This window comes from Ammospiza caudacuta, chromosome 3 (assembly GCF_027887145.1).
Source record: "Ammospiza caudacuta isolate bAmmCau1 chromosome 3, bAmmCau1.pri, whole genome shotgun sequence".
In the NCBI taxonomy this organism is placed as follows: Eukaryota; Metazoa; Chordata; class Aves; order Passeriformes; family Passerellidae; genus Ammospiza; species Ammospiza caudacuta.
The window spans coordinates 87696975-87841153 of record NC_080595.1 but is presented as its reverse complement, the minus strand read 5'-3'; the positions used below and the strand labels follow the sequence as shown (position 1 = coordinate 87841153).

At 40.3% G+C, this 144179-nt stretch overlaps 1 protein-coding gene across 1 annotated transcript; it reads left to right on the top strand.

The window, feature by feature from the left end:
- Positions 1-28505: 28505 nt before the first annotated feature.
- ERICH1 (glutamate rich 1) lies at positions 28506-95550 on the top strand. The gene is made up of 6 exons (XM_058802515.1): positions 28506-28541; positions 44497-44691; positions 58454-58588; positions 86782-87159; positions 90236-90430; positions 94982-95550. The coding sequence occupies exons 1-6, from the start codon at positions 28520-28522 to the stop codon at positions 95053-95055; spliced, it is 999 nt and encodes a 332-aa protein (XP_058658498.1). The 5' UTR covers positions 28506-28519; the 3' UTR covers positions 95056-95550.
- The last annotated feature ends 48629 nt before the right edge of the window (positions 95551-144179 follow it).

Here is a 144179-nt window from a genome sequence, read left to right as displayed (position 1 = left end):
CATACCATATGAGAAGTTTATATTTCAAATCCAGAGCAAAGGGAGGTCCCTGCCATATGTATCTAAATCTTGCAAAGGTCTGAAATGTAGGTCACATCTATTTAGGACACTGAGCATCCCCTTTGGCTAGTTCTACATGGCTTCACGCTGAGGTACTTGAAGAGCTGCTTGGTTCACCATGCTACTTAGCATCCAGCTCTGAAATGCTGTTCTCTCACCCCAGGTATTTGTGTAAAGTTTCTGTGGGCTTCTTCTCAGGAGTGGAGACTCTGCTTTTGGGAGACAGGACCAAAAAAGAGGCACGGAGGTGCTGGGGATGGGAGTGCACACCTCTTTCGCAGATGTTTCCCTGAAGTCTCTCAGTACTTCATTGGTAAAGATGCCTTAAAGTGACTGTGCTAATTTATGTTATCTCAGTAGCACACAATTCCTTCCTGTAACAGAGAATCCAGCCAGTTTTACCTTGACTTTAACTTATTCATATTTGGGTCAAAAACTAGGAAAATTCAGCAAGGTTATAAAGAATGATTTCTCATAGACATTTGCATGGCCAGTTCTTCATCGAGAACTTTCTTATTCTTACAACCTGACAAGATTTCAGTGAATACCTCCACAGAGTTTTTATATCAAAGCTTTTGAACAAACCTATGAATCAAAGAGAGCATTCAGCCCTGTGTACATTCTTTGCTTGATATTGAACCCCCTGCTGGTTCAGAAAAATATAGATGTAATTTTAGGGGGTCATTTGTTTAAAGTTTTCTTTGAAGACAAAGGATATGTAGTAACTCAAATACAACCAATGCATCTAAGAACTAAACCCTAAAACATGCACCAATTTGATGGCTTTATGTTACTTTAAGCTAATACATTACTTAATTGCTTACTTTTCTTTGAAACATGAAGCATGAGAAATTTTGTAGTTGAAAATACAGGAGATAAAAGAGAATGCAAAGCATCTCATCCTTAAATGGGGTTTTACCACCATCAGATTTAATGTAAAGATTACTCATATTTTTAAGCTCATTTTTTTTACATGGCTCTCTGGGGCCTTGTTTTCAAACCAGAGAGTAATTTGGGCATTATTTTGGCTCAAGCAGAAGTGTAACTACAAATCAAAGGGTCTTTCTGGTTGTTTTTGGTAATGTGTGTCAAAAAGGACAAGTGTAAATAGGGAATAGTGATGTTTGCCTTTGTGAACTAAAGTTTTCTGTCCATTTGATAACTTGGGGTAACAAAGGTGATGAAAGGGGCCCTCACTGATAATAAGGAAGGCAGAAGATATTTTACAATTCTGTTCACAGAATAGAAAATATCTATATGTCTTCCAAGGGCTAAAGAAGTATCAGGTAGCAAAAGCTATCCAAACTGGAAAGAAACAGTATACTGGTGAGAAACACATTGGCTATAAACTGCTAATTATTGAAAAAAAAATCTTTTTCTTAGGAATACCGTGAAACTGAGTCATTACCTTCTCATTTGCTCAAGTAACCATCTTACACCTCAATTGATTTATTGATGAAAAGCTTAGGAAAAGAGCTAGTAAGCATCTTGGAAACTTTAAGGCACATTTTTATTGCTCACAATTGAGATCCCATGAGCTTGCAACACTGCTGCAGACGGGAATGCTGGACAGCCACCATTTTTTGACTGAAAATGTTTCTTTACAACAAATTTACTGCAGAGGATACTTCCATAACAATGTAAAAATTATTAATAATAAAGGAAGTACAATGCATTTTTACAATATCAGGTCCTTGCAACCTTGCCTTTCCATTAATAGAATTAGTCTTTTCATATACAGTCTTTTCTGTAGATGAGATACTTAGAGAATATAAGAATTTACAAGCTTAGGCTTTCCTTGCTTATTTGAATTTCACGAACGTTCAACATATTTTTGGCAACTATTTTCTTTCATTGTGAAATATCCCTTTGCGTAGGGAAGATGCTCATCCTTGTAGCTATAAACTTGTATTTGTTGTTTCAGCGCCTCTCAGGTCTGGTACAAAACTTTAAAATGTCTCTTTAGTTTAGGGTTCAGTATTAAGGTATTTGATAGTACTTTGTAAGGCTTTGTTAGTATTGTTTTATTCATATGTAAAACATTCAGTGGAAAACTTTATTTATATATTATTGATACAGTACAACTGCTAAGTCATATCTGGGACCATTTATTCAGGAAAGCAAATGAATGCAAGTCTTCTAAGAAAAATAAGAGAAAGGGAGAAAGAGCAACCTTCTCTTGTGTAGATTTCCACCTGCAATGGGTATGGTCTCCACCAAAAAACCACCACAATTCTAACACACTCTGTAAAAAACTACAAAGATGTTTCCCATTTGCAATGAAAGAAAAGTGAAGATGAGGAAGAGGGTTTTGAATTATAAACTTCTTCACACTATCTTATTTTTCTTTTCTGAGAAAAAAATGAGACCAACTTTTAACTCTTAAAGCAGCTGGGAGTTTAATAACCACCATAAAAATTTTGTCTTCTGGACCCTAAGGCGGCCATGCCCCTAGCATGGTTTGGAAATGCTTCATTTAAGACAATTTTTTAGTCTTAAATGTTTTAGTAACACTGAAGTGCAAGTAGATGACTAGTAGCATAACCTTGTATTTACATCTCAGTCTGGGTTAGATATAATGACAAGTTTTTTTTTACAGTAATTTTTTGACACTGTAATTATGAAAGTAGTAAAATATTTCATGTCTCCATGCAGCAAGCTCATCTGTAGAATGAATTTGGTATCTCGCAGTAGCAATGCCTCATCTTGGCTGCTGAAGACTGATGAAATGTGAGGGGTAACTCTGACAAAAGCCTGAATCAGTGCAGGAAGCATAAGGATGCTCTGAAAGGTTCTTGATAAACAAAAAACACTTTCAACTCCACGGCATATGTATCAGCAGATTGCAAATTTGTGTGTTGGAGGGGCTCCCAAAACAATCTTGCAAAGGCTGCTGAACACCAATGAAAGGCCAACAGTGGCTGGTATTTGAATCTAGCCAGCCCACTAAAGTGTGGGTTTTTTCTGCCTTTCTTATTTCTTCAAAGAGAATTGGGAAAGAAAGGACACATCTCTCTGTATCAACAGAATAAGGAGCAGTACTCTCAATTCCAGCCTAATAATTTCCACAAGCCGCAAGGAACAAAGAGAGAAAAAACCACTGAGGAACTTTATCCTTCTACCAGCATTTTTGCAATGCAATGGCACCCTTGAGACTTTCATATTGTTGCTGAAAGGGATTTTAAGCACTGCACTGCAGTGCCAGTTTGCTGGGAAATTGCCTTATAACATCTAGATCAGTTGAAGCTTGTCCTCCTGTACCTCAGCTTGTGACTTGAGTGGTAACTGAAAGATAACACTTGCACCACTTTCTTGCTGAATTTAAGAAAGAGCCTAAAACAACTTACAAAAAATAGCACCAATCCTTCCTGGAGTGGAGTAAAGGGACAGTAGTCCATAGTGAAATTGTAAAATTGATGTGTTTATGAGTCCAAAAAATTGAAAATGGGCTCTTTCAAAAGTACAGCAATGAGTTATCACTTTTCTTTGAATCAGATGGTCGCAATAATGAAATAATACTGCATTTTCCCAACCAAACAGTCAAATCTGTGCTGTGATAGCAGACTCATTGTTGGTAAATGCAAGCATAGTCCAAAGGGGATGTTGACTCTTGCCCAAACTACAGCTTTGATAAGTTGGACTATCAGAGCCCAATGAACACTTCCAGTTAATTGCCCCATAGACACCAAGCAGTAGCCAAAAGGTTTTGATATCAAATGGGTGTAGTAGGCAGATTGCTTAGCCATCACCTTCTTGGTGCACTCTTGTGCCAGCTGGTTGGGAACAGAGACATTTGGTACAAAATAAAAGCTTTTGAATGGACAACCACTCTCTGAACTAAGTTCAGTCCCAGCTGTGCCAGGAATAAAAGTGGGAAGTGGAGTTTCCCAGGCTGGGTCTCAGAAGGGACAGGCACTGCAGAGGAAGTGGGAGAGGTCTTGAGAGGAGGAAGGAGTCAGGAAGGAGCAGAGCTGGGCTAACCCAAGCCCAGAGGTAAGAAGCAGTGAGGATACTGAGAGGAGAAGAAAGCAAAATCACTGAGAAATGCCATAAAATGTTTGGAACTGTTCACTAAAAAGAATTAATTTCTTAAAATTACTTGCCTTGATCCCTCAGTAAGAGAAGTCACTGACTTATCTGCACAGGGCAGCATAAAACAATGGACAGCCAGATAAACATGTAAATTGGCTGAGGCTTTAAAATGCTTTCCTCTAATTATCTGTCTCACTGGATAAATGCTGCCTACATAGCTAAAGAATAGCAAAATGGAGAAGCTGGAACCTTCACACACACAACTTGTTTAAAAGCTGAATAACTTCAGTAAGAGCTGGAATGGCACCTAGATTCTGGTCACAATGTAGGTTAAAGGCTGAGCTTACATCCAGACACAGGACTAGGCATCAGACTTAACACCTGGAGGACTCATTCCAGGGGGACCAGAAGTGGGACAGAGATACTATTAATTCCATAACTGTGTCACCAGTCTTAAGCAAGGACTCATGGCCAGAAACTTCATAAAAGCCTGTTTCTTGATGCTACTCTTCTGTCTATATAATATATGTATGTATGACTGCCTTCACCTATTAAAAAAAAAACACCAACAACTTTTTTGTGGTATGGTAATACAGTCCTTGAAAACCTCTCAATAGGAACATTAAAAATACTAACAATAATAATGATTGTAATATGGCTGTTATTCATGGATTACACTGCCTTGTCAGTGAAGGTTCAAATGAAATAATTCAAAATTAACTATTACTATTGTTGCTATTATTATTGTAATAATGCCATGAAAGAAAGATGCTCTTAAACTTTAAATTGTTCACAGAAGAGACAAAGGTTAGTATTTTAATCTTTCTCCCCCCACACCGGTTTCTAACAAAAATTGTGTAATAAAAACAAAGGAATCCCAATTGTTTCTTAATACCTTCTGAGCAAAAATAAATCTCTTGAAGTCCAGAGATATTTTTGACAGTGAGCTAAAGGTGTATTATGAGTGAGTAGGAGGCTTGGTGAGTGAATATAACTGCCACCTATGAGGGGTATATCAGAATCTGCAAGGAGAAATGTGGTTACTGTTTAATGGATATACCCAGAAGAGCAGTCACACAATTCATCTTCACTAGCAACTCTGGTGAGTGTTGTAGGGGTTTTTACAGCAGAGCCATACATCAGCATAAACCACAATTCTTCAGTTGATTGGCAAAATCTAGTGCAGCACCTCTGCTTCTGTTAAATTGTTAAATGCTCTGCTTCCCATTTTTGTAGGTGCAGAAGAACCAAAAGAGAGTAAACATTTTCAGTTTTGGCATTCCACTTCACATTTCCTATCTAGATCTTCATGTAGCTAGTCATTACTGCCTTCTTTGGTATTTCTAGTAATTTAAAAACATCTCAATGTAAACCTGCAATCAAACAGTGACAGTTTGAAAATTATGCTTTGCTCTATTGAGAGAATTTCTTTGAAATGCATATAGTGATTTATTTTAAAATATTTTGCTAAATAACCATTTAATGTTATTATATATACTGCATTATATGCTCTCCACTGACTGTTGACAATGAGCTTTAGAAGGGATAGGAACTTAGATAATGTGATCTTGTTATGTAAGATGCTGCTCAATGCTGTTTCTCCTCCTCTACAGGTATGTCTTAGGTTATGGTGTCAGGATTTGGCTTTGCCCAAACTGGGCGATACAAAGCCAAATGAATCACAGTTACAGCTCCCCCTTTAACATGGGGGATTTTATTCAGATTAGAGTCATTCATACACGAACAAATTAACAATTTTAAATAATTCCAGCTGAACCTTCATTCACAGGGCAATGCAACCCATGACTAACACCCATATTATGATTTTCTTCTGCTAAAGCATTCCTTACCTTTAAGAGTCATCTTTAGTGAATCTTAGCATCTGATTTGCAAAGCCAGGGATGCTGTCCAAAAACATGTTCCAGTTTCTGTACAGTATGTACTCCCAACAAAGTGTTTCACTTTACAGTTTTAATCAGGGCTCAATATTCCACATTAAGCCTAGCTGTCAATTCCAGCACTCATAATTACATTGCTTAACCATACAAACAAAGCTGAAGTCTGTTTGGTTTTCCCTAATTTGACCAACATAATTAGCATTTCATAAGCCCTCCTATTAGCAAAATATTGGGTCAAATCATTTATTGATATAACTCAACTGAAAAACAACAGAATTACCCCAGGGAATAATTTGGCCTATTAGGTTTTCATATAATTGTGAATACTTAACCTCTAATTATTTGCTTATGAAAACATAGCTACATAATAGAATCACAGAACAGTTTGGGTTGGAAGGGACCTTGAAAGTTCCTCTATGCCAGCCCCCTACAATGAGCAGGGACATCTTCAGATAGATCAGGCTGATGAGTCTGGGCCAGATCCAAAGGTCATCCTGATCAGTGGAAGACTGTCCGATGGCCTCAGACAGCCTAGGACAGTAGAATGAGCCTTTCTGAAAGTAGCCATGTCCATCACTTTGCTGGCTTCTCACTTCCTTCTCAAGTCAACTTCTCATTCTTTTAAAGCTGAGATGACAACAGCTGGTCACAAACAAATGAAGTACTCGGCCGGTAGTGAGCTGTGTTTCCAGCAGTCAGGGTTCTGGAAGTACTCAGGGGCTCTTTGAGAAGCACTGCTCACAGAGAAGTTTCCAGAAACAGAGGCACAATTCAGCCCTGAGGACTGAGAAGCAAGGGAGTGGACATGACAGCAGGGAAATACAAATGGATGATTAAGAGCATGACTAGAGTATGATAAAGTAAAACAAGCAAAAATGGAAAAGAGCAAAAAGAGGAACAGAACCACAAGCCACAATGAAAGGTTTTGTAGTAAACAGAAGATCTCATTTGATGAAGCTTAATGCTGCATTAAGCTCTTTTACTAATCTGATCATTTTTTTGAACAGCTTCTCTATCTTTCATGTAATGTAAGGTTCTTTTGTCAACTCTTAATTTTTACAATAGCTATTCACACTTCTAATTATTTTTTTACCACAGTCTTATTCATTCTGGATTTAAAAATCTGCATTTTATATTCTTATTATACTAATGTAAATTTAGAGAGAAAATCTGAGTAGCAAGTGAAAGGATTTCACTGCTAGGCTACTTTTCATTCTCCATTTAGGACAGGAATGCCTTGATTCAAAGCAATTACATAAAAGCAACTAAAATATTTAATAAGACTGATCTAAAAATATTTATTGAAGAGAGGCAGCACTGTTTGGCAGATTTTAAGAGATGAAAGAACAAACCACATTCATATATGGACTACAATAAGACTTCCACTGAAATAAATATCAGGATTGTGGCTTTGAACTCAACTCCTCTTTGTATTTTTGAGTACTACAATCACAGCATTATGTTACCACACTAATGGCATGAGAAACTACTGAACTGCAACAGATTGCACACAACAGACAGCTCAGCTTACCCTCTGTTTAGTTATTTACTTACATCTTTTCTAATATATCATATACCATCATTCCAATGTGTTTATCCCTTTACCAAGTAAAAGCTTCTACACAAAAATAAGGAAAAAAAAATCTTCCCCTACAAAAATCAAAGTGCCTGAATTGAGAAGATAGTTTAATCAAAAAAGGCATTTGTATATGAAGTTTTAATAAGACTAAATGATGTTATAGACACTGAAGTTTTACAAAATATTTCAGAGAGGTGCTAAATGTAACATAAAGGTTCCTTTCTGCATGCTCAATTTGAACCATGAGCTAATTTCCTATAGTTATCTCTGAAATGCCAGTCATGCCAGTTCTGAATATGCATGATGAGTTACCTTTCTAAGATACACCCTGGCCAAGCCCTTATGCTCATCAGCAAATGGAGCAAGAAAAATAATTAAAAACTGCACATTTGTTCACAGACACAGCAAGGACTTATTAGGTTGTGCAGAGCATCACCCTCATGCAGCTTCACAGCTTTTGGATGAGAGGAAATATTCCTTTGCAGTTTGCTTTCCCACCCCTTTATTTAGTTATGCTATTTACACTTGCTCCTGTTGGGATGGTGAATATGAGGCTGGTGTGCTGTAGGTACAGGTAGAGCAAATACACTCTTGTCCATTGCTCCTCTTAGATACACACAGTTTCTTAGCATGACTCACATTATTTCTGTAGCTCCCACCATTTATAATGTCACTTTCCTGCAGAGTTCCTGACTGGCAGATTGCTAACACTCCTGGCCTTTTTTCTTGCATGGCATTTTCACTAGCAAGTGTAAGGGCAGTCAAGTCAGTACTAAATCCAGATTGAAACTAATTAACTTCCTCTTCTCAAACAACATACCTTAAAATTGAACTTTCCTAAATTTGGGCATTAAAATTTTATGATTAATTTTAAAATTAAGATATTAGAAACATGCCTTGTAGCACTTGAGCAGGTTTTTGGATATTTGAGATCTGTGGCCTGACTGGCCACACTGACTTAGGATATTTATTCCTTAGGAAAAACTCCACATGAATCCCTTAATATTCTTTTCCAACTGTTATGGCTAGCCCACAGTGCCTAACCTTCAGAGTAAACATAGGGCTTAAATATTCATTGATTTTAATTTGAATTAGCAACATGTTGTTTCTTCTTCATATTTAAATAATCTAGCATTGAGTACAGAATGGAATTTCAAAGAATTTCCTAGTAAGTTATATGATCAATGATCAGCATGTGAATAGGATTGTTTTTAAAAAATCTGTACGAAAGAAAGCATCAAAGTACCTATTCACTTCAGTAACAATGATGCAGGTCCCATACATATTTATTAAAATATAATAGATTCTCTTAAGTGTTTTAAGTTGCCTTTTTTATTTTATTTTTATTTTTTTAAGGGGGCTTGGAGTGTATTTTCCTTTATCTGTTTGTTTGGAAGTGGGTGATTTTTTCTCTGTTGCTGATTACTGAGACTTTTTTTACCAGTAAAAGCTGGCTGAGAATTACCGTTGCTTATAAGATCTCATATAGATCTGCTTTCTTCCAATATGATGCTGTTTCCACGTCTTTTGAAAATTGTCAAAATCAACTAAGATAATTCTTGGATTAATTTGTGATTGTCAATATTCAGTTATTGCTGCAGAATAAATATTCTATTATAGAAGATTAATATATTTTCACAGTAGGGAAATCAGCCATGACTGTGAAAGAAACAGAGCAGAAAAAAATGACATATAATTAGAATGAGAACTCAGGTCAGTAACTGTGTGCAGTTCCAGTGTGGATGATCTATGCCTGGCTTGAAACTCTCAATGCAGCAAATTTCTGTCTGTAACATGATTTTCTTTTAGATGAGGGTAACTGTAAGAGATGCAAGTAAAGAGGTGACAAATAAATGAAGCTTGACACAAGATATCCATATATGATGTCCAGTGCCATTCTGAGACACTCAGGTGTGCAGGTAACTGGGTCACCTGCACAGGGGCAGCAAAGACACAGAAGCTAAGAAGCACCAGCTGGAGATAGGGATGGTTACATATGGTTACCAAGCAGTGCATTAGATCTGTAGAAATTTGAACAAGGTTCCAAGAGATCACATTAAAGAATAATGTAGAAGTTCTAAAAATTAGGAAGCCCTAGAAATAGAAGTCCTAGAAAATTTCCTCACTGTGAAACCTTATTCATTGCCTTGCTTGCTGCTCCAGATGACCCACACAAACATAATGGGTGTTGTCTTTGTGTTTGTGTAAGGTGATAAATAATTATTTGGTATTTATAATTAAAATTCTGGTACGACGATCTGTGCTAAATGCTTTAAACAGACTTATTCTGAAACACTTATACATCTGGTATGCTAACTGTGGCTCAGTAAAGTTGAATGTGTATTTTTAAAGGCAAAATCCTAGCAGTTTTGCCCACGGAACAGGTAGGATGAGATTCAGTTCTCCTACATCTGAACTAGTCACCTCCATGCACCCTTTGCAGTCAGTCTGATCTATTCAGACACCTACTTCAGAATGAGATTAGTTACACTTTACACTGACTAGACCTCCACTGACTGTAAAGAAATGCAAGGGCAACAAGCTCAGATGGAGACATCTGCAACTCTATGAATTCCACATTTTGATAAACGCCAATATGAATTGTACACTGAATCCCACTGAATTCACATTATTTTTGGCTGTAAAAACACCCCTACGCTTGTCAATTCAGATAGCAATACCCACAGCTAGCATCGCCCCCCAGCTCCCCACTGAATACAGCACTACTATCCACAGGAGATGCCAATCTGAATTATTTACCCAAGGCTTCAGGAAGAGTTCATTGCTTCTTTTTATTTCCATACTTATCCTCACAGACACAGGCACAAACTAACAATATGAACTTCATTCTTTTGTGATGTTAATATTTGAAAAACATATTTAAAGCTTCTGATGATCCAGAATTGTGAGGTCTTATTGTGATTATTACATAGTTTGACTTCATGCCCAACTTCTGTTCAGGCTGCATGGATGTGGTCTGGTGGGAAGTTTGCTGCACACTTCAGATTCCCATACGTCAAGCATTTGAACTTCATAATACTGAAGCAATGTTTTGATAATAGAAGATCAATAAAAGACTTAATAAAAACCATGTAGACATGATCTGCCAATCTTAGTCCTAGGTACACAGATGCTGGTTCATGAAAATCAGTGATAACTTCAAAGGTTTAAGTAGGCACAGAAGGTGTAGCAAACAGGATAGTGCTTGGATTTCAAGTCAGAGCCTTGAATAAGACATATAGGCCAAAGAGCAGAGAATGTTAGTTTATGGGAACAGGTCTCTTTAGTTGATGGACTAGTAATTTCTTGTACATACGTGACAATGAAATGTTGATGTACCACAGGCAAAGAGCCAAGCAAAAAAATTATGCTGAATTAATATCCAGGTCCTCCACTAGGCAGAATTCAGCTCACAGATCCATGAGGCACAAATACTGGTGTTTACAGGTCCCAAAGTGCCTGTGACTCTAGTACAGGCAGTGCTGCCTCTGATAATAAATACCCTGAGGCTCAATTCAGCTGCTTGCATATCAGTGCCTAGTGTCACTGCTGGTGCTGTCAGGTACAATGCCTGACCTCCAGGCATTCTTCTAAAGAACATACACCCTCTGTGCATCCTACAGCACACATCTACCCCATGCAGGTGTGTCAGATAACCTCAAGCATCTGAAATACACACACAGAGGCTGTTCAGCTGAATTTCTCAGTTGCTGTCGCTGTACTGATTAATCCTCATGCATTATAGTGGGATCTTGGGCATGGAGGAGTTGAGTCAGTACATAAATACAGGTGACTGTGGTTTATTATTATTGTTGTTGTTGTTTTAATGCCTTCCCCCGACTTCTGTGGCTGCCTATTTACTCAGAGCTCTGCTGATGTTGGGAGATGTCACACAGAATCTAAGAAGAATTGGAGTTTTTTAGTGCAGTAGCTGAGAGCGACATGGAATAACTTAAAGTTTTTGAAAAGGCATTCGATATCTGATTGAGGCAGAAATCTACATTCAGATATCTTAATCCCAAATTGAGTATCATCTGTAGATTCTGACATAAATGCTACCCCTAAGAATTGGCAGCTAGATTGTAGAGCTGATTAGAGCAGTAGGTCATAAAGAATGCAGTTTTTAAAAGTAACCCTTTAAGCTTGCAGAGACGTGAAAAGAAGTGTGATGGAAGCAAAGAGTGGTGCTCACAACCCCAGCTGGCAGTGGTGTTTTATAGCTGGTTGAAAACAGGAACATGCATTGCATACAAACGTCATAAAAATGCAGTGAAACATTTTAATGAAAGAATACGCTGCCTGAATGGTGACAGTGCACACAGGCTACCATTGTACAGAAGAAAAAGGTTTATGGTCATTTTTCCTACAAAGCATTATTTACCTATGCTTCAATATGATTTAGATATTATTATAGATGTGTACCATATCTATATTTAGGTAATTTATAAACTAATTATTTCTCTTATTTTGTTGATAGAATATTGTGAATGTATAACATGTCTATACAGCCTTAAAACAACTAATAACAAGAGTGTTGATGAGAATTGGAGAGAAAATAGCCATATCTGTATTGAACAGTTATCTTCTTTTTCCTTAGTGTCCTGCAGAGCTAGAGTAAGCTAACTATTCAATAATCAAAAGCAACAGAAAACAGTGTAGAAGTCAGTTGGACACAAAAGGTGTAACCTACCTATGTGAGCCAAACAGAAAGCATACAGGCTCTTTGGAGGAACAAAAAATGCTAAATTTCTAATAATAAAAGTATTTAGGGATCCATTGTAAAGTCTTTGGAATAAAGAACCACAAAAACCTATTTGATTTCATGCTTACAGGGCAACAGAGAGGCTGTTTCTTTAATGCATGAATATATGCCTATTTAGGATGCTGAACTCACTAGGACTAGGATGGCTCCATATGAAACAGAAGTTTCATATGGAGCAATGTCAATATCTATTAAGAACTTTTTAGGTATTAAAAGTATTAAATTTTAGAATTTAATACTTTTAAATATTTTTATGCATATTTTTTACTCTTACATATAAATAAATTGAAGTCTTACCCTGAATCATTACCAGCTTTCTCAGTTGAAATCTTCTAACATTGATTCAGTTAGAAAGAAATTTTGTGACTGCTTCTAAAAACAGGTGTGTGTGCAGCAAACAGAGCTGTTTGTAAAACAGAGCTTTACAAGCTTTTAAATCCCAACAATAACAGTTTCATTTAATTCAAATTATTTTTTAAACACTGAAATTTGTCAAATTTATCTGCTACTGAAAAAAAAGAGAATGGATATGTGTGTAATGATGTGCATTATGTATAGTGACAATTTATCTCTTTTATGCTAACAGAGTTAGGGGAGCATAACTTTTGACTAAACATTCCGTTTCAATGGCAATTTTCTGTTTAACATTCTAATGGTCAGCAGCAGATTCAATAAAAAAAAAGCCAAAATAAGTTCACCTGCAATGAAATGCCCAAGAATTGTTCTTCGAAAAGATTATTTTATTACTCTTAATTTGTTATGTTATTTTACCTCTAAGATAAGTTAAAGGCAGCACAGTACAGAGCTGCCACTTCAAAAACTGACAGTAGATCAACCCAGAAAATGCAGAACACACCCATTCCAAGAACACCATGGATGGAGTCAGCATTTCCATGCCACTGTAGAACTTTCCACTTTTAGCATTTTAAAACAAGCACCACGACTATCTAGACATGAAGAATCTTGTTACAAGGACCAACTTAGAGATCCAAGTCCCCAGTTCAAACATAGCTGGTGAGGGAACACAAACACATTTCTTATGTGACTGCTAAACTTCTCCTAGCAATAGTTGAAGGAAAGGCAATATCAAGTATTCCAAGCAGACATTTCTGCCTCTCCCTTACATGCCCTATTTCTCAACCCATTTGCTTTTTTTTATGCCAAAATATTTTATGCCTCTGATATTTTTATGTATTTAACTACAGGCAGCAATCAAAATGTTGGCACTTCCTGGCTACTAACATTTAAAGCTTCTATCACAAGAGAGGAGGAGCATGTCATGTACTTATAAGGAATAGATTCATTACCAACAATTACTATTATTGGCATGTTTCAAATAGACTCCAAAACAGCCTTTTTCTATGTCTTAACCTCCTGTTGCTGAGCAAGGAATAGAATCATCAAGCATCTCAGGAGATCTGACAAAAATTTACTTACTGATAGGATGAGAGAAAGTGAGAGAGAGAGTGAGGGAAGGCAGGTACCTCAGCCCTGCTCCTGTATGGAACTGCACTAAACCAGACTTTTTATGCTATGAAAATTTAAAAAAAAAAGTGTCCATGAGACAGGGCATGCAACTCAAAGTTCATGCAGTGTTAGGACAAAATTTTTAACTTTCTGCAGAATTCAGGGCATGAGAACAGCTGATTCAATTGCAACCTCATATTAATGAGAAATCAGTTCTTTCTGATGTATTTATGCTTTTTTTAAAACCATTTTTAGCACCAGAGCGAGCAACTACAATCATGAGATTCATTCTTTCAAGACCTGTTTAATAGCAAAATTCTCCCTAAATGTATGAAAAAAAAAGACTATCTGTAGATTTTCCTGACAAAACTCACCATACTTTCATGTACATCCTTTATGATAGGAATCCACCTCTGAGCCAGTCATCCCAAGCTCTGGTGTTGACACCAGCAGCACTTCCCAGGTGTGATGCAGCTAACCTGCCTTAGGAAAGGGTTCATCTCCACTTAGGGCTGCCCATCCTACTCCACTCTCCACACCAAGGGAACCAAGAAGTTCCAGTAACCACTAGTGACTGTCCCAATGAGCAGCTACAAGATGCATTTAATCAGATTAACCTCATACCCAGCAACAAAGTCTCAAGGAAAGAACTGAATCTGTAAGTCTGCTTGACCATCATTTCACTTTCCTTTAAAGTCAACATCACAAAAGCACATAAAATACATCAAATACTGTGAGAAATAATGGATGTAAATTATGAGAAGAAACTAATATATTTCATCAAGACACACAAAATTTGCTAGGCAACATTTCCCAGTACTATACATAAGGGACCAGCATTATCCACAAATCAAGCAATGTTCTTATTTATTTCAGAAAATATTCAACATAACAAATGAAAGTACCAACATTACAATTATAGTGGTAGGCAAGGAGACAGTAAAAAGAGAGCATTAGTGGGGAAAAGCTAGCATGGGAGAGCTACATTAATTTTTATAAAGAACTTCAAAATGCTTCCCTGTTTGGGAAAGCAAATCCACTCTGAGAGCTTTGACTGTGAGAGCAGGGGCAGAGGAATGGTGATCTCCACAAGCAAGGCAGGAGCATTGCTTTACACAGCCCAGCATGTGCAGAGCTCAACCATGTAGTGCTAGGACAGGGAGTTTGTAGCAGTGCAGGTAAGGAAGATGCAAACTGAGATTTTACCAATGCCTGACTTAGGGATGGGCTACACAGACCAGGACTTGGAAGACTTCCTGATGCACACAAGGAAGACAAGGAGAACAAGGTCCAGGATTTAGAGGAAAAGGTATCCCAGGAGAAAGGGAAGCCTGAAATAAAGGAGACAACACCACACCTGCACCTATTACTACTCATGCCTTTGAAAGACTTCAGAGTGAGGTTTTGAAAGACTTAAGAGTGAGGTTTTTCTGGTTTCAGCAAACTGCTTTACAGAATGGAGCTATTAATTAGCTAATAAAGGTTGTCACAGCAGGCCTAAGACATGCAATAAATACTGAGGGTCACTGGATATTTTTTTGCTTATTAAAACAATATCTTATATTTAAAAGTCTTATTGATTTCACTTAGACCAAAAATAATTTCATCTTCTGAAGCACTATTTAAAATAGATCACGCATTGTCAGCTCTTTCAAAGGAAATTTCTAAAAATGATGGAAAAGCACATGCAGCCCTGTACAGGATAAACACTAAATCTGTCCCCCTTCTCAGTCTGTATTGGAGATCAGCAGAGAGGATTGCTGACTGTGCTCTTCCCAAACACTGCACCCAGAAGAAAGGTCAGTGTTCCAGTGGCAGGGTGAGCTTTAGAGCTGGTACTTGTGGTTTGGCAGCAAAATGCAATATGCTGCCCTGCTTCAGTATGGCCTGAAGGCATCATCTTGGATGGAGAAAGCAGAGATCTTCAGGTGCCACTTCTCTCCCAGGCCCCTCCTTCATGGTTCTCTGATGCCAGCAGAGGAATGGCCCAAAGTACTCCAGTAATTCTCATCATGCCAGTGACTGGGGCAGCTTGCAGAAAGTTCAGAGATGGAAAACGCACTGACACCATAGAAGCATGGAGTTCCCCACTTACAGTTAGTTGGCCACCAGCCCCAAAGATGGCACATTCATCAAAAGAGCCACTGTGGCATTCCATGCAGTGCTGTTCTGGTCTCAGGCACCAGGCACCATCAGTGATCATCGATGGAAGGGGAGGCTATCAAACAAAGGGCACTGCACAGTTTGGGCAGAATAACTTTGTCATGATCTCTCTTCATCCATCAGCACGTATCCCAGCTCAGTGTTTTGGGGTATCTGGCTACCTTTCTGACAGAAGCAACAACAGTAAGAAAATGTTTTTTCCCAGTTTCACGTTAGAAGAAAAAATAGGGACATGGATTATTTTTTCGTAAACAACATAGAGAAGCCAAAAATACAGCTTTTCTCGTAGGCAGTTTTTGATCTTTATGACTTGAAAATGCCCATGCTCATCAAAATTTTGCTCAGAGAGTTAATATATAGAAGTCACCTTTTCTGTGGAAGATTACAGTGAAAACAACTGAAGTATGACACAGCCCAAATACAGTGCTAAACTCCAAAACCCTGCTCACAGCAAGGTGTGTACTTAGGGATGCCTTTGCCAGCTGGCACCTAAAAACTGGGTCTGAGTTCAGAGGCAAAACCTTCCTTATTCAGCTCTAACTCAAATGGCTGAATTAAAACATTTCAGATACTTCAGATGGCTGGTTTTCACTGGGAAGTAGGCTAATTTGTGAAAGCTAAATACAAATAAGCTGAAGTCTGAGCAACCGACAGCTCAAATTTGCACATAGCCAGCACAGTGCTCTCCAAGCATATCTGAAGAGCACTTTATATGTGCTCATTTATTATATAAAATAAAAACCACAAATGCATCTAAATCTCTAGGATCCATTCGTTTTAAATTTGCCTTACCACTGATGTTTTTTCATCAAAGTCAATGATTACAGCCAGGTACTGCCACTTAAAAGAGCTCTCCTGGGTGCAATGGCAACCCAGGTCTTGGGCAGGATTTAGTCATTTACAAACAGGGACCTGGTATTATTATGGAAAGTTTGAGCTACCTGAGGTGGGCAGATTTGTATCTGTTGGCAGATACAGCACAAGGATTACAAGGGACTCTTCTGGAGCCATGGCTGAAGGGCAGAAGTGTGACTATCTACAGTCCCTGACATGGCCCTGAGCTCCTCACCAGTGGCAGGGAAGGGCCACCTTGGGGAGCTGGTGTTCCCTGGGCAGAGCCAGGTGCTCCTGACCTGGATTCAGCCAGGGCTGCACAGGAATCTTGGAGATGCTACAGCACCTAAAGTGAAGCTGGGCACTAAAGGGAGCCCACCTGCATTTAGCCCCAGGTGTAAGCCAGAGCTATCCAAATGCTGCCTCCTGTCAAAAATGAGGACACTGTGTTCTCCTCATCCCCCAACACACTCAAACACCATGGAATCAAGCACAAGTAAAGCAAATTGCCATTGTGCAAGAGAAAGCCTGCAATATCCATAGTGACCAAACCACAACTGGGAACAGGAGGCTTCAGCCAGCCTTTTTTACTGCATCAAGAAACTTAATGAAGACCCAGGTTCAGCCACAAACAGACATGGAAGATACTTTTACATGAATTCCCAAATATACATCACTTCAACACCAGCTGAAATTTCCAAGTTGCCCGTTGTGAAAAACCAAAAAAGCCCAAAAAACAACAACAACAAAAGAAGCTAATATCAAGGAAATTCTGAAAGATGTTGTTTCCTGGTGACAACAGGCAACGTTCCAGGAAATTATTTTTGTTCATTTCTAAATAAAACTTTAAAGTCACAAGTGAGGAAAAAAAAAATTATACATAACCACTAAATGACCTTATATCATATTTCATTTTTTACAAGAATCAGTTCAACTCCATTTTCATCTATCAGTTTTTTCATATATTTACGAACAATTAACTGTTTCCATGTGGAAAAAAAGTGAAATTATTTCTATTTCATTTTCATAATGACTATATGAATACTACTTTGCTATTGCACAATATCATTAATTCTATATTATCTTCTGGCTTTCCACTTTTATTTGTTATACTTTTAATCACTTTTTTTTCAGTGGGAATATTTCAGTTAATCTTAAAATTCCAATCTAAGGACACTAAAGATGTTGAAAACTTACTGTTTGGTCTGCACTCTTCCCTCTTTCTCCACTCTCCTTTGTGGAAAATATATAAATGCTTGGGTATAATCCCAATTTGTTGCTTATATATACAGTGAATTTTTCTAAAAGGTTTATGGCATATAGATTGAAACAGATTTGTGTTAAAACAATACATGAAAAAATCTATCAAAAAGAATATCAGAAAATCCCCTAGGTGAAACTACATGATTAATAGCTACAGCCAAAGAAACAGAAATACTGGACAGTAAGTGTAAATTTTCATGGATACAGTTTGTAAGAAAATGCATCAGTAAGGTTTTTTGGAACAGTATTTCAGTGTATATCATTCCTTCATAAAGGGGACACCTTGCATGCACGCACATTGCTCTTTATTTCAGTACTTCTTGCAAATCTCTCAGGTGAGATTTCAGCAGTGGTAGTGATTACAAGAGCTGGACATATTTATGAAGAGAAGACAAGGCTGGAGGATTTTATGTTTTTTTCTGAAAAAATAAAGACAACTAATGATCACATCGATGTCTTTCAGAAGAGAATTCACAGGGGAACAGCCTGGCTGCCAAGAATACTTTGCTCCTTGTGCTTTAAACTCAGAAAACACAGGAAGAGTTTGTTCCATTGGTCAAGAGAAGCACAACTTTCATGGCAAATTTTAGTGATAATAATAAGTAAGATATTTCTTTAGGGTAACTTGAATCAGCCCCATGAAAGATGTTTAAAAAGAGAGACAAATTTTATTCATCATTATGTAACATTATGCAACTAAAGTTAATAGCAGAATAATGTTTTCTTTCAGTACATGTCTTCTTGGGTTTTATTGTTTTGGTTTTTTTTTAATATAAGTAACCCTCTTTTATGGGCAATCTGTTTTCCAAGTAAAGGACAATCCAAATGTATCCTGGCAGCTGCCTCATATCAGCTGAGCCTTTTCTGTAAATTTTTATATATCAAGATACATTATGCAATACTGATGTCTGTTTACCTATAGTCCATGCAATTTTTTCTTCTACTCATGAAAACATTAAAGTCTATCAACCTTGCATGATGCAGTTCCTAAATGTGTGTGATACCTCAGGAAAGGGATGTTATGAAGTTTGTTCCTGCCCCTTACATATCAGCGGAACAAGGCAAACAAAATAGTCATAACTTGTATTGCACTATTAGGATCTCTCCAGTGTTACATTCTGAGTCTTTAATCTATATTCTTGATCATTTGTCTTCTTTTCTCCTGCTGCCAAGCAGTACCATGTGCATCCCTAAACCCCTCCGTGATACTCTCCCTTCTTTCAACACTAACCTGGGCTTGCTCCTGTGTCTGCTCACCCTCCAGCCCACAGACTGCACATGAAGTGCAGGAAAACACAAATGTTAACAAGCCTCACCTAGAGCACTGATTGTTCTAGCACTGAAGCAAAGTGTTAGGTTTCATTTCCAGGCTGAAATCAGAATGGAAGGCTTTACACATTCTTGTGATTCTCAGGTATCACACTACTTTGCTGAGCTTCAGTGTCCATGTTGAAGTAACAAACAGACATTTGTCAGCACATTTTAAACAAAATTCCATCTAATTAGGAAGTATACCACAAAGTTTTTAAAACAATGGAGTGCAATTTAAAGAAATTAATAAATGCAGAGAAAATATTCTATTAAATGAAGTTCAGAAAACTCATTTGTATCTTTCTTTAAAAAATGAAAATAAAAATGTATTACATTACCCAGGAGTGCAACTAAAAAGAAGATTACTCACAAACATGCCAGGAAAGCTCCTGAAAGAGAATGCCATCTGAATGTGATATGCTTATATAGGAGAACCTTTTCCATTTTATTGATCAAAGCATTATTCTACAGCCTAGCATACACTGAGCTTCTCAGCTTTGTATTTTGCTTTTCTGCATCGTTTTTAGAACAGCAATTCATGACTATTTTGGAAAGTAAAAAGAAACGGAAAAATCCCAGGGAATTGATCAGAAACCTGACACTGGTTAGCAAAGTGTGCTGCATAACTAATCCACAACTAAAAGTAGTGGAGAGATTTCCACACTGCTCTAAATCGGAAGCACAGTACAGGATAAAAATAATAATTTATTAGATGAGACATTTACTTGGGTATGCGCAATACCAAAAAGCACCATAAAATGTAAAAAGTATTTTGAAGTACAATAATTAATGGGAAAAAATACATACATGTAAAAAAATATAATTCTAAATGAAACAACATAAAAAACCATTAACTGCATTATAAATTACCTCAAGACTGAACACACATTACTATATGAGGCATTTTACTGGTGAACATAAGAATATTTCCACTGATTTCTCTCATCTTTGACAAATTATTTTAGCTTTAGAGAAACATTAATGGGGGGAAAAGAGAAAAACTCTGGGAAGCATACAAAATTAATCTATCAGTTCTTAATTTCAAAAGAAAAATAACAACTTCAAAATATTTAATTTACTATTTAGATCCGTTTTAATACTTTGGTCCTATATTTCCTTACTTTCAAATGTCACTATGTGCCTTTGAATTCATAAAGTAATGTATAACTTTCTAAATCTTGTCGCAGCTGAAACTTTGCAGTATAGGTAACTCAAATTTTTGTGAGAAAGATCAATGCAATATAAGAATGCACCATATTACTAAAGGAGATGAGACTGAAAAGTATCATAGAAACAATTTCTCCCTTAGAAGTGTCATGTTAAGATTTTTGAGGAGTACATTATAAATTATCACTTAGGAAAACTGTTATCAAATTAGTTACCATCTATATTATTATAAAAGTACATGATATCATAACTAATTGCATCCCTTTTCAACATCATAAAAAGTAATTTCTTTGAAACACCTCATTTTTTATACTCACCCCTTCCATAATGAGTAAGAGCTGACACATATTGAGATGGAGACACTAAGAATCCAATGCATTTCAGTACTGGCCACAAAAGTAATGCAGCATTTTTATATGTACTGCAGCCTTTTCTGCATATAATGCTGTAAACCACAGGACCTTGTGACAAAATTACTCTGACCTACAAATTGTAGTAAACTGGATTTTCAATAAACTGTTATGAAGGAGCCATGCCTAAGCTACATGTAACATTTTGATTTCTCAGTCTACTAAAACTTGAGGGGAAGGAAAGAGCATTCCAGTTTTATTTGAATTCCAGAAAGGAAAAGAGTGCATTTAAATTTCTGTTAAGTTACTAAGAAAAAATAATTTACACCAGTTTTTTTTTTAATGAATCTATTATAATTTGAAGCTATTCTCTTAAATCCAGTAGTTTATCTAGCTCAGAAAACTAATTTTGGACTTTTGTGGTATGAATATAAGCTATAGTAGCTACTCCTAAGTGACAGTATTTGTAAACAGACCCTCAAATGAATGAGATCAAAATCTCAGACTCAAATAAAAATAAATTTATCATGTACACAATGCATAACAGGAACACTTAAATTTTTTCAATTCCTTACCTTTAAGTAAAACATTATGGCAAAGATAATCCCAAAATAGCCCAAAACCAGGCCAGGTGCTAGATAACAAAGCCACAAGTTGCCATCAAAGACAAGATCAGTTTCACGTCCTGCTGCCAGAAAGGGCTGCAAACATCAGAGTGGCCTGAGCTGCCCTCCAGAGGGAAGGTGAAGCTTTGTCATTCTTACCAATGGGAGCCCATCATCTTCCCAGCTGGAGGACATTAATACTCCTCACTGACACTCAGCATCTTCTGGCTGTGATGGTCTTCATAGCCCAAAAAAAAAACAAACCCACATACTTAAGTCTACATGTTATTTCCTCTGCATTGTGCTATCATGAGGAAGCCTGCTTAAGAATTGAGACAGACACATAGTTTTTTCAAGACATTTGGACATACTTTTCCATTCCTTTTTGTAGCATTAAAAAAAGATTTTTCTTGTAGCTTCAACTATGCAGGATTTGAAATGCTGCAATATCAATGAAAGTGAATCAAAGGAATAAAACCAAGTGTTGTCCTCCTTTCTGCTCAACAGGGAAGATAATTGTTATCAAATTCTAAAACTAAAGAATATATTTGTTAATTAAAGTAAAATCTGCTGTTGCACAGAGGATAAAGGTGGCCTTACACTGATGCTCTTTGGAAAGAATTTCACTCTGCATGAATGAGGCAAAACTGTTGTCTTTTATCTTTCTTGGACTCTGCTTAGACAAATTCGAGAGAATAAGAGTGTTTATGGTCTGTAGTTTTATATCCCAATGACTTATTAATCCATAAATCAACAAGAATGTGGAAGATCCTCTGGCTTTTTTTCCTTGCTCCCCTATTTTTAGAGTATAAGAAAGAAAAGGTGTAGTAACTACTTGAGATTCTTTCACTACTGTCTGCTATTCAGGGGAAAAAAGAGGTTAAAAAGTAACCTCCCACTTGTGGCGAGTGCAGCTATTTGTTCAGTGTTATTTTTACAGGCTACTTGTGAAACTAGAAGGCAGGCGTGAAAGCTGAGAAGTTCATTCTACTCCTCATTGCCAGAAAAGCACAGAATAATACAATAGCATACTGCTGCATTCCTGCAGCTGCACGAGCTCTAAAAGCCACCACATGGGAGTGAAATGGTTTGGGAAAAGTTTCTTTAAGGGCAACTTGGTTATCTGCCTCATTAATAATATTGTGTCTGTTTTCTATGAAAAGTGACCAGCTTCTCCAGTTGCAAAACTAGGAGAATTGCTGGAGACTTTGGTGATATTTTATGATATGTAATTTGCATAACATTATTAAGGCATTTAAAAGTTTCACAATACAATCCATACCATCAAGAAGTAAAGAATTACAGGAAACTTATTCAGTTGACCTCTAATGCACAAAATAAATTTCATGAAGAATCAGAATTTTTAAAAAAAAAATCATGCTAAGGGGAAGTAGATTCCAGACAAGCCTAAACAATTAATTTGCCTCCTCACCACACCTTAGGGATTCCTGAAAATACAGTATCACCTCAATTAAAGGGGAAAGATAGTAAAAATGGTTTTGAATTGTTTTTCTTAATACTGACCTGCTGCCTCTCCAGGACAATGCAGAGAAGTTGTTTCCTCTGAAAGGCAGCATGCCAGAGGCTGAGCACTGCCCAAGCAGCCTTTCAGCTTCCAAGATGAAATACATATCAGAGACACTTTAATTGGCCACTACACTAGAGTGCTGTTCAATTTCTCCTTAAATCTGTGTCTTAGTTTTATGCTTTCCTAACTGCTTTCAATGTCATTATCAAGATTTAACCTTTACATTTTCTAGAATAAACTTTTAAATGCAAGAACTTTTGTGTTCAAATTGAGATCAGGTCAATCTGACAACATTAAGATGCTCTTCTCCCTTCTGAAATAACAAATTTACTTTTTAAAGAGAGTATTTAAGATGGAAGATGCAAAATTGAGACTGGTGGAAGAATTTTGCATGGAGAAGGAGAATCTATGAAGGACCCAAGATGGGGAACTATAGATAGACAGAAAGCTCTAGAGTATACTTAAGCTCTTTCTATTATTTGTGTAAAAAGTCTAAATCTCTAAATTAATGATTTTTATTTTGTTGGATTTATGCATTTGATCATATTTTTGAGATGTTCCACTACTGTCAATTTATCCACTACTGTCAATTTATCTGCTGCAACAGTGGTTGCAGCATCTCCTGAAGATAACAGACACTGATTCCCCTTGTGAGATAAAAGCCTTCATCTACGGTATACCTCATGTATTTCTGCAAACTGCTGATGTATGATACCTTTCCTATAAAAAATAGAAAAAAAGTCATTTTATATCATAGGAATATATGCTTATGAAGCCACAAAAAATTTAGAGGGCTTAAGGCCAACGCCTTTATGGAAGTTATTTGCTGTTCATTTTCAAAACTGGCAAGGACAGAGAAATGTGACAAATATGGAGTGCAAATGCATGGAAAATAAGTAAATTTTATGCACAAAAGAAGTATTTAAGAGAGTACAGTGAGAAACAGATAAAAACAAAGTGAGACCAAATATATATGCATGCATGGAAACACTGATTGAGAAATCTAACTGCAGTGATTTCCATCCTCTCATCACAACTGAGCTTGTACTAAATGAATAAACTGCTACTTGACATTTTCTAAATAAATATCATGGGAAGAGTACTTATTTTACTTTAATGAATCATTTCAGCCTCTCCAACAGAAAGTAGTTGTGATGAAGTATAATCTGTTCTGGGAAATATAGTTCTATAATGGAGATATATATGGACTGAAATATGGGAAGTTGTGTTCTCCAACAAGTCTACTTTAAAAGAGATTCTGATTCATCCATGCCCACTTCTACTTATATTTGATCATAGCTGTTGACATACTGTATCTGCCATGCTGAGAGCTATTTCTCTACTAGAGGTAAGAAAGCCATATGGTTTGTGGATGACTATGAATTTTTGCAAGGCAAACTGAACTAATATGTGTATTTTTTTTCCTGTAGCTATTCAAACAAAACTATCCATTTAGCAAACAGAGCATTTTCAATTCAATGGGATATTTTGGCCCATGTGATGCATTTCTAAGAACTGAAAGTCTTCCTTAAATGCAATCACAATTGATGGTCTAACACTGACTTTCTGCATTAGTGGTCCTCTCATTCACCATGCATGGTTAGGTATAAACAAATTCACTGTACTGATTAAGTGAAGCAGGAAATAAGACTTGTCTTGTTCATGGAGTAGAACCAAAACAGCTGTTTTTGTTTGACTGATGCAGATTCAAAGGGCCCCCAATGGTACACCTCATAAAAAATCAGCAGGTTATTTGAGGGGTTATGTTCTTTTTATTACTAAAACTTCTCAAAGGATTATCATAGTTATGCAAGGAAATTGCTTTGACAATGCGTGATTACAAACAGGAAAAAAAAGTTGTTGCCAAAGGCAGGTGGAAAATAACATTTTACCATCCTTATTAAGGCTCAAAAAAATATGTCAGTAATTACTCCAAAGTCCATAATTTAGCCAGGCAAAGCTCACAATCAAGCTGAAATTCAGTCATCCAGACTGCATCTACAAATATTTCCTATTAGAACATCTGTTGTCAAAAAACCCTGCCATAACTGTGACATGATAAGTGGACCAGGACAGGCAATGTCCAGGGGAGCTTGCAGAGGGCACCCTCTGGGCAGAATACTGCTTCATTTTCAGACACAGTGGATACTGGACATGCCTTCCTCGGGGTCAGGTATGAATCCCTCTATTCAGGGATATGTTTCTTATATCACATGTACCAATTATTATTGAATTAAGTTGTTTCATGTATTGGAATTCATTTAGAATATAAATTTTAGTTTGGCACGATGGACCTTGAAATTTTTGTCTTGCTTTGGTAACTTTTTGTTTCAACAGCTTGGCATTGCCAACAGTACCACTATTAGTATTTGTGGGATCCTGCCATACACCAATGTGAAATCCCAATCCCATTAAGTCATTGTGGTTATTACCATTGATTCAGCAAGTCTTGGATTTGACTGTGATTTTATGTGTTATATAGACAAAACACATTCTCCTCAACACCTCTGTCAAGAGCAATCTATGTTTGCTGATTGTTAAATGTCTGCTTAAAGCACTTATGACTTTATTCTAAGTGTAATTTCAATTTGTACCAGGAATTTAAACTCATTTCAGAGGGACTGGAAATTCTAAAAGTTATTAGAGGTATGTCCTATACCATTCTAGTGCAAACTAGATATATGACTAACTAAATCCAAATAGTGCTTTATAGTACTAAAATGAAAAGCTCAAAGAAAATCAACAAATTTATTTGACAATCCTAGATTTTAGTTCATGTGTTACTGAACAATGGCATAATAAATGCATTCTTTAACTTGGGAATACTATGTCAGATCACACAGGGTCTGCCTCGAGCACTCAGAATTAAATCTCCAATGTATAACTTTGGAATTCATAAAACTATTAAACATTGTCTGAGTCCATTTTAACCACATAACACACATTTTGAAAAGCATGCAAAATGATGGGGGGAAAGAACCTTTGAAATAAATTATATGATCAGCTTAGCACTGTAAAAATAGCTTCACACAGTAAAATTAAAACTTGCAGTTCTGAAATAAAGGGTTTTATGCAAACTATCTGGAAATTACTTGAAAGTACTGCTATATTGATGAAAGCACAGAAATATAAAACTTCAACTCTTCCTATTTTAGGTTTTCTAGATAAAATACGAAAGCAGAAATGCAACAAATCAGAGATGTGAACGGCTGACACCTCAAACACACGTGCATTATAAAATATTACCATCCATCCTCTGGTCTACCCCCAAGCTGCTTTTTAAAACGTCCAGTACCATCAGTATGCCCCCTTGATACATCCCACAGTAGAAAACATTCAGTTACTGAGACTCCACATGAGACTTCTCCATCATCTGCACTGGGATCTGCACTCGGTCACACTGAGGTGACCACTGCTCCTCGCTGGATGCCCGCTTGCAGTCATCTACTACCTACACGGCTGGAGGCATCCTGTGGTTCAAATTTTGTTAGTGCTCCGCTTGTGTTGCTACTGCGAAGCAGAGAGAAATAGTTACAAAACACTCCAGCGCTAAGAAGGGCACTTGCTTTCACAGCCGCGATCTTGGGCTCACACCACCTAACGTGCCGGGAGCACTTGGTTCCATTCTCAGGGCTTCAATCTGGAAGAGATTCAAGCATCGCCTGCTCCCAAGGCACATTAAGCCTGTGTAACAATGTGCCGTAACGAGGCAGAGTTGGAAACAAACAGTAGCTTGTCGCCGTAAATTAGACCCTTTAAGTTTGAGGGAAGTTGAGGCCGGAGCCCTTATAAATGGATTTATGGCTAAACGCCAAGCTGTACGGCACCGGCACCGCTGTTAGAACTGGGACACCAGCAGCGGCAGGAATTAGGTTACGAAGGCGAAAGAAAGCGGGGCGGTAAAACAAAGTCCCTTTTCTGCAGCTCCCGCCGGCTGAAGGCTCTCCCACTCCCGTGCCCCGGGCCGATCCGTACCGGCCCCGCAGCCGCAGGTCGGTTCGGTTCGGGCCGGTTCGGGCCGGGGGGACCGCCCGCCCCGACGGTGGCGGACGCCGGGCGGTTTGCCGGCTCCGCTCCGGGAGGCGAGGCGGGCCGGGGCGCGCTGCGCTCTCATTATGACACCGGGTAATTATTTTATTTCTCCGGCAGACGGTGTTTCTAAGGACCGCGGAGGCGCTCAGCCAACCCGCCCGCGAACGCCGCTCCCTGCGCGGCGAGAGCCGCCCGTGATCGCCCCTCGGTGACCGAGGACAGCGCAGCAGATGCGCCGGGCAGCCGCCCCCGCGCTCCGGTGCGCGCCCGCGGACTCTCCGGCCGCGCCGAGCCCTGCGCCCCCGTGCGCGGCAGCCGCGCAGAGCCGGCGCGGGGAACGTGCGGGACTCACCTGCCGCCCGCCCCGCTCGGCTGCCGCCCCGCCGCCCCTGGGGGCCGGACCGGAGGGACGGGGCAGCGCGAACCCTCCGACGTACCCGCACCCTCCCCGGGGCGGCAGGGCACGGCAGGGCACGGCGGCCGGGCAGGGAAAGGGGAGCGGAGCAGGCGGCGGTGCGCCGCCAGCCCCGGCTGCCCGGCCCCTCCTCGCGGAGCAGCCCCAGCATCACGCGCTGCCAAAATTTAAATCGCCCCAGCACTGCGGCTCCGCGCGCAGCATCCCCTCCCCGCCGCTCCCTCCGGCCAGACCGGCCACACGGGAGGGTGCCAGACCGCGCTCGCCCCGCTCAGGCATCGGGCACTCGGGGCGCAGCCGTCCTGCCCGGGCTGTACCGAGGCGAGACCCCCGCCACGGCGACACCGCGCCGGGGCCAGCGCGACGCCGGGACGCGCCAGTGACGGGGATGACACCACAACCGACGGCGCGGCTGGCGCGCCCTCGCCTCGTTGCCCAGGCGCCCTCCCCGACGGTGCGGTCCCCGCGCGGATCCGCGGCACCGGCACCCGCCCGTTCCCTCCGCTGCTTGTGCGGAGGCGCCCCGCGAGCAGCCCGGCGCGCCTGCCGCCCCGACGGCGGCCCCTTCCCTCGCCTCCCTCCCTCCCTCCGTCCCTCCGTACCTTTTTCAGCGCTGACATTCTAGTGCATTATTAACGCGGCGGGTGCGGGCTGCGGCGGGTCGCGATTAAGGAGACGCCGGGAGCGGGAGCAGCGGCGCGCGCCCAGCGTCCCCCGGCGCCGCTCACCCGCCGGGGCCGCCGCGCGCCGCTCGCCCGCCCGCCCGCCGCGCGCCGCTCCCCCCGCCCCTCGCGCCCCGCGCGCGCCCTCGCCCTCGCTCCCGCGCGCGCGGCAGGGGCGCCCCCGCCGGCTCTGTGCAGCCGCGCGCCCCCTGCCGGAGCCCGCGGGCATCGCGCCCGCTGAGGCGGGGCGGAACGGGGCGGGGCCAAGGCGGGGCGCGGGGACGCCCTGCGGCAGCCCCGCCAATGGCGGCGCCCGGCGCCGGGACCGACAGGCGCGGCGGCCAACGGGAAGGGGAGCGCCGCGGGGCTGTCTCGGAGGGGCCGTGGGGCCATGGCCGGGAGCAGGAGGAGCGGTGAGTCTGTGCCGTGAGGGGTGGTTGGTCCCGCTGTGCTGCCGCCGGGGCTGGTGACGGAGGGAGCCCGGGGACGGCGGTGACGGTCCCGGGCGCGGCTGCCCTCAGCCGCCCTCAGCCGCGGCGTGTTCCGGCCCGGGCGCACCGCGCTGCCGCCGCGGGACCCGCTGGTTCCGCTGCTCGGCGCCCTTCCCGCGGGGGCAGGCCGTGAGAAGCCGAGCCTGCCCGGCAGCCGGGGAGGCGGGCGGACAGAAGTGGCCTCAGCGGAGCCTCCGGCCGCACAGGCGGGGCTCTGGGCGTGCGGGGCCGCGGGCACTCTGGCGCTGAGCCCTCCCGGCCTCCTGTCCAGCCGCTCCGGGGCGGGTTCTATTGCCGAGTATTCCTGCCCGGGGGTGGATAGAGAGTAAATAAAATTTACTTCTCTAATCACAGAGTATTTTAAGATGACACCTTTTATTCTCAGTACGCACATATATACGTGCTTACTTGTTAGTGATCCTCTATTTCGGCTTAAAGTGACTTAGCTCACTTCTGAAATAACTGTGGTACTGTGCTTGCAAAGAATAAGATAAAACCTTCTGCTAGCCATGCACAACTTCCGTCTGTTCTGTTTATCTGAATGTTTTATTCTTCCACGGCACAGGAAGAACACAATAATCAAAATACAGGAGTTCCATAAGTAATATCTTGTTCTTAAGGCGTGTCGAGTAGAGCTGAGCCGTGCGAGAGCCGAATGCTTGCATCCTGTGCTGGGCTGTTGCGTTTTCACCCAGTTCCAGCAGCCTGAAACTGGAATACTTCATGGGAGGATAACAATTTGAGAGTGAAACTGATCACTGGAGTTAATGTGGAAGCTGTTTGCTGACGGACTGCATGTAGCGATCGTTTGAAGGAGGTTTAAATACACAGTAGTGTTCTCTGTGGTTTAGATGCAGATTCGTTGTGAGGAACGGAGAAGGAGTCACTGTTTTGCTTCTGCGCTTTGGGGATGTGAATTACAAATTGATGTTTTCTGGAAGAAAGTGAATTAGGAAGAGTGAGTTCATGCACTTGTGAATGAATGCATGGATCTAGAGCTGAGAATGGGAGAACTGAATTCTAAAGCTCTCAAATTGTTTAAAACTGAAGGTCAGATAAAGAGCTGCTTGTTTTGGTAGTGTGTCAGAGAAACCTGAAATGATCATGCTGAGTGTCTGGCTTTACTATGTAAAGTTGGAAATCATTCATGTTTTATTCAGCCGCTCTAAGGAGCCTTGACTTTAGATTGGAAGGAAAATACAGTGAGAAATACAAGGATGTCACATGCTCCCGTGGGAAGGAAATAAAAAAAAACTGGAAGAGTTTAAAACCTCATCTGATCAGCCTCTGCAGCCCATAGCATTTATGAAAACTGTTGACTTTCTGTTGTGAAACTATGTGTATTTTTGAAAGGACAAGTGTCCAATAGAAGAGCTGAGAAAGAAGGTTTAGCTGCTTCCCTTTAAGGTTAATTTTGCTGGCTTTTTGTAAGAGCATGTTGAAATGCTGAAGACAAATTTTTGTCTGCATTACAATAGAGCAACAAAGCTTTTTATTTTGTTGGGAACTGGGCCATAATACAGAATAAATGGGATGGTCAACAGCTTGTGGGTCATGGGTCTAATTGTCAGTGAACAGAATCTAAACAGTGAAAAGCCAGTAGAGCAGGTAAGTGAAATGCGCTTCACTCTGCCAGGAAAGGGTTAGACAGGAGTAGTTGAGAAAGTGCATTTTTTTTTCTTTTAGTTTTTGTGGAGCTTTTTATTTTTTACTTGGTCATGTACCAGTGATTTGTGACAGGGCTAGAGGTACTACTGCTGTCATTCTGTGTGTTATCAACAAGATATTGATCCTGTCTGGGACAGCTGAACTCCTAACTTGTTGCTGTTAAACATTGACAATTGCATCCTGAAAGCTTTAGTCATCATTCTTGGAAGTTTGTGCCACCCCAAAATAACACTTTCATAAAGGGCTGGATAGAGAGTGATGTTCCAGCTGCTGAAGGGTAGAGTTAAGGAATTGATGCAGGTGTAGTGTAGATTATTGATATAATTGCTAGTAAAAAGCGATGGAAAAGTGGTGCTGTACAAGGGATGATCTAGTGGGACAGTAGGAGGCTTCCTGTTGGAGAGATTAAACTGGAAAGCCAATGTGGACACTTGACAGACATCAGTGGCAAATGTTTTTAAATAGAGAATATTGCTTCAAGGAGTGCTATTTTCATCTCCCAGGTGACTTTGGGCAGTTATAATGGTCCTTGAAATGACACTGTAATTCCTTGGTTTGGGGATTTTTTTTTGTTTTTCTGGGTTTTTTTTTTAATGGCTATAGCACATATTAAACATCTTCATTTTGCAGAAAAGCACACCATTTCTTCCTTTTTTCTAGTTTCAGAGAAGCACTGATTTTCAGAGATCTTGAGGTTATTCAAATCCTTTTCTTATTTTTGGTTTTCAAACTCAACATAATTTTTGGCAAATACTTTGATATTTTACTGGAAAAAAAGATAAATGCCCTTTTTTATAGTGGGTATGTTTTCTTTCATCATATCTTTTCCATATATATCATATAAGGGCAGTATCAATGGCAAATGGAGTTTGATGCCTGACATTATTTTTTTCCTTCTTTGAGAAGTATCTTGCTCCCCCCCCAAATGTGACCAAAGATTTATTACAGCATATCAAGATGTAAATTCTATTTGCATTGTAGTTGGCTAAATTACAAATAGCTGGGTTTTTTGTGATTAAATGTAGAAGCTACACCAGACTAAGCATACTTGACTCTGCCATTGAAACCTTTTATGAAAGAGAGGAAGAAAATTTTTTTCTGCTGACCTTGGTGTTATGCCTGGATGAGAAATGCAGTCAAGGAGAAAGGCCAAAAAGGTGAAAGAGGCAGAAATGATACACCCAGTTGATGAAAGTGAAGGGAGAACGAGCGCACATCCGATTGATGAGCATCGATCTCCGATTTATTGATCCAGCTTACACACTTTTATAGTAGTGTTAATCAAGCTCATACATGTTGCAGAACCCGAGCTCATCATTGGTTACAGATTACATGCCAACCCCTCCTTTGTTGTTAATACCTGTGGTTTCTTGTTGAGGCTAGTACTTGTTTTCCTCATCCTGCTGTTGACTTGTTATTGAGCACCCTCAAGGACTCCATGTTTTCCACCATGTTTTTCTCATCACTTAGCCAAGGACACGGTGGTTATTGTTTTTAAGGAAAAAGCCTGAGAACTTGCTGCTTACAGCTGCCTTTTACTTTTTAACCAGCTGTATATGATCATGGCCTTTTTCTATAAGCCATGTCTGAACAAAGCTCTCCACACCCAATGACCTTCTATTTAGAAAGCCTGCAAGGGGAGCACGTGCTCACAGGGAGCAGAGCCTGACATGATGTGGCCTTTAGGGTTCTGTGTTTTATGTGGGTGCCTGTTTGGGGTTTTGGGGTTTTTTGGGGGGATGGATTGTGTTGATGCAGGGTTGGTTTGTTCTTAGGAAGTTCAAGCAATTGTTACATACTTTGCATTGAGATGGGATGGTCCACACGGGAAGGTGGGACTGTTTAAATATGCTGGGGAGTAATAATGTTCAGGAGCAGGTGTATGAACCTGTGTTAGTTAGTAAAGTGGTGGAGGTGGTGGTGTGTGCCATTAAGGTGTGTCTGTAGTTATTTTGCCTTTTAAAACGTTCAGTGTGTGATGCCTTTCACTCAGCACTGGCTTTGCCCTTGTTGTAACAGATTTCTGGAATCACCTGGGAGCAAAGCTGCTCACATACTCACCTGCCACTGGGACGAGGGAAAGAATCAGAAAACTGAGCAAACTCACTTGGTTGAGACAAAGACAGTTTAATACGTGTTGCAATTTCCATTTTTAAACTTCCCAGTCCCTTCCCAGGCGTGGCAATACCTCTCTTCCCCTTCCCCCTCGCCCCCTGCTGGGCTGTCACTCAGTTTTAACATTCCAGCAGGGCCTGTGTGGTTGGTCACGTTCAAAGGATGCAATCCAGGCCTGGGGTCATTGGCTTCCTGGGTGTCCCTCGTTCCCTGAGACCCTGCCCCTCCCACCTGGTTGGTGCTCACCTGTCCCTTCCCCTCCCCCTGTCCCTGGGCTTAAATTGACCAAGGACCATGTGGTCATTATTCTGCTGGAGCTGTTACTCTGATTCAGACCTCTGTGACCATGGAATAAACTCTGGATATAAACCCTCCGGCAGAATCTGCTCTCTTTTCCTCTCCACCATCACCTGAAGCCTTCCCACCTGAGGTAAACTGAGTTTCTACAAGTCTTGTTTCAGCTCCCAGCTGCAACCTCCAGCAAGCTAAAGGTGTCTCTGGGGTGAAACACCACAGCTGCTGCCTTTGGCCTGGCAGCAGGGGTCAGACGGGCCCAGGCACAATCTATCTGGTAATATTGGGATTCATATTCCAGTAAATAGGCAAACCAAAATCCACACAAGCAAAACAAAAAGAGGAATTCATTCCCCGCTTCCCATGGGCTGGCAGGTGTTTAGCCTTCCCCAGAAAAGCAGCGCTCCTTTACCTGTAATGGTGACTTGGGAGGACAGGCATCATCACTCTGAGCATTCCCCCTTCCCTCTTTCCCCCAGCTTTATATCTGAGCATGTCAGCATAGGGTTTGGCATATCCCTTGATTCAGCTGCTCCAGGTGTGTTTCCTCTCAATTCCTGGTGTGCTTCCAGTCTTCTTCACTGGTGGGGCAGGTAACAGAAAGGGCCTTAAGACTGCTCAGCAATAACGAAATCATCCTTGTATTGTCAGCCCTGTTTTCAGCACAAATCCAAAACACAGCCCCTACCAGCTACTGTGGAGAAAATTAACTCCATCCCAGCCAAAGCCAGCACAGATTGTTATGGCAATATGTGGTTTCTTATGCTTTCAGTTGTTTTTAGTTCAAAAGGTTGAAAACTGTTCTCAAGAAGTTTGGATTTTTGTGGGTTGGCTAATCACTTAAAGTAAAACTCCATATATGTCTAGAAAGAAAAGTTCAGCTGCATTGGAACTTCCAGAACTTTTTTGTGATGGGATGTTTGGTGCAATATTGATTTCTGTTATATGTATATTAGATATGCTTGCAGAAGTTGCTTGATTTTTTTATAATCAAATGTTGAAATCACTGCAAAGGGTGATATATTTACTCTTTGAAGAAAGCTATGTAGAAATTCAATTAATTTGTTTGTTTTATATAATATGACCTTATGAAGGTTTCTTTTGAATAGTACTTAATGCACAAATCTGTTGGACTTTTCTTTGTGTTCAGTGATACTACACCTCCCAATTTCATGGTTAGATTTTTAAATACGGGTATATTGACCTTCATTTTAGCTTGCTTCTTCTTATGTGAAACTGCCTGTTTAAAATTTGCAAATTTTTTTCTCTTCAGTAATCTGAAGTCAGAATGAGTTGTGGGTTTTTTGTGTTTTGCTTTCTGATTTTTACTGTTTTCAGCTATTTTGGTGTCTGTTTTCCATATTAGTACTATCATTTACCTGAACATTTATCTTAAGCCAATGTGTGGCATAGTTCGATCTTCACTTTTAGCTATATGCTCTTTGCTTACAGATTTAGGGTGAAGGAAGATTTAAACTTTCTGAAACTTTACACCTGTGTTGGCCTCAGATTGGCCTCTGAGCAGTGATGTTATAAGTGCAGAGCCTTCCCCCTTCCCTCTCCCAAATCTGTCCAGAAAAGAGAGGAAAAAAGTCTCATAGAGTCTCACAGGAGTCCAGTTCCTGTCCCTGCACAGCGCCAGCTCCAAGAATCACACCAGTGCCCAAGAACACTGTCCAAATGCTTCTTGAGCTCTGTCAGGCTTGGTGCTGTCACCACTGCCCCGGGGAGCTGTTCCAGTGCCCAAACACCCTCTGGGTGAAGAACCTTTTCCTGATATCCAACCTAAACCTCCCCTGAGGTTTGGGGCCATTCCCTTGGGTCCTGTCACTGCAGACCACAGAGAAGAGATCAGGGTCTGTCCCTCCTCTTCCCCTCACAGGCAGCCGTAACTGCAGTGAGGTTTCCCTCAGTCTCCTCCAGGCTGAACAGACCAACTCCCCTCAGCTGCTCCTCACGCAGCTTCCCCTCAAGGCCCTTCCCCATCTTTGTAGGTCTCTTTTGGGTGCTCTCTGACTGCTGTGGATATTTCCTACATTGTAGCACTCAAAACAGCGCACAGGATTTGAGATGGGGCTGCAGCAGCGCCATGGGACAATCTCTTCCCTTGCCCAGCTATGCCTGATGCTCTCTGGAACACAGTGGGCCCTCCTGGCTGCCAGGGCACTGCTGACAGTCTTGTGCAGCTGTACTTTACAGTTGGCTCAACTCAGTGGCCAGAATTATGATTATTAATAGTAATAATAGTCACCAAAATTGAGCTTTGGTAAGGGGGTATGAGATATCTTTAGATGTTTTCAGTGAGGTGTGTTTGATTGTGCCAAGTAAGAAAAAGACAATGGTACAGTATGAGAAACATATTTTTAAGTTTTGTAGAAGATGGATAGTATGCACAAATTGTAACCATAGTCAAGATGCTCTGTTTTCCCAGGACTGCAGTAGCAATACACATTTTGCAGGGTCTCACTACAAGGCAGATGAGGTTCTTAGGAACAGCAGAACTGTTCCTAAAATCCTGGTGTTCTCATTGTGAACTTATCATCTTGGTCATGTCAAGTTTATTAGATGTCTAGGATCTTGTGGCTGCAATTAAGGTAGCTTCTTATCATCTTTGTCATGTCAGGTTTATTTGATGTCTAGGAGCTTGTGGCTGCAATTAAGGTGGCCTACTGACAGATCTCTAAAAGCTTTGTTGAGACAGGATAGCACAATCTATTAGTCAGATTGCTGTTGAACTACACACTCATGTAGAATTTGCTGACAGATTTAACAGCAGTCTTACTGATTTGAAACTGCAATGTGACAGGGCCTGTGCTTGGTCTAGCTGAATAAGTTTCTTTTAAGCTAAGAAGAGAAAATAAATGTTGGCTTTTTCTAGCAATAAGTTACTGGTTTGTATCTGCAATTGCTATGAACTGTGTCGGTCTGGAAGCTAACAGGTCAATCTCTCTTTGTAATAACTGCTTAATTTAGGTGAATACCTAGATACAGGGTGTTTTATCACTATATTCTTTTCCTCGCCTACCTTTCAATCTTCCTGATATATGCCATATACTTAACTTTTGAACAGCTGCAGCTTATTTATCTCACAGGCAGGAGAATTCTATATTACTGAGTTTGAGATGACGAAGTGGGTTTCCATGTGCTATAAAAAGTAATGCTAAATAAAAAGATAAATGGAGACATATTTTATCAACTACTACTTTAGAGCACAAAAATGGATTTATTTTCCCCACTGTGGTTCTCGAACCTGTAATAAAGAGTATGACAGGTGTAAAATTAGGGCAATTAGCATCTGATTTTTTGAGCTAATGGGATGTTGAAGACTAATAGATGCTGTTTCAGTGAGAATAACATCAGTGGTCTTGAGACAAACCTTGATATTGTGAAGTAACTATTACACACTAGATATAAAATGATAGTATCTGTTTCTTATGCAGCTCCCTGTGACCTTTTGGTTAACAACCGTACTGAGATGCAGCTGATACTAATAGTTCAAGCACAGAATTCTTGGCCCTTGGATATAACTAAATCCTTTCATTGTTTCACTCCCAAATAGTACATGTGAGTTATTTCACCAAATATGTAAAAATACCTTTAGGTGTTGAACCCATCTGTTATGGTTTTAATTTGTTATGTGGTCTTGATGTTATGTGTAATGTCAATGAGACCAATTGTATGCTTGTAAAGAGGACCATTCCCACCTTGTGTAGACATCCTGTGAAGAACTGTACAAATTTTTCCCTTTAATATGTCACTGAAGTTTTGTGAGTCTTGTAAAACTAAAAGATTGTCTAAGGAGCTAGTCAAGTTTAAAATAATCAGCTTGTGATATCAGCATTTCACCATGGTGTTTCTACTCAGTCTCCATTCTGGACTTCAAAAGACAAAGCCAGGAAAACCTCACAACAACCAAGCAACATCATAGCTTGTGGGAGAAATGGGATGAACAACCTTTGTTCAAAAAAAGAGCTCTCTTGACAAAGGCAGGTAGTTAAAGGTTATGTGTGTGAGGCTGAGAGATGCTTTCCAGGCCAAAAGAGACTTCAGAATCAAGGTTTCTAACCTGCAGGGAAATCCCCAGTGGGAAACATGTTCCTATATAATGCAGGATTCCTTAACCTAGTAAGGAGAGGAAGAAAAAGTGCTGAAAACAGTCAAGTTTTTCAAATCTAAATAGCAAATGTGGTCTGTGTGTATGTGTCTTATGCCAAGGCACTAGAAAAAACCCCGTTATGAATTATGGAGTTCCTCTAGAGTCTTTTGAAGTATATTAAAAGTATTGAGGTGCAAGTTTTTGGGTCTCAGTATAATTAGGTGTGTAAAAGTACTTCTCCCAGTCATTCAGCCAAGATGGAGTAGTACATTTTCTGGAGTTAAGATGCAAGTGAATTCTGTCCTGAAATATGAAGCTGAAAAATTACTTGGTGTCTTCCTCAAGAAAGCATGCCATAAAATAGCAGTGCTGTTTGAAAGGAAGGACTGTAAATTTGTAGATAGATGCATTTTATCTGAAGTGTGGAGACTGAAGATGTAGTCGATGATCTGCAGGATGGCCTCCTCTTTGACTAAACACAAGATCTTGTAATCTGTTAGCTTCTATGTCTGTCTAGAAGTGCCTCTTGAAAGAGACAGTCAGCTTCAGCCTGAATTTTCTGCTGCAGATCTTGCAGTCCTTGCTTTTTTATCCTTTTTTTATCCTTTAGCTGCTGTTGTAAGAGCCTGTTACCATAGCTTCGCCTGCAGGATGAGGACTGCTTGCAGACTGGGAACACAAAGCAAAACACTGTACCCATTCCTGTGTACATAAAACTGTACTTTGATCACAGCTGGGGTTCCACATATTTCACTATTTTTTTCCCCAGTTGGAAAGATCAATTGTGTTATTCCCATGATACAGCTACAGTGCTTTGCTTTGGTTTGCATGCACTATCCATGGTGAAATGGAAATACGTCACTCTTGGCAAAACTGACCTGGCTGATAACAAGAAAATCACATTTTCTGTTTCTTTCTCCTGAGTTGAACAAGAGCATCCCATCTTAGATGTTAGATACAGCTTTTAGATGATCTGAACTGTCAAGTACACAGAACGTAATTGCATGTCACTGCATTGTTCTTTTTCCCATATCCCTGCATGGCTCTAATGCTTTTGGTAAAAATGAGGGGAAGTGGGGAAATGATACTCTCTTCAGCTGCCATGGAATGTTTTGTAGAGGTTAATTACTCTCTTTCTTCCTTAGCTATTCATTTCAATCAGGACTAGAATATGGTGTGCACACATACAAGCTCTCTTGACTTATTTCAAACCTTTGGTCTCTGCCATTTCTAGCAATGGTTTGGGGTGTTTGAGCTTTCAGCTGATTCCTTTTTGTTTTGTGTGGGCTGTTTTGGCTGTGGGGCTTGATGATTGGAGGTTTTGTTTTTTCCAAGGTCAGTGTGTGTGTGTATGTGTGTGTCTTTTGTATTGGGAAGTTAAGGTCAAGGTTAATAAATTTAGTTATCCTTGGAGGTTCTGTGTATTGCTTTCTGTTTAACAGGGGACTGTACTCAATGCACCTTCATCTCTGCTAAGTACATCTTGGGCACTCAGAGCTCACTGGCTGAACTGGTGTCTTGTGGACATTGAGGTCTCTGGAGCAGTGTTAAATCTGCAGGCAAAACAGAATACCTTGCATGCCATCAGGCATCATAACCTCAGACTACGTTTTGCCCTGGTGGCTGAAATGCAAACTGAATGCCTTTGTCCTTGTGAGGCTTGCAGAGCCATGACCCAAGAAACACTGTGTTAGGTGAAATAAGCACAGAGAAAAGACCTTTGTTCATCAGTTTGGCCAGCTGAGCAACTCTTTCAGAAAGGATCCAGAAGACTCAAACTATGAAACCATCCTGTATGGTTAAAGGAAAAGTAAACTTTGTGGGACATCATTTAAAGGAATTATTGATTCCTGGCCTGAAGGTATAATCAGCCTTCCACCTGCTAGCTGGCAGGAATAGCAGTCTAGCTCACATTTTCTGTCTGTAGCAGTCTTCTAAAATGCTTTGTCCTAATAAACACAGTCATCTCTTTTTCAAGAGTCACTCTTATCCAGGTAGTTTCCTTGAAGATCTCTGGTCAAGAGTGTCCAGGTATCGTTAGGGAAGAGGTGATGATCCATGCAATGGGATTGTTATATCCTACTAGGCAAGGCCCTGCACAATTTGCTCTAGTTGATCCTGTTCTGAGCTTTTGGATTAGACTGGGTGATGTCTGGAGGTCCCTTCCAGCCTTAACAGTTTTGTCATTTTTATGATCATGTTATAAAGTAACTGTCCTGTTATGCCCTCCATAGGAGATGTGGTACTTGCATGATAAAAGAGACTTCAAGGATTTAAATCCATTGGAATATTGGAGAGCAATTCTTCATTAACCGAGATGAACTGAACATTTTAATGAAGCCTTGTCCATATGTTCTGCATGAGGATTATCGTTCTGTCTGCTCTTTCCGTCCTTTTCCATTCTGCTGTACTATCTTTCCTTCTGCTGTAGCAGAAATAGCATATTAGCACATCTTGCACATGGGATGGTTTTAGAAGAAATTCCTGATTCTTCCATTTTTGGAAAGCTTCTGTTTGTAGGAGAGACAAAGAGACCAAGTAGGGCAACTTGCAAGCTTCACAGAGTTCAATGCTCCCAATGCCATTTTACTTTGTTCTTGCTGCCCAACTTCCTCTTAAGTAGGCAGGAGGCAACCAAATGAGAAATGTGGTGGGGGTACTTACAGTATGGATGAGAGGTAGCCAAAAGTATGTGGCAAGCATTCTCCACAGCAATGTTTTGAGGAAGCTCTTGCTGCACAGGAACGTTTCTGATGTTCTGAACTTAATGTGTTCAGTTCTTTAGCGTGCTTTTGTTACGGTCCAGTCCTAACTGAATTTTGAGTCATGGTAAGTCCTGCTGCCAACCCCAAAATACTCATAAATCTGCAGTGCTCTTTCAGTGTGTTTGTGGATAGTCTGGTTATGTAGGTAATATTAATTCAGTCAAGGTGTCAATTTAATACCTAGCTGTCAAAAATGCATTTATTTGAAGGATGCTCCTTATTCTTCTCGTGAAATTAGTAATAGAAGGGTCATGGGTGTTGACAGTTTGTATCAGTAGCTGGCATGTGTTCTGCATTGTATTTCTTGGAGGTACACTTTGCTTTCTTTATGTGATGTCAAACTGTAGACACCTGGTGCTTTTTCAGTTTTCTGATGTATTTGTAATTCACTCTTTCCAGACATGAGTTGTCAAGAATTAGCCATGGAACTTGTTTGGTACCTACTGCAGCTTGTTCTCATGTCTGAAAATACTGGCTCCTTTTTGTCACTGAGGAATTCCTGGAAAGTCAAGTGTTAAAGTGTTTCTTCAGCTCATTGCACAGTAGCAATGTTTTAATACTGCTGCATGTTTTCAGCTGGAAAATGATTTTTTTTAATTAAATGAAAAGCCTAATCAGAATCAAAAGACTACATGAACCTGTACTGTCCCTCCATCAGTTATGTTGACAGAAAAATATTGTTAAGAAATGACCATATGGTTATTGACTATGCCATGGCTATGGTGAGAGCAAGCTTACTCCATTTTGAAACTCTAATAGGTAAGGTACATTTCTAGTAGTAGTTATTTTTTGCTTGAATTTCCTTTATTGCTAATATTCTGTTAAGGGGTAGTTATTTTGGAGGGTCTGAGCAGTTCTTACCAAATGGACTGATCTCTGATGCTGAACAGTACCAGAGACACCAGGTTAAGGAGAGGTTTTCAATAGGCAAGAACTGCTCCATAGCATCAGGCAAGACCCTTCTCCTGTGATTGAGCCAATGCTTGTGGATATCACACGATACCTTTTTTTTTTTTTCCAAGTAATTGCAGTGATAAAACCCTCTGGAAAGAGCTTCCTTTGTCATCTGAAAAATGTTTTGGTAGCTCAGTTCTGAGACTGTTAATTGCAAAGCAGAGTGCTGCTTTGGAACATGTAAAGCTGCTGAGGATAGCAGAATGGGTATTCCTCAGAGCCTAATTTCTTTGTTCACTTATACTGAGGACCACTTTGTTCAGGTTTTGGGCTGCAGGCAGATTTTTATTTTATTTTTTTATTCAGACTAGAATATACTTAGGATTACAAACAGTTCAAAATAAGTCAGTTTTTTCAGCACTTTCTGGGGATTCTAGGCATACTAACCAAATCCGTAGACAATAAAAACTGGGAGGAGCTGTTGACTCCCTCTAGGGCAGGGGGGCCCAGCAGAGAGACCTCAACAGATCCGAGGGCCGGGCAATCACCAACCATAGGAAATTCAACAAGTGCTGGGCTCTGTGCCTGGCATGGGGCAGCCCTGGCTGTACAGACAGAGTGGGGAGTGAGATTCTATAAAGCAGTGCCAGGGAAAGGCACCTGAGGGCCCTGGTCAGTGACAAACTGAACATGAGCCAGCAGTGCCCTGGCAGCCAGGAGGGCCAGCCCTGTCCTGAGGGACATCAGGGAGAGCATGGCCAGCAGGGCAAGGGAGGGGATTGTCCCACTCTGCCCTGCTCTGGGGTGGCCTCACCTCCAGTGCTGGGGCAGTTTTGGACACCACAATGTAAGAAAGATATTAAGCTATAGACAGCATTCAAAAGTGACCTACAAAGATGGTGAAGGACCTTGAGGGGAGGCCATACAAGGAGCAGCTGAGGGTTCTTGGTCTGTTCAGCCTGGAGGACACTGAGGGGGAACTTCGTTGCAGTTACAGCTTCCTTGTGAGGGGAAGAGGAGGGGCAGACCCTGATCTCTGTGGTGCCCATGACAGGACCCAAGGGAATGGCCTAAAGCTGTGTCAGGGGAGGTTTAGGTTGGATATCAGGAAAAGGTTCTTCAGCCAGAGGATGTTTGGGCACTGGAGCAGGCTTCCCAGGGAAGTGGTCACAGCACCAAGTCTGACAGAGCTCAAGAATTGTTTAGACAAAGCTCTTGGGCACATGATGTGACTCTAGAGGATGGTGCTGTTCAGGGACAGGAGTTGGACTCAGTGATCCTTGTGGGTCCCTTTCCACTCACCTCATTCTGTGATTCTTCATTGACCTGAGGTAGGTGAACTGCTGGGATTCATTGCTTCCTGCTGCCTTCAGAAGGCTTGAAGTACATCAGGTTTCAAGTAAGGACCGTGTAATGTCTGTGTGTCAACACTTGTCATTTCTATTTTGTTATGGTTATTGGAAATTGCTAGTTATCTTAAGAGATGACCTGTGTCAGTGCTGAGATGCTCTGACACAGATGTGAAAACTTTGCAGACAGTGAAGAGCTCCCTCACTCCACACCTTACTGCTTCTTCCAGTGTCTGCTGAAAACTCCAGCCAAGTGGATGTTGCTTTGGTGAATCTGTCACTGTTCCTGATCTAGATACTTCTTTCTGAGCTAAAGAGATTTTTATCAAAGAATCAAAGAATAACCTCCTCAGTATTTGTACCCTCCAAGCAGGCTTTCTATCAGCCTGCTTTCTCAAGTAAAGGTATTAAAGATGGGGAGAGCTCCCCATGGGAGTTAGAAGGAATGAATGCATCACAGCACGTCTCGTCTTGCTTTCTGAAGCAATGCTATTGTGTGCATGAATATAGGCCCTCAATTTTAAAAATGGAAAGGAAAAGGTGATGTAATTTGGGGAGAGAGATGACTAGGGAAATCACATTTCAAGGTGGAGAGCATAAAATACAGTGTAGTTATAAGGAGGCTGCTCTTCTCAGCAGATTTGGAGATGTATTTGCATATTTAGATTTATCAGTATGTCAATGATCATTTGCTTTGGAAGAACAGTTCCCTCAGTACAAGTGCTTGAATGTTAATGTGTGTACTGGTTGTGGATGTGCTAGAGTTAATTTTCTTCATAACAGCTCCTGTGGTGATGTGTTTTCTGTATTTGTGGTGAAAATAGTGTTGATGACTCAGGGATCTTTTTTTTGTTGTTAAGCAGTGCTTACATGAAGGCAAGGTCTTTTCTGCTCCTCACCCCACCCCCCCAGCGAGGAGGCAGGGAGTGCACAAGGAATTGGGAGGGGACACAGCTGGGACAGCTCACCCCAGCTGACCCAAGGGGTGTCCCCCACCATAGGGTGCCATACTCAGCATGCAGAGCTGGGAGGAAGTGGGGCACATTTGTCTTCCCAAGTCAGCATTGTATGTGATGGAGCCCTGCTTTCCTGGGGATCCCTGAACACTGCCTGCCCATGGGAAGTGATGAATGAATTCCATGCTTTGCTTGTGTGCGTGACTTTTGCTTTACCGGTTAAACTGTCTTTATGTCAACCCATGAATGGTCTCAATCCTATCTTTCTGCTTCTTTCCCCCATTCCATGTGGGGGAAAGTGAGCAAGCAGCTGGGCTGCCTATTGGCATTAAACCATGACATTTGGTAATGGCTGTACTGTAGTTTATTAAAATGCTGTAGTGTTAGCAACAGCACTTGGGGAGAGGATTCAGGATCAACCTCTTGGATAACTTGCTTAAGAGTCAGAGATCTGCAAAAGGCAGTTAATTTTGTCTCATTGCACTGGTTATTTCCATCCACTTTCTTTAACAGAGGAGACAAATTGTGGATTTTTGTCTTTCTGGCTGTAGACTAACCCAGTAAGGGAACCTTAGGAAAATGCACAGTCACCTGTTCATGTCTGTCTGTCTGGAAACTGTAATCATAGCCCATAGCAAAGCATGCAGTTCAGCATTTACATGAGAAAGCATAGTTGCCAAGGTACACTGGAGGTCCAGTTTGTCTATCAAGGACTGGTGGTTCAAGGATGAAGGGTTTTTTTCAGTTGTGAAGTAATTTATTGAAAAGTTATGGGACTATAAAATGTTTTTCTGCTAAGCATCCGTGGGCTGCGTCTTCTTATGACAATTTAAGTTCTTTTCTCTTGGCAGAATTATTTTATTATGAATTTGCAGCAGGTTGCTTGTGTAGTGTCCACAGAATGTATATTAAATCTGAGGTTGCAGTTTAGATAACATTTTTCTCCAGATGTCTTTTTTCCCACCCCCACATACTGCCATATGCCCTTGACCACATCGAATTCATGAAACCAGAGATGTTGCTTTGCAACAGATAAAAACTTTTACTAATACTTTATACTTTAGTGTGTCTTTTTAAGTTATTGAAGTGTACATGTATATATACAAAGGTAATGCTTTTGTTAATGAGTAGATTATTTGCATATATTTCTTTAATCGAATGATACTTGCATTTGACTAACTTGTAGCAGATTGTCAGTGTCGTCAGAAATGGGCCCATAAGAAGAAGAGGCGTGTAAGAATACTGATTATTCTGTAGAAATAACTGGTTACCATGTGCTTCTGCTGCTGTCTACTCCTGGTTTTTCTGTGTGATTAAATCCTTGTAGCTTACTGATTTTAATGAGTAATTCAATTGCGCTGCCTCTGTGCCAGAAGAGACCTGCATTTTGAGCAGCCTTATGACACTTGCATGGAAAGATTCTTGTTTTAAAAATTAATGTGTGTTTAGTCTGTGAATGTACTGTAATTTACTGACAAAATGTAGTCAAATGGAAGACTTTAAATGTAACCTTGCTAATGAACTCTGGTGTTTTAAAACTGTTTTTCTAATTCAAGTTTTGAACTTAAATATATTTATTTTTAGTTTCACCTGTGAGAGGTAGAGACTACTGAAAACAGACTTCCATGGAACATGAGGGAAACTGTCTTATATCAATTAGTTGCTGGGGTTTCTGAAGTCTTAAAATATTTTTTAAACACTGCATTTCTTCATATTAAAAAAAGTTTTCTTACCCTGCAGTGTTCTTGGCAAAATTACTGAAACGACTCTATGGTGAAACTTCATCATCTTCTCTTGTTCAGACTTCAAGTAGAGAAAAGGAGGTGGTTCTTGAAAATCCTCGCTCAAAGTCTAAAGAAAAGAATTTGGATAATGTCCAGGTTTCATCAGCAGATGCTAGCACATCAACTAATACACCCTGCAAATCATTTCAAGGTGAGACTGTGTTGTCATTTTTCTGATAATATGCTTTTAAATATAGCTGCTTTATTTCAGAACTGTATAGTATGTTGTTTTTTTTTCATCTGCTGATACAAACAGATGGATTTGAGTACTAGGGCCAGTGGTACTTAATACCTGGAACACTTGAGGTCCTATGAAAGTCAAGAAATATTCTTGGTGTATGTGCTTGGATGCAGCATTTAGCAAAAGCAACTATGAAAGTTCAGTGTAAGCTGTAACTGTCTTTGATATAATGTCTCTTAAATAGTGATAAAATGACTTCTGCTAGTATAGCTCTGCTCAGCTGTTAGAGATGCAGATGGAGATAGGTGGGAATAAATGACCCTGCCCTCATGCTACAACAGAAGCCCCATGGGGAATGCAGATCCATTGGAAGGCAAATATTAATTCAGAGACCATATTAGTCCCTTGGAAAAGAGCATTATGTTGTTTGTGTTTATACAATGAACATGGCACATGAATATTTGAACAGATAAATAAAAGTCCTTGTTTTTTCAAAAAAGTTGTAGAATGTGAATGGCATGCCAAAAGTTGGAGCTGGAAAATCAGGTAGCTGTGGTATTACTTGTGGGTAAAAGGCTCTGCACAAGTATAGAATGAAAGTGAACTGCTTTGTATTCACCTAAAACCTGATTTTGCCATAACTAAGGCTGTTAAACTGTCTTGAAATAGAAGGGTATGTTTCACAAGAACATAAAAACTTCCTCTGGGGGAGATGGTCAGCTGTCCTTACTTGTTCACAGGCAAGAACTGGTTGTAGATGTGGTCTGAGGCAGGAGAGTAATGTCCAGAAAGAAGTGAGCAGAATGATGAGTAGGGTTAGAACTGTGTGCTACATAATAACAGATGTTTGTCTTGTTCAGGGATCTGCTTGGTAGGATTGAGGAGAGGATTAGTCTGAATTGCAAAGGAGCTCTGAAGAGCTGTTTCAAGAATAACTTCTCAAAGCACAAGAATGGCTTATTGTGACATGCAGAAAATGAAGCAAATGTGGCAGAAGGCCTGACAGAGCTCAGATGTGTCTGGGAGAGCAGCAGAGGGAAGGTGAAGGAAGGCTAGCTGGGACAAGGTAGGCACAGGAGCTGTGTCATCACTGGGAAGCAGTGCCACGGTGCCTGGCAGAGGAGCAGAAGGTCTGCTCACAGTAACCAGATTCAACCAACAGTCCCTTGACACCAAGCAAGTTAAGAGTGACAAGGCAGGTCTGAGGTCAAGCCAGTATGTCAACTCTGTGTGTCAGTGTGTGCATCACTTGGTCTGAAATATCCTTCTGGTCAGTTTGGGTCACCTGTCCCAGCTGTGTCTCCTTCCACTCACCCCCAAGTTCCTCACCAGAGTGGCAGTACAAACAGGAGGAAAGGCCTTGGCTCTGTGCAAGCCCTGCTCAGCAATAACAAAATCATCTCTGTATTATCAACCCTGTGTTCAGCACAAATCCAGAACACAGCCCTGTACCAGCCACTGGGAAGAAAATTAACTCTACCCCAGCCAAAACCAGTACACCATTACTGTAATAAAAGGTTGCATGGACATTTCAGCTTCTGTAGTTCTATATGTTTTATACTCAATTTGGTTTTCAAGATTAGTACTTCTGGTACTTCTTTTGTGTAGTCAATAATGAAAAGCATATTTTCAAAAGGTTGATAAAGCATTAAAGTTATTCTGTACAATGATATGTGATAGCATTGGTAACTAATGGTCCTTTCAAAACAAGTAACAGGCTATATTTTTGCTCTATGATAAAGCTGTGCTAATTATACCCAACTATGGAATAATTTCTTAAGCTAAAACTCTTATTGTTTGTAGTGAATCTCTACTATTCCTTATAAATTAGGGCAAAACTCCCACTGAAATGGGAGGTGAGGGGGAGAATTTATTTTACCTTGTGATTTATAACTCCTCTGGTTTGTTTATACCTGATTCCTATTGCAATATTCTTCAAGGTGTAATGAAAGAAAGGCTTTTTATTCAGTATCCTAATACAGGGAAAATATAGCTTATGGGATAGGAAACGTGGAGTAAAAAGAACAGGTTTATATTTAGGATTTTCACAGCAGAGCAACAAGGCTGTTTTTGAAATTAACCGCAAACTATAACTAAGTTTGTTATCTGTTGAAGGCATGAAAATGCCACAGTAGTACAGAAAGGGTTCTGTCTTGTTTCAAGTTCAACATATAAGTACTTTTAAAAAAAAGCTTTGAAGTGGTAAAATGATAAGAAAAAAGGTAAATCATTTACCCATCTGGGAAACCAGCACACAACCATTCTTTTCTGGTTGTGATTTTATTTAAATTTAACAAACTCTTCCATTTACATGTGGTGATTTTATAGCATTGGACTGTGAAAGTACATGTTTAGAGATAGACAGAAGGTTTAAGCTATAAAGTCTGTGGCCTTGGTGAAAGAAAAACATAAAAGCATTGATTGAATTTTTTTATCATAAACTGCTTTAAGTGACTTCTTACTTACAGACCAAAGATTATGGGCATAACTACAAGACAGCTGATGATTTAAGTAGCAGTAGTCAAAGATGACTAATTGGAAGAAACAGTGGAAAATAAGGAATTTGGTTTTTTGTAGATACTCTTTCCTAGTTCGAAAATTTATTATTTCAGTCCTACAAAATGACACTAGATCATTTTTAGTAGCAATAAAAGGTTGAGGATTTCTTTTAAAATAAACTGACTTAGTCTTCAGTATTTTCTAGCATTAAATAACAGATTTTACTGTAAAACTCATCACAATGTCCTTATTTGCCTTTAACAGCTACTCTCAGGTTGTGAAAATACCATAACCAATTTGTCTGAGCTAAACTGCCCCACCACCTTCCACCTGTGAGATTCTGATCTTTATTGGAATGCAGTTTGCAGCATTGCCTTGAAATTTTATGGGCATATCTCTATTGTCCTTCTAGATGCAGGCTTTTAAGGTCATACTTTTATAGCCTGTAAATATTTGCCTTTTTTGAGATCAGATTGAAGTTCAGATCGTTAAGAAGATGGAACATCAGGACCTATGTTAATGATTGGTTCTCATTTAATTTTGGATGATTAACAGTTTGGTATCAGAAGGGGTTATCCCATAAAGCTCCTCACATAGTTCTGGAACCAAAGCTTACAATAAGACCAGGAGTAACTGGAGGTGGAAGGCAAATTCTGAGGGACACTCTACAGTCCTTTGTAACTGTAGAGAGTTTGAATGGTATTTGTGTTTTCTTCAGGAAGGTGGTCGTTCTGTTAGGCATGGAGAAAACATGCAGAGATGTCATGCTTCTTCTGGACCCCAAAGAAGAAGAGTAGTCATATCTTTTTGCTTGAAAAGAGAAATTTTATATTTTTTAAAAACAAACCAACCACATCAAAAAAAAAAAACCACAGACAAATACAAACCCCGCCCCCCCCCAAAAAAAACCCAAAACAGCCAACCAAAAATCTTACCACCCAAACCAAAACAAAGCACTTGCCTGTGTGCCAAATTTTAGTTCTAGGGCATAGATAGTAAGATACACCTTCCCTTTGGATTATAGTTGTCCTAAATAGTTTTTTTCCCTTTTGTACCAAAATACTTAGTAAGAAAATGTGTGTAACCAAAGTAGGAATTCCTATCCCCCAGAACAATTAGAAAATACTTTCTAAACATTTCCCCCCTTGAGGAACTTGATTCATCTGTTGCAAGAGCAATCATTTTTAATTTCAAAAGATGTAGTAAAAGATTTTTTTCCTACTTCAGCATAAAATTAGAGGGTCTAGATTACGTTTTTATTACCTTAAGCCATTTTAAAGTTCCACACAAGTAATGAACCTGATTGTTGTGAAAGGCAAAGCATTAAAAGAGCAAATGGAGAGTTGAAAGCTCCTATAATAAGAGAAATTTTCCCTTAACTAAGGATATTTTGTGAATATGCTGCTTTAAAAATACTTTAAAACTTGCTGTACCACAGAAATAAAAGTATCTGGGAAAAGACTGAGCATTTCAAAATAGAAATTGCTCACGTGGTTATGGGCTTTGGCTAAATTGTATCCCAAGGTTTTGTTAGTTTTTGACCTTTGTTAGGGCCAGATCTTCTTGCAACCAGGATTAATATAGTGAAGTCATGAGGTTTGCAATTCTGTGATTTCTTTTTTTTTTTTGTTGGTATTTTAAAACCTCAGTAATTATTTCTAATAGCTTTGTAGTATATATTCAAAAGTGGCGTGCATGCTTCTAACGAGATATTTGCTAATTGTGGAATTGGCACAGAACGGGTCAGGTTGGAAGGGACCACAGTGGGTCATCTGGTCCAGCCTCCCTGCAAGCAGGGTCATCCTGGAGCACATGGCCCAGGATTTCATGGCCTCTCTGGGCAATCTGTTCCAGTCCCTGGTCACCCACACAGTAAAGTTCTTCTTCCTCATCTTCAACTGGAACTTCCTGTGCATCAGTTTCTGCCCATTGCCTCTTGTCCTATTGCTTGACACCACCAAGAAGAGCCTGGAAATGTTCTCTTGACACCCCATGCTTTAGATACTGACACACATTGATGAGGTCCCCTCTCAGACATCTTTTCTGGAGGTTCCCTCAGCCTTCCCTGGTATAAGGAAATGGCCTCCTTAGTCTCTGACCTTTTTCTTGGTCAGAATTATAACTACTTTTTATAAGACTTGGAATTTACTGATCAGTATTTAGCATCTTCCTTATAAAAATGAACATTTCAGAGTTGCTGAAGAAGGATAATTGCATTCAAGCTAAATATATGTCAGTATAAATTGTGTTGTGCCACTTTTGATTTTTGCTTTTTCCCTAATTCTGAAAAGGGAATCTGAAATGCAGAGAGCCTAGCCAGAGTTTGGATCTTATGGAGATAACTTAAACTTTCCTTCTCCTTCATTTATTTAAGTAAGAAATAGTGAGGAATGTTACAAAGCTGTTGCTAGTAATAGGTTTTAGTTTTCTAAAAAAGCTGGAATCCATGTTATGTTATATAAATGGACAAAACACAATTTACTACTTATTAATTAAATAAAAATGTGAATGTCTTATCAAATGTGACCTATTCCAGCACTGTTATCCTATGTGAGGAATTCATGTCAAAATTCAGTACAGCTGTGTGATTATTTTGTGTTCTCCTTATTTGTTCCACTGAAGTTATTGATGCTGACAGTGTACTGCATTTGAATCATTGCTAGGACACCAGGACCTGTGTCCTTCCTCATACAAATCCTGTCTTCCTGCAGCCGTTTTACTGTAGAAAACTTAAGCTGGTGACAGAAATGCCTAGGAGACAAAACTTGTCTAAAAAATATGCATGAACTGCCCTGCCTTTTAGTTGATCAAATTGATGAAGTGCTCATGGTTGAGAAATTAAATTCTAGCAGTACTTAATGCAATAAACAACTTTAGAGACTTGTTAAACAATTCAGCTTTGCTTTAGTTAATTACTTTGAAAAGCTGTCTATTGTGAATAAGTTAAAGAGCAATGGAGATTATAATTATTGTACAATAAAATGTTGTCACACACTCTTATAGTCTTTTCTCAAGGGTTTAAAAATTCTCTCATTGCATGGTATATTACAGTGCTATTGTGCTGTGCAAATGGAACAGATGTATGCAGGAGTTGAGTATTTGGCTGAAGATACCAGCCCCTGGTGGCTCTGGTAAAAATGGTGCCCAGCCAGTTTTACAAGCCAGTATAGCTATGTGCTTTAGGGGAATGTAGAAATCTGGGGTTTAGGGAGAAGGGAAGAAAAATTCCAAAACCCAGCCTAAAAAAACCCAACCAATCCAAATCCCACAAAAAAAAAAAAAAAAAAAAAAACAAAAAAAACCAACACCAAACAAACAAACAAAATCCACCACTCTTCTCTCTGTTCAGACTGAGTGGGCTGTGTGTATAATATCTGTAACTTTGGTTTGTGACAGAAACAGTTCTCTTGTTGTCTTCAGTTCCTATAGCAGTGCTTTTCTGGGTTTTGGAGGGGTTGTTCGCTGCTGATTGACAGATTCCTTCCTTTTCCAGTGTTCTTATGTATATGTGCTAACTCCTCCTCTTCTACATGTTCATTGCAAGCAGCTTAGCTGTCATAGGGAGAGCTGCTGGTCTCTGTGAGGCTTCTGTGAGCTACTGGCTGAGCTCTGTCAGAAGCTCATCTAACAGTGAGTAACAGTCACCTACATAGAGGATAAAATGCCAGCTTTTGTTCTAACTGTTAACAAACTGCAGGAAAACTAATTATCATGGTAAAGGAAACAGAAAAATGGCTTGTTGAAGAGCTTGCTAAAATAGCCTTGTTTCACCTAGAGATGGCTGATAGTACTAAATGGAATCAAACTGCAGTGTAATAATTGTGTGTTAGCATTCCTGCTGTCCACCTTGTCTCCTTGTTTGAAATCATGTTCAGTGCATTGGTGACAGGACAGGTTGTCTCACACAGCCTGCTCCAGTTTACACTGGGGATTTTATCACTTACACTTCTATTGTCAAAATCATAGTTATTCAGAGTCAAATCCCATATTTTCTGCTGTTGCACAAGTTTGCTTTCTACTGGTGTTTCCTATCAACTCTACCTTCTAACAATTTGAAAAGTGGAAATGTTTATAACGTGAGCTTGGTACTGAACTATGTTCTGAGCAAATACTTTTCTATAATATTTTGTGCTTTGCATTGTTTTTTACACAGATGAGAAGGGACTGTTACCAATAACTTCTAGTTATGGAATAGAAAATGTGAGTTTAGAGGTGCAAAAGCTTTTAAACTTTAAATTTTGTATGCTTTTACTTTTATGAGCACATCTATTTATTTCCCAGTCTTGTTTTAGGTACGTTCCAGTAATGACATAATGACTTCATCAGTGAGGATAATTAAATAATTGCAACTTAGGCATGGCCTTTTAGATTCAATGTTGTTGCATCTATTTTTTTTTTAAGGATTGATTAACAGGGATATATTTGGCTTTTGAGAAGTGTGTTGAACAAAGAAGATTTGCAGCAGGAGAAGTAATTGAGCTGGATACTAGCATAGCATTAAGATAACTTTATGTTCCTGCTTATAGAGCTAGAAATCTTCAACATCTAATCAAAATATTGCATATAGTCATATACCAGGGCATATTTGGGACACTTACACCATTTAGCTGTATAATTTGTTTCATCATTACCTGCTATATTCAACTTTCAGAAAACAGATAACAGCAAAAATTTAATTCCCCCATCTGCTTGTAGTCAGATTGACGTCTGAAAAGTGTTCTGTTTCTTGTTTTCCTCGATCCCTGGTTTTTCCATGCTTCAGTCTCACTTTGTTTTATGCTTAGTTTTCGTTACTTTTTCCAAGGAAATGTAGATATTTTAATGGTTCATAGGTAAAAAGCAAAAGAATCTTCCCCAAATCATGAGTGAGAACAAGAGTAAGAAGGATTTGCACTTAATCAGTTTTTTCTCTGTGACAAAAAATGTCTGCCTCAGTTTATTGACCTCAGTTTCCTTTTGAAGTTTTTGGTTTTTGACTAGTGGAAGGAAAACACCATGATGAGGAAGTACTTCTGAGGATTTTCTCATTTCATTTTCTTCTTTCAGTGCTCTTGTCCAGTATCCTCTGTAATCTACACTTTCTCTTTTCAATGAACTGAAGAATTTCTGGGAATGTGGAGAGTCAGAAGGGAAGTAGTTATGCACTAGATTGAGTTTCAACTGCTGCAGGGCACAAGTGGTATACACCTTAAGAACTGGGAGCAGTTGTCTGTAATATGGCTAGGACTCTAAAAAATAACACCCTGGGAATTCAGTGAAAACATGCTTTGCTTGAATATCAAAGGATAGTGGACTTGATTTTGTGTAAACATAACTGAATAAAGTATCAGAAATTAAGGTCAATCAAAAAATTCAGTACTGCTGTCTGCATAATGTTGTGACCATCACTATTTGAAAGAGGATTGGAATAAGTGTATTGTACTCCTTCCCCACTATGTTCTCCAGCAGTTGCTGCTTAAGGATTCTCTGAGCCAGAGGACATGTATCTCTTAAATTAAAAGACTTGTCTTTTATCACTTTATTGTTTAAATGTATATAATTGTGTAATTTCGAATAGAACTTTAAATTTTGACATTTTATTTGACAAAGAGGGGAATTTGTCCTTCCATAAAGAATAGCAGACATCTTCAGAATTAAAAAATTTCACAGCTCTGAACTTTGCAGAAGAACAAGCTTCTTCAGCATTCTGTTACATGTATTGATGCTAATAAAATATATGACAATAAAAACACAGTATTTGAGATAACTGGCTATCTGAAAGTCATTCAGAAAACTTTTTTTTTTTTTGTATTTAGAAAAATAGGGAGAATCTTTGGAAGGAATATATATTTTATCTTCTGTCAAGAAGTGGTGTGAGTGACTGCTCTTGTTTGTTCCAATTTAGTAAGGATAATGAAGTAGAGTCTGTAGTGACTGGTAGCATTTGTTCTTTTTTTTTTTTTTTTTTTATTTTGTTTTCCACCCAGTGTGACTTCTCTAGTACTGAGGGAGAGAATACTGTTGAAAACCTACTGTGGTCAAGCAGTAGGAGTTCCACCCTCCAAGGAAAAGGAGCATACTTTCCAATTGCACAGAAGACAAAAAGCTTCTGTCTGGAAGCACTCTAGTGTGTGTGAGACGAGCACAAGGCTGTGCTAAGTCAGCCTGGGAACTGAGGTTGTTTGTACATAATGTAGCACCTCATGTCCCTGAGGTTACTTTATTGTATCTTCTAGACTGGAATAGCTTGATGTCCAGGAACTTGGGTATTGTCTGAACAAAAATGAGTACACATTGAGGAGTGGGTAGGTATTTAGGTTCACTGGAATTGTACATGCAATTGAAGGATATTTTGATGTGTTCACATCGATCAACAGGAAAAGTATTTATTTTTCTGTACTGTAGTTCAGGAGGACACTGAAGGTATGTACAGCTAGTCACTGATACCTCCTTTGGTACACTTCACTTTATGAGGTTTTTTGAAGGAGACAACTCTTGCCCAGGATTTGAATCCTGTCTTCATAGATGCTTGTCTTGCTAGTCAATGAAGGGAAAGTTATTGTGTACAGATAACAAGGTCTTTATGTTCCTTGGGAATTGTAAGAATTTTGGGGTCATAGTCTCACTTGTATGCAATAAAAATGAGGAATAGCTATAATAGGGTCATATTCTATCTTACATACTAAGTAAAATCATACTTTAATACAAAATTTTAAAGGGAAATAACAGACCTCATTCAAGCCTTATTTTTGTCTGGTCATATCTACTGTAACACTGCACAGAAAATGCCTACTACCAATAATGACTTTTGTAGAGGATATGACACTGAACTACTCAGACCTTGATTCAGCATCAATTCCTCATTTCCTGTGTAGGATGGTTTAGGAGTGGTACTCCCACTAAAAAGAAAACCATCAGCTGCTCCCCTCTACTTTTCCACTGGGAGACAAAAGGCAGAGGTCATCGCTGGAAAGAACAGTTTACTGGAAACAGCAATGAGATAAGAAAACAAACAGTAACAGCAACAATGCTAATAACAATAATGTACAAAGAGAGGGTGGTTGCCGTGCAAAATGTTCACCCAGCCCAGGACACTGAAAAACGATGGCATAAAGCTCTTCTGCCTGACAGGCATTCCCTGTGACTGGAAAGGAGCGTCTTTCTTGGAAGAAAGAGCCCCTGGAAGTGACCTAAGGTGGCACTGAGTAACATTGGTGTGTTGGCCATGTCCTCTGGGCACAGCTCAGGGCAGCCCAGAGCTCCTGGATCAAGTAGTCAGGTGGGCTCAGGCTACCCAGCAGCTTGTGACTACAGGCATGTGCCACTGCACCTGGCTGCTGTAAAACATAATTAACTGTCCTGGCCAGAACTAGGACAGTGTGCTGTTCTTTAAAGACCTATTTTTGGAGATGAACTTTTTCCATCTGTTTGGAAAAATGATAACTGGGCGTTTCCAAGGGGTAATTTTGTGGAAAAGATCACAATCTTGGTAAGATTGGGCTAACTTACAGTTGTTTGGGGGAGGAGGGGGAGCTGCAGGATTTTCTGTCTTGACTTGGATTCTCTGTTTGCTCTTATGAGTTCTGCCTTGTGGGAACTTAAACTTGGGTGAGTTATCAAAGCTTTTTGAGTTGCAGAGAAGCACTTCACAAGTAAGACAAAGTTTTTGTCTTGATTGAAAAACTTTACAGGGTCCTGGTGTCCAGTCACTGGCAGTGGGACTTCTTTGAGGGGAGGCCAGGGATGCCCTGTGCTGGACACAGCCAGTTCCAGCCCACCCACTGCAGGGCACAGCTGAGCCCACAGCTGAGGCAGGGGCACCCAGGGGACACTTCTTTAAGAAATGAGAAAACAATCCCAAGACAGGAAGGAACTAAACGGAGTGGCAACAGTGGAAACCCTAGGGTCAGAGGAGGAGAAGGTACTCTGTTGTTGAGTAAATATTCCTGAAGGATGGCAGCCCATGGGAAACCCCTGTGGGGGGAAAGTAAGGAACAGCAGAAACTTCGAAACATTACCCCCACCTCCTTGTACTGCTCTTTCTCTCTGAAGGAACTGGGTATGACCTGCAGTGAGAAGAAATAGGGGTGAAGTTGGGAGTGAAAAGAGCCATTGAGGAAAGATTTTTGTAGTTGTGGTCTCCTTGTTGTTGACCCGTGAGCTCTCTTAGTCCTGTTCACCCCATTGTAAGCCAGCCCACCCTCAGCCGGCTGAGGGGAGAGTGAGTGAGTACCTGGTGTTGGGCTGCTAGTCAGGGCCAACCCAGCACAGAACCTCAAAGTGATTCAGTCTCTGTCCAAGGTTTAGTCTTACAGCAGGCTGAGGACCCAGACTATGAGCCTGTGCTCTGGCTGTGTCTATGTCTGAGGTGTGCCTAACCATGCTTGGTGTTCAGGCAGCCTGGAAACTGTGCTAGTGCTAAGTGCCACCATTCTGAGCTGTGAGTAGGGGATAGTTTAAAGATGCTGAAAAATAAACTTAACAAAATGCAGAGGCTACCTGAGATGACTGACTGACTGGGTAGTTGACAATTCTGTATGGCTGGAAGCTTTACCTTCAGCTCCTTCTAAAAAGATCTGATACTGGGTTGTAGTAAGATAGTAAGAGATAACATAGCTGTTAGTTAGCTCCAAGCAACTAACATGCTTGGAGATGTAATGTTGGTAATGGCGTGGTGTAGGATGCCTTTCCCTACTCTGTGCACAAACCACCACATGGAGTTTCATGCTGTGGATCTCTGTGTGGGGAGCATGAATAGAAGCTAGAGAGTTTGAAAACATTTATTCTGTATTCTTGGTTTGCCTTAAAGAAAAATGTTTACTCTTTTGGGGGCATTGTAAATGACCTTTAGCTATTGGAGCTTTTTTTTCCCATAAAATAAAACTTCAGAAATGGGATTAATTACTTCTAACTAGTAAAAGGGGAGGATTCTTAAGTATCTCTAATATCTGTTAATTTTGTTAATCAAAAAACCCTCTTTATGTCGCAGTTTTATAAGCTCGGCCATTTTCTTTGCAGCAATGTTTGACTTTGTTTGACCAACACATCTCTTCTTGGCTCAAGGAGACTCTGGCCTCAGGCTACAAAAATCCAGATGTAGATATGGTAGCAGTTTGGTTTAGCACACTTGCACAAGATTAGCGAAGATTAATTCTTGATTTATGAGCTTGCAAGCTTCTTAAAGATGCAGCTGGTGTGAATAAATATGTAATTTGGAGATTCCCGTTTAAAGAGGTAAAATAAAAAATATAGTCTTGAGTCATCATTCATTTCCATAGAAGGATTTGTAACTGTTCTTCCTTGTAGGATTGTTGTTACAGATGGTTCCTCAAATTCTGTTGTGTGTAACTATTTTGTCTAGAAGGTTATTATCTCAATATAGTTACTGCTTATATGATTAAAAGATTTGAGTTTTTTAAGGCTATTGTAAATTAAGTTTAGGGTTTTCCTGATTGTCTTTGTTTTACAAAACCTAAATAAAAATGTAAAAAAAGGGAAACTTGAAATCCTTCAGAAGGGAATAACTTAAACATTTATACATCCTTATAATTTTAAACTGTCACTAATTAGCAGTTCATCATTAATCAACCTGAATGGGAGAGAAAAAGTCAATGCAGGTACTTCTAGTTCAATGATTTGGCATCATCTACGTGGAAAGGATCTGCTGAAGAATTATCCCATGTTAATTTTTAATGGATTTTTTCCAAAGTGCATAGTTGCTCTTCATCGTTCTCTATTATTTCTTTCCCTTTATTATCCCTCTAAGTAAGTATTATCAATACTGGAAACTTTCTGGCTCATTCAAGAAAAAGATGATATTATTCTAATGTGTTTTCAAACCAAATTTATTCCCTCATGATGAAAACAGTAGTGTTGTTTTCAGAAGTACTTTGAATGCTCAGAAATGAATATTTGTTTTTGAAGTAAACTGTCTGAGAAATGTGAGTGCATAGTTAAATTCTGCATTAGAAATATAGAAGTAATTCTCATTGGGGATCTATCAGATGCAACCCCATTTTAAATATTTAGGAGTTAGTCCAACCACAGTTGCACATAGCTACACCTCGGTGATCGACTTGGATCATCTGGGACCTTCAAACGAGTTTGTGGTGTAAGGAGGTTGATTCTGTCCACCTGCCAGAAATGTTTTTATTGTATATCATTTTAACAGCTAGCTCTGTGTTTTAGGGAGACAAATTGCCCCCAAAAAGGGAAGGCTAGTGCTGTGTCTGTGCTGACTTACAGAGCTGGCTGAGTGTTAAAAAACCCAACAAAACAATAACAAACACAACCAAAGAAGCCCAACAATCCAAAATTAAAAAAAAACTTCACACTGAGCCATCTAAAACTACGTTGCAACATCTGGAGACACCTGAAATCCTGGCCTTCTGGAAAGGTTTTTTCTCACTGTGGTTGATCTCTGTTGTTGTCACTACTCTGCGCAGAAATAGTCTGACTTGGTGTGAATGGAGCAGAGGTGTGTCTGTCACTTCTTTTCTGGTGAACAAATGAGGTTTCTACTGCTGCTCTTACAGGTACTTTTAAATACCTTTCAAAGGGGAAACAAATCATGCAAAAACAGACTGCTGCCATCAACACAAATAGTTTCCTATGCCGTGAAATAGTTGGAAAGCTGGCCCTTGGCACTTCCCCTCCTGCCCCAGAAAGAAGTAGAGCAGGATGAGGAGGTGAATCCTCTGGGGCAGGCACTGCTGAGGCTTAGTCAAGTGTGACTTTGAAACTTCTTTATCTTTGCCCTTCAGAGAAGTATAGGCTGTGATTAACAGTGTGCAAATGGACAAACCACAGTTTGTGATTCTTTTTCTGTTGCTTCTGTCACTTCCTAATAAGCTTCCATCCCTCCATCCCTCCATCCCTTCATCCCTCCATCTTTTGTGAAGCAGTTCTTAAAGAAATAGTGTGCTCATGCTGAATAGGGAAAAAATGTTTAGTCTCTCTTAAAATATCACTGTAAGCGGAAGCTTCTTTTGAAGATACAGGAGAAGATTTATTTGTCTGATACAATAGAAAAAAAATGTTTTTGGTATAAAGAACTAACCCACGGAGTGTTTGATTATTTGTAGATGCAATGAAATTTGATGCAGTTCTTTTGGTCATAGGGTAATTTCTGTGTTCCTCAGCTGACCTTCTGTAAGGATTTTCAAGATCACTTATTGCTGTAGTTGGAAAAACTTCAGAAAATCTGTAGTGAGACCAATATTGAGCCAGATACTTTGGATTTTCCTTTTTGTAGATAAGGATGCTACAGTCACGTCTCCAAGAAGAGTTTACGCAGTGGATCTTCCTCCAGAGGGTTATGTTGCAGTTACTCCAGATGCTCTTAGTAATGCAGTTTCTGAAAACTCTGGCAGTAGTGCTGACTCAACAGGTAAGGTTGCATGGTTGTTACTGTAATTAATTTTTCAGAAGGGAAACTTCTTAGCAGCTCTTATCAAGTAGATTCAGACTGCAACAATAAGGCATTTAAACTGTTGCTGCCAGTGGGTGTCACTGTTTTGCAATGTAAGCACAATGAGGATGTGCTTCCCTATGGCTTCATTTCCATTGTTTGGGGTTTCTGGACTAGATTCAGCATTTGGTGGTAGCCATGCAGTGCCACAGATCTTATGAAGTTATGTAGAACCTAACTTAGGACAAAGTCTTTAGCTCCTCCCACTCAAGTGGCATGTGTACTCATATTATGCCTGCTCGCAGTCAAATTATTTTTAAGGATAAGTGTTAGATAAAACTGTCTTACTATGTCTACCCTTGATGTTTTGAGGAATTCAGTAAAGGCTTAACAATCTTTTAAATTTGCTTCTCTCAGAACAGGTATTCATCATTGGAGTTGGTAGGGGGGTGTATCAATCCTTTAATGTTGAAAAGATTTCTGATGAGAAACTGTGACCATATAACTTCAAAAACAATATTTGATGTTGTCAAAGGATACAAGAGAAGAAGCACAGAATCTGTAAAGTGGATTCTAAGTTGACCTCAGTTAAATACATGGTTTTCTGAATGACGTTGCCAGAATTCAGTTGATTCTGTCTGTCTTTAGAAAGAAGTGCCAAGCTTAGACAAGACAAATGAATTTAGTTTTTTCAATTGCTGTGTTCCTGTGGATGTGTTTGTCCAGAATTGTGTATCACTGTCGTTGGCCACTAGGGACATTCTATAGCAAAGAAGATACCCAGGTAAGGCAGCTGAAGTGAAACACCTGATAAGCAGCAGTTATTAAACTACAGTGTCAGTTTCAGCCTGGAGATTGCCTTAAATGCAAGGAAAACCTGAGATATAACTTGCAGATATAGAAAGGCAAATTCTGCTTGTCTTTGCAAACAGTACCCACAGGGGTGAATTTTGAGCTTGGAAATTTGGTCTATAGTCTGTTCTGAGCTCCAGTCAGAGTCTGAGTACAAGTAAGGCTACCAAAGTAGCTCAAGGGACTGAAACAAAATACAGGATGACAAAGGGCATGTCAAGAATGTTCTTCCTTGGTATGCAGTGGTTTAAAGACCATTTTTGAGTGACAAAGAAGTAATTTCATCAGAGTAACATAAGAGTAGATCTTAATAGTTTTTGGATTATGAATGGAAAGATGTTCTAATTTAGAGCTTCTAGGTTGTGCTCTTCTCAGTTACATAGCATTCATGTTTGTAATTCAGAAGCTGTTTCTAGTTTACCCTTAACTTTGTTTAGTTGCAGAACTGTCTTTGGACAGTTCACTGGGTTTCTCTTTCCCAGCATGTCAGATTCAAGCTGCTTATTGTGATCTTGAAGCATCTTTTCTCTCTTTCCATGCCATATAATTTCTGTTTATTATTTCATGTACTTTCCTTTCAGATATTAGAGGAATGCTTCCTCTTCTGTGTTTTGCTGATAAGACTAAATGAAGTCTCATAGTACTTTGTAGGTAAATTCACTTTTATGCAGGGACTTAAGTTGCTTTTAAGTAAAACACTGGCATAAATACTGAACACTGCAGATATATCCTTACAGCATTAGCATGGAATTTTTGTGGCAAATTTACTCAGCTGCTGTTTAAAATCTATGAATAAATCAGATTATGTGTGGTGCATATTAGATGTTGCAGTGATACAGTATTATACATAATTAGATGTTAGATACATTGCAAAGCAGTTAAGCAGAACAGAATTTAGGGTTGGGTTATATTGTCTCTTTTTAGAGTCATATAAATACCTGCCTGGTTTTACAGTGGATAAAGTATTGAACAATGGCTTCATATGCTCATTTTTTAGATTTAATATCTTCATGTAGTATTTCAAAACCAGTGTACTGAACCATGATAGTAAGTAGACTTCTGGTGTTGCTTAGTGATAGTATTAAGTGTTGGATGGAGAATGCTCTTAGCTGATCCCAGCTTCACTGTTCAGGAAGAGTAAGTTTTGGGTTTTAGCTACTTTTTAAACAGTTAACAAAGGATCTGGAATTCTGGGAGACTTACTTTTGGATTGGTTTGTTATTTGGCTATGCACTTTGTCATTGAATCAAGAAAAAACAAATTTGAAGTGAAGATATTTAATCTGTGGCTCTTACTTGCTCTAGTGTTTCACAACCCTTTAATGATAGATCCTTCTTGCTGCAGTTTAGACCCTTATTTGTTTTGTCTAAATAAGGATTGCACAATTGGAGATGTGTGCTAATCTTGCAAGGGTGAGGGGACATGGTTCACTTTACTTGTGTATGTCATTTAAGCATACATATAAAACCTATTGCAGGATAAAGTCTGTAATTTCAGGTAGTGCTCATAAAATATTAAAGGAACATCTTAAACACACTATGGATTACTTAGTTTGCTCACCTAGGTTTAGTTGTATTAGATCTTTTTTGAAGGGATAAAGGAAAGCTCTAATGAGAACCTTTGACACTGAAGGAAAAAGAGGATGCATGGATGACTGTATGTATGAATATTTTTTATATATATATAAAATAAATCTGTTATGTTTAGAATTGTGCCAGGTATTCCCAAAGGATCAGCTCCATAAAGTGAAGCTGAGATTTTGTGTATGCATTGTTTTAATCCTGATACTATTTATATGATATATTTTATATGGCAACAGGTAACCTTCCACTGTTTCCTAAAAATGTAAGCATATTGTTTATGTACTGGATAAGAAAAGGTTCCTGTGTCATCCTTTTCTAGCCCAGAACTAAGGGGAATTAATGATATGGAAATTCAATTTTAAAAAAATCTGACTCAAAAATTAATTTCATTGTTTACCAAATTTTCATTGTTGTCTCATGAAAATAATATGACTCTATTTTAGGATTATAATCTTTCAGTTATGCATCACTGTGATTTGCTGTGTCCTCTCAATAAATTAAAGAAAGCAAACATGACATGATTGTCAAGAGAAATGGATGTGCCATGGCTGATGTTTCGTTGTGGTAAATTGCTGTGTGGAAGACCAAAATATTCAGTCACTAAAGTATGTATTTCAACATCAGCTGCTTTTGAGAAATAGTTTAGAAGTTGAAGTTAATTAAAATTATAAAATAATTTCTTATCAGCTCTAAAATGTGTTTGGGTTTTTCTATTATTATTGTTGTTTAAACTGCTAGTTCCATTACGGTTGATGTTGTCAGGATGAAATTAATGATGTCCAGAATAGCTTCTGAACAAAAGGGGAGAGGAAAATTCAGGTAATCTCTTATGTGTCTGTAGCATCTTGATTCACTTAAAGGCAGCCATTTCAGGAAGATTTAAGCCTGTATTTGTTTTTAAGAGATGCTGTGATGAATCATGTGTTGACTGCTTACGTTCTTGGCAAGTGGTTGGGAATGTGATACTTCACAGAAGCACACCAAGGGAGCAATATGTTTAAAGCAGCTAAGGTCAGCAGCAAACTTTTTTCACTGGTAGGTAGCACCAGTTGTGAAACTCCAACATTATGAATCTTTTTGTAGCCTTCAAACCAGAGGACTCATTAGACCCTTTAACTTAATCTTCTGTGGCTGTTAGAGAGGTCTTACCCCATGTTGTGTTCAGCACTTTGTGTTTAGAAGAAACCAAACCAAACAAAAATCAATTCACGTTTCAAAGATGTCACAGAGGCTCCACTGCTTTCTGGTGCTAACAGTTAATTGGTCTCACTCTATTGAATAAAAAAAAATTGAAAATTCCTTTTTCTGCCTTCTTCCATTGAAATGAAGGGCCTCTATTAACTAGGATTTTCTTGCCTCAAAGAAGCACAGTAATCAAGTCACCATTAATCTTTTTGATTAAACAGGTTCATTTGTGCATTGGTCTAAGATATCTACTTCAATCCTCAAGTCATATTTGTAGATCCTTTAGGTATCACCATTTTCACAGCATCTTTTTAAGAATATAAACTACTGCATATAGTATTTGTGTTTCTTTACCCTTTACCCTTGAAAAAACTAATACTATATTAATGTTTTAGATATGTTTTCGAATTAATCAGAGGGTATGATAGTAGACAAAAGCTACAATAAGCAGTTAATTAAAAAAGTCTTCTGCTTTAATTCCAAATCAGCTCATTCATATATACAGTTATCTCAGTGATATTATAGTAAATATTGTTTGTGTCAGGCTTCTTAACTGTAAATCAAAATGTTTAACAGTACTCATTGGTACTTATTTCAAATAAAAGAGTTCAGGAAAGAATTCAACATGAAATAAACTCAACTTCTCTTGAAAACAAAGTAGTTTAAGAACACTTGCTTTTCTGACTCCTATATTTGAGAGAAGAAGCTATAAAAAAACCTCCTGCAAATCAGGTTGTCTCATAGTGCCTTCTGTCAGCTGCTCCTGCACTGGCTGTCCAGGGTCTTGTGGCAACTTCTGTGAGAATATCCAATACTTATAACAAGACTAATTGGAGGAATTGTGGCAGCTTCAGAGTAAGGATTCTGCATTTGCAAACTAAACATAATAAAATTCTTTCCGGTTTTGTTCTTTTTTTAATAGAATTACAAGTCTTCTAAAGGATTCTTATGAACAAAAATCCTATCTAATTCATTACTTCTTTAAGTGTACCTGAATAATGAAAAATGCTACAGTACAGCTCTTAGCAGAATAGCCAGTGTTTTGCTGCACAGGTGAACCAAATCATATTTCAAATCATAGCATAAATAAGTGAATGGGATTGATACACAGATGTGTAGCTTGTTTTTTACAACTTGCTGGAAAAGAAAGGTTTTACTGTTCTGCTTTCAGCTACTTTTATAACTCTTTGAGGTTAGCTTCTCTTTCCTTCTCTCATTAGATTTGTTACCATGGGTCTTTCCTTTTCTAGTAAGGGTGGCATGGACTTGCAGGTTGAAAACATACTGTGAAAGAATTATTACTTTAAAAAGTTTGTTTCAATAATTATTCAGCAGGAAGGGATTATATGATAGTTTGGGCTCTTTTGTATTTCTAATAGTTAGGCTAAGTCTTTATAATTTTTATTGATGACTTCCCCTAGTTCATTTTGGGTGTTCTGGTTTTAAATTTCTGCCTGTTTGGATGCCACTGTTTAGTATTAAAACAATATATCTTTGCATGATAAAATTATATGTGATAACATTTTGTAGTTTAGCTTTGTCCTTGCAGAAATCAGTGTATTGCTCCCAGTTTGTGAATGGCAGATTTTTCTGAGCCGTCAACAACTTCAGAAATTCTCATGTGGCTGTCATCATCAGAAAGCAAACTGTAGTAACAATGACACCTCTGTTGAGGTTGTTACTATGAGCTTTTTCAAAATGTTGTGGTGTTTAGAGATTAATCAATAGCTTGGAAGGAGAGATGTCTGTGAGGTTAAGAAACTTTCTTCTCTACAGCCTGTTTCTTCTTCAGCTTAAATGCACTTGACATTTTGGAATCAGTTACAGTGAAAGATGCCACAAACAAGTAGAGATCTAGGACAGCTGTAGCTGAAGAATTCTGTACTTAGATGTTTTTTTCCTTCAATATCCTCTTGGCAGACCTTGTATTTGTTGATAGATGCAATGACATTCCTTAATAAGTAAAATCACCACGGTTTTCTTTCTGAAATTGAATAAGATTAAATAACCATTTTTATTTCCAGAGTTCAGATAAAGTTTTAATAATTTGTTACGTCTGGCTTAATTTTTTAGAAAAAACAGAAGTTTAGATCCAGTGATGTTTATATGTAGACTGACATTGTTGTGAGTTGATTGCATCACTGGAATTATATTAAAAGTTAAGAAAGACCTAAATCAACTTCTCTAATACTGCTTTGGAAAATTTTTTATTTCTTTTCTATCTGAACAGGAGAAGATTTCCTTTTTAAAGTGACACCTGATTTAAGAGTTGTCAAGGATTCTAGTTAGGAGTTTAACTTTTATCATACTTAATTTCAAGGAATTAAGTGTATGCTTGAAAGAAGATGCTTGCTGATGTACTTGGATTGCAAAAGCTGACTTAGTGTAGTGCTGTATTCTTGGAAATATTTCTAGTGTACTGAGTGTGATACAAATTATAAACATTTAAGGTGTAACTTGGGCAGGCACTCAGGAAAACCTCTCCTGACTACCAGTGTCCTGGAGTGGTGTTACCGGCAAATTCTGTGCTCTGTCAAGCAGCCAGCTAGAGCAGAGTAATCACTTCTCCTGATTTCATAGCAAACAAGTTTGAACCTCCTGAAGGTGAGTGTAGAATTCACCTAGAGATTCACTGCTATCCTCTGAGGGTTTTAAACACAGGACTGGGCTATCAGTTGAAGTTGTAAGTATGACTCACTAATTTAGGTTTATATACAATGTAGAAACCAGTCATTTCTAACTACCACTATCTGTAACTATTTACATCTTCCAAAGGCCAGTATGTTCACAAGCATATGGGACTATTGCAGAACGCATGGTACAAATCATGAGTTGTTAATGTCACTGTTCAGTATTTCTTGTGATAGTGTCTGACATTAACATGTTGGCAGACCTCATCAAAACAAACAAATGAAGCAACAAAACAAACACACACACACAACCCCCCCTGCCCTACCCCAAACTCCCAAAAAACCCTCTGGAAGATGACTTTGAAAGCTAGATGGCAAAGAATTCTGCCTCAGATATTTAGCTCAAGTTAGTGTGTGGTGCTAGGAAAGGGTGTAAATGCTGAAAATGTATTAAGGAAAAAAGAATACATGGCAATGTGATACACTGGCAATGCTTTACTTTTGCCATGGCTGCATGCTAATGGTTTATTAAAGATCCCTGATTTATATTTTTGTAACTGTAAATAAAGTACATATTTAGCTGCTATATTACTTTCTGTATGCTTCTAAAAAAGCCTCAAGTATTTCAATAACAAAAATTTACCTTTGAAATAAGCTTTCATTACTATATGTTGCTGTAGTACAGAAAATAACATACCCCTAATCCTAGTGTAGATGGTTGATGCTGGCTGGATGCCAGACACCCACCAAAGCCAATCACTCACTCACTCCCCTCTGCAACTGGACTCAGGAGAGAAAGTTTGCAGCAAAGGATTCATGGGTTGAGATAAGGACCAGGAAAGATCACTTATCAAATACTGTCACAGGCTTGAATTAGAGATAAAAAGTTCACAAACTTCTCCAGTGTGAGTCCATCTCATGATCAAGGGTTCTCTGAACTGCTGCAAAGTGAATCCATCCCTGGGGCAACAGCTTCCCTCAGACTGCTGTGGCGTGGGTCACTCTTGCACAGAGTGCAGTCCTCCAAGGACAGGCTGCTCCATCCTGGGAGCAGGGCTCCTCTCTCCACAGGCCTCCCACGGGCTCACAACCTCTTCTCAGGCATCCAGCTGCTTTGGTGTGCGCTCCTCCACAGGCTGCAGGTGGATCCCCATGGGCTGCAGGGGCACAGCTGCTTTGCCATGGCCTGCAAGGCAATCCCACCTTTGGAGCCTGGAGCACCTCCTGCCCCTCCTTCTGCACTGACCCTGCTGTCTGCAGGGCTGTTCTTCTCACATGTTCTTAACCCACTCTTTTCTGGCCCCAAATACACCTGTGCAACAACTTTTTGGTTTGATTTCTTCTTAACTAGGTTATCACAGAGGCATTACCACCATTTCTGATTGACCATCAGGTTAGCTCCACATCCATCTTTGAGCCACCAGGTATTGGCTCTGCTGGACACTGAGGAAGCTTCTGGCAGCTTCTCATGGAAGCCACTCCTGTAGCCCACCCCCACTACCAAAATCGTGGCCACACAGATCCAATACACCTAGTTTATGCCTTTGCATTTTAACAAACTAAAGAGGATGCTGGGCTGGATCCCAGAGGAGAGATGTGTGTTTAAGCAGAGCAAGAATTCACCAACAAGTGCATGTTTAATGAGGCATGCCGACTCAGGTAATTTCCTTCACTTTCTGTGGTAGTTCTTTGACCTTCATCTTTTCCTATTCCTTTGTGCTACAATTGGTGTCTCAAATGGAATCTCTTCTCATTACATGTCCTTAAGTCTGAAGGTAATTTGATTAAAGTAAATTCTGAAGTCAGGTGACAGCATTCATAGTAAGAGGAGAGGGAATTAGGGCCATTATCTTTGACTTTTGTTTTCTTGCTTTTTGTTTTATTTCAAATTACAGTGATGACAAATATTTTTCTTGAGCAACCTGTCTGTGATAGAGGAGTCTCAGGGAAAGAAGAGGCACTCTGGCTTTTTATTTTCTTCTCTTTCCCTCGTGAACATCATTTTTCCCTTCTTGCTCCCCACTGCCTGAGTTACTTCACCCCTTTCAGCTGGAGCATGCTCGCCCTTTCTCTTCCCTTGCAGCTGTGTTACAGGCTTCTGTTGTCATAGTGACAGTAAGGAATTGATGGGCAAGGAAAATAAATAGACAACAACCCCAAAAAGCTCTTTAGATTGCAGAAAAAGGCCAACACTGTTATAATTGCTGCCACCCAACAGTTTGGAAATCTTGGCACTGCCTGATTACTTTCACCTCCTTGTTTCATAATAAAAACATAATCAAGACCTAAGCTTTTGTAGTTAAATCTTTCTGGAGCAGCAGGATAAAGTCATTATGGGGCTGGATGAAGGAGAAAGGCAGAAGACAGCTGAGTCTCTGTCTGCAAGTGCCTCATTGTTCTGAATCTTAGTTCCTCACTTGTTAGAGCAGGAAATTTAATCTTAGGTTTGTAGATCTTGGGATATTTCTGATCACATGATATTTTAATTTTGGTTATCAGTTGTATAGTTGTTTGTGTGTAAAATTCTAACCTCCACTGCTCTGTTATTGCTGCTATTGCCTCTGAACCTGTTGGTATTGAACCACAGAAAAACATTGCTGTCCTTCATGTTAAGAGCCAAATATCCACTGACTGACAACACACTTACTGATTATTATGTGTGAGAAGGTGACCCTGGCTCATCCTCTTGCTGCGAGGACCCATGTTACTCTTTCTAACAAGACTTGTTTCAATGCAGGATTTTCAATTTTCAAATTGAAAATAAAATCGGGAGCAGAGGAAGAGGAAAGCCTTTTGTTAGAATAGGAACTCTGCACTCATATTACCCTGGTGTTTAAATACTCTGGACACTGTAAAAACAGAGAAAGTTTGTTTCTAGCATGAAGGGACTTAGTGTGGCTGGGTGGACAAGGAAAATTAAGACAGTAAAAAAATTTTGTGTAGTATTAACCATGGCTTTTCTTTTTCTTACACAGCTTTCTGCAATTATTTTGTATGATATTAGAAAATGCTGCTGTCTCATGTTCAAAGTCAAAATCAAGCCTACCTCATGATTTCATTTTATTGTTATTCCTTTTTTATAGCAGTAGTTGTAGTTTGTGGTAACTTGTATGCATAACAGCCACACATTGATATAGCTTCCAGTAGGCTGTCTCCATTCAGCCTCCACTGGGGAAATTTCTTGATCTCATTTCCTTTGCCTTTGAATACTGCCCTCTGCAAAGTTTACAGCCAGCAGTTTGAAAGCACTGAACAACCCTCAATACAGCTGTAACCTGTGCCAAGGAAGCTTTGAAAATCATCTTTCATCAATCTCCCATTCACAGTAGCTTTGCTAAATAATTTTGTTAGGTTCGTTCTGTTTTCATTACGTTTTATCCTTGCAAACAGAAATTGGCTCATAAGTAGAATTCAAATCACTAACAGGGCAAACTCCGCCAGAGTTTCTGTATTGTAAACTGTTGGAGAGAAAGGAAGCCCCTGCCTTCACTGCAGGCTCAGGATTGTTCAGTATTACAGGCTGTGTGTTGCCCATGCCATGCATCAGCCTCACTCACCCTCTTTCCAGCCATCTGTGTAGGGCTGAAGAAAATGGATATTGCTGTAGCAAAAGACAGAAATACCAGTGTACGCAAATCTATTGCCATAATGTAGCCAAAATGCAGTACAGGCAATCTGAAGTGCATTCCAAGGATCCCCAGTTGTTTTTAGCAGCTTATGATTGAACAAAGCTGCTGCATCTCTGTACCAATAGTTCCATTTCCCAGCTGCATGGGCCGTGCCAGGTGTGGAGGAGGCATTAGGGTCAACAGGCAGTCTCTCCTGACGGAAAGCAAACCCTTCCAGCAGCTGCCCCTCTGGCTCTATCCCGCTGATGGTGCTGTATCTCACAGACTCCTCTCCTGGAATCTGAGTGTGCTCATCCTCTGGGCTGGTATAACCAGCACAGCTGTACTGACATGACTGGGTCTGCTGCTTTGCAGTGTGCTGAGCACTCAGCTCTGTAGGGGTGTAGGGGGGAGCAGGCCTTCCCTGACCTGTGGGACACTGCCAGCATCTGACACTTCTTGCAGATACTTTAAACAATGGCCTTGAACCTCTGGTCTTGGTGCAGCTGGTCTTAAAACAGATGAAGTTTTGTATTCTGCCTGTTTCTGTACTATTCCATAAGAGCTGGGTGACCTTACTTTCTCAAAGCTCTTTGTTTCTGGGTGCATGGATGATACTTGGAAACTACTTACTTATATCTCACCTGACTAACCCTCTCCATAGCTTGCTGTGGTGAGAGTAGGAGAGAATGCAGAAGCAGTTTCATGCAACTGTTTTTGCTTTGCTGGGATGTTGATACCAGTTTTTTACCAATCTAATTGAATGAACACAAGTAAAAGATTTCTTAAGTTGCTTTTTTTAAAAAAGAATATTTAAAAGTTGAATTCATAAATGTTAGGAACTTTGAGAAAATACAACATAAGCTAATTTTCTGATAAGTCCAACTTTAAGGTGTGTAGAACAGGATGAAAAATAACACATGACCTAAAGTTCTGATGGCTAGAAAGGAATTCTGCCATTCAGATCTTTTTTAGTACATTACTCTCAGCAGATGTTGGTGGTGGTTTTGGAGCAGGTCCAATATGTAACACTGAACTGGATATCAGCATCCTTGCACAGAAAATTGAATTTATTTTGTTAATTTTCTTTTCACCAGCAAATAGCCATTGCACTATCACGATGCCAGATATAATATTAGATAACACATTTGTTTTGGTAGCTTGAATAGTAGGTTAGCTAGATGCAAAAATCTGAAGTATAATGGACCTGTATTGGTTGCCACACCTTAAGGAGAGCCTAACAAATAATAAAGATGCATCTTAATAAACAAGATGCATCTTTAATGCACAATGAGCTTAATTCCTTTCATGCTTCTGTCTTAAATTCAACTTAAGTACTTATCTGGATGGCTTAAGTTTGCAATGTGTTCATCAACCATTCCAATCTTTTTACATTTAGGTATGCACTCTATTTGAGTAGTATATCAGCATTTCTTGAGTACTTAGAAATTGGCACATCTTTTGTCAGTCTGGACAAATAAAGATGTCTATTCTATTTTTTGATCAAGTCTGAAGATGAGAAGTTAATACTGCCTACTGCATGTCTTCTCACATATAGAATACTTTGTTATTCCCATTATGAAATAGCATGTAAGATAAATTTCCAAAAATTACAAAGGCTTGCAACACTGAATTGATAAAAAATACAGTTCGCTGTAAAACTTTACAGAAAGTGGCTATTAACAAATACAGGAACTGTATATCATAGTTACTCAGCTAGCTTTCCAGAGGAAGCAGTGTTAAGGGGAACTCAGTGCTCAAGTATGGCACATATTCTTTTCCAGCCTTCATTCAGTATACTAAAAATCTGAGTTTGTAACTGACAAATTAGATCAGTTCTCCATTTAGACAAGGTAGCAGAATTAAATGTGCGCCTTTATTAAGAGTCATTCCTCAGAGAACTGGACTTTATTGAATGTTCAGATCTAGGCACTTGTCATATCACAAGGTGTATATAAAATAGTAATGATTCTGCTGTGGAAGCCCAAGCATATAAAGACATGAACTAAAACCTGCATACAGTAATGTAGTTGATATTGAGCCAGTGCTGATTGATCAGCATAGAGAGGCGGCAACTGCTGCAGGCTCCAGGGCTGCTCTGCAGGTCTGTAACACTTCATACCCTGAACTGCTGCAGTACAGCACATTTGTGCATGGATCTGGTTTTTTTTTCCCACCTCTTCACTGAAGCATATGAGAATACTCTACTAAACTGCTTGAATAATTAGAAGAGTGAGGCACCTAGTGATGTTACAGTAAGTGATAATAATAAAGTCTGTCTAGGATCAAACTTTCTGTTTGGAGAGCCTGTCTCTTTTTATGTGAACCCAGAAAGGGGAGTGAATATTATGGCAGCTTTTACACAGCAGTTAAATACCTTAGCTGAACTATGGCATTTTTACTGAAAAGAACATAATGTCTATCCTTCTTGTTCATCTGCCAGAGAAAAGAGGTGATTGATTCTTTGTTCAGTACTTTGTATAGTATATAGATGAACACTGTAGAGGAGAGAAACACTAATATGTTACAGCTCCTTCAGAAATAAAAATACATAGCCTTAGGATAAGTGGGAAGACTTTAAGTAATAAACCAGGGATAGAGTTCTTCCATCTCAGGGTATATATTTAATTTTGTCTTTTTTTGCCAGCTTTTCTTCTCCTGAGAAAAAATGCCAGGCTTTCTGGGTATCCTTTTCCTTTGTAGCACTTGCTAATGAAAATGATGCATTTACCTCCATGTAGTGGGTTGACCCTGGCTGGATTCCAGGCACCCACCAAAGTCTCTCACTCCCTGGACAGGGGAGAGATAATACAACAAAGAGTTCATTGTTTGAGATAAGTTCCAGAAGAGATCGCTCACCAAATACTGTCACAGGCAAAACATCCTCAAAATCTGAGGATATTATTTGAGTTTATTATTTTAAAAAATCAGATCAGGATAATGGGAAGTAAAAACAGACCTTAAAACACCTTTCCCCCACCTCTCCCTCCTTCTCAACTCTTCCTCCTCTCCAGAGGGGAACAGGGACATGGGTAATGGGGGTTATGGTCACTTCATCACATGTATCCCCTGCTGCTCAGGAAGAGGAGTCCCCCTGCTCCAGCATGGGGTTCCCCCCACAGAAGATAGTTGTCCATTAACTTCTCCAATGTGAGTCCGTCCCATGGGTACCAGTTCTCTAGTACAGGGTGCAATGCTTCAAGGACAGGCTGCTCCAGGGTGGGCTCCTCTCTCCACAGCCCTGCAGGCCCCTGCCAGGACCCTGCTCCAGCACGGGCCTCCCACGGGGTCACAGCCTCCTCTCAGGCACCCCCTGCTCCAGTGTGGGTCTCCTGCATGGGCTGCAGGTGGATCTCTGCATCCCTGTGCATCCCCATGGGCTGCAGGGGCACAGCTGCCTCACCATGGGCTGCACCAGGGGCTGCAGGGGAATCTCAGCTCTGGAGCCTGGAGCACCTCCTGCCCCTCCTTCTGCACTGACCCTGCTTGCTGTCTGCAGGGCTGCTCCTCTCATGTTCTCACCCCACTACCTCTAGCTGCAATTACAACTGTGACTGACTTTTTTTAAATTTTCCTTAGCTATGTTATCACAGAGGTGTTACCACCATTTCTCATTAGCCCAGCACATCCATCCTGGAGCTGTCTGGCATTGGTTCTGCTGGACATGAAGAAGCTTCTGGCAGCTGCTCTCAGAAGCCACCCCTGTAGCCCCTCCACTACCAAAGCCTGGCCATGCGAACCCAATACACTCCATTACTAACTGTCTCTTGGGCTTTTCAAGTGTAATCAAATAAAATTTAATTTATAATCTTGAATATGTATTGGTGGGTGGAGCCTTTAGTGCTAAAGATTGCACAGCTTTGGATGGAGATTCTTTTTTTCCCTCTGAAAGGGAAGAAGAATATATTAAGGAAACATGAAAGATTATCAAATACAATATGCAGTGTTTCCTTATTTCATATGTTATTTATGTGTGTGTGTTTCTAATTTCAAGTTGTAAATTAGTTTACTGATTGCATGAAATTTAGATGTATAAATCAGTAATCTCAAGGAAAAAATCCATTGCAGTATTTTGTTTGACATATATCTAGAAATCATAATAGTATAAAACATTCACTAATAATCAGACATGTTAGCATTTGAAATAATTTTCACATTTTGTTTAGTATAAAACCATATGTACTTTCATAGAGAGCTTCAGCAAAAGCTTTAGAGACAGTGTTACATGTTCTTCTGGCAAAAGAACTTGTACATATGCAGAAAAACATCTAAGTAAAAGTATAATGATTAAATTATTAGAACATGTTCTCTAGTGACCTACAATGCTTTTCCTTTTTGCTCTCTGGCATTTTTATTCTATTAAATGTGTTGTTATAGTAATATATAAATTCTATTAAATTGAAGTGCCTCTAGCAGTTATGTTACGAGCAGTATAAAATTCCATTGTGATTATATATCTGTTAGTTCAAATGTATTTACAAGGTTTTTATATTTCCCCTTTTCTTATACCTTTTAATGGCAGTAATTTTGTACACTTTAACTTGCTTGCAGTGAAGTGCTTAAGTTAAAAGCCAAGTAAATGGAAAACCCTGGATTATTTTGAGCTGTTTGCAGCCTATTCTCTGGCGATCTTCTGCCAACTTTTTGTGTCACCATACTTGTTAGTACAGTGGAAGTTCTCTCCACTGGCTACAATGTAATTTAATGGCAGAAGTGAATCTTGTGTGAAGTCCTGATTAGCATGTATCTCCTTGTGGGGGTGAGTGAGTAATAAAATACCAGCTGTAGTCTCCCTTCATGCTGCCCAGCCAGAGAAGTAGCCAACACCACCATAGAGTCAGGCATCTGCTGTCTCCATCCAGAGGGCCCCCATTCCCAGTCCTGCTTTCCCAGGTCAGTGCTCTGGCCCTTCTCTTCAGAGAACCTAAAGGCTTTCCTGAGATTTATTGATCATTTCACCTGCTGCAAGATTTTTGTGAGCTCTTTAGTATTCCAGAATGAAAAAAGTCCTGTGAACACACTGGCTACAAAAGCCAAAATCCCAGTTTTTTGAGAAGACAGAAACCTGTACTATGTGGCCTCTTGTCCCACTTGATGAAAGATTACTTTTATGAAGGGATCAGGAGTGGAATTGAACAACCATTCCTTGTGATTTCAAACCCAGTATTCCAGTGAAACCATAAGAATCTTGAATTTGCTAATAAGATGTGCAGGTAGCTTGTAACCTTACTACAGACTTCTTGGACTTTCTTTTTTTTTTAAATAAGTGGATTTGCATCAGATCTGTTCTGCTTTCTTTTTGCTCTCCAGTAGTATATAAGAAAATGTTCCACTTTTTCATCATTTATTTTGCATATCCTTTGGAAAAAATCAAAACAGGTGAGCTGGGCATAAACCTCTTGATTTTTAGGATTTGTATAGAACATAGTGGATTGGTTTTGGTAAGTGTAGTTTGGTTGGGTTTTGATTTTAGAAAAACACTTCTTCATATACTAAATAGCCATCCAGGAGTCTTTATAAGACATAAATATTACTTTTCAAGGAGGCAGTTTTGGTGACCTGTACTGCACAGAAGATACGCAGGTTGATACACATGCAGTAACGTGTGCTTCATGTATAGCGTGTGATACAGCCATGAGAGTGTAGTAGTATAGTGTAAAAGCTGTTGGATAGTTTACACAGATAGGAATAGTACCAATCATGTAGTATATATATGGCTTACAGGAGCATACAGATCTCTTTAAATTTATGTTACCTGCTTAACTAGGCTGCATTGTCTATTCAGCTGTAAAAATTAGTGTGTTCTCAAGATGGAAAAGGCCAAGTGAAGCTATAGTCCGTGACTCCAGCAGAATATTTGCATTTACAATGAGCTTTGTTTTTTCACCTTGTCTTTAGTAATTAATTAAAATTAGGGAAACTGTAACTGCTTAAGGAAATTGAAAAATTATTCTTAGTCCTATGTTCCTTGCATCTAAATCCAGAATCTTTACTTTATCTAGCTGACTTCCAATACTGGGGGCACACTTGTGCCAGGATCCTACGAGAAGACTCTTACTTGTCCTGTACAAGTAAAATGAAGAAACTTTTATTTTACAATTTCTTGTTTAAATAAAATTATGCATGATGCATATAATCAGGCTCTGAATATAAAAAGTGTCAGAAAAATTTCTGTGATGTACTAGCTGTTTTGGGGAAAAGTGAAATATGACAGTAACTTAGGAGTTGGACTTGATGATCCTTGTGGATCCCTTCCAAGTCAGGGGATTCTGTGATATCGTTTAGCCTAGAGAGGGACTTCCTGGACCCAGATTTATTCCTCTTCTCATATATTTCTTATCTGCTGCTCAGTATTTCATTCAGGAAGAACATCCTGCCTAAAAGTCAGCATCTGTGGTTAAAGTTAGATGCTTGTGGCAGGGTAAGCTCTCTTTGGGAGAACCCTTTCATTCCTACCCCAAAGGAATGGCATTTTACAACAACAAGGAAATTTATTTGCATCCCAACTGGATTAGTAGTAGTACTCATCAGCCAGCTCATGAAAGCAAGTGAGAGATTCATTTAGTAGTGAACAGCTAAGTGCACCAAAGGATGTGTGCATATCCATAGGATATTATGGGTAGTCTGTGATTGACAACTATTGATGCCTAAGGTTCTATGATGTTGGAAAGAAAAATTAAACCAACTTTGTAGAGGTGGTAGGCAGTGTACCAAGTAAAGATGAAAAGCATTCACCTCACACTAATCTGGATTAGGGGTACAGTGTGTGATGGAAAAAACTGTGTTCTGCAAGCAGATGAGAGATTTTAAAATTTGTATGAAATCCAAAGTGAAGGCAGATGAACGCATTTTCCTTTATCATATCAGAATTATTTCACAGATCATGTCATATATCTGAAGATGAGTAACAATGTCTCTCTTATTTGCAAGGGATGATAATATTCTTCAATGAACTGCAGACCAACTCTTATTTTACAATAACTTAAAGGGGAACTAAAAATAACCTAACACTTTACTAAGATTAATAGACAAGTTGTTTTGCTCCTGTTACCATTTAAAGGTTTTTTTTTTTACTTTTGGGAAGCAGTGCAAGAAATCCTGCAAGTGATAGAGAGTGATCCATATTATCTTAGTAACATTCTACTGTGCCCAGAAATAGGTGGTTTAATAATGTAAAGATGGTGTACAATGGATTCAATACTTAGGAAAGTAGAATATGCATACTATGTGATCTCTTGTTGAGAACATGTGTCAAAATTATTTCAGTCACTTTGCAAACATTTATTTTTGTAATGGATACTTTCATCTGGGTTTTGTGGGTTTTTTAAAATCTTATTATTATGAATAATCAGATGTTTATGTCATATTTTAGTCTTTGAAACTATGTAGCTGTTTAGTACAGAAATCAGGATGGAGCCTTTAGGAGATGAGGAGAGACCCACTGAGAAGGAATAACTTCAGAGAATGTGAGTGACACACAGGTGTAGAGGAGTGATGGCCAAGGAATAAACCCTCTGTACAGCAGTGACCTGAGGTCTGCTGAGAACTGTGGGAACCCAGGCTTCAGAGGGACATTCCCTAGAGACCCAGAGAGCACTGTGCAAACTGTTCTGCAGCTCTGATGTCTGGTGTGCTGAACTGAGAACAAGCCTAGAAAAGAGGATTGATTTATGAGGATGCAGTGGCAAGGTGGAGATGAGATTATGTATGTATAGTTTTGTTTCAACTTTCCTTATTTTGAGTTTTTACTGAAAAGAAATCAGCTGTTTTAGCGTCTGTTCCAATAAAACCTAGTTTTCCTATTAAAAAGTTGGTTTAAAGTATTCAGTATGGAAAAAAAGAGTTGGAGCAGGTTTGTTCTTGACATGCAGTCAAGGGCAAACCTGCATACCAGGGGTGACTGTGGCACCAGATTCACATCTATTACAGACTGACAGATTACCAAATTACAAGCTGTTGTGGATTTTTCCCTCCGGTGCCACTCCTTTTTCCAGCATACCTGCCTGCATGTTTATATGTATGAATAGTTCAACATAGATCACTATTACTTACTGCTTTCAATATACAATTAGAATGTGATTAATGAAAGTAAGCTTAATACTTGTCCTAAAACATCCCTGTTTTTACAAAGCTGCTTGGAAACTGTGTAAGTAAATTTAATTCAAATCTAGTTTAAGATCCAAAGATGAATGGATGAAGGAAATAGTTAAAAATAAAACATGTGGAAGTTCTGCATTCTTTCAGACTTTACTTTTCCATAGTGTTTTGAAATAGGGTTTACTGAAAGAACCATGTAATAAATTGCAGTTGTGGCAGCTCTTTCATATACAGGGTTAAATATAGTTGTTTATTAGGCACATTGTAAAAAGTTAAGAAATACTACAAAATATTGCAAAAAATAGAATTGAGGTGTAAACTGAAATATTGAGGTGATAACTGACATAAGTTGGGGGGTTGCTGCTGAGTATCTTCATTTTGCTGCGTCAGTGGCTGTGTACTATTATGTAGCTCTTCTGTGCTAAAGATTGTACTTTAGTTTACATCTGCTCTTAGATGCTGTTCTATCACAGGAGAAAACTACATTTCTGTTTTCCAGTAGATAAGCTGTTTTTCCAGTATTTCCCATTTTCCAATCTGTGTTCCTACACTCTTAATGACATTTAAACATTTTGTGCTGTTTTAGCTGGTATATTTGGAAAGAACATTTTAAATGCTGCACAGGATTTTAAAATTGCAATGTTTCTTATAATTTCTGGTGTTATTCTGAGCAAAGGGAGAGCTTTGGATGATTTAAATTAACCATTGGTTGTAAACCATCTCTGGGAAAAAAGGCTTTGAAGAAAACCCTGAACATGTGTTTGTGCCCTGAAAATTAAAAGAAAGAACAAATATTTAAAATAGAAATGTGACATCAGGTGTTTAAAATGTTTCCAGTTTTTTTAATATAAATGTTACAAATCTTCCTCTCCCATTCCTAGTGGTGCTATCTGTTCTAATACAGAGCTGTAGTCTTCTTTAGCCAAAGACTAAGAGGATTTCTCTATTTAGTAGCAATTAGTCTTTGTGGCTGAGCATTTCTGATTTACAAGCCTTCAAAACAGTTACTGGTTGTCATTGAATCTCTCTTTTTTCTTGTATGTGAGTATGCTCAGCTTTGTGATTTTACTCTGTTTTCCTCATTGAGTTTACATGATTCTTAGTGGTTTTGGGGACCACAACTGATCCCATTTGGGAAGTGCTGTATGTGCTTCTGAATAGTGGTGACTGAGTCTGACTGTTTGCACATCACCCCAAAATCCCAAAATGACTGAAGATAGAGAGTTTGAAAAGGATCATTAAAAGATCAAAATATTTGCTTTTGTTTAAAAATGCTGTCATTGAATGGAACAGAATTTGTATCAGAAAAAATACCTCTGTCTAAGAAATATTGGGAGCTTCATCAAGTATAGCTTTCTGTATAAAGTGACAGAAGGCCCAAAACATTACTGCTAAAATTAATTTATGCATTAAAATAGCCTTCTATATCTCCTGGATGCCTTAAATCAGTGTGTGTGTGTGGACTGAGTGTACATACCAAAAAGCAAAGCAAGCTTAGATTATTTCATCATGTATCCAGCTGGGATTGGAAACGCTCATTGCTGAAAGAGCAGAGAAGCAGCAGAGAGTACAATAATGGGATCTTCCGTTTCTCCCTTACTGTCTCATCAGGATCTTGTGACAAGTTTCAGATTTTAGACACAGTCAATAAAATAGCCAAGACATTGGTTAGTGGAGCTGTGAGAGGAGATGACACCCTTGACCTTATCCTGTGTAGAGTTTGGTTCACAAGAGGCACATCACAACAGCAACCATTGGGTTCAGCATGCTGGAAAAACAACAGGAAACACACAGCAATCCACCACAATTCAAGAAGGAAGACTACACAAAAATAAAGATACTAAAAAGAACCCTAAAAAGGTCAGCTAAGAGAAGGAAGTTGTACCAGGTGGTATGGAAGCTACTTAAGGACACCATATGTGATATTCAAGGCCAGCGCCCACCACCTGTCATGACAGGCTTGAGAAAAAGCAAGAGAAAGACAGCAGAGCCAGACAACAGAGTAAAGGAAGTTGTTAGAAAGTAGTAGGTGTCTTTTTAAAAACTGAATTCACACCCAGATGATGTATTAGACATATTTAAATGTAAGAATGTGGTGAGACAGGCGAAGGAGTGTTCGAGCAAATGCTATATAGAATTAAAACTAAATAGGTCTTACTTTTGAGGCACCAGCAGCAATGTGTCTGTCACTCTTTTGAACCAGTGATCTTGGTGTAGAATGAGTAGTTAGAGAGGCCTGTTTCAGAGAAGTTAAATCTTTTGCATTGATGTTAGCTGTGGAAAAAATACTATGGAGAATCCCATGATGCAACACTTCTTCTTGGCTTTTCTGAAAGGATATGTGAAATTGAAGTTATTTAATGGTCGTGCATCAAAATAAATTTATAAAATAAAATCACAAGTACCAAATTTTATTCACCTAAACTTTCTAAAATAATTTAAGGGAAAAATTGCCCATATTACTGACAGTGATGCGTAGCTACATGCTTTTCAAATTGCCTTGTGGTCAGAGGCTTTGAGGTTAGATAGTGTGAAGCCAGTTTTCTAAAACAGTTCTTAAATCATCCTGGGAACTGCAAGCCTGTTATCCTGTTGGTTTTTTAGGCAGTTCAGCACAAATTATGATGCAAAATAATATTTGTGGATGCTTGATAACCTGTGATCTGAATGGGACAGATGAACAGAAGGTTTGCAAAGAGGAAGTATGCAAACATTTTGAAGACATAGGAAATATATGGATAAGGATCATGCTACAGATGATGTGGTTTCCTTGAGTTTCCACCAAGCTTTTGATAAAGCCCCTCTCCAAAGGTGGCACATAGACATAACATGAAAGATGAAGCCTCAGAATAGGTAAGTAGATGAAGAGAATGCAGCAGTTCTCAAAACAGAGGCTTGTGTTCAATAGCTGGTCAGGTAAGAAGAATAAAGTGGTATCAGAAATTTTCCTGATGGCTACATGGGTATTGACTGCACCAAAGGCTAGAGTTCAGTGCAGAGTAATCCCAGATTGAGTGATTTGTGAGAAATGACAGATGAAACACAGACAGTTGTCAAGTGATGTACTTCAGAAAAAATAACCAGTCAAAATTCACCTGCAAAATGGTGAGCTCAGAACTGACTGTTACGAAGTAGGAGTAACAAGTAACAATACAATGAATAACCATGAAAACAACATTTTAGCACTCAGCAGCAATCAAAAAGCAAAATTATGGCAATTATTAGGGTAAAAAGTGCAAAAGAACAGACATTATTGTACCTCTGTGTAAGTCCAGAGTTCATATTTTCTTGAATGCTGTGTATGTAGTGTTTGGTACAGCATACAGAAGTAGGTAGTTGTTTGATATGACCAAGTACAGTTTGTCCTATGGCAGGAATTTGATTTAACTTATGAATAACAGAAATTTATCTGTATATACAGTCAGGTGAACATTTGTGATTGACGACTTATGCAGAAAGTGGTATCTACCTTTAGCTGGTTATTGTCATTAGCATTAATAGGATTTGCTTAAAATCCAGGAGGTAATACTCCTTTGTGGTAGGCAGAACTTATGCAACATTTGCCAGTTTTATGTGAATTCTTGATTTGTCAGCACACAAACATAGTATGAATGAAAAAATAAGACAGTCCCTGTCCTAGACAGCTTCCAGTCTTTTGCAGTTTTCTACAACACGTGTTGCACATTAATAGAAGTTCTAAAATTTTTAAATTAATTTTCTTTCTCTGATTTCAAATTATTTGAAGCAGTTTCCCCAGAAAGAGTGAGAAAATAGTAACATCATTTTGTGTCCCTGAGATCTTTCCAGTATTGCTGTTATTCTAATGAACCATTCCATTTTATTGCATTCACCAGGCACAGCTTTTCACTCTTGGTCAAATTGCAGCTACAAATATCTTAATTGGCACTAAAAATAACATTCTGGTTTTGCCTTACAATATCCTAAACCAGAATTAAACTCCTCTGCTTTGACTGCATGGTACACCATGGAAGATTCATCCAGTGTCAAGGAGAAGTAAAGAGCTTAAATTGGATGAAAAATCAGAAGGGCATACGTCCTGTTTCATCTGAAAAAAGAAACCAACCCAAAGCCAAAAAGCCAAAACCCAACAGAATTACAGAATTACCATGAATTATCATGAGCAGCATCCACACAGCCAGATGTGGGACTTGAGCAGGAGAGGCCAGCTGCCATACTTGAGTAATGATGAGCACATTATATGGATTCCTAAAGCTGAGTGAATATTCTTTGACTGTGTTTTCCTCAGTATGCTTTACATATTTTTTTCTCTCTTTTTTTCCCCCTGTTCTAAAAGTTTGTTCTTACAATATTCAGGGGCCTGATTTTAAAATACCCATAGCATTCAAAAGTCCTAGCTTATTCTCATAGGCAAACTTCATTTTGCATATTGTGGAACTTCATATTCCTTAGACTTGCAGACAACTAAATAATCAGCCTCCCATTTTTCACTGTCTTATAGGATGCTGTCTCACAATGTTTCCATCTGTCATTGTCTGAAGGAACTGAAATAGTAAAGATAAACTCGAGGAAGCTTATATTTTCCATCATGGAGTTCCAGCAGTGTGTTCATGCTGATGGTTGGTCTGGTCAGGAGGAAGTCAGCTGTTGCTCTTAGCCTGTGTTAAGCTTTGTATTTAATCTCATTGTGCTGCTCTGATGATGAATACAGAGTAACTTCCTAATATAATAGAGCTCAATAAAAGTTAGCTTATTGCATGTCTTCCTATCAATATTTTTTTTATATTTTTCATTGTTTTCTGTTTTTCTTTGAAGATAGAAACTGGCTGCACTGACTTTTCATTATCACAGTTCAGTAAGCTGCATGTATAAATAGAGTCCTCTTATTTCATTTAAAGTCTACTTTTTTATGTATTTGTACCTCTGTTCTGTTATAGAAACATGAGTTAGAATGGAGAAAACATTTAAATCTTTCAGACAAGATAAGATAGGCTGTTAGAAAATTACTTTTTCTTTTAGTGCTAACACATTCTGAGGCTGCTCATCCCTACTTCCATATCATGCTGTCTGTCAGTCAGGGTAGTGTGACTGTGCACCTGCATGGTAAACTGCATCCAAAAAGAAATCTATGCCAAAAAAAAAAGAACTCTGAACAGTTCTTGAGGAAGGGGTTCTTACCAAGGCTGACAGAAATGCCTATGAAATTGTTCCTGGAAAATGTGTATGGGCATTCCATCTGGAAGACACTCTGCTCAGTCTGAAGGAGCACCAAGTGCAGACTAAACAGGTTAGAGTCAATTGCTCCTGGATAATTGGATTATGTGATCAATTAAGCAACTTGTGGGGCAGAGGTAGGTCTTAGGAGGAAGAGAGGTGACAGACCAATATGGAACAGGAGAGAAATCATCAGCTCTTGTGGAATTAGAGCAAGCTGTAGCTATAGTTGTGGCCAGAGTTAGTGTGGCTCAAAAGCTATTCCTATCGTTGTTGCTTAAGTACTTACTCAACATACTGAGATTGCTTGCATGGTGTATATTCCCTGAATTTTTTTAGAATTGCATAGCTTTGACATAACAAATCTTTTCTGTCAGTGGGAAAAATTACTAGAACCAAATTTGTATCTATTGGAATTTTATCAGGCCTCCCACACTGGCTTGAAATGTAGAGAAAAGTTCAAAAGTTGGGTCTTGTTTTGGGCTTTTTATAAAGCAGTGGATTTTGGTAATTAGTAAAAATCATCTGATGAGCAGACTCATGTTAAGAAACACCTTCCTTTGTACCAATATTTCCTGTAAAAGAGACTGATTCTTCTCAGGTGTTGCAAGCATCTAGTCAGAGTTCATCATCTCGATTTCCTTTGTGGTTAGTGGAAGAGGGGAGAGAGATGATGTCCTACAGATTGCATTTCCATCCCTGCTGGTTTAGGATGGGATAAACTGCTTTCTGAAGAAGAAAGTGTCTTTTGGGTTATCAGAGGGAGCACAGGTCTAAGTATGCACTAAGTATTTTCAGGCAGCTAAAGCTGTGGGAGGCGAATCCCACTGAATATGTCATTTGTTAAGGTCATTGTGTGGGCTGTGACATAAACTTTATGGTGTATGTTTCTTGTATAGCTTTCATTTATATTTTAGCATGGCTCTTGTAATCAGGTAGCCTTGCTGGTTATATGAACAAGCAGTTCTCTTGGTTCCTCTGCATGCCACGTGCATGGGAAATCTATAGCAAACTGTACCATTAGTGGGGAAAAAAAGGTTTTACTTTCTTCTATTAGCTTGTGAAACAGCTCAGATATCACCTTGTTTTCACATGAGGAGGCAGAAATTAAGTCTATTTTTTTACTCTTTCAAGTTTAATCATACAAATCTTCTTGGAGTTTCTTCCTCTGCTAACTTCTAAGAGAGTCCTTCTTTTGCCTGCCAAAACCTTACTGTTCTGGAATTATGCTAAGAAACACAGCATTACAAGCTTGAACAGTACAATAGGTTTATACAATAGCTTTGGAATATTTTTCCTGTTATTTTCCATCTCTTTTCTTATGTATGCAAACAAGGTATTAGCTGTTGTGATTACTGATACCAACTGAGCAAATGTTTTCATTGAGCTTTCCATGCTGATGCACAGGTATGGCTTTTGTTTTTCCTGAGCTGATAACAGCTCACTTTACCCCACCAGCGAGCTGCTCAAATTAATCCCTTTTGTGTGCATTGCTTTGCATTCATAAGCATCTAATTGTATTTGTTCCTGATGTTGAATCACTGGTAACTCCCACACATGGAACAGTAGATTCTACACAGATGCTAGAATACAGGGCAAAGAATAACCAAAACTGCTAAAGGACTGCCACTCTAGTTCCTCAAGAGAGCTAGTCAGAGTCTTGTATTTGTCTCCTGTGTTGGAGGAGTCAGCATAGTTCTGGCTTCCTTTCAGCCAGGCATTTCTTTTAATACCTACACATGAGAAGACTATATTCATTCTGCCTTTTGACAGCTTCACTGTAGTCTGAAGAGAGTGTTCTGCCGTCCTGAGCTACTTAGGATAAGGAAACTTTGGATTTGACTCAAAACATTGGCTGTCTTAAGCCCCACCCTGGTTTCTGCCTTGTTTTTTTCCAAGTGATTTCAAACTAAGGAAGGGTGCTTGGCTGCACACCTTGCTGTGGTTTCACTGAGACTTGGGGGTCTCAGATGCTTAGAGAACAAGTTAGGCTGCTTTGCTGAAAGAATAGATTAGTTGTGTTATTAGCAAACAGTGCTGTTCAGGTCAACAGAGGGCTGAGAAATTTTGCAAAATAATGTATATATATATATATATATATTTGCAATGAAATTCACCTATTTTAACACGAATACCTCCATGAAAATCCAAATTAGATCTTAAGATGAAACATGATGTTTTGTTTATAGCATCTTTCACCATTCATATCTGCCTTAGTTCTGATATTTTATGCCTTCAGGATGACACAGATGTTATTTTTCCCACATCCCATATGTCCAAATCACATATAAAGATATTTAGCTCAAATACCATGGGTGCGAAACATTCCACACTGTGGGTCCAGGGTGACGTTTGCCGTGTCTTTAATGTGCTGTGGTGTTCAATTACAATACAGCAAATTTATTTTTATGCAGCCTTCTTCATTGAAAGTATGGAAAACTGCTTTGCAGTGAGTCATCTGACAGCTAAAGAACTAAAAGTCTGTAGTGATATTTAAAGAGAAAGTGGCTCAGAGATGACAGAGTTCAAGACAGAAAAAGAAACAGAAATTAAAGAGAGGGCCTCCAACCATGGAGAAAATAGCGACAAAGACTGGTTAGGGGGAGGAGTGATGAGAAAGCCAAACATGCTGAGAATGTCTGAGACAGTTCAGGAGATTATGCATATCATTCTGAAACAAGCATTAGGCTTCAGAGGTCTCTCCTGTATCACACCAGCCTTAGCCAAGCAAGGTTGCTTTGACCCTAAGAGAATGGTGTAAATCCAGATAAATAACAGTACTAGTCTCAGGGCATTGTAAGGAATTTAGGAGCATGCAGGTAAGGGTTGAGGGAAGGATTAATGTCTTAACTTTCTAGAGCAAAACATTAGAATATGGTGTTTTCACCTTGGCTGAATGCCATGCACCCACCAAAGGCTTTCTGTTACTGTCCTCAGCTGGACAGGAGATAGAAGATATTACTAAAGGTTCACAAGATAAGGGCAGGGAGAGATCACTCAGTGACTACTGTCATGGGCAAAACAGACTCAGCTTGGGGAAACTAATTGAATTTATTACCAATAAAAATTAGAGCAGAATAGGAAAAAGTAAAATCAAATCTTAAAAGCACCTTTCTGTTCTCCCCCCAATCTTCCCAGGCTTAACTTTATTCCGAGTTCTCTACCTCCTCCCCACCAGCAGCATAGGGAGATGGGGAATGCGGGTTTCAGGCTTTTCATCTCCTCAGGGAAAGGAGTCCTTCTCCTTCTCTGGCATGAGGTCCAGCCCATGGGAGAGACTCCTCCAGCATGAGTCCTTTCCATGGACTGCAACTCTTCATGAACTGCTCCAGCGTGGCTCCTTTCCCACAGCATGCACTCCTTGAGGCACGGTTTGGGTCCTCTGTGGGGTCACACTTCTGCCAGCAAACCTGCTCCAGTGTGGGCTCCCATCACCACAGGACCACAGATCCTGCCGGGAGCCTGCTCCAGCATGGCTTCCAGTGAGGTCACAGCCTCCCTCAGGCTTGCACTTGCTCAAGTGGAGGGTCCTCACAAGAGGATCTCTGCTCCACCATGAACTTCCATGGGCTGCAGGGGCACAGCTGCTTCACCGTGGTCTTCACCACAGACTGCAGGGGAATCTGCTCTGGCATCTGGAGCATCCTTCTCCACTGACCTTGGTGTCTGCAGAGTTGTTTGACTCACATATTCTCACTCTTCTCTAGTTGTAATTGCATCTGCACAATAACTTTTCCCCCTTCTTTAACTATGTGTTACATATATATATATAAATGGATAACTCTGTTACCCCAGAGGCATTGCTGCCATCACTGATGTCTCAGCCTTGGTTAGCAGCAGGTCCATCTTGGAGCTGGCTGACATTGGTTCTGCTGGACATGGGGGAAGCTTCTAGCAACTCTTCACTCAAGTCACCACTGTAGCCTCTGTGACCAAAATCTTGGCATGCAAACTCAATACATAAAGCTGGAATTCTGCAATCCATGTTGTTTAAATGTGCGAGGATTTTGTTAGATCATGAATGAGGGAAGTCCAGTTGCTTAGACAGCAATTATTATAGACATGAATATGGACTTCAGCAGCAGTGCACTCAGAGGCAGGATAGTTTTTTGCTTCTGGCCATTTCTTCCTTGGCTAGTGCTAAAGGGGCTAATTGTCAGAAGTGAGTGTGGGGGAGGAAAAATCAGTTCAGGGTCAGAGATTACTTTAAAACTTGGGCTTTGTATATAGGGTTAAGATCTGAGTAAAGAAGTGCAAAAGCTGTCTTGAGGAGCAAGAGGGACTTATTTCCTGTGACATCTGAGGCTTTTGAAGAATTAGATAGTAAGGAAATGATAATGTAGCAAGGGAACAACAGAACCAAGGCAGGCTGTTAAAGAAATTAGAGATTACTTGCGAAGGTGACTGTTGCCTTGCATGCTTTTCCTATAAAGTTGATGTCCAAAACTGAGCTAGCAGTAAGATATCCCAAAGGAGGAGAATGTTTAAGGTGGAGAAAAGAGATGAGTCAGAAATAATGCCTGCTGTTTTTAGAGCACAGCACTGTCATGAATGGATATCATCAATATAAACACTATCATCTTTGATTGTAAATTATGTACATTCTTCTTGTCTTCTTGGTCAAGTCTACCAGCTTGTGGTGTGGGACTCTTTGGGAAGCTCTCTCAGGTCATGTCACCCAGTCTGCCCATACTGGTTTTTTGCTCTGGGCATTCTGTTGACCTCACTCTGTTTAGAACTGTATTATCTGCCTTAAGAAAATAAATGGGATGTAAAGTATGTAGCATGAAGGAGAATACAGTCTTTATTGAAAGCAGAAGGGAAAAAAGCATGTCTTTTTAATGCATTCAGAAAAGTTGACTTTGACATTGTAGTACTGAAAGACATTGTAAGCATAAAAGTAAGGTTAGAGCCACTCAGGTATCCCAGAATTTGAAGGGTGTCATATTTCATTGTATGCAGTTCTAAAATGCTTATTACAGATCTTCTTATTTACAGCTCTCATGTCTCTTTTGAATCCACAGAAGAGGAATATCAAGGGCAAACCAAGAGAAAGCGCATTCGAAGGAAGAAACAAAAGAGCAGTTCACAAATCTCTAGTAATTTCCATGGAGAACAAACAGATTTGGGAATGCAAGAGACTGTTGTTCAAGATAATTTACAGCTGCAGCAAACAGACGGTCCCAAAATAAGCAAAAACAAGAAGAGGAAAATGAAAAAGAAGCGACAGAAAGAAAAAAAGAGAGCAGCTGGCTTAGTAACAAAAACTACCAGTGTGGATTTTACATATCAGCCTGACAAAAGCAACAAAGAAGAAGCAGCAGGCTTAAAAGACATAGGTGAAAAGGCAGAGAGCATTCTGGACTTCCTGCAGGCAACACAACAAATTTATTTTACTGACAGTATGTACCACTCTTTCTCCTTTCTTTTTATGAGTATTACCACACAGGGGAAAATGGATATGCATTTATTACTGCTGTAAAATGGGACAAATCTACTAAAGAAGTGTCTCTCTTGAAGAGAAGAAGTAAGGCATGTGAGTACCTAGTATTTGTCCCACTTTCTGGTCTGCACATGAATATGCAAGAATTGATATCAATAGAAAAAAACCTGTGGTCCTCTGTCTTTAAAAATATACATGATGTTCCTTGCTCTTCTCCTAAACATTCAAATGCACTTGGGGCAAGTGATTAAAATTCTTTTTCCCCTCTGCAAGCAACCATCCAGAAGGATTATTTGCTTTCAGGGAACTTCAAATAAGGGCAATTGCTACCCTAAACTACTTTTGTGTTTAGTATCTCTGAACCAATCTAGTTTTCTGAATGCTCTGTGTCTCAGGAAATCTATTTGAATTCTATAAGGAAATCTAGACAGACAGCATGTACAGGAACAGGGAAGATACTATTGGCACTAGGAATTATATTAACATAAAATGCTTGTGAACAAGTTGAATGGGAACTCATACTCAATGCACATTCTCTAGTACTTTTAAAAGAATTGCATGGATTTATCCCTAATGGCCTATCCAATGTTCATTGGTCACTGTGGAGCTGAATGGAGAATATTAAATAACTTACCTACCTGTATTAGTCCATCTTGAGGCAGAGCTATCAGCTTCTAGTACCATAAAATTCATCTTTTAGTTACAGAATTACTGTAAAAACCTTGTTAAGATGACATCAGGGATTTCATGTTAACTTTTTCAAGATTTATACATAGAATTTTCTTTGCTTAATGTTAAATTTTCCTGCTGCATCAGGTCTTCACACTAATCCTAGCATTTGAAATCTGTCCTACTTTCTGGCTAAGGTATTTCCATCACCAAAATTAAGAATTTTACTACTTCACCATATGGCTAAGTAAATGCAAGCTAAGCTACTTGCATTTGCTGTAGTGGAACTCCACAGTGACCAAGCGAGATTGCAAATTCTTCAAGTTCTGCTGTTAATACATGACCCAGAACAGAAACCTGATGAGTTGTCCCCAGCTGTGTTGCATGTTGATTTTTAAGAAAGGGTGTTGTTGAACTGCCAGCTTTCCTGCTAGTCAAGTTCAGATTTTGGTAGTTTTTTGCAGACTGACTGGCTGTAGTTTCAAACCAGCAGATTGGAGTGTTGAGCCAGTGAGGACCTTGGAATCTACAAAGGAGAATTCTTAGTAGAAAGGAATTTCATCTGCAGATGAGATATGACATCTATAAATCAGTGACTAACTTTCTTGTTAGGCAAATCCCAGTTTATATATAGATCTGACATTATGCTGTTTGCCTTTTCTAGTTGAATGACTTTACCACTCTGTATTTTTTTTAGATAAAATTGGAAGCCATTGCTTTTAGGTGCATTTTCAAATGGTCACATTGGATTACATTTCTAGTACATACGTTAAAAATCTGAATGGGGAAAATTCTGTACTTCTCAGGTGTCTTGCTGGTAAAAAAACAACACGTTGCTGGGATGAAAGAGTGAGTTTATGATTTAGTACTGTATAAACAATTGTATTGGGTGGGGCTGAGCTGGAGCTCGTTGTGCACAGCAGCCCTCACAGTGCTTTGGAAAGGCGTTGAAACACACCAGAGTTTTGGTTACTGCTGGGCAGTGCTGGCATCTTACCAGTGCCATCTCTCCAACATTCCCCTCCATCCAGGGGCTGGGAATTGGCAAGATCCTGGGAGGGGATGCAACCAGGCCAGCTGACCCAAATTAGCCAAAGGGATATTCCATACCAGATGACATCAGCTCAGATATAAAAGCTAAGGGAGGGAGGAAGAACAGGGGCATTTGTTCTTTTACAGTGTTGGCCTTCCAGAGCAGCCGCTACATGGGCTGAAGCCATGCTTCCCAGGAAGTGGCTGAATTATCACTTGCTGGTGAAAAATAGAGAATAACCCCTTCTTCCTCTTTAATTATGTGTCTGCAAACATCTGCTAGTTTTGGTTGGGTTTTTTGTGGTTTTGGGTTTTTTAACAAACTGCCTTATCTCAGCTGATGAGCTGATTTTCATCTCGTTTTCTCTGCCCTGTCCCATAGCCACATTTCTCTTCACAGAGAAAAGCCTGGCACAATTCTTCCCAAGAATATTTCTGGGATTCACATTCTCTGAACCTCAGAGAAAGGAAAGCAATTCTTATCATTTGCTGTGCCTGTGATTGTGCAAAAGTAGAATGCAGCATGGAGATTTTTTACCCAAAGTCATGATGTTTTGTTTCCTTGGCCTATCAGGGCCAAGAGTGTGTTTGTTGGGACTGTCGGGTGACAGTCACGGGATTCAGTGCAGTGTGAGCAGTTGTGTGCAGGGTTGAGTGCTTGGCAGATTCAGTTTTAGATAATAAAGTAATTAATTAACCTTCTGATATCCATGGAGTCAGATGCATCATTCTCTGCCCTCGTCGGGGCCATCACAGCATTGCTATACTGTCCCACTGGGAAGGGAAGTGATGGAGCCTCTTGATGGGCACCTGGCATCCAGCAAAAGTCAGCCCATTACAACAATGTATGTCTTTCTCCGTGGTCTTGCATGCTGCAATAGTTGCTTCTTAAATAAAAAAATAAAGGTGGAATACCAAAGTAGTTGTTTGCCTCCAGAAGGGCTTTGCAGTTGTTCCACAGAGTTGCTCCCTTCTCCAAATGCCTGTGCAGTTCATCATATATAGTGTGTAGGAAGCAAAAACACAGTGCTTTGGCCACAGTACAGTTTCTTCTTCACACCTTCTTTTTCTGCTAACTTTGAAAATTTGATTCTCCTTGTATTCCTATCATTATGAATCCTATTGTCCTTTTCACTTACTGACTTTTGTAGTTTTTGCTTTACCATTGTTTTAATATTTAACAAAAAATGTTTAACAAAGTACTCTTTAGTACCTGATATTTGGTTGTAACTTGTACTAAAAAGGAGGATGCTGTCTTAGGAAAAAAATTGTAATTAGAAAAATTCTCTCAGTTCACTGAATATTTTAACATAGTTTTCTAACTGTTTTTCCAGAGAAATCACAATGCAGAGATGCTGCTGTAAATTCAGCAACTGTCCAAGAGCTCTTACAATGTCTTGAACTTCGCACCATCTCTTCCTCAGATGTGACTCATCTGCATCGGCTGAAATCCCTTGTATTGCTACAGGATACTGAGAGATTGAAGGATGCTTTGAAACAATTCCAAGAACAATCTATGATGTCTCCTGGTAGGTTCTATTCATTCATGTTCATACACTGATAGTTTTGTGTGAATTTTAATTCACACAAACCTTTCTTTTTTTTTAATTAAGAAGCTGTAAATAAGGATGTAATAGTAAATATATGCTTATACAAGATATGAAAACATAATTCCTACCAAAAATACGGTGATATCCCTATTTTCCATTTCTATACAATCAATATAGAAGCTTTTCTCACTTCGCAGCAACTACAGAATATGAGATGATTCAAGGGTTTTAGCCAGTATTTTTAAAATCGGAAATGTTTTAAGATTTAATCATAATTAAAGCATATTTTTAATACATTCCCATGGTAGACTTTTTAAATTGCAGGAATTAACTTGTTTATCTTGGAGATTTCACTCCTCCAGCTAAGAATTAATTTTACATGCATAAAAATCAATAAAGCCCATTATTTTTTTACTTCTTGGTCACCATGTGGCTTCTTTACTACACAGACTTTGCAAGCTAAACTTTGATTTACCCTTTTAGTTTCTAAAAAATACTGTTGATAATGCAAAAATTTGAAGTTACTCTTTATAACAAATATTATTCTGAAGTCATTCATAAAAAGAAAAATTACTTTGTTACTAAATTTTTTCATGCCTAAGGCACAGGCTCCTTCTGTTCTCTATTATTACCCCTATAATTTTAGTAGAATCTCTTCTTGTACAGTTAATAGTTCTTCAAGTGAATGTGGGATCAGCATGTAGTCCACATGAGGTATAATGATTCATTTTTCATGTGGTCTTCATTTAAACAGTCATTACTACTAGTCATTAGAACATGTGTTGCAGCATCAGACAAAAATCTACAAGATGTGTTGAATTTTCTTGCCTCCCAAAGAATTTAATCAGTTGAGAGCAGTTAGCTGCAGCATGAGAGGATCTCAACCATTTTAGGTTGTACTCTAAGTCTTTTGAAGAGTATCAGCAGAGATGGCAGCAGTGTGGTAACAATGTAATTAAGATCGTAGCCATCGGAGGCTTAGCAACAGCATTCAAAGAGACATATGCTTGTAGCTTCATTAAATAATTTGCAGCATGATACTGCCTAAAGATCCTCATCTAGACTGAAGCCTGCTGGATGCTGTGTGCTGGACAGAGAGAAGAGAGAATTCCTGCCTGTGGAGTTCAGATCTGATACAGTTTGAAAAGGATGCTCTTAGAGAAGTTCATATGTATTCTTTTAAGGGGAGATATGAGGTATTACAGCCCTTAAGGTTCTGATGGATGTGAAGTGTCCATCTATACATGGAATTAAATCCTTCTGTGCATTTCAAGCCTACAATCTCTGATCTTAATTACACACACAGTTTCACTGGATGTAATACATGTGTGCAAACCAAGTAGAACTCAGCAGGAATCATGAAAATGTTATTACCCTTTATTGAATGAACTAATTCAGCTTTTCTTAATTAAATCCAAATGGAATTGAAGTGACAACGATTGGGATATTCTTTACAGGCCTTATCTAACTTCTGTACAATACAATTGGAGTTCTGTTGAGTTTTGCAGCCTTGGGAAAAGTTGCTCTGTTTACTTTTGTATAGCAGAAATGTCAAAATGAAGAGAGAAAACAGAAGCAAATTAAAACACCTAATTTTCCACTGTATGTATTCATCACTTGAAAAAGCAAAAGAAAATTTCCTGAGTGATTTTTAAAATTCAATAATGTTTCTGCTGGTGCAGCCTAGAATTGTTTACTCTTCAGTTGATTTTTTCCCTAGTAACTGCTGTCACTCAAAGCTCAATTCTTATGTCATTCCAAGTTCACAGTGGTGTAACCATAGTAGTTTATTTGATATTCATGAGGTGCAACAACATAAGAAAGAGGGAAAATATATTCTTATAAATTATTAAAGGATAATTAAGCACCTGCTAGTCATTAAGTTTCCTCAGCAGACTTTAAAAAATACATTCTATTTGTAATTCCAGAAATTCAGTGAATGAAAATACAATGCTCTGAAATTTTACTTTGAATTAGATCTTTAATTATACTCTTTTTCTTTTTCTGTACATTTGGCTCAAAATCAGTTAATCTTGTCCAGTGTGGGTTTTTTACATTTTAGTTTTCACTCCCAGGTGATAAAAGTTAAGAGTTACAAAGACCTTTGTAATATAATGCCTTTCTATAATAAGAACTTGAATTTGTTATTGTGCCCTTTGTTGTACTAACAAATTCAAGATAGAAAGACAAGTTAGGGCTGTTTATGAAGTTAAAAATGCGCAGTACATAATAGTATTCTCTAATTTTTATGATTTTGTCCTATTGTCTTGAGTTTTCTCTCTTTATTTTTAAGGGGATGCGAAGTACTAGAAGGAAAGGTCATTCCATATTAACACAATAAAAAACCCCATGATTTTAGGAAGTTGTATTATTTTTACAAAATAAACATTTTATTCCCTGTAGTTCAAGAAATAATATGTTAACCCTTTTTCCCATCATTATGATTCTACTCAAGACACCATCATCAAGGAGGTAAAGATGGGTTTTATTCATGTTTTGTTCAGATTTATCTTTAATTCCAGGAAGGGAAGCAGGGAAGCATAAGAAAAAATAAGAAGTGATGCATCTCTTCATATAAGTGCACATTCTCCACTAGTAGAAGTTACAAATTATCCACACCATTATGTCTTTTATTTCCTCATATATGGATGTTATCGTTTCATCCAGCTTTCCACTGGGATTACCAAGTTTCACTTGGCAAGCTTGTGGCTACTGATGATAAGGGTGCTTTAGTATAAAGCCATGGGCTGTTCCTGGACCACAGATTACAGATTCAAAACCACTAGTTTAATACCATGATTTGGTATTTCCTTTGCATCTCTTAGCTGTTACTCAGATTGAAAATCACAGTGCATCCAAAAGAAAAAAAAAACAAGAAACAAATGTCTGTTTTATCTTAAGCTCTTAGATCCCAATTTTTGCAGTCATATCAAAGAAATTCTTATCAAGGGTGATGGTAGGGTCTGATAAATTTTGCAGGAAAAAGAAATACTGAGGAGATTCAGACAAATTATCAACATTAACTATTATCTTTTAAATCTTCATTTAAATGAGAAAAAATACTTAAATAAGAAAATCTCTATGTTTCAGAGGTACTGGTTGTTCTGTTTAATTGTCATCCTCCATCAGCTTACCTTGTACTTTGTGCTTTAAATGCTCTGTCAAGTTGCCTTTTACCTTGTACCTGAATGATCAGATGAAGTTGAGGTTGGTGAAGAGTGTTTGTGTGAAAAAGATTATCTAGAGTGTCATCATTCTCAGTCTATAAAAGAGAACAAAATGGTTCCATTTATTCGGTAGTCATTAACAAAAAGTACTTACCTCTACCAAAAATCTTCTGTATGTGCAGGGAAGGGAATGTTTAGAAGTCACATGGACATGGATTTCTCATGATGGGAGCTTTGCTGAGCTCTGATAGAAAGTCTGTGGCTGTTAGCAGAAGGAAGCCAGAGACCTTCATGATCCTCCACAGTGCAGTGGGCAAAGGCGAAGAGCTGTGACTGCAAGTAATGCTCCCTTTGCTGGCTGGAAACTGGCTTTGGAAATGAGAGCTACTTAATTCCCATTTCACATCAATTATTAAAGCATAGGTGATGGCCTAATTAAAAAAAAAAGTCATTATCTCCTAATTTATGAACTCATTTATGAACTTCTGCTCATCAGCTTCATCCTGTTATCTGTTAACATTTTCCTTTTGTTGGTTGGTTTCAAATCTCAAACATACTCTTCCCTTGTTGCCTAGGAAATTATCACTCCTCAGGGCAGAGCTAGAAGCTTCTTTTAACTGCCTTTTTTTGGAGAATTGTCATTTATATAAGTCTTCATTGCAGGGGGAGGTACAGTTTGCAGACCAGAATTAATATAGTTACTGTGTGCCAACAATGCAGAGGCTGGATATGCAGAAGCCTTAAAATAATGACATTTACACTTCTTTTTTTTTTTTTTTTTAATGAATGAGCATTCAAAGAAAAGGAAATTTGAAAACTGTATTAGCGTAATGTTATAGAATCATTTTAAATGTCATTATTATGTGATAAGTACTGCAGAAAATCTTATCATTAAAAATCAATAAAGTCACATAGGTAATCTCTGAATTCAAAGACATAAGTCATAGCATTTTGAGGCTTTAATGCAGCTATCTGTACAATATGACTCATTCTCAACTGAGGCTTCTAGGTACTATTGTAAGTTAAATAATGATCTGTGAAACTACTCTCCAGACAGAAAGAAGCCTTGCCCATGATCATGTCATTTCAATCTCATTTTTTTCTGAATTATTGAATCATAACAAATAGGAAATTTCAAAGTGTATGAGCAAAATTGTGTCTTATACAAATGACTGACCTCCTAAAATAAAATGGACCTGCCTATATAGAAATTTATAGGTATTAGTCTTCAAGGTCCAGCATGTGCATTGGGTTTAATGAAATGTTAATATTGAATGGAAATAGATGTTTGCACAAGTCTTTTTCTTAGTGTTCAGCAATGTCATGGAGGTATTTCAGGAGGAATGTGTTTTCTCTGTTTCAGATCATGCCAAGGTAGCCACATCTCTGTTTCACTACTGGATTACAGATATACTTCCTGTGAAGAACAGGAAATAAAGCCTTACCCATGTGTCCATATGCACAGGATTAAAATTTAATATACAAACTCTTAACCATGTAGCAATTGTTCAGGAAGAGCAGTGGCAATACACTTTCTACACCTTCAGGTAAATGAACAAAGCTACAAAAGACAGTGAAGGCAAATGAACAAAAACTCCAGAAGACAATAAAGGTATGACTACAGTGTGAATTTTGTCATGGGTTGGTCAAGAGTATGGCCTGAGTCTTCAGCTGCATTAATATGTACATTTCACTTTAGGATAAAGGACTTGACTGGAATGATAAAGTCTCTATCTGGTATTTTGTTTAAGAAGTATAGTGTTATCTTTTGTTTGTAAGTTATTATTCCTTTCTGGAAGTTATATTTCTTGACTTTTTTGTATACCTGCTTGCCTGGAGAACAGAATTATATTTTTTTATATTTCAACCTAAGCAACATTATGTCTGAGAAATGTATTTTTGCTGAATAAACTGCTAAATTGTGGACATAAATATGTTTCTATATTTGTGTCATGTGGGTCATGTAGTTCCTGATTGGGATTATGCAGAAACTTGGATGACATTTTCAGAACTAGTCCATGGCTCAGCCTGTTACAATCCAATGGGTTTCACTGACGACAGAGTTATGGTACTGGGTCCTCTCTCCCTGACTACTGTGTAATCTGTCTACTGCTGTGTAATATTTCTGCAATTGAATTTATCCAAGTGTAGATGCTACAGTAAGTAATATTCATGGTTGTAAAATGTTTTGGAATAATGAAGAAAGAAGTGCTTTGTGAGAGGCTCTTCTCTCAGCTGTATCATTCATCTGACAGGTAATAACAGCCAACCAAGTCTTATATCTAGGTGTGTTAACTTTGTCATCAGTAAGATAGGGGCAACATATTTAACTTTTCCAACATGTGCTTGGAGATACACTGCTGATGAGACTACAAACATTGCATGGGGTTTTTTGCTTTGTTTTTTCTGTTTCATTCTATTGCCTGATATATCCTGTTGCAAGGCATTAGTTTAATGATGCTCAAAATTTTTAACAAAAGTAAAATCATAACTTTTTCTCATTAATTGAAGAAATTTAAAGGGGTTTGGTAATACACCAAGTGATTGCAGCTGCAGAAAAACCATTCTTATGGCTAAGGGAGCTTTGTGCAGCTCTGAAGAACTGGAGTTTGGTTTGTATCTGGCAGGAAAGGTATATAAACCAGACTTTGCTGAGGAGAAACCAGTACTGTGCTTCCTGCTTTAATGTTCCCAAATTGCTAACACATAGGCATCAAACTGTAGCTGTGACTTTTCACTGAGGTCCTGTGTGCCTCAGTCCCACATCTGGAGAAAGAAGAAAACATCACTTGAATGTGAAGCACCTAGATACTCTTCTTAACTGACTCATGGGAAATGAATCACTTCATCCTCACTTTAAGGTTTGAATGCACACAGTAAATGAGGCCTAGAAATTGCAAAAAAGGATACACAGCAACTCATTAGGTAAACATCATTTGTCCTGAACACTGAACATGAAAAAAATGAGCAAGGTCATGTAATCAAAGACAGACTTTTGAAACACAAGTACAAAAGAGATCAAATTAGGACCACAAAAATAACTGTAGTGTCTGCATTTCCTGATACTTGAGTGACTGTGCTGAGGGGTTATAGGGCTGCTGCCTTGAGTAAATCCCAGGACTTGGCAATTCCTCCTCTTTGTCCTCTGGATTCCAGGTTAGTGTACCTGGAGGTCTGGATGTCAGTGTAGGTGACTCCATTTCCAGGCAGGTTTCCACATTTCCAGGTTCTGTCAGTAGCAATGCTCAAGCACACAGCTCAGGGGCACACCCACAGCACTCACATGGCTGACTACACTCCCTTTGATCCCTTGAATGGCAGCACAGCCTCTCTCCTACCCCTGCCTGGGTCCTGGGCCCTCTGCCTGCTCTGTGGCTCTCCTGCACACCAGCTGGTCCAGCCTGGAACACACTTCCACACGTTCACATACTCATCTCACAGGCACTCGTGCACTCATGTCACAGCCTTGTTTATTGGTTTGATTTCTCTTATTATCTCTCTTTCAGTGCTTGGCTTTTTCTCATAATCACAGAATGGTTTCTATTTCTCATAATCACATAAAAGTCATCAAGTTCCAGCCCCCCTGCCATGGTCAGGGACACTTTCCACTAGACCAGATTTCTCAATATTAAAGTGATTTTTAAAATTCAACTGAATTCTGAATAGCTGCATATAGATGAACAGATTTTGATATCTTTGCCAAACAGAAATATTTCCACAGAATCACAGAATGGGTAACATTGGAAGGGATCCCCACAGCAGGATCATCTGGTGCAGCCTCACTGCTAAAGCAGAATAAAATTTTGTACTATTCCAGTGAGTAAAAGTTCACAGGTCAAAAAAATACTTTGCTTGAACCAGGTAATAATGGATAAAAGATTACTTTTGATCTCTCTTTTTTTTCCCTTTGCTTTCACCACTGTAAGAGCCTTATATTCTGTGCAGAAATCAGCTGGCCCCAGCTAAGCAAGCCCAGGAGCATTGTCTGAGTGTTGCCAGTTAGTGATACCTGGTGTCTTTGCAAATGACCTGTGAGAGGAGCTGAATCTTAGATTTACCAAACCTGCCACAGTTGCACTAACAGGGATTATGAAGAGGTTAAAGTATGCTAAGAGTTTAGAAAATTGACCAAATTCAAGAAGATAAATTGTAGATTGTCATTGGAGATAAATGCAATTGCATAAGTGTATTTGTTTCTGAAACAAATGTGTCAGTGGTGTGCTGAACTGCAACATGCATGAAGACACTTAAAAGCAACGCACAAAAGAACACAGCAGAAAGATCTAGTTTAAAACAAAAGAAACATCATTTAAATTAGGCAGTCTACTAAAAATGGTAGCAGGTGCATATTTGACATTCTATTTGCAGTCAAAAGGATTTCATACATCACAGTTTTAATATCTAGTCACCCTTCTGCACTGCTTCTCTAAAGAAATGGTGCTCAATCTCCTTACAGTTTCTCAGGTTTATTGAAGCAGTGGTATCACAATGTGGCTGAGATATGAAAACTGAAAAATTTAAATTAATATCCACCAGTGAACATTGTTTTTCATTTCACTATACATGGCACCTTCAACATAGCAATGAAAGATTTATCCCTTTAGATTTTCATGCTAAACTTATAAATGGTAAAAGATATGGCTTCGAATTTTTGCTTCTTCAGCATCACTCAGTTTAATGAATGTGCTGCATCATGTGGAATTAGTGAAACATGGAAGAGTTTTTTAAGTGGATTTTGCATCAGAATACTTCTGGCTAAACTGTACATACACTATTATTAGCATATTTCAAATTTCCCTGGAGACAGAACTTTAAAATTTTGGGTTTAAAACCTGCATGGACCCCAAGAGTAGGAAGAATTTAAGGATCAAGTGGGAAGTAATCTGCATGTGTCTTCAGGGGATAACTTTCTAATTTACATTATTGAGCAGCACAGTGGGACAGAAGCCTGCTCAGAGAGGCAGTGGTCCCTTGCCAGCATGTACAAGGAAGAGCACAGGGGCTGAAGTCACTTGAGACATCTGCAGTGGTTTATAAACCGGTCAGTGCACTTGTATGCAAGGGTATGAGTGCAAAGCCATTATCTCTATATATAGGTACATGCTTTATTCTTAAAATTGCCTGCAAGATCTTAATTTTTCTCCTTTGTGGATATATAATTTGGGAATCAATCTCTAATGTTACAGATTTTTACCGCTTTGTAATTGGTGCAATATTTTAGGTAGTGCTTTGCAATCATGTAGAGTTATAAATTCCATAATGTGCTTTCCATGACAGCTGGCTTTTCTCTCCTGCTCCCATGTAAGGAGTTACTACTCAATAGGCTGAATGTCTGAAATGACACTGGGGGGGGATTTCAAAAAACCCCCAAAAAACCCACGAAGGAAAAAGTGGTGAATGGCAGCATGAAAACAGAAGAATTTGAAGCTTTCACCAAAGAAAACTTATTTCACCTACTAATAAAACCATGTATATCACAAAACCAGTCCATAGATGTGGGATGGAAAGAGATGTGTGTTATGCATGTACAGTATGCTACATATTGGGCATAATAATAGAAAGTGGTAGTGCAGAAGATGGCAATCTGTAGGATTGGGAAAATGTATTATATTTAGGGAAACCTCAGGTTTTAGCTATGCATGTTTTGTAGTTAATTGCATCAGCCCTGGGTTGCTCCTAAGGAGGGCTGTGTTGCACGTGTTTATGCAGCTAATTAAGCTTCACTTTTTACTGCTTTATCCTCTGCATTGCATCTGAGTAAATTTTGTTTGTTGTTTTAAACTGTTCAATGTATGCAGGCCTAAGGGGAGGGGGGGACATAGGTATTTTAGAAAAGCAGAAATTTAGATGCTGTATTTATTTACTGTCTCTAAGAATCTAGCAAAAAAACTATATATTCTATGATTATTTGAAACTGCATATGCACCATAGTCAGTGAAGGTCAAATATATAGCTTTAATAAGGCTATTCTCTAAGTTGAGTGCTTAACTTTGCATAATTAATAGTCTGTAGTCATTTTAATGCACTCCATACTCTAGTAAAGTGTATAAGCAAGCTGTAGTTCTCTTTTACATTATTACTGCAAGGCTACATCCTGTTTTAGGATATATAATGGACAGAAAAGTGTAATCTAAGATTGAAGAGGAGTACACAAAAACAGAAGGAACTTTTCTTTTGCATCAACTCTAGGCTGCTACAGGTTGCATCAAATAGGGGCTGCTTTTCTTCACTTTCAAGGTCTTTGCCAGTCCTCTCCATCCCTCATTCAGTGCACAGATGATTCCTCCATCCCTGCCAGCCCCTGGTATGAATTTCCATCAGCCATTTGCCGTACTTTCAGATTTGCACATTTATGCTTTTCCCCCACAGTGCTTTCCACAACTGTACAGCACAATCTTTCCATTGTCTTCCTTCCCTTCTTTAATGCTTTGTTTTGCTGTGATCCTGCCCAATACCTTGGCCAAAACCCCAAGCCTGGTCAGTAAGGTGCTAGGACAACTGCCTGTTGTGCTGACTAATAATACTGTCTGCATACTCCTACATCAATCTTCCTGTTCTCTCTGCTGTTTCCTCCTTTCCTAAATCAGCAGAGTTTGATGCAGGTTTGCCCTGCTGCACAGCACCAGTGCAGCCATTTCTGTCACCTCTGAGATGACAGGGTGCTCAGGAAATGCAACAGACCTGTCTACAGTGGAGAACGTGCTTGAACTTGTGGGCAAGGCTGCTGAGAGTTTAAAGTGGCTTCATAATTTCACATTGTGCACTTGATCAGTCTGGTAAAATGGGGAGCTGGTTCTCCCCAGCAGTGCTTTGAAGGCAATATTCTCCTGTGTCTTGCTAAGGAGAGCTTGGAGGCATGCAGTCATTCCTCCTGACTTCAGATGTCTACAGTGCAGCTTTTACCCTCTGAGCTGTCTATCCTAAAGAACTTCCTAATCACTGGGATTAAATAGCTGGATTTAACTGGCTGCTGCTAGACATCTACTTTAGGATTGGAACAGTGATACCAATGGGACAACTTAGTGCTTCATGTTGACTGGTATGAAAGCATAAATAGGTTAGTCATGAAAACATCTGCATTGCAGGCATCTGGGTCTGGTTAAAAAGAAAAAGGAATGAAAAAAAGATCTTTTACTGCAACTGAGGAAAGGAATGTGCATGTTACATGGCCAAAACATCACTTAATCCTGACACAAGCTCTTTCAGCTTGTACAGGGCTGTGACCCCCTCTCCTTGATGCTTTCATGTCTTCTTGTGGGAAGCTACTGCCTGGGAATGGTAAAAAGGGAAGGGAAAAGAAGAGTAAGGAGCTGTTGTACGGCTGTGCCTGGAGTTCACCCAACACAAGCTGAGGAGATGCTGCTCCTGTTCTTCTTGTTCCCTTTGTGCATGTGCACAAAGCCTCCACCATTTCTCAAGCAGACTCAGTAAAAGTTTGCTGTGTGATTCATTCCTCCTCCCAGTGATAATAATCAAGTGGAAGTGACTATAAATGCTCAAAGAAAGAGTAACCATTGCTAGAAATATCAAACTGATCAACCATTACCTGGATTCTACAGAAGGAATCAATATCAAATATGGTTTCTTGAGAATCACAGGTGTAATCACTGAACTCTGTAGACATAATGATAACTGTTTGATCTCTGGCATGTGGCTTAAAATGAAGGTCATGTTCAAATCAGATTGGAATTCAGGGAAAGCTGCTTGGCTTATTACCATGGCTATGGTGCTGGATTCTATTTACATTAGTAAACAGTTTAAAATACTTGACATGTTATTCAATTAAATCTGTGATTGCAGGCTGACAGACCAAAGTTCATTGATTTTTCCAACCACATTAAAGTAAGTACATGGCACAGTGTTTCATTTAGCCTGTCTGCTTAACCCTTTCACCTTGATTCAATTACCCAGAATAAAATTAATGTGTAAAATATTAAATAACTCCAAATTTCTAAATTAAAAGGCATTGCAAGAATATATTCATCTCTATGGCTTCTGACATACATTTATTACTGTATGATTTACAATTTGCTATGGATCACATTGTTATCCAGATGGCAAAAGTCAGTCAGAAAGTTTTTTCTCTGTACTCATTCAGTAAATTGATAGATTTGTGGAAAGTAAGACTGAAAAGGACATGAGATTATCTTCTCTGACCCCATCTAGATCTCTGGTCATAAATTTTCCCTTTGCTGCAGGGTGAAGACCAGTCTGACAAAGGCACAATTTGTGGTTTTTGCTAAAGCAAGTCATGTACAGAAACAGGCCAGTTTGATTTAAGGACATCAAGGAATGAAGACTTAGCTCCTTCTTTAGTCATTTACTCCAGTACTCAATCACTTTCATGCTTAGAATCATGTGCCTTATTTTAAATTTCAGTTTGTCCAGATTTAACTTTCGGCCATTAGTTCTTGGTATGCTTTTCTTCACTAGATCAATTAGTCCCTCACTACTTCCTGTGAAAGTTTTTGAACACTGTAATCAAGCTACAAGACAACCTTCTTTTTGACACTGTAACTGTTATCTCTTTATTTGATTTAAAGCATTTTCTATAGCTTCCAGCTTGGTTTTGTGGCTCCCTCATACATCCTCTCAATTTTTTCCAACCATTTAAGAAGCAAGCCTGCTGGAACTGAGCATAGAATGTTAGCATTCATTTAAAATCTCAGAAGTGCCAACTTTTGTACTCACTGTTTCATTGGTTTTGGATCAACCCCTTGACATAGGATTGTATAGGAAGACCATGTTCAATTATTTTTAATAGTAGACAAGTGCTCATGAGATTTATTGCTATCCAGGATTTAGTCCTTGGTTCCATACTTGATGTTTGTAAATGTTAGTCTTTCTGTTTGGATGTATTAACCTCGATTTTTTTCAGTATGTGTAGATTAGTAAATGATGGATCATTTCGTGTGCCTGTACTGCTTTCATTAGTATTGACTATCTGCTAATCTTCATGACATCTGCAGATTTTACCAGCAATGATTACATTTTCTTCCATATCATCAGTAAAAGTGCTAAACATGTTCATTCCTAGTATTAATATTCCTGGGATTCAGAGTGAAATAACATTATTCAGTCATGATTCCATATCTGTACCTTCTTTTTGAAAACAGAAAACTGAAATAATTTAGTGGATTTCTAATGTATTTAGCATGTATTTATTACATTATGTGCTTTTGTTTTGATCAGAAAGTCATGTGGCACTAGGTGTAATAGTTGCCAACAACTGAAGTTTCTTCAGTTTTGTACAAAAACATGACTTAATGTTTTTCAGATAAGGATAAGAACCCAAACTAGAGACACTGCACAAAAAACCTCTAAAATTGTGTTTTATAATATGTTTAGGGGGAAGGAAACAGTTGAAAAATACTCAAAGTAAATAGCCTCTCAAATTTATCTTAGGTGTTTTCAATTTGTTGCTCTGCAGGGAATGATTTGCATTAGTTAAGAATGATGGTTGTGTAAGATCCCTCACTTTTAAACATCAGGGGAGCATTCTTATTTTTTCTACCTTTTCCTGCAAGATGTGATCCACAGTTTCAGTTACAAAGGTGTCTATTGTTTGTATTATCTGTTGTGTTGTATTTCTTCTGGTTGGTAATTGAGGAAAGATCCCTGCAATGAGTTCATTAAGTGCTGATGAATAAACCAGATTTGAGATGTACAAGTTTGCTTGCGAATTTGCATTCACAGTTTTATAGTGGGATATGTAAATTTCCAGTTCCTTACAGAAGCAGTTCTCTGAGCAGATTTCTAGAGTACAGCACAGGCATGTTAAATGTCAGCATCAGCATTGGCTATCCAAACCCTAAGATAAGATCAATGTAAGGATTCATCAGAATTATTAATTGAACTGTGGCTGTATAAGACCTTGCAGACACACAGCATAGAGCTTTCAGCTCCCAGGATTTGAGTCACCTTGCAGGATTCCAAAAGTTCTTGCAACTCTCCCCTACACTGGAAGTCTTAGGGGGGAAAAAGGCAGCATTCCTGTCAAAATGTCCTGGTACTATCCTTTCTTCCAGTCTGATTCTTTTTTCCATAAACAAAAATCATCAAGGTTCAATATCAAGCCAAAACCAGTTCAGGTGTCTTTGTCAGGCTACCTGAGGCATAAAGACTTTGCTGACTTTTGTGTTTCTAAAAGTCCCCTCTCCGTCTACTTTTTCCATAATTTGCAAGGAAGCCTTGCAAAGTGAGAAGTGATCTCAAACAACCCTGCAGGTACCACAGGGTGGGAATTTGAACACAGATCCTGACAAGCAGCAGGCAGCCATGGCTTGCTGAGGTGGTGTGAACAGGAGAGGGGACACAAGTGCAGCTTTTCCTTTAGGTTGTGATGGTGACCCACAGACCCACTGTGCTCTGTGCTTGACAGCATTCTTGTGGGTAACCTGAGACCTTGATTTTCAAATGAGTGCAGTGGAAAACTTCGGAGGTAAAAGTCACAAAAGTGAGACAACACTGAGCAAGTATTTCCAAGAGGATCATCATTAGTCTTCTGAGAAGCAACTATGGGTCCTCTCTGTCAACCTTGGTGCAGCTCCAGTTGTGCAAGGCTGATCACAGGAATCAGTGGTGTCCTGAAATCCTAATTGCTTGGTACAGCAGTCTCTTGAATAGTATTTAGCTTGAAGCTGACCAAAGAAAAAAGTCTGAAATTATACAAAAATCTTAAAACTATATTTTAGAAATCCAAACTAGAAACTAGACCAGACTTTGTCACTCTCTTCTTTGTGAATGTCCAGGTGTTCTGGTTTAACCACATTCAGCACCCTCTCCCCAACAGCAGGACAGGGAGAAGAATCAGAAGAGCAGAAGGGATGCTTTAAAGACAGTTTAATAGGAAAAGCAAAAGCCACATGCACAGGGAAAACAGAAGAAGAAATAAATTCATCACTTAACGCAGGCAGGCAGGTGTTCAGCCATCCCCAGGGAAACAGGGCTCTCTCACGTGTAACAGTGACAAACAGTGATAAATATCATCACTCCAAACGTCCCCTCCTTCTTCCCCCAGCTCTCCATCCTGACCATGACCCCATATCTCCAGGTCAGCTGGGGTCAGCTGTCCCCTCCCAACTCTGTGCACCTCCAGCCACCTCACTGTGGGTTGAGGTGAGGAACAGAAAAGGCCTTGAGTGTTGGAGCAATGCTCAGCAGCAGTGGAAATATCTTTGTATTACTGTAGTGGGTTGACCCCAGCTGGGTTCCAGGCACCCACCAAAGCCTCTTTCTTGCTCTCCTCTGCAGCTGGACAGGGGACAGAAAATATAACAAAGGGTTCATGGGTTGAGATAAGGACCAGGAGAGATCACTCATCAAATACTGTCACAGGCAAAACAGACTCAACCTGGGATATTAAATGAATTTATTACTAAGAAAATCAGCAGGATAATGAGAAGTAAAATAAGTTTTAAAAGCCCTTTTTCCCACTCCTCCCTCCTTCGCAGCTCTGCATTTTCCCCACGCTGTGCAGGGAGGTGGGAATGGGAGTTATGGTCAGTTCATCCCAGATTGTTTCTCCTACTGCTCAGGGAGAGGAGTCCTTCCCCTGTTCCGGCTTGGGGTCTCTCCTACAGGAGACAGCTCTCAATGAGCTTCTCCAATGTGAGTCCATCCCACAGGCATCAGTCCCCCCCAGACTGCTGCAGCACAGGTCACTCTTCCACAGGGTGCAGTCCCTCAGGCACAGCCTCTTCCAGCCTGGGTCCCCCACAGGGTCACAAGTGCCACCAGCAAACCTGCTCCAGGGTGGGCTCCTCTCTCCACAGCCCTGCAGGCCCCTGCCAGGACCCTGCTCCAGCACGGGCCTCCCACGGGGTCACAGCCTCCTCTCAGGCACCCCCTGCTCCAGTGTGGGTCTCCTGCATGGGCTGCAGGTGGATCTCTGCATCCCTGTGCATCCCCATGGGCTGCAGGGGCACAGCTGCCTCACCATGGGCTGCACCAGGGGCTGCAGGGGAATCTCAGCTCTGGAGCCTGGAGCACCTCCTGCCCCTCCTTCTGCACTGACCCTGCTTGGCGTCTGCAGAGCCTCTAAGAGTTCCTCTCATGTTTTCACCCTGCTCTTCTCTGGTTATTGTTATAGCTGTGCAATAACCTTTTTTTGTCTTCTTAACTATGTTATCACAGAGGTGTTACCATTATTCCTGACTGGCTCTGCCTTGGCCAGCAGTGGTTCCATCCTGGAGTTGTCTGGCATTGGCTCTGCTGGACATGGAGGGAGCTTCTGGCAGCTGCTCCCAGAAACCACTGCTGTAGGTCTGCACTACCAAAACATGGTCACACAAATCCAATGCAATTATCAACCCTGCTTTCAGCACAAATCCAAAACAGCCCCACAGCAGCTATTGGGAATTAACCCAATTAACCCTACCCCAGTGGAAACCAGCACTCCACACCAGGATATGCACACCACGTGAAAAACCTACCCAACCAAAGCATTCTACTGACAGTTATTCTTTCTCTTCTTTGGTTTCAAACCTGAGTCCATGGACCTCAATATTACCTCAGTGCATGGATTGGTGTGCTGGCAATGCATTATGCCCTGCAGCATTCCTCATCCCCTTCCCAATCCTGCAGCCTGAGCTTTTGAACAAGAGTCATTACAAGGGGGGTGCTGTGCACCAGGAGATTAACTGTAAAACTGGCAATATTGCTTTGGTGCAGAGGCTTCCTCCAGGCACCCACAAGACAGATGGCTTTATCAGCACACAGCCATTCACCTCTACATTGCAATTGGGAAGAGGTACAAGCAAATTTCCAACTATCTTTGCTAAGCAATTTTACAGCTGTCTATCTGAAATTAAAGCACCCTCTCTTGGTTGTGCTTTGCATTTTTATAGTGACTAGCAATCTTCTTTCTACAGGGCTACACTCAGCCTTCCACTGGGCTTCTGATGCCCACAAAAATATGTGACACTAATTTCATGAAGATGAGTGCTTCAGGCTGTAGGGAACCAAGCAAAGGAGAAATCTGTGTAATCTGTATAATTGGACACTTCTACAGACACTTTGTAAAAAACAAATCATCTCTAGCAGGGAAAGGTTTTTGTGTACAAGTTCATAGGAATGTACTGATCTGCACTTCATGGAAATCCCCTGTACCGATACAAGCTGGGGATGGAGTGGCTGGATAGTGCCCAGGTGGAAAGGGACCTGGGGGTGCTGGTTGACAGTCGATTGAATATGAGCCAGCAATGTGCCCAGGTAGCCAAGAGGGCCAATGCCATCCTGGCCAGTATCAGAAATGGTGTGGCCAGCAGGAACAGAGAGGTCATTCTTCCCCTGTACTCGGCACTGGTGAGGCCTCACTTGGAGTACTGTATCCAGTTCTGGGCCCCTCACTTTAGGAGGGACATCGAGTTACTTGAGCGTGTCCAGAGGAGAGCAACGAGACTAATAAGGGGCTTGGAGCACAAGCCATACGAAGAGCGACTGAGGGAGCTGGGGTTGTTCAGCCTGGAGAAAAGGAGACTCAGGGGTGACCTCATCACTCTCTACAACTTCCTGAAGGGTGGCTGTAGTGAGCTGGGGGTCGGCCTCTTTCTCCGGGCGACAACAGATAGAACAAGAGGACACAGTCTCAAGTTGCGTCAAGCGAGATGTAAGTTAGAATTAAGAAGGAAATACTTCACAGAAAGAGTGGTCAGAAACTGGAATCATTTACCCAGTGAGGTGGTAGAGGCATCATCCCTTGAAGAATTTAAAAAAAGACTGGATGTGGCACTTGCTGCCATGATCTAGTGAACAGTTAGAACATCGACTGGACTTGATGATCTTATAGGTCTCTTCCAGTCTTGAAAATTCTGTGATTCTGTGATTCTGTGAAAGTCTTTGTAGAACCTATACAAAGGCAGCTCCCCACCCACAGCCCATGAGTCCCATTCCTCCTGAACTGAAATGCTCAGGTCTTTGAATAGGTGTGATCCAAGGACTGAAGCAGTGGGTTTCTCAGTAACTGAGTGTCTGTCCCACTCAAATGGGTGGGAATTCATGAACACATCTCTGAAGCTGGAGAGATTTTCCATCCGACTCAAACTAGTCAGAGGTAAGTTTGAAGATTAAGAAATCAGTGCATGTGCATCCCTTGGCAATTGTACCTGTGCTCTGGTTTTCAAATGAAGTTGACTCCAGCTTCCCTTACATGAGAGGCAAGAGTGAAATGTGCTTTAAGAGTGGTACCACCTCACCATCAGGGAAAAGCAGAGGACTGAGATTTCTATAAGCTGTGAAGTGGGGGGAATTTACAGTTAGCTCTGAAAGTAACCTCCAGGTGGGAGAATCTGCCACTGTAATTCTTAACTCATGGAGAAGCTCTGCTCTTAAAGCAGTCTCTGCATCCAAACTGGAGAGGTCAGCATCTGCTAATCCATAAAAATCTTGTTGACAAGGCTGTGATGCAGGAAAGAGGTAAAAAACTCAAAGACTTGTTTTGGGTTTTTTTTTTTACCTTTGTATCTTAGTGCAGTGAATCCACATTCATTGTTTGCTTTGGAGAAGGAATATGGGAAGATGGAAGGAGCCCTCCCTCTGAGTTTGAAGAGAAAATCCCAACAGGTTGTATTTTGACCCTTGATTTGCCTGGGAAGACTATGGAAATTATGGTAACAGCACAGTAACATGAGAGGGAGAGGACTCCATCCAGAGGAAGGAGGGAAGCAGGAAAGAGTGGAAGGACACATACAGCTTGAAGAGGCCTGTTTGCAGATTCTTCATAAAGAAACTTTTCCTACTTTTCTTTGTATCTTTTTTGCTCTTTCCTGTAACTTCTCTAAGTCTGCTTCATAGTTTCAAAGATGGGAGAACAAAAACTGCCCATGTTATTAAAACTGCTGGTTCACCACACATTTGTTGAAGTGTGCTCTGGTTTGTTTTCTAGTCCTTTTCAAATAATTTAGTTGGTTTTTTTGACCCCTCACTGGGTATGGAGCTGACATCTTCGTGGTATCATTTTTTAATTTATGAACAGAACTTATCAGTTTATGTAATTATGCTCACCATTTTGCGATATCCTATGTGGAATTTTATCTGCCATTTTATCTCAAGTTGTGCATGATCATAGTGCTTTTCTGCAGCTTTGCACAGTCAGCTTTTGATTTTAATCCCTGTGATAACTGTAATGGAATCAGCAGTCTCTGTTCTCCCATTATTCATCGCCTTTTCCAGGTCATTTAAGACTTTGCTGAGTAGCACAGATCCTGGCAAAAAGTTCCAAAGGATTGTGTTGGTGATTTCCTTCCAGTGGGAAAACCACATTCCTACTTTTTACCCCAAATTTTTAAATTGCTTATTCATTTAAATTAAGATCTTCTTAGCTCATGACACTTCCTTTTTAAGGGCTTTCTTTTTCTCCATCTAATTGTAAAAATGTACTTTAACACACCTTGTTTGCTTATTTGCCAGTTCCTCAGAAAAATGCCAGTCGGCTTGTGATGTCCTCTTTTATGGATGCTTAATGGAGTACTTCCCAACACATTTTTCCATGTGTCTGCTCATTCTCTTCCTTGCAGTGGCTTCTACTGATTTGCTGAACAAGGACATCATGTTCACTCGTGTAGCTCCTCATATCACCCCTGGAATCCTTTGTACCAATCAGTCATTTCCCCACCTTCCCATCCTGACCCAGAGGATTCCCAGGGAGAGGTTTCACACTGCGGCTTACGGCGGCGTCATTTCATCCTTCAGTTGGTTTAGAGCTCCTGGGTGAATTCCATCTGGTCCTGGAGAGCTGTTGGGGTTGTGCTCTGGGAATTGTGACCTCTGAATCAGTGATCTTACTTAAGTGGATCCTACTTAAGTACAAATGCTCACTGCTCTGACCCCCATTTTGTTTTTCTACTCCCAGATGATTTGAATTCTGTTCCAGTAATTTCTGCTTGGCCTCACAGTCAGACATTCACAACATCAGAATAAAAACCACCTAATGAAAAACTAAATATTATAGAAGTAGTGCTTTTTGGGTTAATGCATTTTTCATGCTTTATTTAATATTTATTGCATAGATTTTTTTACCCCCTTATGAAGTTGATGAAAGAATCTTGCAGTGTTCAGCTTGAGACTTCACAACATAAGACATGTATACCTTTACCAGGATTACGCCTAAAAATAGACTACAAATAGTGTTAAATAGCCTCAGTTACGCTGTACAATGCCATGCCAGAACCAATAGATGTCTGTTTAAGGGATCAGAACATTTAAACTGGACAGCAGACTGCAAGGAATGAGAACCATGTGTAATCAGCAATGTGAAGGCAATTGCAAGGAACCAAAACAAGGGAACATACCAGAAAGCATGCAGGAACAAAAATTCAGCTAGCAAGGTTCCCACTAGAGCTATGTGATTTAATTTAAAGCTTTGAAAGATTTTCTGTCAAACTTGGAAAGCTCAAGTAATTTATATCTTCTTATATTTCAGTTTAAAGTCTTACAAGGGAATTTACAGACCTTTTGTGGTTTTGGTGAACTAATTCACTAGCCTGTTGCATTGGAGACACACAGTGTTCTGCAAAATATATCCAGGATTAATCAAAGCATTTACAGTTTCTAAATCAGAAACCATTTTGGGATGTTACCAACCTAGATATCCATTGCCACTAAATATAACAAAATTTCCAGGAGACCACTATGGAAGACTTTACAACCTCTGGATGTTTAGACCCATTTTCTAATTCAGGAATGGTGAATGTCAGTAAAATTCTATATTTTCATAATAGCTCTACATCTCATCATTTTAACTGTAATCACATGTAGAAAAATTTCCAGCCTCTCCAAAGAGATTTTACAGGGTTGTTTAGAAGGTGAAACAAGTGCTTTTGTAGAATTCATGTGGAATTCTACAAAAGCACTTGTTGCACCTTTTAAAAAAGCCATGTGGAATATAGTAACTCAGACAACTTGATTGTCTGAAAATTTTGTTTGAAGGGCACAGAGAGGTACAAACGAAATGACTGGCTGAAGTTGTACTTCTGTTGTAAAACAGTGCTTTAGAATTAGAACCAAAATTGTGGTCACGCTTTGAATGTATTTGTGGCCTCCTAGAATGAATCCTTCTTAAAATGAATCCTGTTCCAGAGTCCTGGTACCCCAGATATCCCCACTGCAGCCATAATTTCACCCTGTGGCTGTGCTGTGAAACAAATGAAACATATCCCTAAGCTCCAGAAAAGCCCAGCATGCTGTATGTTAGGGTTGGTCACACACACAAAATAGGGCAGTTCTTTGCAAGCCATCCAGCCATTCACAGGCATGGAATGAATGGCCCAGCCTCCTGTCCCCATTTGCCATACCAGATGCCTGGAATTACATGTCAGAAGGATGCTTGCTGAGCTCCCTCACTTGTGTGACCCTTGGTGTGTGTGTAACAGGGCTGCAATGTGGGACACACGAGGAGAGAGAACCCTGGGCAATACTTGGTTACATTTGCATCTGCTTATGGGCAGTTTTACTCATGAGAAAACTTCCCAGCAGCAATACAGCACTTACAGAATAATCTGTACAGCTTTTTACAAACAAATTCAAATTCCAAGGATCCTAGGCTGTGTGTGTATGTGCAGTGGGCAGGTTACAATGGTTACACAGGTCAGTTTCTGTGCACTGTGTATCAAAATGCAAAAGATATCCAGGGTGCTGTGATGAAATCTGGCATGACTTGGAAGCCCCTGCAGATGGAATGAGGGATATCAATGAGGACTTGGAGTATGAGTCCAGCTTTTAGTCTCATCAGCCACAGAAGCAGCAAATGACACGACATGAAGGGTTCTCATCAGATTGTAATAAAATTTCTCATACCAGCTCTCACAGTGAAAAACACCCACTGTGGATGGCCAGCCAGGAACACATGTTCATCCTGGCATGGGAGCCAGTATCTGGTGGGTGTCTTGATGTAGATACCCATTTTAGTGGACTTTGGGGAGTAGAGAAGAACCAGAGAACATGCCTTGCTCCTTAACAAGCTTGCCCCTCTTTGCTCCTAAGCAGATGGGAAATTGCAGGCTGCTCACAGGAAAGAGCCTAATGCCTTGTTTCTGTGCAAAACAGCAGCCACTGTATATCACTCCTTTAGAGCAAGGAATAATCTACTGTGATGGATTAAAACCAGCTAAGTGGTGCACACAGAGGAGTGCATGTGGGCTTTAGTAATGATGTGTCTTGCAACTCATGTATCCAGATACATCCACAGGGGTGCCATAGGCTTCCCACATCAGATCAGCAGCACCTTGGGAGCTGAAAAATGGCTTTATGTTAAAGGATGATCCCCACCTTCTTCACAAGCTGGCAGGACTGCATTGCATGTCCTTCAGTGCACTGCCCTGCTCACAGAGTGCATGTGCTGAATCCTGGGACGTGGCAGGGAGGGCATTGCACTTGTGAGGAAAAGGGAACTCTGCTACTGTTTCCAGAGTTAGCTGGGACTCTGGACCTGCGCTGGAAGTCTGTCCCATGCCTGCCAGATATGAGCCTTTCCAGAATAACATCCCTGGGTGAGTCTGTCCAGCAGCATGCACCCAGACGATTCTCAGGTCAGCGAGCACAGCTCTCAGGCCAAGTGGGCTGCAGTTTGTACCAACTCACTGCACTATTGCCACTTCCTGCCCTGATCTTAACATAAACACTTGAAATAGGTAAATGAGAATGGGAATTTAGAGAAACTAGCTCCAAGGCAGGCATCTGTGTGACCCTTATCTGGAGTTAGGTGAGAGAGATGCAGCCCTGCTTGACAGAACTGGGTTCCAGGCAAGCTCTGGAACAGTACCTTTGTGCTTTTCCAGCCACAGTAATGCTTACCTACCTTTGCTTAGGAAATACTTCCAGATCTTCCCCCCCTGTAGTTTCTCACACATACAAATTGCAGCATTTTCTGACAAAATTTGCTTCCATGAAAGAATTTCTCCTTTTTCCGTAGCTGTAATGAATTTTATTTTTTTCCTATTATTTTGCTATGACATTTTTGTCAGTTTCTATTCTTTTGTCCCTCAATGGCATCAAAGCACTGTGGGCAGGCAGGCTGCAAGCACAGGAGTGTTTGGCAGTGGAGCTGTGGGAAGTGCAGGAGTCAGTGCTCAGCAGGAAATAAATGAATAGTTTAAGCTACTTCAGTGGTGACTCCGTAAGCCTCAGCAACACAAATCTCTTGCTGCTGTGTATCTGTAACCTTAGATGACTTTGAGGACTGAACTCTGCAGTCTATAGCTCATCTAAACAGCATTGCAGTCTTCTTTTATTGATGGCATTTCCTACTTCTGTCATCAACATATTCCAATTCATCTCCTTTATTTTGTGCTTTGTGAAGATACTACTGTGTAACAACAATACAACTAACATTGTTCCTCTTCCTTGCCTCCCTTACCATCTTAAAATTCCTTTATCATCTTCACATCCCTCCTTTACATTGTGTTTTGCTGCAATGCCTACAAAAATTTGGAAACAGTCTGACTGTAAGTGAGCTGAGAGCATTGCTTTGCATGCCAGGCTATACATTCTCTTTGTTTCCCTGTGCTCCTTCCACTGGCAATCATCTGCCTTTGCACAGATTCTAGGCTCTTTGGGGCGGGACTGTCTCTATAACATTACAGTGCCCAGCACTGTTACCCCAACAGAGCTGGCAGTTTTGTTGCCTTTGTTTAAGGCAAAATTACTTTTAGCTCAACTCTAATTTTTGAGTAATGCACATAATTATTTGCAAGGACATGCTCTCAGATCTAATAAGAGTTAAAGTCAAAAAACCTAGCATTAGTCATACAGCTGTGTGTTGAGGAAGATTTGGTGGTTTGTTTTCTTTATATGGTTTATTTTATTGATTTGCCTGCAGTGACAGCACTTTATGTTTACTCCTATGCTGCACAAAGGGGTGTTGGTGGAAGCTGAGGGTAGGTTCAGAATTCTGCCATGTATTCCTGCAGCCTGGACTCTTTAAGGATGATGAATTTTGGAAGCTACTTCTTTAGTTAAATATCTGGATTGTTTTCAAAATTATGACTTCCAAATGTCACATTGCTTGGCAGGTATAGAATGAAAATGGTATATGCTTGATGGGAAATCCTCTTTTAAAATTCTGTCCCTGTATCAGTATAGAGAGCCTTGAGTAAATCAAGCTTAATGGCCCTCAAAGCCAGCAGAGAGTCTTGCTCTACACCAGTTTACAGTTCAGAATTGTGCCTGCACCTAGGCAGTGCCCTGCAGTGTTTGCCTGCAATCTGCCCCATCAGGCAGGAGCAGTAAGGGTGAGACATCAGCCCCCACCCCTGAGCCTGTGGTGGCTCACAAGAGAAACTGGTGCCCCCAAGCTGCCCTTGTGCCACTGCCTGGTGCCCTGGGGCTGCCAGCAGCCTCCCCTGTGTGCTGGAGGGCAGCTGCCTTCCCTGGCAGGGAGGGCTGCTCACCCCAAACCCCTGGGGCAGCACTGTCCCCTCCGTGGTGTCACACCCTGGCTCTCCCCTTGTCACTCGGGTGGCCTTGCCCCAGCAAAGCCAGTGATGTGGCTGTAGCAGGTTCCCTTAGGAACTGGCTGTGGCAGCAGGACAATCCCTGCCCTGTCCCGGCTTTTCACACAGCGTTTGGGCCCAGGCGGCGCCTGTGTGGGGTGTGGCAGTCGGGGCCCACGGCAGCTCAGCAGAGCCCAGAGCTCAGCAATGTCAGCATGGCCTGCAGGAGCCACCAGCAGCACTTTGAGCAGCTCCCAGGGACTTGCGTCCTTCCTGCAGGGGACTTTCTGTGTCACCTGGGCATCTCCACCTTCCAGAGGCTTCTATCCTTCCTGCAGGGGACTTTCTGTGGTGACCTGGCTGCCCTGGAGGGGAGGCCTGAGGGGCTGCTCACCCGGCCACCTCCACTGCCTCTTCCTGTGCTTTAACTCGTGCACCTGAGCTTGCATTACTCTTCCTCCCTCTGCTGCAGGATGGCTGAAATGTTTTTCAGAAATAGATGGGAAAAAAACCCAAAAACCAGAAAGCAATGAGGGTAAAAGAAAGCAGGGTAGATGTTGGCAATGGACTCCTGTGTGTATGGGAATGTCTCCAGTGCCATAGGCCATTGCTACTCCAGGTTCCACAAGGGTCTCCAATGGCAAGAACTGACAAGCAGGAGAAAGCAGGATGGGATCCTCTCCTGAAGAGAAATTTCCGGTGCCAGAGCTGGTATAGAGGGAAATGCTGATGTAGCTGCCCTTTTCAGGATAAAAATAAATATGCTAGGAAGTATGTGGGAAAATGAGCTGGTAAATAAGAATCATTGTATGGGGTACAGGAAACAAGGAAAACTAGTTTGATTTTAAGATAAAACATTTTTAAGGATCTGAAAGAAGATTCTTATGATGCAGGAATCATAAAACCGTTAAAGCTGGGAAAAAACCTCTTAAGATCATAAAGTCCAGCCGTCAAGAGAATCAGCTGTCTGTGAAAGAGAACCTAACAAAGTCTGGGACACCTAGGGAAAGTGACAAGTCCATGAAAGCATTTGAGGTGTTTGACTGAGGGTGGTCAACAGCACAGGCTTCAAAAGGTGCCAGAAGAGCAGGGGCCAGAGCCCTGTGTGCAGTGCTGACATGGGTGATGCTGTCATGAGAGTCCCTGCTCCACTCTCTGGAGAGGCTGGGACATGATCACTGGCAGCATGGAAAGCTTTTTGGGGAGTGCCAGTCAAGAAGGGTCTTTTAAGAGCGTGAAAATAATTTATTTCTGATGGTTGATTCCTGCTGCATTTGGGGAAGCAGCCTTTGCTGGTCCCAAAGGCACTTGATTACAAAGGAACTTGTAATTTCATTATTGATTTGTCTTCCTAATGGAAATAGAGCACAAGGTGGTGAATATTGACAGCTGAGTTGAAAATATCCCTTGTCTTTAATATTGGGGAGGATATCAGTATAAGCACTTGCATTCTTAGCTGCTTGATGCCAATTAGAAAAGAGTGTCTCCATCAGGCAGGGGAGGCAGTAATAGGTGAATGAAGAGAGCAGCCTGCACAGCACAGGGGATCCTGGCAGTCAGGACTCAATTTCAGATGCTTGGACTTCAAAAGGCATGGAAGCAATCCCTTGTTTGATCAAAGTTCTCCTGAAATAGCCAAGGACTATTCTTTCAGAGTTCTTGGGCATGTAATTCAGATTCTGGTATCATCTGCAATTACAGAAAATATTCTACAATTCAGGTGTGTTGCATATGGCCAAGAGATCCCTTTTAAAAGCAGCTGTGTCAGCCAAAGCATATTCTTTCCTTTCCCTTTTATTTTCTACACAAAGAAACTTGTTTGGAAAGCTCTCCCTTTCCCAAGACCATGTCACTGAAATCTCACTGCCCTTCTCAGAATGGAAAGAGTTACACACAGAATGGCAGAAATTTTGCAGCTCCTGTAACTGATACTTCAGTAAGGAGGTTTTCCTTTGAATGTAGGCAAGGCTGCAAATTTAAAGGAAAATCCCAGTGTTCTGTGTATTTCCAGAAAAAGGCAGACTGCATCATTATCCTTGTCTGTCTCTGGGCAGCAAGCACAGGCCTCTCCTGACGGTTTGGGAGAGCTAGCACGGGGCATACAGCAAGAAACAAGAAAAAGGCCTTTGACTTTTCATACTATAGGTTTTCATCCCAAATGTGTTTGGGCAGGTACTGATAGGATTCCTGTTAACTTCAGTCAGCTCCCAATTTATGTTGATTACTTCCTGTTAATACAGCATTTCCTATAGCTAAGGGATGCAGTGCAAAAGGTTTAGCATGGGGTCATTGTGAAGATTTCATATATATAAAAAAGAACAAACAGATTGGCAGGTTCCAGTCACTTGTTTTTAGTGCCCAGAGAAGTTTTGGAAATACTCAAGTAGAATGGGGCTTGGAGCAGTCTGGTTTAGTGGAAGGTGTGTCAGGGGAGTTGGAACTGGGCGACCTTCAAAGGTCCTCTCCAACCCAAACCATCTGTGATGATTTGATGATGATTATTTGGATTCATGCTATAGGATGAGTTCAACTTAAGTTTGGTTGTTTTTTTTTTAATGAGACATTGCTCTGTTGATGCCACAAGATCAGTGTGCTACAAATATGGTGCAGTGGAAGAAAAATGAGAACTGCCCCCTGTGTGCTATATAAGCCAGAGCCTTGGAATAAAACAGAAGCCTGTTCCTTTATGTAACATTAATTATGCATCTGCTGAAAGGAAGATGAGGAAGTGTATCACTGTGGAATACCTGGAGTGGATCATTTCTCGAAGTAGAATCATGTTCTGCTCTTTTACAGCAGGAATATTTCTCAGAGATCTTTAGGCTGCCATAGCAGACACTATAGGGGTGCAAGTCGGCGTCTCAAACATTTGTCATGAAAACTAGTGTGGGCTCAATGTGCACACTGGTGCTCCACTGACTTACAGCACCTGAAGATTCTCACCCTGAATGTTTAAAAGCAGGACTAAAACTGGAGTCAAATTCTGCCTTTCTATCTATATGCAAGGTTCCATATATTGAAAATAGAAAAATAGAGCTTTCTTAGCATGGTCTCTCAATGGACATTACTAAAAGTTGGAGAAATTATTCTTGTAGATTATATTTTACCACCATTTCTCACATAGTGTGCTATCTGACTGCAGGAATAGAACTGAATACAAACACACTATTGTGAAAAGAGATCACAGTTAACAAAATGTAGTAATATCAGTAAATATCAGATTAGGTATTTTTAAAGAACTAGCAGTAGAAAAATGCACAAGACCATGCATAATGCTGAGTAAAAGGGAATGCTATCAGACAAGAAGGCAGTTATTTTTAAATGTGCCTCCAAATAGCCCTGTTATATTAGAACACCCTTTGAACTTGGGTCATGGTTGCCTTAAGCTTCCTACCCAGTCAGGTCATCCTGTGGGTATAAATACATGCTTTAAGTTATATAAACACTATCCAATCCTATTTGCATTGTCACTCTGAGACACAAAATGCTATAATGACCTCCTTTTCCTATGTCCAGTGCTATCTATAAAGCAGGCTTAGGTCCTTTTCTTATTAAGGAGGTCAGCTCTCTTAATGAGCTTTAGGCATTCCCAGAGAGTTTTCCAATATTGCAAGACATACCTGGCCCCAGGCAGGAGGGCTGCAGCCCTGCCAACACCTAAGCAGTGCAGACAGATCCCATGTGACAGGTTATGCAATGGAGCAGGGCTTTATATACCCTGGCCCCAGAGCATGGAAAGGGCTCGAGGGAAAGGAGCATCAGGTGAGCAAGAGATGTTTGCATTCAGTCTTTCTTGGGGTGCTTTTGGCACTGTAACAAACTGCATTAGGCTTAATCTTATCTTTCATGAAGAGGCCAGCTTGTAAAACATCCTGGGGTTTAGTAATGTTTTGTGTGCTCTAGAATTGCAGGGGCTGAAATTCTACAAAGACTGAGAAATCATGGTTATTCCTCTCCGGAGAATGACACCTGGGTATATAAGATTGCTGCAGGTATGAATTTTTTTTTTCTTTTAATTAATCTCAAAAATACCTGTGTTTCTCTTGATCAGGTGGATTTTATTTCCAATTGTTATATGACCAACCCAAGAGAATGCTGGTTTCTTGTGGGTTAACTCACATAACTCAAAATAATTAATCCTCTGCTGAAAAGCAAATGGATGATGACATTTCTTGATAATTGGTATCATGCTGGAATACCTAATGCAGAATATTTAGAAGGAGTTAATTCTTCTGCAGTGCTTAAATGGAAACTGCTTCTCCATAATTTTCTCTTGCTATAGCTTTGTGTGTTTGAGGCAGTAGGAAAATGCTAATGGAAGAAGGATGTGACTCAGCTGGCCCATCACTGAAACACTTCAGCCAGCTTCTTGGCCATGATAAGGAAACCTCAGTCAGTATTGACCTGTAGAACATTGGGAAATCCGACTATCAATCATTATAGCATGTATAGAAAACATTTTAAATCAGCTGAATAATTGAGACTAAAGCAGCTATAAATATATATATATATATATATATAGAGAGAGAGAGAGAGAGACACCAAAGAATACAGAAGAATTCCTTATAGTCTTCCATATTTTGATATTTACAGAGTATCCATCCTTTCTCTGTAATATGTCACTGCTCTTAGCACTGTGATCTGCATTCAGAATCGTAGACTGTAGCAGCTGAAAGGGGATAGTTGAGTGGTTGAGAGGCTGAGCTAAAGATGCTGTGTTTCAGTCCTAGTCATGAATTTCTTTCACACCTCCCTGCATATCTTTTGATGCCACCCTACGTAGTAATTCTGTTTGAATTTCTTTTGTCTTTATTTATTTTGTGGCTGAAGTAGCCACAGTCAGACGCATTTATCAGAGCACTAAGCTCTAATTCTTTAAGCTCAATAAAAAACCTAGAATCTGAACTGAAGAAGAGGCTACTTGGAATCTCTTGTTCCTGTCAGTGATGCCATGCTTTTCATCTATGGATTGCATGGGAAAGCATTAAAAAAAACAATAAACACAACATTATTTGAGGCCTAGTAGTTATTTCACCTAAAGAAACCAAATGCAGCAATGAGAAAGACACAACTCAAAGTGCGTATATATATATATATGAATTTTTGTCTTGCTCTCTAGGGACTTCATGCAAATGTGTTTCTGCCTCTTGATCAGTGTATCATGGACTATGCAAGCAACAGTAATTTAATTTATTTTCTGATTGTTATTCAGATAATAAATAAGTAATTCTTATCTTTACTTTGCTTGGCATTTCCTGCTTCTTCATTGGACTTGACAAAGTGACTGTGTCAAAACTTGTCTGCTTGGTCTGGTCCTACCTGTGGAGGTCATAAAGGGTTAGCGATCCCTTCTAGGCTTGCTTTCCTGAATTAATATCTGACATTCAAGGGAACATCCTGTGTTAATACCAAATCTGTTGGAAGGAGGAGATCTTTGTTCCTTACAGAATAAGGAAGTTCTTTCTCCTTTATGCCTAAGCCTCCACGATTCAGCTCTCTCTCTCAGCTAGCCAGAGGAACCCCATTAAAGTCACCAAAATCAATATGCAGCAACTGAAAGGAAAATCACTATCAGAAATATGTCCTATCTTTTAGAAATTGAGAAAAAAGAGGGTTTCCAAAACATGCAATAGATTTTGTGAAATGCTCTTCAGTGGAAAGCAGAATCATACCCTGTTAAATGGCATGGAGAAGAAAAGAGTGTTTTGTCAGTTCCAAAGACCTTCTTTTGTGTTGCACTGAGCTGAACCAGCTGGTAACCTGCCCTGTTTCTCCCTCAGACTCAAGCTGCAGCAAAGATGGCTATCAACCCGTCAGACACAGCGCTGCAGCGGGCGGCTCTGCTCCTGGGAGTGTTCGGGATCAGCATTTCCAGCTACAGCACACACCAGCTCACTCAAACAAAACGATTCCCCTCCACCACTTAGGCTGTGCTAGGATGTGACCCAACAGGTCCAGGCTTATGTCAATACTGCTGATGAGAGGCTTGGCTGCTGCTGTTACCCCGTGGAGGTAATGAGACACTCTGCAGCCGTGATTTCTACCTGCAAAGTTAAATAGATGGAAGGACTGCAGACTTCACCAAGAAAGAAAATAATAACTGCTCTCAGAAGGACTGGATTTCCAAACAAGACAAACTTTCTGTAAATGTAATGGATTTCTCTTGTTATTCAGTGTATACATAGAGATCTAAAGGGATAAAATACAGTTACTCTCAGAGTAGCTGTAAACAGACAAGTGCGGGTGCTGGGCTCTGCGTTGCAGCTTTTGCAAATTACTGCAATGTAAAGAAGAAGTTAATAATAAGCAATAAATTCCTCATGACCAGGGTTAGAACAAAAGGAATTAATCTCCCATAGATTCCTTGCACTGTACATTTGGGTATTACAGAATTTGTGCACTCCACCTTTTTCTATTGAATCTTAAACATTTCTTGATGCCTTTTGAGCAGCAATGTTTGTGTATTGCAGCACAATACACAATATTGGTAGCCTTCTGTCACAGCAGAGATGGCCACAGGCTACCCCAGCCATGTGGTGTAGCTGGGAAGGCCCCATGGCTCCAGACCAGGTATCTTCATATCTGTGCAGAAACTCTCTGTTCTAGAAAGTACTGGTAAAAATATTGGGTTGGGTTCCATTGCAGAGTTCAATATCTGGCTGTATTCTTCTGCAAAGTCAACTCATCTCATAATATACATTCTGATTAAAATAGAAATAGAGTTTGACCTTTTTACCCTACTTCTCCCTTGTTTTCTTCTACTTGGTACAATAGCTTATTCAGGAAAGTTCTCTTACTATGGCTTGCACTTTTCCAACTGTTTCTTATGTTTTATGTAAACATGGCTTTGTAGGCTCTTCTGTGCATATGTTAGCATTTAAAATCCTTTGTTCTGGGTTACTAAATACAAATATTATTTTGGGGTCGTTTTCAGTGTTTAAAATTATTTTGTCTGTCAACAGTGTTTAAATTCATCCACTAAGGGGCATCCTACACAGCTGAATATTTTGAACTCTTCAGATTGATCATTCCAACATGACAAACCACAAATTGAATCAGGCTGAAATTTTTAGTTTTTTACTTTTTAATTGTTCTTGTCCCTGTTTGCCTTTTTCTCACCCTCTCTAAGAAACGTCTCTCCTCCCTCCACAACTTTTGTTAGAAGATGATGAGAAATTGAGTGTTTACAAGGTGATTTTTTTTCCAATGTGCCAGGTCACAAATTCCCTCCATATTATATAGACTTCTGTTTGTATTTTTTAAAAAATAATAATATAATGAAATATTCCTTCTTCTGCCTTCACCTACAAGAAATGAAACAAAACACTTGAACTCCTTGACAAAAGTAAGAACGAGACCTCTGGAAAGTATTCAGTCATAGAGACTGATGTTAAATAGTGTGACCCCAACACCACCCTCAGTATGCCATAATTATGGATTTTTAGTCTATTACAGGATTTTTGGCTGCTGCATTTTTGTTAACTGATTTCCTGCTCCCATTCAACATGAATATAAGACCATTAGCTGTTTTCAGGGCCATTAGTATGCTAATGCAAGCTCTTTTGTTAGATGAAGACTATGTGCAATAACATCATTTTAACAAGATATACCAGAACAAATTAAATGATGACTTGGCCACTGAGATGTTCCCTTTGGAAATGATGCTTATGAGGAATGTGTACTTTTCCATAAGAATTGTTTTGAGTAGTTTTGAAAGCTTTACCTAGTACCAGTGAAAATGACAGGAGGAGAACACGGGCAATAGGCACACTAAGTGTGGAGAGATTTTATAAAGGTAGGGGCCACAGGAGCCTCAGGAACATACAGTGAAGCACCAGGGAGCTGTAATTGAAATTATTTACAAAACAGGCATGTTTCAACTTGCTTCTGATGAATTGGGCCTGGGCAGAAAATCACCTTTATGTGAAAAGTTGGGACTGCATCCAGCAGATGTAGGTATTGGTATGTAACCTCTCTGTTCCTGTAGAAACCTACATCCAAAATGTCAGTTTTCTGAAGAGCATCTGCCACCTCATGCCAGGAACAACAGACAGCTCTGTGCCCTTCTCTTTCACTGCTGTGCCTCCCTGGAACACCTTTCAGCTTTCCCCTCAGCCAGGTGAGGCTGGGGTATGTGGAGCACCAATGCATCAAAACCTTGTGGAGGTGGCAACAACACACCCATCTTCTTCATCCTTCCCATGTCTGCAAGCCCAGCTGTGGGCTGGAGGGTGCCCAGAATATGAGTGGAAGCTAAAATCCTGTATCCCTTTTTGTCCTGCTGTTTGTTGGAGCAAACACTCTTTGGCAGAGGAAGGAAAGGCACCTGCAGAGGTGCTCCCATGGAGGAGCCTGTGGCACTGCACCTTCCCTCCTCCTGCTGCTCTCCTGGCATGGTCCCGGGGGCCCTGACTCCCAAAGGAGGCTGGCTGTGTGAGCCTGTCCCTGCTCTGCACCCACTTACAAACAGGCAAACAGGACAAGCTAAAACCTTCTCCTCCTAAGTGCCTGTTAGCTAAGTTTTCCCCCTCTCTGCACACAGTGTGCCATGGATTTGGACCTTTCTTATGTTTGCCATGTTTATAGACATCTAACAGCCATGCAGGCTCAGTATGTGGCTGGGTTCCCAAAACCTGAGCAGGATACTGCTCCATGCTGCAATTCCCAAACCTGCCTGTGAATTTTCTCTTCAAAGCTCTGAGCACACCAAACTTCAAGCATATGTTTATGTCCTATTGAAATCAAAGGGGGTTTAAGGAACATCCTTACATCCTTTGCCAGAGTGAGGTATTTAATCTTTTCCTTGATCTTCCACCAAAGAAGCATTTACATTTTAAATATATTTGTACTTTTGTTTATATGGTTTTACTTCAAAAATGTTGGCAATTCATCAACAATTGAATGCTGATGAAAGTCAGCCTGGTGAGCTTGGGGACATTAATGCTGCATTACCTAGTTTTAAAAAACACCAGCAATGGATTTCACTTGGCATATAAATTGCTATGTTTGAGGACTTACCCTCCAGGAATTACTTTGTACCTTCCCTAGCTTCTAAGAATATTCAAATGGAAATACTATTTAGGCTAGTAAATATTAGACCTTCTTTACAAATACACTGTAAAAGCCATTTCATAAAATTTATTGGATTGGTTTTACTTCTAATATCAGGCAAATATAAGTTAATACCTCCAAATACTGAACAATTGTAAGTCAACTAATCCACTTCTAACAGAAGTAACTTTTCTAGTCTGAATTATGTCTTGATATATCAAGTTAATTATTTTATTCTTTGAGGAGGAATCACAGGAGATTTTGTAGCTGTTTGATTTGTATGCCTGAGTCCACCTCCTGAAGGCAAGAGAAATGAACATATTAAATAATCAGAAACTCAAACATGGTTGTTACTCTTCAAATAGATATAGCACAGACTGGAGACTTGTTTGTGATAAGCGGCATTGCCAGTGAATATCACAGAGCATTCAAGCTCTTTCACATGTATGTACTCAGTTATCTAAAGCAGGATTTCTGTCTCCTTCCACCAGGACAGGCAACAAAGGGCAGCCACTCAAGGTAGCGCTCATCCATAGTAAGGGAAGTATAATATAAAGGGAGTGCCTGACATATTTCATGCACCTTCTGGAAATTATGTTTCTGCAAACTGCTGCTCTAGACCATTATTTATCTCTAGAGTTGCAGATTGTGTATCTCCCATATACCATGGACCCGGAAGATGAAGTTGAATTTGCCTCACCCATCAGTGGGTGCTCTGTTTCCTACAAGGTAGTGGTAATGCCCTCATGGGGCTGAGTCCCTAATTCGTGTATCTGACTGAGAACAGAATGCAAACAAGCTGAGAAACCCTCCATTTTAGACCATGCATTTTTGCCAGTGCCAGATTCATGGAAGTCTGGCCTCAGATCTGAGGTTTCAGATGCTGCTGTAGTGGTAATTGACAAATTAATTGAATTAATAAATAAGACTGGGGCATTGACACTGTGTGGTAGCTTCCTCCCTGAAACCTTCTGTGTCTGCATCACCTTTCCAATGGCAGGCTGTGCAGTGGGCTTTTCAGTGGAAAAGCTGTGTGTTAGTGTCCATTCACTTCCCTGGCTTCATTGGAACATGGCTGCTGACACTTAACTGAGAAATGGTTTTCCCTGTGCAGTGCAATGGCGCTTCCCTATGGATATATCAGTGATAAAACAAACAGAAGGAGATATTAATGCTTGTCACATCTTTTCTCACCTTGGATAAAATGCCTTTTCCCTTCCTAGTTATGAGTAGTCAATGACAACACAAAATAACACCCTCAAGCAGTCTTGCCTTTCATATGACTTTGTTGTTATTCTTCTAGAACTATCTCAGTTTAATAAGGAGGCTGAAAGGTAGTTTAATCAAACAGTAGATTAATAAGGTTCCTAAGGCTACATTCACTTCAGCTTTCAACTTTGTGTGTAATCATGAGCTATGGAGTGTCACTGACTTTTAATCAGTGCCCATGTCTGCAGTGGGTGTGTATGTAAGCACAAAAAACAGCCCCAAAGGGCCCAAAAAGAGTTATTTCTTCCCCTCCTTAGCATCATTCTTGAAAGTGACCTTTCTAAGAGCATAAGAATCATTAATCCACACCTTTTAAAAAGGTTTTAGGAACCTCAAGTAACCCACAGCATGCCACTGATGAGTAACCCACAGATGCCACTGCAAGGGAGCACTAGAGTCAGAGTAGTCCCAGGAGGTGTCGATGCCAAGCAGGGTGAGAGCTTGAATTAGCTCTTAGGGGTGCTTCCATGTCTTTCCATTGAGAGACAACAGGTGAGATCCAGCTCAGCTGACACGAGCAATGGAAAGTTTGGCCAAATCTGCCCACACCCTTAGCTCTCAATGCAGAGAGCAGAGACAGGTCCTGGGCAGCCTGAAGGTATTTTGTGATGAGCTGAAGGAATGGGAATGATTTTCTTGCATGTCAAAGTACTTAGTGTCTGAGGGTTCTCCAGTTTTTCTGTAATTTTCCTGACTAGGAGAAGGGACTGTATCTCATTGCTGTTATTTAAACCAGAGTAAGGAAGAAATACCAAGGCAGAGTTACCCCGCTGCTGAGAAAGATTTTTAATCTTTTTAAAAAAAGCAAATGACAAATTGGTTTGTCCTTTACTCTCTGTTCTTCAAGAATGGATTACAGGAACTTGGAACTCTTGGCCCAAAGGAACGGGGGCACGTAAATCCAAACTTGCTGAAAGCTTGAACAGAATCATCACTGGCTAGGAATAGCTCAAACACCATGGGCCTTCCCTGTCAGAGCTGAGCCATAGTCCCTTTTAAAAAGTGAGCTCTGCCTCAAGGGAAAATGAAGCACACAAGGCTGTACTCTGCTCCACCAGGTGTTATTCAGCTGCACTGTGATGGATTCCTGAGGGGAGGAAAGGCAGAGGAATGGAATCCAAAACTTGGCTTCACTGTGACCCTCCAATGGCAGAGGAGCCCCTTGGCTGCTGCCTTGGGCCAAGACAACCAGAGCATGGCTGAGCCTTCAGTGAGGGGCCACATCTCTGTCCCAGCTGCTGTCTCCTGCTCCAGAGCTGCTTTGTGGCCCCTCTGCAGCTGTGGAGCTGTGACCAACCCAGTGTGTCTGTCTGTCTGTGCACATAAGGGAGAGGGGGCAGGAGCAGGCTCTTGTGCTCAGGTGCAGGTGGTGAACGCTGCAGCAGTTTTGTGCAAATTGCTGCCTCCATCCTGAGAAACCTGCAGCCTCCCACTGGGCCTTGGCCTTCATCTGCAGCACAGCACTGGCAAAGAGCTCCTACATCAGGTAACTCCCAGTCCCCTTTTCAATCACTTGCCAGCTACACCCTGTTCATTAGCCCCAGAGCTCACCTGAGGGATTATTTGTCATGCTCCATCCCCAGCTGAATTCAGCTGTTTATTTGATAGCATAGAATGAAGAGGAGAAACTAAATAAACACTGTGAGTGTTTGCCCCGAGAAGGTATCTGCAATGGTTTTTGCCACTTTCCACCTTATTTTCAATTTTTCCATAACAGTTCTGCTGTTGCATGTGTGTCCCTGCATCTTCCTGCTTTTCCTTGCCAAGCAAAAAGGGCCTGAGGCCTCAGCTGACCCCATCTTGCAGAACAGCATGGATGGGATGGGATGGGATGGGATGGGATGGGATGGGATGGGATGGGATGGGATGGGATGGGATGGGATGGGATGGGATGGGATGGGATGGATCACTCAGCAAAGAACAAGGGAAGCAGAAGCAGCATCCCTCCCACGGGGTGAGAGGGGCTGTAAATCTCATCTGTGCACTGAGCCTGGGACCACACAGAGCCAGTGCTCCCACAGTCATGGAGCAAACCTGGCAACTCACCCTGGCTCTGGGGAGCTGTGGTTCAGCTGTGCAACACAGCTCAGGTTTGTGTCAAAGTGACAGGAGGATGTGTGTAAAGAAACCCACTGTCAGTGGGCCACTAGCAGACTTTTTGGCTGTTTCTTTTTAAATCATACAGTTTGAATTCCACTTCATAATTTCTCTCCCACATCAATTAGTTCCTTGCTGAGCAGGGCACTAAAAAGCCCAGAGTTTGCTGTAGGATATCAACACTGGAGTATGATCCTGCACCTTATTTCACTAAATTTTAGCAAGTACATATTAAACATTCAGCCTGAGTTATTTCCATAGGTTCTGTCCACAGTGCATGAAAAAAATTAACAGCTCCAGAAAAAAATCATCCCATTCAGGAGGTGTCTAGAAGAGGTGGGACAACTTCCCATTTAATGAGTGCTTCTCTCTGTACTGACAATGGACTGCACCACTCAGTGTCAGAAAGCTCAAGGCAGAGGAGACAAATCATCCCTATCTCTACAAAACACTCTGTTCCAATGATAGCAGTTTCCCTTTGAAGTCAGACACTGAGACAGACAGGGAATTCACAGGCACAGTTTCCAGGCTCCATCTTTCAGAGGGAGTTACTGAGCTGCAGGATGCTGTTTCTGGGACCAGGAAAGGGAAGCAGAGCCTGGGAACAGAGCAGCCCCGTGGCTCACCTCTCAAATGGAGGCACTGGGAAGCCTCAGAGGGCTGAAGCAGCGCTGAGTAGGAGCAAGCTTGCCCTGGAGAGGGGATGTACTGGAGGTGCCAGGGCTGACCAGCATTTATGAAAGGAGCAGTGAAGATGCCATGTCAGAGCATCCTCATGGGAAGTGAAAGGTCACAAAGGGCATTCCACATTTCCTTTGGAGACGAAGCCCTTGGCACCAAGTGTGCACTGTCATTAAGCATCAGCAGAGCTGCTAGACAGGAGTTTGGCATGTATATACTGACCATTCTCCTTAAAATGGCAGGATGCCTTCTGCAAGAGAACAGCTTGCAGGCACCCAGAAAACTGCACTGAAGGATCCACCACGAGGCCCATTCACAACCCCACCAGCTCCTGCTCCCATCTCCCTGTTACAGGAACAGGCACCCCAGTCTGGTCACTCTTGTCCCTTCCAGAACCCCCTGTCTTGGTGGGCCTTTTAGGGGAATGACCCTCATCTGCAATGAGTTCATGAGACATGGCTCACTTTCTGCCCCCCTGAAGCAAAGGGATGGCACTGCCTGCAGGCTGAGGTGGACTGAGGGCCAGGGGAAGCCTGGGGCCACCAGAGCCATCTGCTGGCCCTGGGACAAATCAGGAGGTGCTCATGCGCTGCAGCAATCCCATAGAGGCCGCAATTAATTTCAGCTGGTGTACAAATGCAATTTAACAGGTTTCCTGGTCTGTTATGTAGGCTAGGAGGGAACAGCAGAAAATTAATCATTTCTGGATGAGAACTGGAGAACTGCAAACAAAAAAAACCAACAAATCTCAAACAAACAAACAAACAAACAAAAAGGAAGGTTCATTTCAAAATGGTGCAGCTCTGTGTAAAATAAGCTTCAAATACTGTTTTGAGTCTTATTTAGTTCATCATTATTTTGCTACCTGAGCAACTTGTATATCAACTGACATAACATAAAATATCTGAAGTATTTAAAGTAGGATTGCAATTACTTTAGGTTCTTCCCACTGACACTGGAGAGAAATAAATGCTACTCAGCTCTTGGGTGAAACAGTCCACCCTCCAGAGGCACACATTTCTTTCCAGTGATCATGGAGGGAGCCCACTGTGTCTGTGCTCCCAATTCAGGCATCTCATTTATGTTTCCATAGCTAGCTAGGATGAACCCGAGCCAAAATCCATGCACTTGAGTGTCAAATCTCCCACTGCCAAAGGTCAAACAACTCGCTCTTACAGCAAATGAAATCCATGGCTCTTAACACTTGCTTTTCCCAAGCAACAAAGCCACAGTCGTGAACAACACCATAGAATCACAGAATGGTTTGGGTGGGAAGGGACCCTCAGAGTTGGAGCTTCACTGTCATCCCTGCTATTTGATTAAAAAGTCAGTTGTACTGCACCTCAGTCACTATGGTTCTTTTAAAGTTGGACTTGCTGTATTTATTGCAGTCTAACAGCCCTTTAAATGAAACATTCTTTTGCCAATACCTGTACTAAAGTATTATTTCCCTTAACAAAATGTTTAACATAGGATGTTATTACATTCTTTAATCCCAGGGACTGCTGAGGAGTTCTCAATAAATAATAATTTTAATTTCTTTTCAACACAGGCATCTATAAGTAATTGTGTACTATCACTGAGGCTGAATTATCTGCAGATCTCTGTTGCACTGTAAATAAAGTACTGTATGTGCTTTGCACTCTTGGATCTAAACTGGTGCCAAGGACTTGAAATCATCCACTTCACTGTGAGAGGGTGAGAAAAGGAGAGGATTTATGGATAATAGGGCTCAAGTTTTGTATCAGAGTCCAATTAGGGACTCCAGCAGTTGTTTCAGTTCCTCACCTGCAGCAGGCAGGTAACGATATTTCCTTTTTCTCACTTTCCTGCCCTGCCCGAGGCAGCAGGAGGGGTGGCTGGTGGCTGCCCTTGCCATGCAGGCAGCATCTCCATGCAGGCAATGTGTTCTCTGATGGACCACAGCCTCTCTGCTGGCCAAGGAAATTGCCTTAGGAGTACTTTAGGATCTGCCTGAAAGAGTCACAGAGTCATTAGTGGTTATGGCTGGAGTTCTTGAAGAATGGGGGAGGTCCCAGAAGACTGAAAATAGGGCAAAAATCTTTCAAATGGCAAAGCCTAGGATCACTGCTTAGTAGTTCTCAAAAACCACTCAGCAGTACTCAAAAAATAATCAGAGCTATCTGCAAACCCACAAGAAAATAAGAGGATAAAAAGCAGCAAACGTGTTTATCAGGAATAAATCGTGTGCAACCAACCCAGTTTCCTTGTCAGACAACACTGCAAGGTGAGCAAGCATCATAATGTAGGTGGCAAATATCATTCTCACATGCAAGCTGGGGGAAAACACCATTAAATGAACCTCAGTAATGAGATTACAGGGCTTTTTCAAAAACCTACAAAGAATGAAGAGCATTCTTTGAGTGTCTGGGAAAAAATTATAGAATGGACTTCTGCACACTGCTGTGAACGGGGGCTGCCTGATATTTTTGCTAATGACTCATGGTATGTGAGTGGGAATGCATAAAACATCAACCTCAGAAGGTCTCTGGGTGCCAAAAGACAGGAGCAGAATTCAGAATGATCTAAAATCTGCCAAGTGCTCTAAGATCAGCAGTGGGATTCAGGAGGGACAAGCACAAAAACTCGATGCTTTGGCAGAAGCATCAGCTGTGTGAACACAGGGTGAGGAGCAAGGCAAGAGTGATGGAGCAAATCACAGCACCAGGCAGCAGTGTCAAATGCTTGCAGGGGTGTCACTGTCATGTTTTCTGGAAAAATCCCCTTGCTCAGGATTTTGCTCCTGGGAAGCTGAGAAGCCTCAGAGGAAAAGGGAAACAATAATTATCTGATTTGCTTCTCCTGTGTTTTGCTGCTTTGGAATGTGTTTGGACATTGTTTACCAACAGGTGATTGTTTCATTGGTTTCATGTGAATTGTTTTGACTTAATGAACAATCACAGTTAAGCTGTGTCAGGGCTCTGAAAAGAGTCATGAATTTTCATTATTATCTTGTTAGCCTTCTGTAAGTATCCTTTCTGTATTCTTTAGTATAGTTCATTATAATATAATATCATATATCATATAATAAAATAATAAATTAGCCTTCTAAGAACATGGAGTCAGATTCATCATTCCTTCCTGCCATGCCCTGTAAATACAACACAGGGGTGGGAAGCAGCCCCCTGGGGATGTCAGGAGAGGGGGTGCAGGCTGGAAGGGATGTGAAGGAGTCTTCTTGCTTTGTCCAGGGCTGGTGAAGGCCCATCAAAACTGCTGTTTCTCATTCTGAACCACCCTTCAAGGAACATGTGCAGCTCTCTTCTCTTCAAGTGAAGAGAACTCAGAAGAAAGTTACAAAAGCCAGAAGCACAGAAAAAATGAATAAACTGGTAGCTTGGAAAGGGGAAGACTGCTACATGCCCCAGACCTGGCCATCTCCCCAGCAGCCCTGACAGTGGACGCTGTGCCTGCAGAAGGCACTTCTGCTGACCCACAAAAAGCAGGTGCTCTTTCTTGCTGGCCTTGTAACATTCTGTGTCACAGCACTTTGCAAAGCCAAGGCCACCCTGCTTGGCAATGCCTTTGTGGATACATAATACACACTCAGTGCCACAAAATTATGCTGGAGACAGCTGGTTTGGATAGGAAACTCAGGGGTGTTCTGTTATCCTGGAATCTACCAAAATAGCAACCAGCACTTGACACTGCAGGAGCACCAGAGGGAGCATGCCACCAGGCATGCAAGTAGGGATGAGCCACTCCAGAAGTTTTCCTGGATGCCACAGGCTGGCATCCAGGAACATAGATGTGCATGGATGCACTGCCAAGTGCTTTCAAGGGTTGTCTGAAAATGGGTATTTTGTTTTCAGTTTTATTCAGTAAAAGATGTTCCAGCAAAGTTGATCTCTTGCTGCTCTGCCCTCTCTGAGTGGGAGAGGGTCCATAATATTGGGGGGGTGGGGGTGGAAGAGAAAGCTTGGCTTACAAGGCACTGAGGCCAAAGCCATCACTTTCTACTTGAGGTGCCTTTCTTCAGGTACCACAAAGCCTGACCTCATGGAACTGAGCTGTTCCCTGCCAGGAGAGTAACCTCTGTTCCCCACAGCACCAGGGGGGAAGAGAAGAGACTGCAGAGAGCCCAGTGGGTTTGCAAGATACTACCTCCAGCTGAGGCAGCTACTCCAAAATATCTGAGCTTCCATCAGCACTTGGACAGCCCTGGTCAATCAGGATCCACAAGGCAGTGGAAACCTCTTCCCAGCACATTCATCCTTCGACAGCTGGTGCCTCTGGATGCACAGCTGGAGGGGAGCAGATGATGCCATTCATCCCCAAGAGTCCAGCAGTCAAAGCACCTGTCTCAGCTGTGTTTCTTGGATGTGGCACCAAACTCATCACCAGGAGTGCTGTAACCCCAGGCCTGGACACCTCCCAGCCCCAAGAGGTGTCCCCAGAAGCAGGCCTGGGGATGAGGCAGGTGTCCCCAAGCAGGCCTGGGGATGAGGCAGGTCCTGCTGTGGGACAGCTGGGGGCAAGAACACCGAGGGGGCAGGAGCATGGCTGTGGTGAACAGCTAGCATGGGAAAGGACAAAAGCTTTAAACCACAGACCTCCCTGCTCTCCCTGTGGCTCCCCAGCCAAATGTAATTAACCACAGACTGAGAACAGACTGAGTGAACTTTAGCATAAATATTGTATCAAATGTCATCAATTCTCCTTCCCGTTGGTGGTAAACAACCTCCTTTATCTCCAGTGCCATCCCCTGGCCCATCCCAAGCAAGCCCCACACAGCAGGATTGCTCAGCTTGGCGAGGCTGCCATCACACACGGGTGGATGGAGGCACAGGTCTCATGGCTACGCTCCCCTCCCTGTCCCACACATGGCCTGCTGGAGCCATGACAAGCCTTTAGCATTGGACATCTGTCTCAGAGGTCACAGCTGCACACCCACAGCAAGCCCTCCCCTGAGGCACCCCAGGTAAATCTCCATGGCATGAGCCCTGCCTAGCCTGCTGACCAGAAGGTGAAGATGGCCCAATCTTGGGGCAGGAACCCAGCTTTGGGTACACAGGATATTCATACTTCTGACATTTAACACACCACCTGGGAGGAGGAAAGCTGTCTCTGATCCACAGCATAACCACTGTGCCCTGAAATTTCATAAATTGTGCACCCCGTTATTTTTAAGGTAAAAGCATAATAATTTTATGCAAATATCTGTGCTTTTCAGTACTGTTTTTCTTCCCATTCTGGATTTTTCACTTTTGCCACCTTGTCCATCTTGTGCCCAGTTCTGGTGTTTGATTAGAAATACATGTGATTTCTTTTGTTATTCTCATTGTTGCACACGGTCCAATTCAGCAGCCTGATTTATTTATCTCTATCAACCATTCAATATAATGCAACCCAAATAATATTTTATGTGCCTAAAGTAAAGATAATTAAATAGCATAAACCCCAGGTTTCTTTTTAGGAGTGGAGCTTTTATTTCATATCATATTGATCATCAAGAGACAAAATGTTAATGCAGGTTTCCTCTGAACTGTTCCTATAGCACCAGTGTGGGGGAAGCATAAAGATGAATAGAGAAGAGAAACTCTATTTCTTTCACAAATTTACATGCAAGTAAAAAAAGGGATAAGAATACTTAGTGAAAAGTTCAATTTTTCTGTTTATCTCCTGTTGAAATATAGCTCTTCTTTTGACCAGCTCTAGAAGAACTCAATGGATTGGGCAAACATCAGACCAAAACTATTTTTGACAGCATTTAGGAATATTGGTGAGCTTGTGCAGTTGGACATGGTGAGAGATTTGAGCAGTTGCTGTCAGAACTGGCATAATTTTATCCTACCTGCAAAATCCAGTCAATGCCCTTACCCTGGTGAATGTAATTTCCACTGTGCAAGCCTTCACTGAAACATAAAGTCAGTATAAATTAACTCTCTGAGTGAGCACAGCCACTCTGCAGCCAGCAGCATACTAGGGGAAAAAAAAAACAAAACCAGGTCTGGAACTCAGCATGTCCTTAGGATCTATTTTGATTGCCTGTACATAATTTTTCCATGTTGCTCCAGTGAGGTTCTTCTGAAAAATGATGTTAACGGTTCATTTTAAGTAATCTCTGGTGCCTCATAACCTTGTTCTTTGAAACACCTCAATCTGAATATCTATCACTGAAAGGTATTTGAGGGTAGATTTCCAGACAAGGGCCTAAACCATCCCTGCTGTTACACGCATGTGTTCACAAACCCACTTGCGCAGATTCCCGCATTTAAAGAACTTTTTTTTTTTTTTAAATGCACGATTATTTTTGCCAAATCAAGAAACTTTCTCAGGGCAGGAACAAGTGAGGATTTGTTCAACCCCTTGTATCTGTGCTTATAAGAGAAACAAAGAAGTGGAAGAGAGCAGTCCTGCAAATACAGATAGATCACCTTTTAGCCCCAGCTGCTTTTCCTTTTAAGTCCTATGAAAACTGTAGTGTTGGCAAATTTAACTTTTCCTTCTTTTGACAAGGGATGAGGTATATTCTTCTTTGGGAGCCTGCCTGGGTATGACTCCCATGTACCAGCTGAGCACACAACGAGGGTGAGCGGTTTAGACACGTGAATCATCTTTGTATCAATGCCAAATAACTGCCTTATCTGTGGAATAACTTATGGGGAACAAGGTAACATTTGCCACTTTAAAACAACTCTAAATATATTTAAAGAAGTCAGAGGCTATCAAATTGATGCAAAAGCTCCTGGCTGAGGCTCCTTCTGGACTGCTGTGGTCTCTCACTCCAACTCTGCACATAACACATCCTGCTGGCTAACGTGCCTGTGGAGAGTGTACGGAGGAACACGTGGAGTTCTGCAGCCCCAGGAAATGCTGGGGGTCAAATGTGAGGGCCAGGCTTTCTGTGGTGCCCCAGTTTGCTCCTTTACCATAAACAGAATCAGAAATTGCACCAAGACTAGAGATGTGGGGAGCAGCTTTGCAAATCCCATCCATATACAAGTGCCATAGACTAAAGCCTGCTCCATAGAGTGGGAAGGACAGGGGATTTCTATGGTTGAAGGACTTCTGTGTACAAAAGGAGAGGGTGTGTGTTAGTTTATTGCTTCACTCTGGGCCTTGATTCCAATTTTGGACATTTAGATTTAGTATATCTAGCTAAGTTCTGATTTAAGTGCATATCCTTATGTCACCAATACATTTCTTTAACTGCTTTAACATTTCTAACTGTTCAGCTATCTTCCTCTGCAACATCCCTCATGCAAGCACAAATCTTATGAAATTCCTCTGTGTTGAAACAACCCATGAACTAAAGAGAGATTAGCTGCGATAACACAAAAATCTCAGGTCCTGCAGTGAGACACCATATCTCCAGTACAGTTTTCCCTACATGGAGCCTTCTTTTGTCAGAACCTCACTGTGCACCATCCATAAGAATGGTGGTGCCCACACACCAATGTGTGCCAAACTCACGCTGTTAAAACCCCAGGGGAAAGATGTTTCCTGCTGTATGATGGTTGGGATTGCCTGGAAATGCACACCTACTCTGCCCGTGTGTCCTGGATGCTGCAGCCCCACCACGGGGTGGTCACTTCAGCTGGTCCTGGTGCTCCAACATCACTGGGAGGTTTTGGGGTGTGTTTAGGAAGAAGAGCCAGTATGGCACCGACCACTACCCCACAGCTGTAACAACAACCCTCTGAGGTGGTCCCAGAGCAGCACTGTGTGTTGTCATTATAGTGCAAGAGCTCTATCATCATTATATTACAAAGGTTCCATATTGCTAGAGTTTCACACCTCCTTGATGTTTCTTGTAGGCAGCTCCTCCAGGCACCGACTCTTCCTTGTCCTCAGAGCAGCCAACTAATGCCAGTTCCCACCAATCCACTCTTTTATAACACTCTTCTGATTGGCTACAGCTGTGGCCTGTTAACATCAGGCCTGCTCCTAATCCTTAGTAATGGGCTCAGCTGCAACTCTTTAGGGGATACGATTATATTCTATATTCTTTATTTACTTATGTTCTATCCCCCTACAACTGTGAGCCAAGATCCCCCCCCCCATATAACAAACACATCCCCACACTGTCAAACCTACTGGCAACATATGGATGGGTGGTTATTATAGGAAGGATTCAAGGTGACAAAAACCCATCAGCAATTTTTTCTATATATTAAGTGTTACAGTAAGTATATAACGCTATATATGACCCATTCAGAAAGGGCTTTTTTTTACACTTAGTGGTATACCCTTCAGGGTAGGGCATGGGAATATATGGGGATAGACTGTAATTAATCTATAAGCAGATGATAACTCTCTCTTTAGTGGCAGATTGTCAGAGAGAAACACTAAAATGAAGTGTGACTCTATGAGACATCACAATTTGGGGGTGGGGAGTCTGTTAATAGGATCCCTTCAAAGGAACAGCTGACTGACGTCACAGAATACAAAGCAGGAGGCAGTGCAGTTTGTGGGATGAACTCTACAAAGCATCCCAAAATAGTCCAAACTTAAATAGCTCCAGCATTGCTCTATCAGTTTTGAAATATTCAAATGCTACTCACACTGATTCAACCCCACTGAATTTGTCAGCATCCTGCAGAGGTACCAGAGGGAATGATTGGACAAGGCAAACCTTCAGCATCAAACCTGATATAAAATTTTTCATCACTTGCACCTCAGCACTCCACAGGCAGCAGACAAGGTCTGCTGACCATAACTGTCCTGGTGTTGACCTTATTTCATTTGGATCAGGGTCTAAATTCATGCAAATCTGCCATCAAATCAACATTACAAACCCCATAATTTTGTGTTTAACTCTTGAATTCTCCAGATGGATTTTTTCCTTATGTTGTATAGTTGTTTCTGAATATCAATAATGAAAAAATTGGACTAAATGTTATTTAGCAATCCACATTTTATGTGCAATTACTTCCTGATCCTTCTAAGAGTATGAACAAGAAAGAAAGAAAAAGAAAGACTTCTGCCAATTTAAATGAAAGTCCTGTCATAAATTCACCTAAAAGCAGTTCTGTGGAACAGCACAGAGGAAAATACACACCCTAAATAAATAAATAAATCATAATAAAAAAAGATCAGTGCGATCAGATGAATGTTGGTGCGGCTGGAGACTGGGAAATCAATCACTGCTCTTGGCTGTCTCTACACATTTCTGCCTGTGCCCAGTTGCCCAAAGCTATAACTCAAATTCCCATCTGAAACCTCTGCCACCCCTACACCATCCTTTGCATAATAACTATCACTGTCTTTTTTCTAGAGAATTCTCGATAATGTCTTTCTGCAAGAGGCAACGGCAGTGATAGGTGCTATCTTGAAAGTCTGAAAGAGCACATTTGTGCAAGAAACACTTTCCAAGCACTTCAGATAATCAGCTTTTCAGATGTTTGTGTGGAGGCAGCCTCACAGCTCTGAAGATGATGTGCATCCTCCTTATCCCAGGACATAAATCTCACCACTCTCTGGGAAGTCGCCTACCAGCTAGCACTCTCAGGGAAGGAGCCATATCCAGAGAACCTTTACTCAATATTTCATTTTTGTCTGAATTATTTCCTGGGAACTAAACACAATCCATAGAAAGAAAATAACAAACATCTGGGCAAATATGTCAGGCAGGGATGTCCTGCAGCAGTGGGTAACATTAAAAGAGCTCTACATAACACTGTCGTTGCCACCTATATATTTAGGTTAAAAAAGCAATTTATGGAAAACTAGTACTAAAATGAAAAGATGCAAGAGCTGGTCACCACAATGTTAATTTTCTTTTTGAAGTTTTAAAAAAGGCACATTAGGGCACCTCTGCTCTCCTTGTGCCTCCTCTTCAGGAATTGCACTGCAATCTTTCCAGATAGTAACAAAACTGCTTGGCACTGCAAGGCACAAGCCAAATCTGACAGATCCACTCATGTACGTCAGCTGAGAGGTTTATGTACACATATAGCATTATGTCTAACAAATTGTATTATGCAGTTACAATGCATATAATGCATATAGTGTATATTACATGCATGTTATTATGTAAAATGTATAAATATAAAATATAACAATTTATGTCTGTTATATGACATATATAAAAATACTACATATGTTACTTATACAAACTTACATTACATATATACTGTATACTATATACTATTCTTTATATATGAATATGTCATTACATAGCTGTTATTATATGAAGTATTATTTACATTATAAAATATATATATTTATGCTTCATATAATTAAAAAATGTGTTTGTGTATTTATCAGATGTGATTCTGTGTTTTATATTACCAATGTATTTATATGACTTACAAACACAGAACAATTTACCCACATTTACTATAGTTGTTATGTTGTTACCACTGTGTATTTACGTGTTTCCACCAAGGCGCAGCAGAATAGGACAGTGGTGCTAGAGTGGCAGAAGAGGACAGTTGTGCTAGAACTGCAGCTCCCTTGTGCTTAAAGTAGTTGTAAGACAGAGCAAGAGTATTTTATGGGCTGGTGTGGCAGAAATGAGAGCACACTCGGCGGATCCCACAACCCCAAGGCACAGGCAAGGCTGTCACTTGGGGTGGGAGTCAGTGAACCGCTCCTTTCCAAAGGGAAACAGGAAAAAACACCAGCACACAGAGCCTAAAGAAACTGAAGTCAAAACAGGAACTAGAGTAACACTTGAGAGGAAGGAAGAAATAAAAGAAGCTTTCAGGCATAGCCCAGCAGGGAAGGAAGCTGGGAACCTTTGCTGTCTTGTCTGTTACTCCTGCTTTCAGCAGGAAAACAGTTGCATCACAGAGCCATCTGCATCCATCAGCCTTTTCTCCATCTATCTGGTAAAAAATTATTTCAAGGTATGGCTTTTCTTAAATTAATGAGTTCCTGCAGGAAAACATGCTAACCTGACACAGCTGCAGAGGTCTTCTAAACAAATACAAATGTAATTATCCTGATTGTTTAGGATAAAATTGTTAGTTGTATATTTCCTTTGTCCATTCACCTTGGAATACTAATTATAATTAATTTTTGAATAAGTTATTCCTATTGTTTTCTCAGACCTTTGAGCCTGATGCTGCTCTCAGGATTATGGACCTGTAGGCACAATATCCTCTGAAGTTATGTGATAGCTACAGCCCAGGAACAGATGACCTGAAAAGTTTTACTCTATGGGAAATATGAAACTGTCCAACTCTCAGCAGAGAGCAGCAGCACATCAGGAGCTCCTGTGTGTTTCCCACTGGTAAAAGATGTGTATTTGGGCAGCTGGGGCCATGCAGTTGAATGGAAGTAGCTTGTCTGTCCCTGGGCTGTTAGTGTGCTCAGTTACATTGTGTGATTCAGGGCTGGTCCCCCTGAGGATGGTGGGTGTGCTCCAGCTCAGCAGCACGGTCTGTTCTGAAGAGAAGCACTTGTACCTTGCTGCCTTAAAGCATCCTGTTGTGCTGCCTTGGGCTGAAGTATTCAGGCAAGACTTGCTGTTGCCAGGATGTGAACTGGGAGCTGCTTCAGTGCTGTCCTTGTTTCCAGCAAGCAGGCACAAGGGGAGGGATGTTCACTATCTGCAGGAGGAGTCCCTTTCCTTGACTTTTGCAGTGACGAAGGAAAACGTGATTTAACACAGGACTGACCACTACAAACTCTTATTTTTCAGATTACAGAAGGACTATACAAATGGTTTCCAAATACACCCCTCTCTTCCTTGTGCTACCCCATGAGGCCATACTGCCTTGCTCTCCCAGCCTCCTTGATGCTTTTTTTCTTCTGGCACAGTGGCATGAACAGCTGCACTGCAATTAAATACCTGAACTCCTGCATTTGGGATTAGGTCCAAATAGTACTTTAAATTAATTCCTGCTTAAGCCTTCCTATGTGGCCCAGTGGTTTGGCCTACACTCTGCTATTTAGTTGTTGTACTCCATAAAGAAGTGTCACACTGGAGGATAATTTCAGAAAATTTCTGCAGCTATAGTCCTACATACACTCCAAGAAAATTCTAAGATCAGAACATCATACAGGATATTTGGCACATGAAACCTTCCACTGAGTGGCCAAGGCTGAAATTCTCTTCCAGTTGGAGCACTAAGTCACAATTCCCACCTTGTAATAGATGTCTTTTTGGGTAAAATTCCTGTAGGAGTGCTTCCCTGAGCCAGCATTGTGCTGTCTACTGGAAGATCATCAGATCCAGATGAACTCTTTGGCTCCACTCCTGCAGCAGAGTTCCTTGAAAGTGCAGGAGTGATCTAATCTTACCAATCACAATAGATCAATTGAATCTAGTCACAGGTTAGGTTACACCCCTGGAAGAGCTGTGTTAACCACTGTCACCTCCTCTGACAAGGAGCTGCAGAGATCAGCTGGGCTGCATCTCTCTGATTGCTCACACACCTTTGGGAAGATGTCAGTGAAAAGCTGCAGGCTTCAGCTACTGGTCCCACATGATGGGAAAGCTGCAGCAAAGCATCCAGTGCTGGGACTGATTTTTGAACAAAATGGTCAGCATTGTAAATGCCTGTGAATAAACGGAACATTTCCTGCTGTAATAGATATGCTGAAGCTGTGAAATATTGGTTTGAGGATGGAGGGCTTAGGGGAACACTGAAATTGTCTGTCAGTCAGGCTGTCGTTGCTGTTGATGGGTGGTAATGAGAAAACAGGCTATATGTTTCTGTCTGTAAAGTGATGCTTTTTTGAACTAGTATCAGGAGACTATGAATAGGCTTTGCCTTCCTTGACTGCAGAGCAGACTAAAGATGTTTTTATTTGAATTAGTATCAATTTTTTTTGTTATGGAATTCCCTATAGCAACCTGGACTGCTTTGCAGTCTAATATGATGTGTAACAAATTGAACTTGTTGCTCAGGGCTCAAGAACTCAGAATAAATGATTCTGTCCTTCTGAGACCCATTTCTTACAGCTAGAAGTCATTGAGGAGTGCCTACTTATTTAAAAGTTTGTGATTGGGGTATGAACTGGTAAAGGCAGAGAAATGCCTAATGATTGCAGGGAACTGACAAAATGTGTAAGTTCTTTTTGCATTTTTAATTGAATACACAGCTGAACACACGTAGGTGCAGCCTGGCCAGCTGGTGTGTGCTGCTTTGCTTGGAAGCCCTGCACTCTATCTGACGGGTTTGGTTTGATTCCTACAGATGCTGACTGAAGAGAGGTCAGCTCTAGGCTGGAAAATCAAGTTTCTACAGTGAATACCACTCAAAGCCAGCTCATAGTGGGGCCCACTCACAGGAGTACAGGATGAAATTTGAGGTAGGATCTACCTTTAACCTGCACACTGTCCAGGTAAAAGCAGGATCATCTTCCCTGTGGTGCTCAGCACTCTTTGAAGATATAGTGTGTTATGCAGGGACACAAAAATACTGTGACCTTGTCATGAGTAGCATATAGGGGGAAAAAAGTAATTTAGATTAAAAGCTGCAAAAATGGTCAGCTTTTCTGAATCCCACTGTTTTTAGAGTAAAAGCAAAAAGAATACCCATTTCTTAATCACAGAAAGGAAATGTCATATCATGAAGTTCCTTCTTCCTTTTGAGTGTATCTCCCTAAAAGCTCCCAGGCTATACAAGGGGCAGTAGAGAGCTCTTCTGGACCCTTCCTCCTTATGCTAATATAAATTTATACTTTTTAATGCTTTGATATTTATCTTTTCCTCAAGCTACAATGTTTGGTTTTGGTCAGTTTTTTTGTGGCTATGCAAATTCTCTTTTTCTCTTTGTGGAGAAATTGTTTCTGTTCACTGGAGTGCTGGCTACTGTATTCACCAATTAATAATTGTGGGATAACATGTTCCTTGGATATGTACTCCTACAATTTTTTTTGATCAGTGAGATTGTTTTCACTTGCAGAAAAGCTTCTCACTTGAGCCTTGAATTACTGTGTGGTTTTTTTTCTGACACCAGGAACAGAGACATAAGTTAATGCTGAGATCTTCTCTATAGATCTTACCTCTCCCATTGCAGCAGGTTGTTTACATTTCATTGTCAGTGGAGCATTATGAATGCAGGGAATAATCTGTTAAACTGATTAGGGATCTGGGATTTAGCAAAGCAATAAACATGTGAAAGCAACTTGTAAACTTTTGTAGCTTCACTGCTGAGCTCCCCCCTTTACTACTTGTATTAATTAGAATGTGTGTAAATCAAATAAGTATAAATGTCAGCAGCAGCAGTAGTTAGAAGAAATGTAAATGTGCTTCTCCTCCCTTCTCTGCTGTATTTTCTCCTTCGGATTTTGCTACAAAGGGGCAGTAAAATGAAGGACCACATTATTTCTTTCCCCTTAATTGAAAGGAGCAGTGCAAAGAAGAAGAAAGTTTTAAACAGGAGTGAGAATGATAGAGAGGAAATAGAGCAGGAATTGGGAAAAAGAGGGGAGGAAAAATAATTAGATTTGGGAAACAAAAACGCCTCTGCATACCAATACTTCTTCCAGGGATTGCTAAATGATTTACTTCATATTTACTACTTTTAAGATTTTAAATGGATCAAAAAAGCCAAGAGTTGGGTATCTGGTGATGTGATAGGATCTGGGTAGCTGGTTCTTCATTTGTCCTTCAGGTTGTGGGGAGTGCTCCTGTCCCTCACAGCTGGTAAAGCCCTACATCACCTACACCTCCATTCCCATTAACTTTTACATGGCTAGTGCATGGCCAGTCCCACACAGGGGTTGGCAGGAAATGTGGTAAGACAGTGAAATCATCCTATTTTCAAGTTGTCTCATCCCAGTTTTTAATGAAAGCTTTTGGTATGAACTATGGTTTCATTTCAACAAGCAAGAAATAAAAATCTCATGTAGTGGCCACAGACTCTTCATGCTGCATCTCCCAGCAAAGGAAGAGTTTAGGATTTCTGCTGGACACATGATGAGTAAGTCTGTGCCTTGGCCTGGGCTGCATTGAGGGCTGTGTCACCACTGCCAGGCTTTGGCAGAGCTACAGGCAGTTTCAGCAGAGCTTGCTTTGGATGACAAAGTTTTCTGATTTCAAATTAATGGGCAACTTTGAAATACCCAAGTAGAGGCCTCAAATGCATCAGATCAGATCTCATGTTTTCATTCTTTTCATCTTAAGAATTTGCCTTGTGTGCAATGATCTGTGCACCCTACTCCATAGGAGAAAATGATGACAGTCAGCTATTTCTTGGATATGACTATGTTTATTGGCAAATAATGTTCTCCTAAGCACGAAAATCATACAGAGCCAATTTCCCTTTTCATATTTCAATCCTGGTGTTCAGCTAGCATTCTGTCCAAAAAGTGGTTTTCTGGTTTTCTTTCTGACTTACAAACATGAATTTTCCTGTCTGCACGGCTTTCTGCTGAAATTCTGCCTGTTCTATAAGTCGCAGACACATATAAACACTGAATTAATTAATTCCCAGTGTTAGTGTTTGTAGTCAGTCTAGTCCTTGGCAGTCACCACCATTGCTTTAGGTCTGGCTGAGCAGTGGGACACTTAATTGTTTGCTCATTTAGTCTGAAGAGAGAGCAGCCAGCACAACCATAAAACCCAGAGAGAATTTTATGTGACCAGATTGAAAAACAAAGATGTATTTGCTGGACTTCACCCAACCTCCTGCAAAACAATGCTTCAGCAGTGCATGAAGAGGAGAACTGCCATCTTCACAGGGTAAAGGGGAGGCTTGATGAGTCTCCTGGGTGGAGAGCACAGATTCCCTGCCCCACCTGGGGGCTGACATTGTCCCCAGCTCCACTACTGCTGCAGCTTGATCCTGCCACCATCTATTCCTGCCAAGGCAACTGTGTAATTTAAAAAATAAATCACTTTTTAAAAACACTATTTAAAGCTCTTATTTTTTAAAAAGTGGGATAATCTGCTATATGGAAGTAGTCCAGTGAGTAATCATGCAGATATACCTGAGGAGCAAAGCCAAGCTGGGGCAGTGGGTAGCCTAGGCTTGGGTGATGGGCATGGCAACATGTTAAGCCAAGCATTGCCACCTGCAGTGAAACTGGTACGTGAAACTTAAGATGAAAAACCTGGCTCTTACTTCCCTTAGCAGTTTTGTGCCTCAGGTTGCCCATCCCTATATTTCTGAGGACCACCTTAAGACATTGTTAACATTATGAAAAGCTTTGAGGTTCCTGAAAAGAAGACAATACCATTTATAACAGGAGTTTGTTTACTTCTAATACTTCAGATTATGCATCAATAGGACTGTTTCTGCCACTGCAGTCACTCTGTTAAAGTACTATATAAGTGCTTCCTGTAAATAAATGATTAGATGAAGGAATATAATTTGCATAAATACTTAATATCTATAATTTAGCATTTTCAATGCCCATTAACTTATAATTCATAACAACAATTTATTTCTCTGTAGCCATCCATGGTTTCTCTCTCAGCTACAAATAGCAGTGGCCTATTTTTGGCCAGCTCTCATGAAGAAATTAATAGACTGTCTTTGTGATTATTTATTACTTGTTGGCCTTCTACCAGTAACTGTGAGAGTCCCAACAGCCTGATATCTGTCTTTTGACAGGTGTAGATCTTGTCTTTTTCATCTTGAGCTCAGATTTAGGGAAAGCTCAGCCTTCCCATTGTTGCTCTGTGCTATCATTTTACTACAGACCTGAGTGTTCCTGGAGCTGCTAACATCACCTGCTGTAAGAGCACCTGTTTGAGAGCCAGTGGGGTCTCCCTGTGAGGGCAGTGGAGAGGAAGTCTCTTCTAGGAAGAACTTCAGACCACCTCAGCTCAGGTCTTGATCTCACTTGTCCTTCAAGAGACTGCTGACTGTGGACCAAGGGTAGTTGCCCAAGTTCACAGCACCTCTGCCTTTCCTTCCATGCTTTTGGACACCTGGAATCATTGAATGACTAAGGTTGGGAAAGGCCTCTAAGGTCATTGAGTCCAACCACTAACCTTACACTGCCAAGCCCACGACAAAAACATGTCCCTAAGCACTGCATCTACATGTTTTTTGAACACTTCTAGGGATGGTGACTCCACTACTTCCCTAGGAACCCTCTTCCAATGTTCGACCACCCTTTCAGTGAAGAAATTCCTCCTAATGTCCAATCTAAACCTGTTTTGTT

What these genes read in the sequence shown, in the direction of transcription:
- ERICH1 (XM_058802515.1), top strand. Translation starts at nt 28,520, where the DNA reads ATGGCCGGGAGCAGGAGGAGCG. An exon ending in ACAAATTTATTTTACTGACA is followed by an intron (nt 87,160 to 90,235) that starts GTATGTACCACT and finishes CTGTTTTTCCAG; the next exon opens with AGAAATCACAATGCAGAGAT. An exon ending in ACAATCTATGATGTCTCCTG is followed by an intron (nt 90,431 to 94,981) that starts GTAGGTTCTATT and finishes TCTCTGTTTCAG; the next exon opens with ATCATGCCAAGGTAGCCACA.